The 144,179-nt window shown below is 39.6% G+C and overlaps 3 protein-coding genes and 1 long non-coding RNA gene across 7 annotated transcripts in view; 3 read left to right on the top strand and 1 right to left on the bottom strand.

Moving 5' to 3' along the window:
• Window positions 1–23,428, top strand: part of elfn1a (extracellular leucine-rich repeat and fibronectin type III domain containing 1a) — a 105,895-nt gene extending 82,467 nt beyond the window's left edge. Inside the window, exon 3 of the mRNA XM_074697657.1 lies at window positions 20,012–23,428. Within this exon, the coding sequence (XP_074553758.1) occupies window positions 20,347–22,719 (2,373 nt within the window). The 5' untranslated portion in view covers window positions 20,012–20,346 and the 3' untranslated portion in view covers window positions 22,720–23,428. The remainder of the gene's footprint in view (window positions 1–20,011) is intronic.
• Window positions 23,429–47,773: 24,345 nt separating this feature from the next.
• Window positions 47,774–72,221, top strand: LOC141809985 (uncharacterized). Of its 2 annotated transcripts, none has more exons than XR_012600031.1 (3): window positions 47,774–47,930; window positions 48,257–48,335; window positions 72,166–72,221. It is a non-coding gene; the product is annotated as an uncharacterized LOC141809985 (long non-coding RNA). The 2 variants fall into 2 exon arrangements; XR_012600030.1 differs by lacking the exon at window positions 72,166–72,221 and adding an exon at window positions 53,161–53,495.
• A 7,443-nt stretch (window positions 72,222–79,664) lies between these two features.
• On the top strand, window positions 79,665–142,835 carry nudt1 (nudix (nucleoside diphosphate linked moiety X)-type motif 1). 2 transcript variants are annotated; one of them, XM_074697063.1, is made up of 4 exons: window positions 79,665–79,714; window positions 139,846–140,002; window positions 141,522–141,667; window positions 142,290–142,835. In XM_074697063.1, the coding sequence occupies exons 1-4, from the start codon at window positions 79,699–79,701 to the stop codon at window positions 142,460–142,462; spliced, it is 492 nt and encodes a 163-aa protein (XP_074553164.1). In that variant the 5' UTR covers window positions 79,665–79,698; the 3' UTR covers window positions 142,463–142,835. The 2 variants fall into 2 exon arrangements, with proteins under 2 accessions (XP_074553164.1, XP_074553165.1); XM_074697064.1 differs by lacking the exon at window positions 79,665–79,714 and adding an exon at window positions 139,554–139,692.
• Window positions 122,438–138,494, bottom strand: mrm2 (mitochondrial rRNA methyltransferase 2). Of its 2 annotated transcripts, XM_074696750.1 has the most exons (3): window positions 138,155–138,494; window positions 136,155–136,545; window positions 122,438–122,966 (listed from the first exon to the last, which is right to left on the bottom strand). In XM_074696750.1, the coding sequence occupies exons 1-3, from the start codon at window positions 138,435–138,437 to the stop codon at window positions 122,906–122,908; spliced, it is 735 nt and encodes a 244-aa protein (XP_074552851.1). In that variant the 5' UTR covers window positions 138,438–138,494; the 3' UTR covers window positions 122,438–122,905. The 2 variants fall into 2 exon arrangements, with proteins under 2 accessions (XP_074552851.1, XP_074552852.1); XM_074696751.1 differs by lacking the exon at window positions 122,438–122,966 and having other exon boundaries at window positions 135,105–136,545.
• Window positions 142,836–144,179: the final 1,344 nt, after the last annotated feature.

Genomic DNA, 144,179 nt, shown 5'->3' with positions numbered 1-144,179 from the left:
TTTTTGTAAAATGAAGATTAGTTGGATAGAGGTTTTGCATGCAGTTAACGTGACTTGCAGAGCAAAACAAAACAACTCCCATGACGTCAGCTCCACCCTCCATCTGATCCGATGCTCAGACCTGAACAGGCAGCCGCGCCGTGACTGAGCAGAAAGAAAAGCAATCATGAAGAAAATGAAGGAAAGTTAAAGCAGGACTCCTCCGCTTTGAAAGACAGCTGTCGGCCTTTCATTACAGACTCCCTCGTGATTTTTTTTTTTTCTTCCACATCACTGATAAAGAGCCGTGGCACCTCTCTGTGCATGACAGGAGACTTTTCTCAAATCCAGACACCTTAATTCTCCCTCCTTATTACATCTTTATGACACGCCACTCAGGCGCTCTGCCACAGCGCAGGGAGCAGAGCGCCTCTTCTCTAATAGATTCGTTGGAATTTAAATTGGTGCCATGAAACAAAGCATTGTAATGAGCATGTTGTTTCTGAAACACAGACTGTGGCAGCTTCCAAGTCGGAAAAGAAGTGATAATTGAGGCTTAGGGGAGGGATTAAAAACTTGAGGCCACTCACCTTTAAAGAAGGATCTCCGGCCATCTGCTTTTATGCTCCTGCTCGTCTGCCTCCTCTTTAGTTTTACTGCTTTAACCTTTACTTTTACACAAACTTCTTCTCTGAAACAGCTTGGTACAAGGCCTGCGAAGATAATTCATTTTCATGGATATTATTCATGCAGGAATAAAATATAGTTGCAAATGAGTCCTGAGTGACATTTGATGAGCACGTATAATTATCAAGACCATTAGCTGCTCTGTTTTGAGTCGATGTGAAGTGACTCAGTGTTTATAATTTGAGGCTCAGGCTGATGCAGGAACTAACTGAGCTTTCTTTGCACTTTGAATTTTGCATACTCCTTTTTTTTAAGAAAGTAACTTATAACAGAATAAATTAAAGAGATTTAACAGACACTGTGACTTTTTAATAACAGAAAGACATTATCTGTCATTATGTTGAAATGCTGACTCAGCATCTCAACATATTGTTCTACTTGAATAATCTTTTTCTTATTATTATTCTTTGGTCTGTTTTTTGGTTTGCTCCTTCTTCAAATTTTGTTCAATTTTCACCGTTCTTAGTTTAAACTATTCAGCTACTTCAGGAGATGATTGCTAAGACTTTTCTCATCTCTAACCCTTAAGCTTTTTGATTTATTCAGCTTTTTATGACAAAATTTGCCCCATTAAAATGAATGGGAAACTTCAGCTCCGCCTAAATCTGCCCAAACTTTGAGATGCTAAAACTTCGGCATACTTCCACTTGCAGACTCCATTTTTGCTTTAAAATGTTCACAAATCTTTCAGCTATTTATATTTGATGTAACTTTTAGATATCTTTGACAGTTTTTGAGATTTTACTGTTCAAGCAACACAAACTTTCATTAAAAACGATTCTCTTAGAGTGTGTGAAATCAGCAGCCAGAGTGAAGGAGATGTCATAACTTTCTTGGACAAACTATCATAACTTCCACATCTTCACTTTAGAAACATAAAAAATACATCAAAATGTTCCCTGGCTTCTCCTGCTTCTAACAAATGTAGATCTTAGCGAAAGATCATACTCTTTGGCCAAAAATTGCCAAAATATGGGACAAAACCTCATTTTCCCGTAACCTGCTCTAATGTTATTTCTGACCTACTTCTTCACTTCAGCACCTTCCGTAACTAGATTTTTAGTTTGCTGTCCTGCTCACATTTTTGGCTCTACAGACATAAGAAACACATCACTGTGTTAATCAGGGATTCTCAAGGTGCAGTTATTTTTCTGGTAGCCCTTACAGTTTTCACACAGTGGCAGGAGATCGGACCCTACTTTTTGTTTGTTCATTATCTGTCTCAGATTTAAGTCAAATAGCTGCATTTCTCCACAGCCCAACAAGCAGGTTACCATGGAAACCTTTCATCTCACACAGCTGTTCATACTAACACATCAATACATGCAGGAACAAAGACACGCTTCTTCTTCGTCTTATTTTTTAACAGCTGTTCTGTTTTTACTGGTTCGTCTGCTTCTTCTTTTTCTCCATTCCACATTTCCCGCTCTGTTTCTCTGCTTTTATTTTTCTCGTTTCAGTCAGGACCTTCACTTTGACCTCACCATCATCTCAGGTGTGATTTGTGTTGGATGGTGTATTTATTTGTGCTCCTTCATTCCTCTATCTCTATTGACAGATAGCACGAGAGCTGGAAATTGCATCTCAAATGGATTATAGATCAGTATCTGGCTGTCCATCTCGGGCGGTGACGTGTCAGGATTGTGTCACAGTCCAGACAAAGAAACGCTCACCCAGAGAGAGGTGAAAACTTATTTGAAGGTGTAATAAATCAGTTGTCTCCAACCTGGTGCGATCAGGATTCGTGTGTACCTGGCTTTACAGACGAGCGTCTGATAAAAAGAGAGAGGAAGACGGCGAGCTCTGAACCAACTCTTAGTTTAGATGGTCGGTGATCGTGGTCAGATTTCCATCAAGTCAGATAAATATCTGTTACAGCACACAGACTCTGAGCACGGTGACAGCAGGTTGGGCTGTGAGGTGTGGTTGGTGGAGTCTCAGTTAAAGAGGGTAGAAGGTTCAGTCCCAGGTCGTGATGAAGAAACTGGAGTGTTGCTGGGCCTGTGAAGTGTGAACGGGGGTTTTAACGCAGCCTCTGCACTCTGCAGCGTATAGATGGATGTGAATGTGACATTAATGTCAAAGGTCTTTGAGTGGTCAAGAGGTCAGTGAGGAATGGAGTCAGTTCACCGTGATGGAAGAAGAAACATCTCAGCCCACATGCTTAGAGCGGGCTTTGTTAGCATGTTTTATGTTCACATAGAAGACATCTGACCTTTTTTTCAGCTCTTTTGACCTTTGACCTGGTTAGGGATGAAAAAGATGTATGTAAAGCCTGTGATATGTAGGGATGGGTATTGAAAACTGACATAAAAGAAAAAAAAACTTTTACAGGAATAATCCTGCTCAGTTGTCTCCCCTGTGCCTCTATACATGCGTGTCAGTGTCTGTGTCTGCTTAAAACCCCCTCCTCTGCCTGAACAAGACGAGCCGAGATATTACATTATTCCATCTCTTTTTTTATTTTTTTATTTTTTCTTGATGATTTGATTGATGTTATTGTTGTTTTATCCTGTACATCATCCTTGGGTGTTTTGAAAGGCACTTTTAAATAAAATGTATTATTATTATTATTATTAAAACATTGCAAAATTTTCAAAAATATGGAATTAGAATATTTAGCAAAAATTTGCTAAAGTTAAAAAAAGAAAATTGCAAAAATTAAAAAAAATATATATCAGATAATAATATATTAAATTAAAAAAAGTTAAAAAAAAAAAAAAGAAAAAAAAAGTTAAAAAAAAAACAAGAAAGAAAAAGAAAGTAAAAAACTAAAAAAACTTAAAATTCGAAAACTTTGTTGCAAGAGGTGATGCATATTTAATTCAACAAAATGTCAATGCATGATTTCATTTAGTGTAAGTGTCTGTGTCTGCTTCAAACCCCCTCCTCTGCCTGGATGTTGATATTTTGGTTGCATCAGATGTTTCTGGGTGGAAAGTAAGCTTGGTTGCCTCAGCCAATCACAGTGCACCCAGAGAACAAGTGAATTTGTGTGTTAATTAGCGAGTGGGAGAAGCTAATCACAGCAGCTAGGATAGCAGACGCAGCACTGAGCAAGGAAAACTACCAAAAAGAAATAAAATCTAGAAACAGATAAAGCTTTTTTGTAAATGAGGGTGAAGCTTGGCTCGACTTTCACTCGTTTTCAGGAACTTGGAGTTAGCTTTTTGCTATCGAGGTATGTGTCAAATACCTGTGATTCGCTTGTACTTACATTTCCAAGTCAGGTGCACAGCTCTCAAGTCTCCCCCCCTTAGGAACGTGATGCTACTGGTAGTTGCTGGGCTAGAGAGTTCGTTCACGTAGCTTCAGTTAGAAGCTGGGGGTGTGTGCTGCTGCTGGCACTGAGCCAAGGAGGAGCCCAGTTTGAATGTTGTGTTTTCAAATCCAGTGAACAATAATAAATAACTCAATAAGCAGCTCCTCTGTCCACACACAGGTTGATGTTTTCTGTCTGTTTTAGTGGAGGCAGCTAAATGTGCAGACATGTTGATTTTAAAGGAACTGTCAGGTATGCATTGTGTGTCATAAACCACCTTCACTTTTTTTCAAAAACAGCCTCACGCTGACAGAAAGCGTGTGTGAAAACCCTGAAAAGGCATTATTGTGACTGCTTCACCTTTATTATGCCGTAGCTGCTCGGGAACGGGGCGACTCTTGTAACCAAGTTTACAGTACACACTCAAATCTCCATCCTTTGCCAGGGAACAGTTACTGCTTTTTTCTACAGAGAAGCAAAAGGTCCTTCAATTTCCCCATCTAGGTTTGTGAAAGTGAATTCAAGTAGACAAGAGCAATAAAAATGCAAATTCTGACTCCATGTTATCGGAGCAATTTATGCCTGTTTATCTGCACAAATGTCCATTAGCATTTAAAGCATTTATTTGTAGCATCCTCCAGCCTAAAAGATAAAAGTCCTCCCTGTGGTGTCTCTGTCGTTTCCTGTCGAGGTCTCCTTCAAGCCCGCGCTGTGCCGTCTGTGGTGCAGCTCACAAACCTTTCTCTGTATTAGAGTGTCGAGACTGACATCTGCCCCGTACGGGCCTGAAAGAAGCCGCCCTGTCAGAGACAATAACTTTCCTTTCAAGACAGAGACAGTTTTATTCTGCTACCAAGCCGGCGCACAGGGTGGCTGTTTCCATCTGCCTCCCCCGTGTTTCCTCCCAGTCCTTCACCCGTCACACAAGAATCAAACTGCAGCGCCAGAAGACTCTGACTTTTCTCACACCCCGGCTCGCACAGATTGATTTTCCTCCCGTCACAATGTCCGACTGTAATTCTCCTTTTTGAGCTCTGAAAAAGCCTCGTACTGTGGGCGCAGGAAGAATCCTCCAGTCATTATTCTGCCCGAATGTGGAGATCATCAGCTGATGCCCCTGAGCTGCGGCTGCACACCCACAAACACAGACGCATAACAAGCTCACGGATGGAAAAATGAAAGCCTGCTTTATCACCTGCTGTCGCTGACCACAACCAGCTTCAAAGAAATCCTCCACGGTGGATTAGAGGACGGGCCGTTTGAGCCCCTGAGCCAGAGCCCTGTTTAAAATGACTGTTAGAGCATAGATTCCCAGACCAAAGAGAGGTTAAATGGGCTTTTTTTTTTAAAGCTTGGGAAGACTTCAGAAAAACAGGAACAACTAAAGAGGCTGAAAAAGCCTCAAAGAAAAGGAAAAAGACCAAACAGGCAACTGGATTACCAGGAAAAGCAGTTTTGGAGATGCTAAATGACTCCGTAGACACTTCCTACAAGCACAGGATGGATTCTGTCCAGAGGATGACCCTGAAAAAACACAAGAATAGAAAAAATAGACATAATTTTTAACAGAAAACAGCAGTACTTTAACTACCCATGAAACAGCTTTGAAGAGTCTTCATCTGAGCCCAAGGCCCAAGGTCTCATAATCCATCTTTGGCACCGAGCACCAGAGAGCCGTCAGCCATGTTTCCAGAGAACGCTCCTTCAACTGTTGCTCACACTCATTGGTTGGCAAGCAGCTGCACGCATTGGAAGTTAAAAACACACAACACCCACCTGAGTCTGCACTTCGACTGAAGGAGAAGGACCTTATCAAAGTTTCTGAGAGGCATCAGGCACCAGCGCTCTGCTGCTCCGAGCTAAAGCAGAATCTTTAACACACATTAGAGGCAGACGAGTTTGTTTCCGGCAAAAGAGTGAAACAAGGTGAATACTTTACCTTAAGTATATAAATGTTACAAAGAAGATGAATAGTAACACTTCAAATTCACCAGATACTCCTGGCTCCCCTTGCTATGTTGGTTTGTTGTTGTAGTCAAGATAAATACCATCAGGATTGGATCCACTTTGTTTTATTTTGAAAGTCATTGGGTGTTTTTAGGCAGTTTCTGTGCAACTTCCTGTCCCCTGCAAGCTTCCTTGTGCTGAATTGACACATCACTGCTCAGGTGTCCAGCAAAAATAGGATGCAAAACCCCAACACAGTCCAGCGTAAGTTGACCTGTCTGATCCAGTGCAGTGACAGAGCAAAGCTGGACCACAGACACATCTGGTGAATTTCAGCCGTGTTTTATCAGAGTTTATTATAATTTTATGCAGAAATTGGAGGGAATTGGTGAATTAAACAAATCGTCTCTCTGGTGTTGCTTTCATCAACCAAAAATAATGGCTTAATATCATCGCCAAAGAACTTTTATCACATGATGGAAACAGGTGAAGACGCAACATAAATGGAGGTCATGTGATGAAGAAACAATAACCTAGTTTATAATGCAATATTGGTGTTGAAAATAACAAGCTAAATGTGGTTTACAAAATGAAAATGCTGCTAAGATATCTCTTTATTTTCAAATCCAGCCAAAATGTAACGTCATTTTGTTTCTTTCAAAAATTTGCAAAATGTTCCATAATATGGAAAAAAATATATAATAAAAATGTGCAAAAACAAAAAAAATAAAACTTACAAAAATATTTTTTTTTAATTATCAGATCTTCAAAAAAAATTTTTTTTCTGAATTTGAAAAAATGTCAAAAACAATTAAAAAAATTAGAAAAAACAATTACCAGATCTTCAAAAATATTGGATTTTTTTCTGAAGTTGGAAAAATGTCATAAACAATCCCAATTTAAAAAAAAAAAAAAAAATTACCAGATTTTCAAACATATTTTTCTTATAAATCTAAAAAAAAAAATGTTCAAAAAATGAAATTAAAAAATCCAAGAAAAATTGAAAAAGATTAAATTTGCTTAAAATTGAAATTTGCAAAAAAAAAAAAAAAAAAAAAAAAAAATAAAGGAAAAAAATATCAGATCTTCAGAAACATTGGATTTTTTTTTCTGAATTTGAAAAAAATGTCAAAAACATTTCCCCCAAAAAATTTGAAAAATAAAAAAATTACCAGGTCTTCAAAAAAAAAATTCTGAATTTGAAAAAATGTCAAAAACAATCCCAAAAATTAAAGAAATATCAGATCTTCAAAAAAAAAATGTTTTCCTAAATCTAAAAAAGAAGTTAAGAAATGAAATAAAAAAATTCAAGAATTAAAAAAATATATAAAATATCTCAAAACAATTTGAAAATTTATTGCAAGAGGAAATGCAGTACAACAAAATGTTAAGCATTATTTTATTTAGTGTTAGTCTCTTTAATCATCAATACCCTCTGTAAGAAAGAAAAAATCTTTATTTCAATAATAATTTTTCAAAGCTACAAGAAGCCACAGCAAAGGAGTCAAAGAGCTGAAAGTTGAAGATCCTTTGTCTAGACTAAAACCTAAGTTAAAACCAGCAACCAAAACAACAGACTTCTCTCTGAGCCCATTTTGTGAAGAAAATCTGAGCGTGATAATGTCGACTTACTCAGAGTGTGAGATAGCCAATCAGGAATCAGACTGAGACCCAGCGCTGTGAAAGGCCGCTCAGCTCCTCACAGCTTGTCAATCCTGGGTGTTAAGCTGAGGGTCGCCCTGTCACTCAGGAGCATAATTGAATTAGCTCCAGTCACTTTCTGAAGGTTAATTGGTGGGAAGCTTTGGCCGAAGCTCGTGAGCTAATTGACCGAGATAAGAGCAGCTGTCTTATTCCAGATTTTCTCTGCATATCTGAACTCATAGACGTTCGTCGTTATACACGTTAGTGTAAGGTAGAAAAAGAGGGATGGAATTAAAAAGAGGAAACCTGAGCAGAGGGCTCTCCATAAGTTCCTGTCACGCCCAGGCTGCCCAGTAGCCCCCACTTTGGTCTGACTTGTCATGAGTCAGCAGCCGGAGACGTTCCTGGCAGACTCTTTGGCTCGGAGGCCGGAATAACGTGCAGAGTTGATGGTCAGTTGATGGCCTGGAAAATTGCATTTAAACCTTCAGGTGTTATTCCAAGTTGTATCTTCGTCTGAAACGTACAGAATTAAATTAAACTCTCTTTTGCTCCTGTCCCTGTGCTGAATGCTCTCCATGGCCCGCTGGCTCTCCTCCTCCTCTCAGTATGCACGCTGCAGAGCTCCACCATTATGGTTTCTGTAGCCGGGTGCAGCACGGTGCAGAGATCACGACATACGTATTAAAGGAAAGGGAGGACGGGTGAGGAGGACACGTAGTCGGGCTCTTTTGTTTACTGCAGGAGCACGTTGGAGTTAATTTTCCTGCAGGCTTTCACTGATGTATCTATTTCTGTCAGTGGCGTGTGATTCCAAACCGCTCTCCATGGCTTATCATCTTTATGAGAGGTGTCACCCAAAGCAGAGCTTTTAGTTTGTAATGAGATTTTTTGTTCTCCCTCAGCTTGAATCAGACTAGGTCACGAGCCTGCTGAAGGACTCTTGATACTCTGAAGAACAATAGAGGGAGATATTGGGAATTTGCAAGAGATGGCGGGGCAGTAAGTCATTTAAAGTTTTACAAAGTATGACACCTGTGTTGAATACCAAGTAGCAGGAGAGACAGAGAGAAAGTAACTTTTCAAAGAGCGAGAGGCGATTTTATATTCAGGATGCCTGTGTGTGTCTGCATCCATCCAACCTTTACACTTAGAGCCTTAATTATCTGAGAAATGATCCATCATCTGACATTTAGCACTAATGTTTCATCAGCATTAACTGAGATCAGCTCACACTTCAGCCTCACTTATTATCCTGATGCTAATTTAGCAGCTAATTGGAAGGGAGCGATGCTAATTGGCAGTAAGAGGATTCCATTTGTCATGTATTGATCTGTGCAGATCTTTAGCATAGCTGGAGTGTTAGATTACAGGGGGACGCTTTAAATAATGCTCGGCCCTTTTTTAAATGTTTTTTTTAATGAATGCTGGAGAGAGATTTAAGATATCAAACTGTTTCTTCTCTTACTGACGAATGAAATCTGTTGATTAAAGTTTAGTATTTGAGCAGAAACTGATGTTAGCCGTTTGTTTTATAACTCAGAGAGAATTACCTCCTGAACCCACACTTCTCCTCAGCTTTCCACAGGTTTACAACAAGTCCCAGCTCATTTTCAGGCTGTCCACCTGCGTTATTACCGCCATGTTCGCGCTCTCATAGCTTCATTTTTTGGCCACAGTAATCAGCTGTTTGTTTGTTTGTTTTGTGGGAGAAAGGCTTTTACAGTGAAGTACCTGCTCAGCACCAAACAGCACCAAACAAACACTTAGTGCGAAGCCAGCAAACACAGAGAGGCATTACGTAGCCGGTGAGCTAATGATGGCGCTGAAGCTAAATAAATGACCTATTGGTTTCACATTAAGCAGATTACACAACTTCACATGGGAGATAAAGTTACAACATCAGCCCAGGATGTGTAAACAAAGAGCTTTACACACAGGATAAATCAGAAATACTTTATTGACCTGAGGGGAAATTGCTCTTTTTGTTAAAGGTACTCCTTCAAATAGAGTTAAAACCAAAAAGTACAAAATGTAAAATTATAAGATGTGAAAGTATAAAATTTAAGTATGAACATTTTCTTAGAGTATGGTTAATAATAATAATAATAATAATAATAATAATAATAATATTATTATTAATAATAATAATAATAATAATAATAATAATTATTATTATTATTATTATTATATATATATATATATATATATATATATATGTGTGTGTGTGTGTGTGTGTGTGTGTGTGTGTGTGTGTGTGTGTGTGTGTGTGTGTGTGTGTGTAAAAGTTCATATGTTAAAGTCTTCTTTCTGGGCCACGTCCTGTTGTTAGCGTAAATCCTAATGTACTGTTATGGAACGGCCTTTTTGGCTGTAGTGTTAGCCACATGCTCAATTGCAGATAATCAGCCTGTTAAAGGTAGAATCTGCAAAAATCTTAAAAAACAAAGTCAACTTTCACAGGAATAATCCTGCTCAATTGTCTCTTTTGAGCCTCTTTACATGTGTGTCAGTGTCTGTGTCTACTTTGAACCCTTTCCTCTGCCTGGATGTTGATGTTTTAGTTGAATCTGGATGTTTCTGGGTGGAGATTAAGCCTGGTTACCTCAGCCAATCATGTGCGCTCAGTGCACAAGTGACTTTACGTGATGATTAGGGAGTGGAAGAAGCTAATCAGAGCAGCTATGATAGCAGACGTAGCATGGAAGAAGAAAAACAACCAAAGAAATGAAACGAAACAAAAGGACGCAGATGCAGAAAAGCAAAAAGGGAACCAAACTTGTAAAACCGACAGCTGCAAGCCTTGCCATTAGTTAGCCATATATAATGCTCTTAAGGGGCGCTAACCTGCTCATGCATACCGCTAATCCATATTTTTTTTTACCCCGTTAGCACAAACAGTCTGTTTTGCTAATGGCTGGACATGCGAGTGTTTAAAAAAAATCTTTTAGTCGCTTTGAATCTACGAAACTCTGTGAAGGCTTATCAAAGATTGTTGGCAGTAAATCTTAAATTAACAAGTTAATTTGTGTTTTGATGAGTCTGAAATCCAAAAACAGGAGGTCACGCTGAGATAAATACGGAGCTGAAAGCTTCTTCCAGCGCGGTTTTTCGCAGGGAAAACAAATGAGCTCCATTCATGGAGGTGGAGCAAGAGTCTCCTCACTCATAAGAGCAGTTTGGTTTTCCTTCCTGAAAAGTTAGCATCCAAAGCTGTAGAAAGCACAGGGTTTAAAGCGAACATTTAGTCCGTCGATACTTCCCCAGGAAATCTCCTCAGAGTAATTAATGTATGAGTGTAATATCTCCTGATAAACCGAGCATACTCGCCCTCTTTCTCCTTCACTGAGGAGCAATTCAGAGCAGCGGTGAGCAACGTCTCCCTCCCCAAGAGAAGTAGTTTCATTTCAACTCAATTGATTCTCCACTTCTGGCTTCCCATCTTTTTACTCCTTTTCATTCTTCCCAGCATGCATTTTCAATGACATCAAATAAAGGGCAGTCATTGGTATGGATGAGGCGGGTCCTCAGAGATTGAGGCACCTTCACCGCAACAAAGCAGCAGATAGGAAGGAAGCACAGGGGAGGAACAAGAAGACGCCGGGCCTCAGACTGTAAAAACAGATCCTTTGATTTTACACGCGTGTCGGAGATAGAACAGAGACACGCCGCTTTAGTATGCACGGCGAAATTGCAGGACACACGCTCTAAAGAAACAGAAGGGGACTGAGAGGCAGAGATAGCCGGAGAGGGTAACGAGGTGCAGTCTGGTGTGGAGACGATTGTTTGTGGCGAGGGACGCGCAGAGGGTCTAAGATCTGTTTTTTCTGCTGGTGCTGTTCTGGAGCTGGTGTCAAAGTTTGCCTGGAAGCGTTGGCTCTGATGGCAGAGGGAGCAGCACGCTCAAGGCTCAGGGAGGATTTCATTTCAGCTCCTTTCTTTAAAGCTGTGCTCGGTTTTCACCATCCTCTGTTTACAGATCCTACATACATGTCGTCCACCACAGGAGCATGTTTTTCACCCTGGTATGAACCAAAGAGCAGCAGCAGTTTTCAGTGTTTGCAGGAAAATCTGACTTTATTTACCGTAACTCTCAGATATCTGCATGCAAACACTGCTTTTCAACATTCAGCATTTTAAGGTGGAGGACAAACCTGGCTGACACTGTGCAATGAAAGCTTCTGTTACAGCAGCAAACACTAAGATTCAATACTTGGAGACTCTGGTCACGGTGACAAACGCTGCTGGCTGCTCTAACAAAGAGGAATAAAGAGGAGACGTCAGAGGAGATGGAAAGTAGGCCAGGGACGATAACACATTTTGTTAAACTATATGCTGTCCCACATGAAATTAAAGGATATCATTGAAAATATTATTTTAGCATAAATTTATCGGGGTGGGATTATACACTTTTCTCCAGATTCAATTCTTTTACAACTTTTGGGGCGCTGATTTGATTCAAATTGTGATTCTTCGATATTCCAGATTTTTGCAATTTTTAGTTCACTTTTTTAACACCAGACCAAGTGAAAAAGTTTGATGATGATGATGAGGTCTACAAATTGTATCTGGAGCCATATTATCCCAAAAATCACATCAGATCGGAGTCATTTTGTAGGATTTATTCATCTTAACTCTTTCTAATCTAGCTTATAGAGAGAGACTAAATTAAAGGACTTAAATTAAAAAAAAAAAAAAAAAAAAAAAAAAAAAAAAAAAAAAAACATTATTTCAACAAAAAAAATATATATCATATTTATTAAAATAATATTTATAAAAATATAAAAAATAATATATCATAAGAAAGCAATATGTCCTTTTTAATTCAATAAAATATTATTTCTCATGATTTTTAAAAATATTAATAATGATAAAAATAAATAAAATAAAATGGGCTCCCAGAAAAAAATTGCACTTGAGTAAAAAACTGGCTTCATCAGCCTCATCCCAAACTATAAACAGTCCAGTTGACTCAGTTTGAAGTGATCAGAAAAATCCCAGCTGGAAAAACCGGGTTTGCTGGTTGTGTTTTAGGTGGACTTGTGACTTTGTTGTGTTGCCTTTTTTTGTTGCTGCACACTGGCTTGTCCGTGGTGATGGGCTCACTGTGCTCATTCAGTTTGAAGCTGATATATTTCTACACTTGGGCCCTTGACGAGTTCAGGAGGCTCACTTGCTGCACCCATAGACTATAAAAGACTATAAAACATGGACGTAGCCAATCAGCGGACGCATCCACGTTCGCTATGACGCCAGCTGTGAGTTTTTCAGCTACGGGGCACCCGCCAGTCACGTGGCCTGTGCTGTGCCTCTGATTGGAAATTCAAACCATCCTAATAACTTTTGAACAGTGGAGTTAGAAAAAAAATCACTCACTTCAGTGTGTGTCGATAGCGAAATCAGTGTTTTAGACCCAAGCTGCTTTTTGAACCGGGCTGTAAATGTGTTTTCTAATGACGTAAAAGTCCATTTTTATGGCTGGGTGTGTACATGACTTCTAGTCTCTCTGCAGTCAGCCTCAAGTGGGTTCTCAATAAGCAGCAACTGTTGGCGCTTCCACACTGCAGAGTGTAATGGTTTGTCAACAGATGCGAAGGAGCTAACCACCAAAAAACACATTTTTAAACGAAATATCATCACTTACACGGATGGTAAACGGCTCCCAGGTTTGTGAAATAGCAGTGAGTGGACGGAAAGTGGACAGACGTTTTTAGAGGAGAAATCCAGCGTGTAGCCAGAGAGGAATTCAAGCACACAACAGTCTCTCGATGCTCATGACTGCATCATCCGTGGACACTTACCAGACTGTGACAGACCAGGATGTAAACGTGTGTCAATAAATCAGAAACACCTCCCAAACCAAAAAGAGCTACTGAACTACGTCCAGAGTTAATTATTCACCCACAGATGTTGCTGGTGTTTCAGTGTAAAGTGTGACCCTGTTAACTGGTGACACTCGGCCGTTAATCACTCATTCTGTCGCCTGAGAGTCACCAGTTAGCATGGTCGCTATTAACTCCAAAACACAGGTTGCGCTGTGACGGTCCAAACTTGATAGATGTTGCCTCTGTCATATAGTATTGTTTTTAAAAACTATCCACAGAACAACCGGACATTTTGATGCTGCTAACAGGTTGAATTTAGCGTAACTCGCTAACTCGTCTGAATGAATGGAGCTAAACGCTACTTCTGCGGTCGAGATGCGTGCGCAGCTTTATGATGACGTGGACTGGAAATCCCTCTATAGCTTCATTTTTACTAGCTGGATGTTGCCCCTTGGCTGTACTCTGTGTGTTTACTCTAGCTTAATGCTAGCCGCCTCGCCTCCCCTGCAAGACAAAGATTTTAGACGACTGACGAGAGGGCTCACTCTGTTCATTCCACTACGAAACAAAGTGAGTGAGACAAACGCGCGTGCACATGGCGATGCATTGGGGCTGGCAAAATCATCGACTTCATTTAGTTTCTGGTATGATTAACGGTTTATCGATTATTGTCCCAGGCCTAATGGAAAGTACGGATGATTTGCAAATGCAGGAAGTACTGATGCTGCAGCAGACCAATCACAGAAGTGTAGAGGCCTGTGATTTTAAAACAGAAAGTAAAGTCTTAGCCTTCAGTTTACAGGGAAACTGAGACTCAGATGCTCCTCTAGGCTGTTTGAATACATATCTTAGTCACTAGGTGTGCACAGTGGTCGTACTTTGTTGATTTTTTTTATAGTCAGAAGGATCTGATCAGAGGAGGCAGATAAATAAACAGACACTCCTGATGCCACCTCTGCACAAGTCCAGTCCCTGTAATCTCCAGCTGTTGGTTTCAGTCATCAGATGGCCACCCTCAGTCCTTCCATCGGGTTTCACCTCCAGATTTTTTCACTAACCAGCTCCAAGTGCTCCAACACTTTGCCCAAACTCAGCCTCTTTATTTATTTATTTTTTTTCTTTGAAAGCTTGAAAGAAAAGTCTGGGCTCTGCACCTTTGCAGCTGTGTCTCAGTTGTTTTGTACTCTCCTCTTTTACAGAGAGCGAGTCAATGATTTGCCGAGCAGAAGCAAAGTATGAAGAGACCCTCGAGCTACTGGAATTTAAAAGGTTGTGTTTGAATCATTCTTCAGCAGCAGGGCTTCAACAGGTTATCCACAGAAGAGGAGAAGAAAAGAGAAATGCCTTCATTACCGAGTGCATGAAGCCTAAATGGGAAAAGAGACTGTGCAATGGCTGCCTGCGTCTGATAGGGGACTGAACTCGGCTCTGATGCCTTGGGTGTTCTGGCCGGCTGCACTCTGGACTCGCACTGGACCGCACAGATTGCTGCCATTATGGAAAGCAGGGTCTGTGGTAGCAAGTAGCAAGTAGACATAAGCTTTCATGGGGAAACATACACCGCTCAGCGCCTGGGGCGGGTTTGCAGATGTGAATATACAGTGAGAGATTTGCATGAAAAACAAAGCTGGAAATATTAATTTTAATACACTCCGTGCTTTGTTTGCCCCCCAACCGCTGCACGCTGCAGGCGCTGGTTTCATGGCATGTGCTGTGGATTTGAGACCGCGTTTGAATGAAGAATCAGAGTTTTTTCATGCAAAGGCCACAGCAACACCTGAACATGTGAGCAGGCCTGTGTGTGTTTGTGTTCTTAAAAAAAACGATCCAGCTTTGCTCTAATCTATGCACGGTTTCAGTGCGAGGAAGTGAATCAGTTGAGAGTGAGTCACTGTGGACAAACAAAACACAGTCGTCGCATCTTAATGAGAGGAGACTTCTCAGCTCCAACTTCCTTTAAGCCTCTAAAGCGTCTCCCTGTGAGCCAGTTTAGGGTCGGGTCAGAGCTCAGTCGCCGCCGTGCGCTTGCTGCAATAAAGGTCAGAGGCTTGAGAATAAACAAGACAGTATTTTTCCTCGGAGAGGTCCTCGGATGTATTTTTCATATTCATTTCATGCAACATTTGACTTGGAGCCTCATCCCTCCGAGCGGCTGCGAGTGTCTTTTCTTCAGCGCTCCTCCGCCGCTGCTCTTTTGTCATCATGAAGATGCTTTCGTAACAGCCCGTGGCGTTACGCTGCTGTGTCCTCTGCTACAGGAGCCTCTTTATCTACTCTTCAAAAGCTGACCGGTGTTATTACTCGGTCATCTGGAGGCACATTTTATTTAATTTCTTTGCGCTGCGTGGACGAGGCAATTTAAATCTGTTTCTACGCACCACAAAATTGCCCTTCATTTGCGTTTTTAAAATGTCACTTTTATCCACCTCTCAGTGAATTCATGGCTGTGCATTTCCCAGCGCTCACAGACTCAGGGAGCAGCAGGAAAAAGCTACTGAATTCGGCTGAATTCAACTAATGCTCAGTGAAACGATCCGGCCTCAATCCTGAAACTTTGTCCCACACATTATTTAAAGAAATAATTTGTTGGTAGAGTTTGCTCCATATTGACATGATAGCATTACACAGTTGCTGCAGATTTGTGGTCTGAACATCCATGATGAGAATCTCCCGTTCCACCACATCCCAAAGGTGCTCTATTGGATTGAGATCTGGGGACTGTGGAGGACATTTGAGTCCAGGGAACTCATTGTCATGTTGAAGAAAGCAGTCTGAGATGATTCCAGCTTTATGACATGGAGCGTTATCCTGCTGGAAGTAGCCATCAGAAGATGGGTACACTGTGCTCATAAAGGGATGGACATGGTCAGCAACAATACTCAGGTAGGCTGTGGATTTTTTTTTTCTTTTTTCTTTTTTTTTCTATTCTTTCTATTTTTTCTTTTTTCTTTTTTTCTTCTTTTTTCTTTTTTCCTTTTTCTTTCTTTTTTCTTTTTTTTCTTTTTTCTTTTTTTCTTGTTTTCTTTTTTCCTTTTTCTTCCTTTTTCCTTTTTTTTCTTTTTTCCTTTTTCTTCTTTTTCCTTTTTCTTTCTTCTTTTTTCTTTTTTCCTTTTTTCTTTCTTTTTTCTTTTTTCCTTTTTCTTCTTTTTCCTTTTTCTTTCTTCTTTTTTCTTTTTTCCTTTTTTCTTTCTTTTTTCTTTTTTCTATTTTTTTTCTTTTTTCTCTTTTTTCTTTTTTCTTCATTTTTCCCTTTTTTCTTTCTTTTTTTTCTTTTTTCTTTTTTTCCCTTTTTCTCACCTTTTCTTTTCCTTGTTTTCTTTCTTTTTTTGTCCCCCCTTGTTTTTCTTTTTTCTTTTTTTCCTTTTCTTTTTTTTTTTTTTTTTCTGTGGACTTTAAACCATGCTCAGTGGGTACTAAGGGGCCCAAAGTGAGCCAAGAAAATCTCCCCCACACCATTACACCAGCAGCAGCAGCCTGAACCGTTGATACAAGGCAGGATGGATCCATGCTTTCATGTTGTTGAGGCCAAATTCTGACCCTACCATCTGAATGTGGAGCAGAAATCCAGACTCATCAGACCACGCAACGTGTCTCCAATCTTCTATTGTCCCGTTTTGGTGTTGCTGTGTGAATTGTAGCCTCAGTTTCCTGTTCTTAGCTGACAGGAGGGTCACCCGGTGTGGTCTTCTGCTGCTGTAGCCCATCTGCCTCAAGGTTGGACGTGTTGTGTGTTCAGAGATGCTCTTCTGCAGACCTCGGTTGTAACCAGTGGTTATTTGAGTTACTGTTGCCTTTCTATCAGCTCCAACCAGTCTGTCCATTGCAAGTTTAAAAATTTTTGACACTCAAAAAAGTTGAAAAAAATTAATTAAAATCTTTTGAAATTGAAAACCTTTGCAAAATGCTAAAATTTATTTAAACATAGAAAAGAATCTTTTTAAAATTTCAAAATAAAAACATATTAAAAAATGAAATTTCAAATAACAACAAATTTAAAAAAGTTTTGAAAAATTATGTTGGGAAAATTTGCCTTAAATTTTTTGATGATCAAAAAATAATTAAAAAAAAATTGAAATCATGAATATATGTGAGAAAAAAATCTTAAATATTGACATTTTTAAAAGTTGCATAGTTGTCAAAAAAAAATGAAATTTGAAAAAATCTGTAAAAAAAAAAAAAAAAGTAAATGTTGAAATTAAAAAAAAAATTCAAACTTGGAAATTTAACTGAAATTTAGAAATCTTGCAAAGAATAAAAAACAACTTAAAAATGTGAAATAAAAATACAAATAAAGAATAAAAATTGCAAAAAAAAAAAAGAAGAAATTCTGACAGAATGCTTCAATTTGATAACATAGTTTGATAGTATTGCTCAGCTTTTCTTTTCTTTTTCTTTTTTTTTTTGTCTTAATGGATGAAGATTTAGTTTAACTAAATGTTAACAGGATTGTATTTAGTGTCAGTGTCTTTAATCATCAATACCCTCTGTAAGAAAAATAACAATTCTTTATTTCAATAATATCTTTTTAAAGTTACAAGGAGCCACTGCAATGGAGTCAAAGGGCCACATGAGGCTCCAAAACCACAGGTTGAAGACCCTTGTGCTAGATAACATGATTTAATCATGTTTAAACACTAAATGTGAAATAACATAGTTGAAGCTACATGTTTTAGGCATGCTGATTGAACAAACACCCATTATTTTTTTTTATTTTTTTTTTAGTGTATGCTGTCTCCTCCTAAACAGCACATCGTCTTTCAGCTTTTACACGTTTACAGTAAACATATGGAAAATGTGCAGCGGTGAAGAGCAGCTGAACTGTAAAACACAGATTAAGACATAATCTCAGGCTTCAGGGGAAATCAAATCTGTGTGAAACATACAAAGCTCAGATTGTAACAGCGTGGTGCAGCAGCTGATAGGATGTTTATCAGAGCACGGAGAGGATTTGCTGCTGGACTTGATTCAGAGCTGGAATGGTTTTTCTCCCAACACCATGATGCAAATTCATCCTGATACCACATTTTATTATTTAGAGTAACTAAACTCTGATTCAGTGCACTGACGGGGATCTGTGATTGGCTGGTTCACTGGTTAACTGGAAAGCAGTGCTGCCTTGAGACCCTCAGACTGGACTCCAGTTGGCTGATGGGTAAAAACCTCAGTGCTTTGAATACCCCGTCATGTAGCTGCTGTTATATCCAATAACTCTACCTTCACACTTATTCCCCTGGTGTTGGAGCCCAGCTGAGATCTGATCCAGGTCAAAATCAGGGTGCAAATTAATGAATATGTTCTGTGATGTGTGACGAGGAGGAGCGCAGCCTTCATGTGACACATGTGAGGTACAGAAAGGTCAAATGTCAGCAGGAATGATCTTTACGTCCGTACTGGTTGCTTTAGTTGAAATCTCTCAGCAGTAAACTGTCACATTTGTTTTATTCAGCTCTGATTATCGACGCTGGTCACAGCCGTGTACTCCAACACCCCTGATGACACACAAACAAACAGAAATAAACACAAATAAAGTCATTGCATTAGTTTTTTTGTTTAATACTTCAACACATAGTGCTCTTTCTGATTTCATGTATAAAAATCAACAATTAACACGACTACATCAAAGCTCTGTTTTCAACCTGTGGAAATAAAGACCAAATGTGTGTTTCCTCTTTCTATAAGGTTTAAAGGATAGACTGTTGCCACAAAAACTGCTCCCCCTGGTGGCTGACTGCAGTATAGGTCAAAAAATCCATCTCCCCAGTCATTCCAGATGGGCTGTGGTCAAACTTTAAAGCGTTAATCCACCTGGTAGAAATGTTTCTCACGTCTGATTGTTGTGGTGATTTGAAGATATCATTTGGCTGTCTTGTATTCATGTCCTCTTTTTTCTGAAAAGTCTCGTTTTCATTAGTTATAAGAGGTTAAAAATTAGGTTTTAAGAAAGAGACCGAGCTGACCGGCGTCCTTTGTAGCGAGTACAATGACCTGTGACGTGAAACTCACACAAACCCACGTCAGAAACTCTGAACTGTACCTTTAAGGTTTCAGCAGTCTGTGTCACAGAAACTAAAACTCTAAATTACTGGATGATTAGCAGGAAGCAGAAGTTTTCAGCCACAGATTAAAAACAGAGTCCTGCTCTCGTTTCTGCGACTGCACTCGTCTCTTTTACAGAAGAACCAAACTTAATGTAGGACAATCCAGCAGTCACAGCTGTTTTTCCTCTTCTCTTGTAGACCCGCTGCTCAACAGATATTAATTAATGCATGAAGGTCTTCTGAGGGAAAATCCTACATGCATTGATCCGCAGTGTCATTTCATGTGGTGTTGTATAATTGATTCAGTGCAGCTTCTTAGCACCGGCCTCTCCCGCCTGCGTCTGACACTCCTCAGGTTAATGGTGTGAAAACAGGGACTTTGCTTTCCCCAACCTGTCAGGCGGTAATTGGCCGACGGTTTCCTCAAATTGCAGTCTGCCGCGGGGACTGCAAACAACTTTTAAACTGTGTTCAAAATAATTAATGTTGCATGAAAAAGGAGCGGGAGCAGAAAACATGAATCTTTGGCTTTGAGGGAAATTTCTTAATGTCAATGAATGCAGCAGGAGAACAGTGCGTATTCTGATGAAATGTGATTAATGTCGACTTTTTGTTTGTGTCTCCTGCAGGTTGTGCCAGGAGAACGACGCTCGCAGGACGACAGTGGCAGGAATCGTAAGATGAGACCAGTTAATGATGGTAACCTTTAAGGAGAGGAGCACACGCCGAGCTGAGGCAGCAAAATCTCTTTTAAACATCACAAGTTAACTGCGAGGCCAGACGCTCAACATTTCTCCGATTGGTTTATGAGAACAAAACCATCCATCAATGAAGAGGAGACAAATGAAAGGATTGTTTCTGGCCGGGAGAGCAGTCGAACAGCGAGCTGATTTCCCTCCAGGGTTATCTCAGTGGTCCTGAAAGCGCAGCAGAGTCACCGTCCACTTCGTTTCTGGCCCTGCGTATGACTCTCAGAGGAGCACCGATGGCCTGCGGCTCAGGCGCGGTGATGAGTGCCTTGTTTTGGTCTGTAGCCATTGTATATTTGACTCATATTGGCAGAGTCAGTGGAGACTGCTGGCTAATCGAGGGGGAAAAGGGCTTTGTCTGGCTCGCGATTTGTAGCCAAAATCAACCACCGTACGAGGCCATCCCACAGCATATCAACAGCACCATCGTGGACCTTCGCCTGAATGAAAACAAAATCAAAAGTATTCATTACTCTGCCCTTAGTCGCTTTGCCAACTTGACCTACCTGAACCTGACCAAGAATGAAATCTCCTACATCGAAGACGGGGCCTTTTCTGCTCAGTTTAACCTTCAAGTCCTCCAGATGGGCTTCAACAAGTTGCGAAACCTGACAGAGGGGATCCTCAGGGGCTTAGGCAAGCTGCAGTACCTCTACCTCCAGGCTAATCTGATTGAGACTGTGACACCCAATGCCTTCTGGGAATGCCCCAACATTGAGAACATTGATCTCTCCATGAACCGGATCCAGCAGTTAGACGGGTCCACGTTCATCAGTTTGACCAAGCTGACCACCTGCGAGTTGTACACCAACCCTTTCAACTGCTCGTGTGAGTTGCTGGGCTTCGTCAAGTGGCTCTCGGTTTTCCCCAACAGGACCAACGAGCGGATGGTCTGCGACTCCCCGGCGGGCGTCTCAGGTTACAGTTTACTGAGCCAGAATCCGAAAAACCCCACATATCGAAACGCGCTCCACATGCTCACCACTGTGTGCACTGACGACTACGTGACCCCGTTTATCGCCCTGCCCCCTGAGCCCACCACAACCCCACCAGACTCCACGCTGTGTGGGATGGAGGATTGTACCTCAGGTACAGGACCAGACGACCTCACCATCAGCACCACCTACAACGAGGTGGAGGAATCTCCTGTGATGAAGCTGAGGCAGGTGACCAACACTGGCGCCATCATCTCGGTCCAGATCCCGTACCCCTTCAAGAAGATGTACATCCTGGTTTTGTACAACAACAGCTTTTTCACTGATATCCAAACCCTGAAAGACATAAAGGAGGACATCGAGCTGAAGAACCTGAAACCCCACACCGACTACACCTACTGCGTCGCCTCCATACGCAACTCCCTCAGACACAACCACACCTGTCTGACAATCACCACCAGCCCCCGACCTGGGAAGGAGAGAGCCGTAAACAACGCGACGGCCACTCACTACATCATGACCATATTAGGCTGCCTCTTCAGCATGGTCATCTTCCTGGGCGTGGTCTACTACTGCTTGAGGAGGAAGCGCCAGCAGGATGAGAAGCACAAAAAAGCGGGCAGCCTGAAGAAAAACATCATGGAGTTGAAATACGGGCAGGAACTGGAAGGAGGGACAATCTCTAGGATGTCGCAGAAGCAGCTGCTCGCCGGAGAGAGCATGGCGAGGATGCCGTATCTACCGACGGCGGCTGAGATGGAGCAGTACAAGTTTCAGGAGATTAGCGACACTCCCAAAATGATGAAGGGAAACTACATGGAGGTGAGGAGCATGGACCACCACGAGCGCAGGGAGTGCGACATGGGTATGCCTGGGAACAGCCAGGGGTCGGTGGCGGAGATCTCCACCATTGCGAAAGAGGTGGACAAGGTCAATCAGATCATCAACAACTGTATAGACGCTCTGAAATCAGAATCCACCTCTTTCCAAGGGGTCAAATCTGGAGCGGTGTCCACCGCAGAGCCCCAGCTCGTGCTCATATCAGAGCACCCGCAGGGGAAACCCGGCCTCCTCTCCCCAGCGTACAAGGACAGCTACCACCACTCCCTGCAGAGGCATCGGAGCTCGGACGCCTCGCCAAAGAGACCCAGCACTGCCACAGGAGGGCCCATGCGCAGCCCCAGGCCTTACCGCTCCGAATCCAAGTACATCGAGAAAACCTCCCCGACAGGAGAGACCATCCTCACTGTAACACCCGCCGCCGCCATCCTGAGGGCCGAGGCTGACAAGATCCGCCAGTACAGCGACCACCGGCACTCCTACCCCGACGCTCAGATAGAGGAGCTGGAAGGACCTGACGGCCACAAGTCCTCCATGTTGGAGCCCCTCACCCACTCCCGCTCCAGAGACTTAGCGTACTCCCAGCTGTCCTCCCACTACCACAATCTAAGCTACTCCTCCAGCCCTGAGTATTACTGCAAACCCTCACACAGCATCTGGGAGAAGTTCAAACTGCACCGGAAACGGCACAAAGACGACGAGTACATGGCGGCGGGTCACGCTTTGCGGAAGAAAGTCCAGTTTGCAAAGGATGAGGACCTGCATGATATTTTAGACTACTGGAAAGGTGTATCAGCCCAAAATAAATCATAACCCCTTTAGGTGTTTTTAAAATGGACTACACGTTGCAGAAATGACACAGGAACCTCATCTGACTTTGGAATCAGTGGATTCTTCCATGAAATAACCGACTTCTCATCCACGAGTATCACATCCTCTTTTGACTGTGAGGGAGACGGGGGCTTTGAATTTGTCATATTATGTAAAGCATTCATCTGGAAACTTTTATCCATAAAGAGAAAGTATATTGCAAATTAATAATATATATGTTACAATGGATTATAGGTTTTTGGGTATCGCATGGCCAAGTCCTGTGACAGTGGATTTGCTGTTGTGTAATATGAAACTACTATATGAAGATATGTCTACTGAAACCTCGCTCTTTTTCCGAGGACACACCCGGACCCTTTTCTTTCTTTACTTCCTTGCTTCTATTTAATTGAACTAAACTATGTACAGATATGGGTTTCTATATTTGCAATGTTTGCCGTGTAAATGGAAAGTATCAGTGAGTGAATCAGGTTTTATCCAGCAGAGCGCTGTAGAGAAGAGCTTGTTCCCTTTTTTAAACCTTTCAGAATTCGTTTTTACCTCCACTGCCTGTTTTTCTTTTCTTTTCTCTTCGTAAAGCTTTGACATGCATCGACGCGTCGCAGACAGATCATGTTATAACCACAGACTGTACATAAAGTGGACAGCGCAATGCCATTGGACTCCACAGTACACTGCAAAAAACTGAAATCTTGTCTGGTTTTTTTTGTCTTATTTAAGTTAAAATGGTGTTTTTATTCTTGAATTGAGCTACATTCAACTAAACAGCCTAGACAAATATCTTATTTTAAGCTTTTTGAAGACAAAATGAGATCTAAATTGCTGAAACGATTTTAAAAAATCTGCCGATGGAACAAGAGAAAAGTTTTAAGACATTATTCTAGTTCATCACAGATTTCTTTTGGACCTCATTTTGTTGTTGAGTAACTTGAAACAAGACATTTTTATGGACTGTCAAGTTGAATGTGGCTCAGATTAACTATAACAAGACATTTTTTACTTAAAATAAGACAAAAACAGTTAAGATTTCAGTTTTTGCAGTGCCTTTATGCCTTCCTGGAACTTCAAATTAAGAGTTTTACATTTTGCAGAAGGTAAAATAAGGATTAGAAAATGAAAATCAAACAAAAAGATTCAGATTGAAATCCAACAGGCTGCTCAAAAACAACAGAGAAAACCAAAGAGGGACAAAAATCCAAGAAATACACTGTAAAAAACTGAAGTCTTATCAAATGTGTTGTCTTGTTTTCAGTAGAAAATGTCTTTTTAGACTCAATATGAGCCAAATTCACCTGACCAGTCCAGAAAAATGTCTTGATTAAAGTTATTTAAAGACAAAATGAGGTCTGAATTGCTGTAACAATTTAGAAAAAAATCTGCCAATGGAAGAAGAGAAAAATTTCTTGTATTAAAACTAGGGATGGTACCTTTCACATTTGTTGCCCGATACCTGGCAATCAGTACCAGTACTCAACGGTACCACTTTTCGCTACTTTTTATGTAGTGAAAAACATCAATTTATTTAAATTTTACATATCAATGCGTCAATTTATAACCATGTTATGCTGTGTTCATGTCCAGCATGGAAAATTGGCTTCTCTTCCACTCCCTCACAGTCACAAAGATGCATTTAGCTACCTAAACATATTCCCTGACGGTTTTTACATGAATTGGTATCTGGTACTTTTGAAAGACTTCACTGGGTACCTATTAAAGTACCTAATTTGGTACCCAGCCCTAATTAAGACATTATTCTAGTTTAAAGCAATTTTTTTTAACATATTTTTCTTGTTCCATTGGCAGATTTTCTTACCTGTTACAAAAATTGTAGACCTAATTTCGTCTTTGAATAACTTGAAATCAGACATTTTTCTGGACTTATTGGATGAATGTGGCTCAGATTAAGTCTAAAAAGACATTTTCTACTGAAAATAAGACAAAAACACCATAAAATGTTTTAGTTTTTTGCAGTGTAGAGGCTTAAAGGGACGTATCTGAGTAGAGTCTAATTTCTTCTTGGCTCTCCCTCCCGACATATTTTACAATCGTCGAAAAAAATACATAAGATTGTCAGCTGTTAATCATCGTTAAACGTGACATAAAATCTTTTTTAACCTCTAATAACTAATGAAAACAAAACTCTCAGCAAATAGAGGATGTAAATATAACAATCAGATGTAAGAAACTTTTCTATGAGTTGTATTTATTTTTTAAAGTTTGACCACAGCCCATCTGGAACGACTGGGGAGACAGATTTTTTTTTACCTATACTGCAGCCAGCCACCAGGGGGCAACCTCACTTCCAGCTTTTTACAGTCTATGGTTATAACGTGATCAAGCGACGCAGTTTTCATCATCTTGACTCTGGTAGACGTCTCGCAGGTGAGGTGAGGCGCCGCTCGCTGTAACGAGGGTCTCAGCAAAGCATCGTTTGTATCTCTAGAACCAAAGTAGAAAAAGCTGAAATGTTTACAATATTTCTGCGCTGTCTGAGATTCGTACGAACACGCAGCAGTAAGTCGACGACTTTTTCCTTTACTCCTTCAGAAGTAAACGTAACGCCATCCACATGCCGGACGTGGTATTGTAACCCTACTCTTCATCTCTAACATTTAAAGGGGCAGTCCGCTGCTCTCTGTTGTTTTGGTAGAGACAGCTGCTGCCCCCTGCAGGAGGGCCCGATGGATGAATGTAACAGATACATACTCTGATCTGTCTCTGGCAGCTTTTCTGTGAGGAACTATTTATTTGAAGCTGTTAACGACTGCGTTTCTCTTCCTTTGCTTCTTCCAGTGTATTATACCGCATCACGTCTGATCCCACACACGCAGGAAAGTAGTTTGTTCTCCGGACGGGCCTTGTCGCTTGCTGTGAGGTTTAATTTGATTTTTAAACGCGGGGCTGTTGAATCTTTTGTATATTATGAAAGCTACGTACCAGACAATTATCAACATGCTAGAGTAACATTTGAGAATGTGAAACTGAATCCTCTGACTTACTGGCTGTGAATTTGTATATCATGAAACTTTTGGAGTAAATATAAAACTTTTTCTTTGAGAGGTGTTTGCATAAGGCGTCACAAACAGGCTCATGAGGATTCATTACGTATTTATGAATGAGCAATAAATCTGTGTGTAGACTCCTCTTTTCACTTGGAGCTGTGCTGTTGTAACTCTGTGTGTGTGTTTGGAGGTTGGTGCAGCTGTAATCGTCATTACTGGGTGAGATTATCACATTTAAAGAAGCAATCAGGGAAGTGTTGCTCTGAGGATCTGCAGTTTGGGAGTAGATCTTCTAAGTCCCATGAAATGAAATTTGGACCAATTATCTGGGTAATCAGCTCAAGATAATGCCGTTAATGTGTGTTTTAATCCTTTGTTTGGGGAATTCTGTTGCTGCTGTTGAACTATTACACAGGAAGTGGTTTTAAGGGCTGCCAGTCAAACCTCTCCTGACTGAAAACGAAGCAGATTGGACGGACGTTTAGGGCCAATCCCAGAGACTTGAAAGACCTCACTTGAACCCAAGAGGTACGACAAATTACCCATTATCCAATCCTTTGCTACTTCATGCTAATATTAGCCATGTTCTGATGTTGGTTGTGTTTTGAAATGCTCGTTATAACAATCTAGCTAACACTGCTACTGCTAATAATAGCTACACCAATGTCAGACCAGAGTGACGGTTTCGCAGCAGACGAACTTCACCGTGGTGGGCTGCTTTAGCTACATAAGCTATGATAAGCTAACGTTACAGTTACAGAAGCTACATAATAGAGCTTCTGAGTACCTTAACATTAGCTTGACGTTAGCTTTTAATAGCTTTGCTGCCTTGCAACTCATGTGACGCAGTGTATCATGGTGGTGTCTGTTTGCTGTGAGTTTGTCGCCCTAATCTGACGTCAGTTTATCATCAGTTGGTAAAAACGTGCTTGTTTTGGACGAGAAGAAACAGTCGCTCTAACCAGAGCCAGCGATGGCATGTCAGGGATGGAGTGGCGTCTTGTTTCTAAGAGATGTTTTTTAACCCCTCCCCTTTGGCCAGAAATTACCCCTACAGCAGTGTTTTTGTGCAGCAGAAGCCCAGAGCGCTCACACCAAACACCCCCTCCCTGCTCCTCTGCAGGTTTCCTCTGCACTCAGACGGGGCCATATTTTACTTGACCAAAAACACAAATAAACGGACCCCCACCGAAAAAATCTGATATCAGTCTGCATTCACGCTTTATTTAGAGAATTTTCAGCGTGTTACTTTCACACAAAAACACAGCTAAATAAGGCTCTAGTTCTCATCGTGTCGTAAAACGGCGCTACCTCTGCTGCAGAGCCACAGCTGGCTACAAGGCGCTCACCGCTTAGTGTATCAGTCCGCGCGCGGCGTGCAAGAAATAAACAAATGCAGGTAGTCTGCCAGGACGAAGAGACACGATGAGAACTAGAGCTTTATTTAGCGGTGTTTTTGTGTGAAAGTAACGCACTGAAAATTCTCTAAATAAAGCGTGAATGCAGACTGATATCAGATTTTTTGGTGGGAGTCCGTTAATTTGTGTTTTTTGTCAAGTAAACTATGGCCCCGTCTGAGTGCAGAGGAAACCTGCAGAGGAGCAGGGAGGGGGTGTTTGGTGCGAGCACTCTGGGCTTCTGCTGCACAAAAACACTGCTGTAGGGGTAATTTCTGCCCTAAACCTTGAACGCAGAATATCACTTTAAGGTCAAACCAAGGAGAAGAGGTAAGAATGACAGTTGGGATTGGCCCTTGTATCACTGGTGCGTTTTGATAACGACCCGTGTGCTGCTCTTTAAGACACAGCTGCCGTCTCAGAAACATCCTCAGTTGTTTCACAGCCCAACAATAGCAGCCTCTACTTGGAAACGCTGACTTCACTTGATTTTCAATCAATCCAGACCCCCGGTGTAGAGAAGGCAGCCTCTAATCCCTGTGGCAAACAGCCACAGCAGCACCTGTCAGTCAAATTAGCCGTGTTAGCATGGAAATGTATGCATAAGAAAATTCATCCCCCTGTGGGACGACATGAAGTATTTAGACCAGAACCTTCCTTCGTTCTGGGCTGTAACATGTTTAATTCTGCTTTATAAATGAGTGTTTTAGCATACGCGTTCAGGGGTCCTATGGCCTTTAGAGCCAGCCCCCAGTGTGCACGTTAACTAGAGCTGCACTGTTTGCTTCCACAGCTCCACAACCCGAGATCTCCACCTCATTAGATCCTTAGATTTCTTATTCTTATAATCTTATTCTCATGTTCCAAGATTCTATAACACTTAAAATAAAACTTAATGATCTGCAGCAGCTTAATCAGGAGACGAAGGCCGTGTCCACATGTAGCCAGGCAACTTTAGAATAGAAAAGAACTTTATTGTCATTATAACAAGTACAATGAAATCTCCATAAGAAAATAGATGCTGACAGCTTGTCCATCATTGTCCAGTCAGCCAGCCTCCACCTCCACAGGGTCCAGGACTGAGCTTCTTCAGCAGTCTGTTCAGTCTCTGTCTCCTGGATCCTGTCTGCTCACAGCAGGTGAAGCTCCTCCAATGTGGCTTTGGTGTCTGCTGTTAGCTCTGTTAGCCATGTCTGTGAATAGCATGATGCTACTCTGCCCTTTGGTATTCCCTCTGTTGCTGACTTAGCACAGCTACCTCGTCCATCTTATTGGAGATAGATCTTACGTTCCCAATAACGATGGATGGAAGGTACGTCGTCCTCATCTCCTTCTCCTCACCTTGTGGGGAAACATCCGGCCTAGCACCAGTTAGCATTGACATGCTACAGGCTGCTAACAGCTAATTTCTCATGTAAACAATGCAGCCATGGTTACATGTAGGATCTCCAGACAAACACAGGAGCAAAAATAGTAAAAATATCACTGAAGACACAAAAAGTTTGGTGTCTATGACCAACAAATGAGCCATACAAAGTAATGATCCACTCCAAATACAAAGATTACGTAAAAGAGACAAAAAACAACGCAAGAAATGGACAAAGAAGAGAGAGCTGCTGCAAAAGGCAGCCATAGCCAACCATTTTCAAAAAAGGGGAGATCCTTTTTGAAATATTTTAGCCCACAGGCATGCCAAACCCAATTCAAATATGGCATCTAAGAGTAAATATAAATACGTCAACATCCCATCCACCCATGTGAGTGGCTACAGTCCCTGTCTGATATGACTGACTACGGTCTTTTGGTCGGAGAATAAGAAGGGGAAGTGAACATTAAATTGAAAAGATTCAAGAAAATTAGCAATAGCTGTTAAAATGCTTCATATAAGTTATTCAATTTTACACCTACCTTTATGTTTTGCTAAAAACTATTGTTTCTTTTAAAGCTTTTTTTAAACTTCAGATGGGATGAACCTCCGTTATTCAGCTGTGACATTTTCTAACTGAAAACTCCGTTTCCCAGCATTTACATGAAACTATGAAACAAGAGTTTTCCTAAATCTTCACTTTGTTGGAGTTTTCAGAAAAGTTGTTTTCAGTGAAGTAAAGCTGCAGTTTGTGAGGATAAGAGGTGTAAATGTATAAACGATAAATGCGGTTTCCCAGATCCCCGGCTACGTGTGTACACGGCCTGACATGTATCATCTGTCTGCAGAGTTTGTGATCGTTTGCACATTCAGAAAAGTCCGCACCAGCATAAAAAATATGAAACTCTTAAAATGAAAGTGTGAAACGTTAAATCAGGACGCACTGACTCACACGTGTGTGTGTGTGTGTGTGTGTGTGTGTTGGTGTTTTAGAGGAAGTCTGGAGTGTGTAATCTGATGAAGGGGCCGACCCTGAGGGGATGCATTTATCTGGTGACGTATTATTCATCAAATCTTTTCATTCCATCAGACTCGGAGTATGAAAGTATAACCACAGGCTCCTTTTAGCCCATTTGTGTTTTTTTTTCTGTGTCATAACTCTGCTTCCTCTCCATGCGGGTGTGTCATGATGCCGTTATGATTCATTAATGTGAAATGAAGCATTCATGAGCCTGATGTGAACGTGTTATGTAAGCATTTACAAAGTGTTAACTTGGTTGTCTGACTTAATATATCAACCGCCTTAAGATTTTGGGATACGTGTACAAGTGTAAATTTCCTTTTGTTTGATTTCCATGTTGATACTGTTGACGAGTCACCATTTGTTCTTCTTCTTCTTCTTCTTCTTCTTATAAAAGCACTTCAGTATCTTCTGAGAGCTGTCAGGTTTCTAGTTCATTTAGCTATCTAGCGACATGTTTTTATACTGCATATTGTAGCACCTCTGTGTCTAATAAGAGTTTAAAGTGTTGATAAAACCTTTAGAGAGATCAACAGTTGTTGTTCAAGTGCATCAAAACAAACAAGAGCACAAGATATGTGTTTTTTTTATTTCTTAATACTATGTTACCTGCTTTCAGACAAAGTACTGTGAAATAAAGTTAAGGGTGCACATCCCGTTCACACTCAGCATCTTTATTATCCTCCTACAGCGACGTTAGGCTCAGGATGCTTCTGCTCCACATTGAAGCTTTGAATTAATAACTTGAGTTCGTTTCAGTCGTTTTTATGTCTTATTAGCATCGTGGGATACGAGGTGTGAAGTTTGATCACAGCTAATAAACGCAGCGTTGACCTATTGTTATTTACAAAGCGCTGCGGTGCAGATAAAATGATTAGTTAATGAACACGACCGTCCCAATTAAACAAACAAGAACACAGGAGCACAGGTCAATGTTAGCGCATGAGCTGCTGCGATCAGCTGTGGAAAAACATGAATTCACCCATTCACCTGCCGCCAGATGAGATTATTATTACCAACAGCATGACAGGCTTTCTCAGATCTGCTCAGGGAGAAAAACATCCATCCTCCAACTGGGTCATTAATCTGCCACCGTGATAAAAACGCTGAGTTATCATTGTACGATACAGAAACTGTGGGAAGAATTACATAAATGATGGATGTAAGTTTGGAGGAATAGAGTCTGAGCTTCAGAGATGTTTCCTGCAGACACACTGTGACAGAGTCGTGCAAAGAAAAACCCGGGGGACAAAAAGCGTAGAATGGTGTGACTCAAGGCGCCAGCGCTGCTCCCCATGAGGCTCCAGGCCTCGGGCGGTCGGTCAGAGTTCGTGTCACTCCCCACCTGCCCCGCATCCTGCTCCATCAGCAGACATGGCTCCTCTTACACTATAACCCTGTGTTTTCTTCGCACGATGCCTCTCTCATGAGTTATATCTGCATAACAATCTAAAACTCAGGGGTCTGCAACATTTTTCCTTCGCTCACCTGCAATTTAAGTCATTCAGGAGCCACAAAGTCTGCTTAACTTTCACAATAAATTCCTAATGTGTGTATGATTCTATACATAGTTAAAATCTAGTGAATAATTATCTAAACAAGATTTTTGAATTGATGTAACTGTAAATGTGATGTCTAAGGTTTTCTTTTAATAAAGTTGGGAAAAAAAAAAAGTTTAAAATTCTGACATTCCTAAAATTTCTGAAATTTTAGAATTTCAAAAATTTCAGAAAAATTTGAAATTTATTAAATCTACAAAAATCATTTTTATGTTTCAAAAGTTTGCAAATTTAAAAAAAATAATAATTTGAGTTAAAATAAATGTAAAAATCAAAACATTTTGAATTTTTTAAAGAATGCAAAAAGAATTAAAAATTGTAATAATGAAAAAAAATCATTTTTTTTAATTTTCAAAGTTTTAACCCCCCCCCCCCCCCCCTCCAAAAAAAAAGGAATTAAAAAAATGCAAAAAATTAAGATATTTGGAAATTTAAAAAAATGCAAAAGATCAAAACATTTTCATCTTTAAAAGGGATGATTTTTTAAAATGAATTTTGATTTAGTTAGTTAGCAAAAAAAATATTTTTATTTGTTTTTGTTTTTTTTATATTATTCGAAATTCAAACTTAAAAAATTTCAAATGATTGAAACATTAGGATTTTTTTTTTTTTTTTTAAAAGCAAAAAAATCAAAGCATTCTGAAGTTTTAAAAGGATGGGGCAAAATTAAAATGAAATTTGAGAAATTTGCAAAAAAAACTTTTTTTTCAAAAATTGCAGAAAATTCAAATTTATGAAATTGCAAAAATTTAAAATATTACATTTTGAAAAATTGCAGAAATTTTAACATAAAAAAAAATGATAATATTTATTGAGAATATTACTTAACTCATCTTTTTTTGTTTGTTTGTTTTCTCATGTCTTGCCACATATCAAACTCCGATTACAAAGACAGAGCATCTAACACAATCAAAACAAACAAGAAGTCACAAAATTTTACAATGCTCTTTGTGAACCAACTTGGAAAAAAATAGAATAAAATAAAATAAGATTTTAAGAAATTTTCAGGGTGGGCCTGTTGAAAAGTGGGTGGGCTTTGGACCTTTGGGCCCACCCATAGAGCCACCCCTGACCATAATAGCATAATAGGCTGTCTGAAATTCAATCATTGAGCTTGATTTTCTGGAGACGCTACTGGTGCTGCAGGTCTGAGGTTTTCATGGCTTTCACTGTGTTTCTCCTTAAAATATGATGCGTTTAGTCTGGATGTCATCCTCTCCGACTCTTTCTTTACACCCCATGCAGCGAGTAAAGGAGCAGGAACACCCTTTTCTCTCCCATCAAAGTATCCCCCGGATAGACCGTGACGTGATGTAGCCCCGCGCTGTCGGGAGCTCTGCCACTGTCAAGATCTCACAGCTTCAACTATGACAGAGTGTAACAGGGTTATTCTTCTGAAAGCTTTCCTCTATATCCTTACACCCACTTTTGACTGGAAGCAAAAGTTCACAGAGTCTGAACCGAAAGAATTAAGATTCTCTCTGCTTCGTGGCTCCAGCTCAGCTTTCGGGAAGCATAATGTGAGAAGTAAATAGCTACAGGGGTTACTGATTAGTCAAGGCGAGTAAACAAGGTGAGCTACACATCCAGACTGCATTCAGAGCAGGCCAAGGTTGTTTTTCAGCTCGTTTCAAGGTCTAAGTAAGATTTTCTGCCTTCAACAAACTACCACCAGTGACTGTTTATAAAATCTGAGGAGTCCTGAGAAACAACAATGAATCAACACGATCCCGGCCTCACACACCGAGGATATCCAGCGTTTGGAAATGCAATGACTCCAGCGCCGCAGACTGTGCCTGACTGCCTCGCCGCAGCCATCGATAGCTTGTTTACAGCTCCTTCTGTTTCTCTTTTGCAATTTATTTGTTTGGTTCGCCCAGAGGGAAATGAAGGGGAGACACGGTGGAGGGCGTCCACTTTGATTTGTTGTTGCTGCTCACATCGCTGAGCAACAGAAGCTAGCAATAAAGCCCAAATTACCCAGCTTCAACCCGTAACTCCTCGGTTAATGTATGGATCGCAGGACTGGGCTGGAGCTGCTTTACAGAGCACAAAGTTTCAGTAACAAACTTAGGAATTCCCACGTCGAGAGTTTTTTCTCCCTCGGATTATGAGTCAGCCATCCTGAATCTAGTTTAAAGTCTCTAACGTCTCAGAGCAGGAAATAAAAAGTTCAGACAATGTATAAAAACCAGTCAGCTCCACAAAGTGATCCATCACACTTCAAAGATGTAGATATAAACTCTGTTCTGTGAGGAGAGAGGAGTGAATGAGTGAGGAAGCCTCTGTTTCTGAGCGTGATCACAGGCTTCATTCATCCAGACGTGGTGAGGGTCTCAGACGCAGATACGCTGAGTTAAACTCTGACCTCCGCGTGCCAACGTGCATTCAAGGGCCTGTGAGATCAACGAATCAGCAGCTAACACCAAGTTCAGCTCAGAGCGAGTGGGAAGTTCATGGAGGTGTTTCTGCAAATCCATTAATGAGTAGGCTGATTTGTAAATGAATAGACACTGTAGTCTCAAATGGCTGAAAAATCTGTTTTTCTACAAGACCTGAAAATACGCAGAAATCATCAGTTACAGCTGAGGCAGCCTTTCCCATTGGCTGTCTGTGCACATGTGACTTTTGGGACTGTCCTCTCGTGTGAGTGATGAAAAATTTGTCTGCGAGAGCGGGGTTAGTTTGCCCTGAGCTCAGGCTTGCAGGCACAGGCTGCCAGGTATGGAGCTATTATTGTAGCACTGTACCTGGGCCCCTATGCATTCCATACTCTCTTTGGCTTTTTGGGATTTTTATGGCGCCTTGTAGTCCTGCTCATGCAATGGTCTTCAACCTGTGGCTCTGGAGCCTCATGCGGCTCTTTGACTCCTTTTTAGCGGCTCCTTGTGGCTTTGTTTTTTGTTTTATTTTAATTGGAATAGATAATTTATATTTTCTCATGGATGGTATTGATGATTTTAGGCATTGACACAGGACAAATAGATGCATTAACGTTTTGTTTTTTTTCTTTTTTAACTAAAAATGCATCATCTCTTGCTGTTAAGCCTGCTACCGCTTTACTTCACCTCCTAGAGCTCCTCCCATTCATTTAACTGCTAACGTGTCAGCTCCATATACATGCTTGAAATGTAGCAAGACAAAAGGTTAGGGTTAGGGTTAGGGTTAGGGTTAGGGTTAGGTTAGGGTTAGGGTTAGGGTTAGGTTAGGGTTAGGTTAGGGTTAGGGTTAGGGTTAACAACAAAAAGATGATAAGCTCAGCAATAAAATCAATATGTGTTATCAAATTCAAGTGTTTTTTCAAAAATGTTGAATTTTTTGCAATTTTTTGAAACTATAAATTTTTAAAAATTTTGGCCAATCATAAAAATATTTGCAAAGTTTTGAAATTTCATTTTTTAAATATTTGAATGTTATTAATTTTTTGTTTGAGAAATGTTTCCTATTTTTCTTTCTTTTTTTTTCAAAATTTTGAGATTTCAGATACTGGGGTGAAAATTTGCAAATTAAATTAAAATAATAATAAAAAATAAATAAATGAAAAAAAACCCTGAGACATCACATGTGAAACTTCATAAATTCAAAACACTTCCTCAGTAAACTGTTCTGTCAATTTTTACAATGTATAGTGTTTTATTTACTTTCTTGTCTTTATTGTGAAGATAAAGTAGCTAAAGTATTTTTTGTGGCTTGCAAATCTTTAAAACTTTTTAAAACATTTCAAAAACTTTTTTTCTTAATTTTTTCTTTTTTTTTCTTTTTTTTTTCTTTTTCAAATTTTTGAAATATCAAAAAAAAAAAGAGTTTTAAATTTGGAATATTTTTAAAGTTTTTTGGGGGGATTTGGTAATTTATTAAAAATAAAAAAACTTATATATCTAATGTAAAACTTCATAAATCCAAAAACTTCTCCTTCAATAAATTACTCAGGCGATTTTAACCCTAGTTTAGAATTTAATCTACTTTCTTGTCCTTTTTGTGAAGATAAAGTAGATTTTGTGGCTCCAGATTGACTTTAATCCAGGTGAGCTGAAGAAAAATGGCTCAGGTTGCAGACCCCTGTGTCAGTGGTATCCAGCAAAAGCAGATGGACCCTTCATCTCCTGGAGTAACAGCTTGATTTCAGCACAGAGCTTGTGGGAAGTCCATTACTTTCATAAAAAGTCATAAAGTGTTAAAGTTTGTTTTCGTGGTGTGCAGGATGAGTTACCTGTCAGGATATTTAAGGATATTTAAGGATATTCATGTGAAGCTGACGACTGATCAGGAGCAGAAAAGCTTGGATAAACCTGGATTCTTTGAAACAGAATCAGAGAGATAACAAAAACTGGAAACTCTCCCAAGAAATTTAATTTTCTCCCATGATTCCTCTGATCACCTCCGGCGCTGATACAGGCTTCAATGAGCCTAATTTGCTGAAGGGGGGTTCCTATCCATCAAATCACCTGCTGAGTGTTTATGATGAGGGAAATGATGAATGTGAGGAGCAGAGAGTGATTTCACGCCCTGCGCCGAGTGAACTCTGAGCCGCAGACTTTATCACGTCACAGCAGAGGAAGCACGGCGCAGCACGCCGAGCGCAGAGCCCCGGCTCCGTGTTGATCCTCAACAAACTAATATCATGGGGGACGCAGCGTCACAGTCAGATAAGAATGAGAAAAACAGGTCCACATAATCCCTGATCCCATTTGTTTGGATTGTTTGTGGCGTTTTTCTCCTCGGAGAGCAGGAATGTGAAATGAAAGATCAGGTTTGAGGAGGAATGTAAGCTGAAGGTTAGACTTTTCTTTGTGTCAGAGAGGAAGATCACTTTTTAGACTTCCTCCTGGATCCCTGGACATGGCACATGAAGCATTAATCAGCTGTCAGCAGAGCATGACTCAGGCCCAGAGTCAGACAGAGCTCCACAGTTTTTGTCGGATCCTGTGTCTAATTGGATCAGGGTTGTGCACTTTGGACTTTTAAATGAGATCAAATCGCTGCTTTAACGAACAGGCTTTTCATTTCCAGAACAGAGAGAAACCAGAATGACCGTCCAAATTTAACTTTGAATTGGTTTTAAATATGAAATCCAACAACGGATGTCGTCGTAAACGTGTTTTCTTCCTCAGGAGCAAACGTGAAGTTCTCACTGCTCCGTCCTCTCCATCTGAGAGACGGCGTTATGAATGAATCTTTCATGTTGGTACCGAGGGCTGTCGAAGCCTGTGATCTACGAGTACCTTCATGTTGCTGGAGCTCCTCACTCTTGTTAGCAGAGATTTATGCTGATGGATGATTCCAGCTAGCTGAAAAAACCCAGAACCGGCTCATTAATACACGGCGCAGCAGCAGCAGCCGCAGCAGCCGCAGCCAACGCCAGGCAGAACGAGCGGATGATCCTTCAAATGAGCGCCGCGCAGAGGCAGGTCACGGGGACCACCAGTCAACACCGTGCAGGCGGGGGGAAGAGGAGAGGATCCGCTGAGCGCACTTCATGTCGGAGCAGGAGAGACCCAACGGCTCATTACGAAATGAAAGCCGGAGCAAATCAAAGGAGTCTTCACACACTGGAAGTATAAGACGTGTGCCCACACAGGTCACGTGACTTTTGTTCCCAGAACTCTTTGCTTCCGGCGATAATGAGCCTGCCTGTCTCCTTCCCACATCTTTGGTCCTTGCTCCTTTTTTAATGTTTTTTTTTTTCTGCCAAACAAAGACTCCTCTGATCATAGCGGGGCACAAATGAGAAGAGGCTGAGCAGAAAAAGAGGGAAAAATCAATGCCTCCATTCTCGGGAAGATAAAAAGCTTTTAGGCTTTAATTATTTCCCTCTTGTAGCTTTATGAATTTGCTTACCACTCAATTCAGAGATAAGGACTCCCTTGAACACTCTTACAGAAAGCTGGATCAGTTCATTTCCTTTCACCACGCTCTAAAAGTAGCATGTTAATTACCCGCCTTCATTAAAGGGATAGTTCGGATTATTAGTGATGTGGAGTTGTGTGAAGCACAGTGAGGATGTTACCTTTACAGTAAATAACCATCAGCAGAGCTCTGTGCAGATATGTGGGGTAACACCTCACTTTTCATGGCTGTCAACTTCCACCAGATCCAAGTTTGGTCCGTCTCCGCCCTGCTGCAGCACCAGACCTGAAAGATCATCAGCCTGGAGCAGGGGTCTGAAGCCTTTACTTTCAAAGGAGCCATTTTTCCTCAGCTCACCTACAGGAGCCACAAAAAATTATTTGTCTTCACTATAAAGAAAAATAAAGTAAATAAAATTATGTACATGTTAATTATGTAGAAACACAGCAAATAATTATCTCAACCAGAAGTTTTCTGTATTTTTACAATTGAACAAGTGATGTCTTAGTTTTTTATTTTTACTAAATTTGCAAAAATATATACAAATAATATATTTTTTTTTATTTTCAATTTCACTTAGTTGCAAGACTAAACCAAAAAAATGGCACCAAAATTGACAAAAAAATAATTTTTTTTTTTTTTAAATGCCCCAAAATGTCAGTAACTTGCAAAAAAATGTTAGTTTCAAAAAAGTGCTAATCATTTTAAAAATGTATAAAAAATTTCAAACTTTGCAAATTCTTAAAAAAAAAAAAAAAGAAAAAAAAGAAAAGAAAAATGAATAGAAAAAGGTGCCAAAAAATTCTTAAAATTTGGAATTTCAAAAATTTTACCAAATTTCTTTAACTTGCAAAAAATGTTAGTTTCAAAATCGTGCTAATTGTTTTTAAAATTTGAAAAAAAAATCAAACTTTACAATTATAAAAAATAATAATAATAAAATGAAAATAAAAAAACTGAAAAATTAATAAAAATGGTGCCAAATTTTTTTTAAAAAATCTTAAATTTTGAAATTTCAAAAATTTCACCAAAGTTTCATAAACTTCCAAAAAAATGTTAGTTACAAAAATGTGTTTATTGTTTCAAAAATTTGTATGAATTTCAAAGTTTTCAATTAAAAAAAATCACATAATTGATATATTTTGCAAAATTTTCAGAATTAAAAAATATATATATATGCAAAAAAAAATAGTTGCAGAATTTTTGAAAAATTTCAATTTTTTTTTTTCTCAATTTGTGAAATGTCAAAAAAATACATTCATAAAATTTGCCTTATTTACACAATCTACAAGGAGCCACTGCAAAGGAGTCAAAGGGCCGCATTAGGCCCGGGAGCCACAGGTTGAAGACCCTTACCCTGGAGCTTTACATGCTCCGTGTTACTCTTCACTTAGCCTCTAAATTGTCTTTGAGACTCCGTCTGTGTTCATGTTACTCCCACTTTACATCACATTTCCAATTCTAATCAGCATCGATCAGATCCTTCACCCTGAACGTATCAAAGCAGAGCCACACTCTGTAGTCTGGATGTGGGATCAGGTTCTGAGGATTATAGTCACTAAACTACCATCTTCATTTGCAGCTCTGCAGAGGGTTTTCATCAGCCGCAGATTCACACGGTCAAGGTTAAAGAGAGGTGAACCTGAACATGAGAGCTCAGTGAAGCTGGAGTGAAACAGGAAGCACGTGCTGCTGGACTCTACGGGCGACTTCAGGAACAAATTCAGCTCAGAGAGTCACAAAAAGCACAAAACGTGAAAGTTAGAGTGAAGTTTTTTTGGCTTTGGAGAGGTTGAGGAGTGAATTCACCATCATCTCAGAGCTGTTAGTCTGTTTCTGCTCTCTGAAGCCGTCTGCGCTGAGCTGTGTTATTAACGTGTTTCCATTCAAAGCAGGGAGCCTCTGTGAGGAGTTAAAACGCCACCGAGCCGTCGCCGCGCTCTGTTTTTTCATGTGTCACGACAAGATCTTGAGCAACCACGCCACAAAATGAGATTTCTTTGGCTCACACTTTGTTGGTGCTTTTTGTCTCAGCTGGGAATTCTCCACGGCGATGCCCTCAGTGTGATGCCTTTCAATCTGAAAATGCTGCAATCACAGGCGCTGCTCTTCTTCTCCTTCTTCTTCTTCTTCTTCTTTTTTTTTTTCTTCTGCGACGTGTTTCTGATTGCTGGTGCACTTGTTATTTCCGAGAGAAGCCTCTGATGCATACTGCAATTCTCTAATCCGTCCAGCAATCGTGGAGTCTCAGGGAGCTGTCACTGATTGCTCTGATACTTCCTTCATTTCAGAGGACGTATGTGTTCGTACGGCGCTTTTCACCACGGTCGAATTGTGTCAACAGCATCCAGTAAACTGCAAATACCCAAATAAGTCAGCCCTCATCGCTGCTGAGATAATCAATGTGAAAATTTGCATCCTTTGACTCCTCCGATGGTTTTGTGGTGCGTAAAGAATGCAATTAGTCGGAGGCTTCATGGTTTTAAATGGGGCAAATTGCAATCTATTAGAAATCTGCATTTCTCATTAAGAGCATTAGCAGAATGATCCGAACGCTCCACACTTTGTTGAATTATTTTCAGTCTTTGGTGAAAAACTCCATTCTCCATTATACCAAAACTCATCCAAGGTTTAATCAGAGAGAAGGAAGGAAGCGCCGTGATTTTCATTAGCAGGAGGTCTCACTCTGCCACCGCTCTGAGCCGCTCTGAGCACTAAATATTCCTGTTTACCCTGCTTCTCCTTTTTTTTTTTAAACGCATGAATCTGAGCGTTAATCAGAGCACGACGTCAGGAAGACGGGAGACGTCGGGAAGCGAAGACGCTTGATGGGGATGAATGGAACATCTGCACACAATCAAAGTGAAAAAAGAGCGACTGCTTTCTGCAGATAAGACGCGAACGTTTGGGACGTGAAGTGGAGTTAACAGATTCTCATTCACTTCTTTATTTCCTGAGCTAAAAGGTCAAATAGTGGCGAGAGTCAATCCTGGTGTGCATTGGCTGGAGGCTGAGGAAAACCAGGTCTGGGGTCCAATCAGGTGACGCCAATAACCGCTCAGAGGAAGGGGCCACTGTAGGAAAAAAAATACTTCAATTAAGATTAAAATTAAATTAAGGGGTCATTCAGAGTTCTGCAGACGAATACCACTTTTAACAGAATAATACTTTTTGTTGTGATGGCGTTTTGTAACCACGAGTGAGGAGAAAACACAGTAAATATAAAACCCTGCTGTACATTAAGGTGTAGTGTTGGGGGAACAGGCTGTCTGTGCAACACTGCATGGACCAGCTGTGTAATCTTTTTTACAATGCATTTTAAAATTGACCAACATAACATAGCCCATCAAAACATCTCATTTATTAACACAAAACCCTGAAAAAATAACTATATATATATATATATATATATATATATATATATATATATATATATATATATACTGTCTGTGCCGTGGAGCACAGACACCCAGAGGAGCACAGCAAGCAAAGACTTTCTGAACGAACTAGACAAACGGAAATCAGACACACGAGATCCGCATGAGACTTCTATGCTTTTTGAAATTTAAAATAATTCAAAAATGTTAAAATTTCAATAATTCACCAAAATTGTATATACTTTCAAAAAAAAAATTGTTTCAAAAATCTGCTAATTGTTTTAAAAAATGTGTAAAAATTTCAAACTTTGCAATTCCTTTAAAAAAATTGTAAAATTTATATATTTTGCAAAATATATATATATATTTTTTAATTTAAAAAATCAAAAATGTGCCTAAAAAAAAAAATCAAAAAGCCCATTTTAAGCCCCTGTGCGGCATCAGTTGGTGACCATTCCTAAATTGCAGGGGGCAGTGTATCACAAACATTCATCTACCAGAGTACCAAATGAGAGTCAAAGAAGTTTGCCTTAGTTGACAGCATGACATATCTGTCTCAGAGATTTTTCCAGGTTCTTTTAACCAATTTTCCTTCTCTGCAGAGAGTGGCCGCAATTTCACACCATGAATTATTCACCACTGGGTAATCACAGTGATCTCTGTGTAAAGTGTCTACAGATGCCTGTATTTCTACAGATCCTGCTCTTTTGCTATCTTGTCCACACGTCTCTGTCCAGCAGATTTGAAATTTTTGAGAGTGCTTGGTGCAAAATTTTCCAGATGAAAGAGACAGCGCGAGGGGGCATAGGTGCAAAAAGGTAAAAGGTCATTCATCTGCACGAAAGCTGCACGGACCATGCGGACCACACAGACACGTCAAGCATAAATCAGCCTAAAATCAACGGACACACAGTCTGCGCTGAGGAGCATGGACAGCCGGTCTGTGCTGTGGAGCACAGACATTGCTGTGCCCCTTGTACAACAGGGTTTAATCTCCACAGCGTTCCCTCCTCACTCTGTCTGTCTCTGTTGTCATTTTTAAAAAACTTGTAAAGATGCATTCATTTAAGCAGGCCTTTGACTCCACCTGTACAAATTAATGTTTTTTTTTTTTTTTTAATTGTTTCTTGTCTTTGCTGTTTGGCAACATTTTAATGTTTTTTTGTGTTGTTATGATCTCATTTATATTTTCTGTGAAGCACCTTGTGATTCTGTTCCATGAAATGTGCTATGCTAATTAAAATTTACTTACTCACTGACTCATGGTTACAAACACTGTCACGACAGAAATGACTTTATTGTGAAATAACGGGAAAATAGAGAATTTAGAAAACAAACTGATGGAGGACAAAGTGACCGGTGACGCATGAGAGGAAAGTGTTTTCAGGAGAGGAGCAGTGTGTTCTGTTTGGAGATTTTTGGTTTTAAAAATCTGTCATTGATCAAAGAACAGTTCATTGTTAAAGCGTGACCATGATTAAAACCATGGATGAGGAGGGAACAGGGCGCTGCTGCATACACTACATTCAAAGATCTTATTTCCATTTTGAACAAGTCTTTTTGGCTAAATCCAGCCTTACACTCACACACTGAGACTCCAGGAAGTCATCTTCATTCATAAAATACATCCAAACACTTAAACCCTGCTGTGATTCAAAGGTTACTCCATTGCTCCACTGATTATTTGGGACTAAAAACGTTTTTTGTTAGTGCGACAGAAACTAGTTTTGAAGGATAAAGTGTGGAGGAAAAAAAAACAGAGTGATAATTTGGACTGAGCCTCCTCTGCACTCGACTAAACAACAACACTGGAGCTGAATGGAGAATGAGGAGCATCAGAGCGTGGAATGATGTGTTGGTATGCATTATGACTCAAATTAAGCTTTGTTCTCGGTTTCACAGCCCGGGCACGCTGAGAAATTTGAATTCCATGGAAATGGCTCCAGTAGGTGGCTGTGCATGAATTCATCGCCTCTAATAAAAGTGTTCACACAGATGCTCCAGTGTTTTTTTCCTCCTGTTTAGAATCAAGAAGAGGATTTCTCCAGGAGAGCAAACAGAAATAGAGCTGATGTCAAATCAAGGTGAGGAAAACTCTGTGTTTAAGTCGTGATGTTAGTGTGTGTGTGTCCTCAGTGTGTGTCCCTCTGTGTGCTCCTGTTTCCTCCCACAAACCAAAGACACCCAGGCCTCAGCTCACCTGGATTAAAGTCATCCGGAGCAACAAGATCTACTTTTTCTTCACAATGAAAACAAAAGTGTTTCAATTTGTAAACATTGTAAAAATCATGTGAATAGTTATCTAAACACAAAGTTTTTAATGTTTATAATATTGTACATATCTTAGTTTTATAGTTTAATACATTCGCAATATTTTTTATAAAAATGAAAATGTTAATGTATAAATGAATTGATATGTAATTAATAAAAATTCCAAATTTATGAAATTTCAAGAAATGCAAAATTTTTCCAAAAAATATAGAATAAAAAAAATGTGCCAAATTTTACAAAAATTCTGAGAAAGTTTAATTGATTAATTCCAAATTCTTGCCTAGATTTAAATTAATTTGCAAAAAAAAACAAAAAAACATTGTGATTTCAAAAAGTTGCATTTTTTTTTCAAAAATTGTAAAAGAAAAAAAACAATCATTTTCAAAAAAAAAACAAAAAACATTTGCTGGAATTTCAAAAATAATCTAATGCCAAAATTTGCAAAATCTTCAAAAAAATGATTTTTTTTCTCTGCTTGCAAAAATTTTAAAAATTTGTGTAATTTTTTTAAATAATCTACAAAGAATTTAAGATTTTGATTTCAAAAAGATGCAATTTTATTTTAAAAAAAAAGTGTAAAAATTCTGAAAAAAAATGCAAAATTTCTAAAAAAAAAAAAGAAGAAATTTAATTAATTCTGAAAATTTCCTGGTATTTCAGAGAATTCATAATTTGCAAAAATTTGCAAAATCTTCAGAAATTTTTTTTTTTTCTCAGTTTGAAAAAAATGCCCAAAAAATTTAATTCAAATTAAAAAAAAAAAAAAAAAAAAAAAAAAACATGTAAAATTTCATAAGAATATTGAAGGCTTTATTGCAAGAGTTGATGCATATCTATTAAAAAAAAATACTAAAACATGATTTTATTTACTGTCAGTGTTAACCATCAATACTCTCTGAAAGTGAAATAAAAATTCTATATTTCAATAAAAAAAAAAAAAAAAAAAATCTACAAGGAGCCACTGCAAAGGAGTCAAAGGGCTGCATGAGGCCCCAGAGCCACAGGATGAAGACCCTTGGTCTGAAGCTTTACATGGTCCAAGTAACTTGGGACTTAGTCTCTAAATTGTCTTTGAGACTCTGTCTGTGTTCATGTTACCCTCACTTTACATCACATTTGTAATTCTAATACGCATCGATCAGATCCTTCACCCTGAACGTATGAAATCATGTTTAAGTCGAGGCGTGTGTGTGTGTGTGTGTGTGTGTGTGTGTGTGTGTGTGTGTGTGTGTGTGTGTGTGTGTGTGTGTGTGTGTGTGTGTCTGTGTGTGTGTCCTCAGTGTGTCTCCTGTTTCCTCCCACAGACCAAAGACACACAGGTCGGCTGGGAGAAAGCTCCAAATTGCTGGTAGGTGTGAAAGTGTATGTTCGTCTGTGTGTGTGAGACCTGCGATAGACCAGCAGGGTAACCCCGCCTCTCACCAGATGCATGCTGGGATCATCTCCGGCCCCCCGTGACCCTGTGTGAAGTGTGTGGGTACGGACAGATGGAGGCTGAGGAAAACACCTTCACACGCTTTGAGTCTGTGGATCCTCTTGTTGAATCAAGCTCATCTTTGTATGAGATGCTCTGTTTTGACCCTCACGGCCACCGTAGTTGGTGAAAGTTTTGCTTTAACAGAGTCAGTAAACATTTTAAACGTGTCTAGACGGTGACTAATAGCAACGATTATGGCTCGATAGCGTTTAACGGCCTAATCCCTGGATGGAGAGCCTGCTGCTGGAGAACAACTGAATGCTTCGACGCCTGAGAGGAACACAAACATCACCAGGACGATTGGTTTTCATGTCTTAATTGGTCGGTTTGAGTGAAAATATTTAAACTTTAACTCGAAGAGCAGCTTTCCTCCTTTCAGCAGTAATTTCCAGTTAATAAAGAAGTGAGAATAAAACCGCAGCACTAAAGGACCTCAGCGCCGCGGAGCCGGGGCAGCGCACGATGTGATTAAGACAATTAGATCCACCTGTTCTCTAATGGCCCCTGTGTCGCCGCCGGCCCCCGGCACATCAAGTTATGAGAGGCTGCAGGCGAATCAATCTCCTGGTGACTTTCATTTGGTCGTCTTCACATCACGTCGGGCCTGGAAACTGGAAAGGTGAGCTGAGGATCAGGTCAGTTTTCAGACTGAGGAGGGAAATATTCATGATTCATTTATGGTGATGACGATCCAAGAGTGAAGCTGTGCAAAAGAAAAAATAATCACTGATTGTTCTTGATTTGCTCTCTGCTCAGAAACAGCTGGACGGGTCAAAGGAGCTCTGCAGAGAGGACGAGCCAAACGCAGTTTAACACGTCAGATATTTCAGCTTTAAGACAAGTTTCTTACAGATGTTAAACCTGCGTTTGGGATGCAAATATCTGAGAAGGTCTGGATCACGGGGGGCAGCGATACCATGAGCAGAGACCAGTGGTTCCTGTCCCTGGTCACTTCCACCAGATATAATCTCTCCATCGTGTCCTGGGTCCACCCCAAACACCTCACCTGGCTCAACTCCGTGCTTCTTCTGGATGTCTGCGTGTTATCAAATAAGACTACCAAAAAAAAGCAGATTGATGGTGCACAGTGTGTTATATTCTGATGTCCATCCAGAATTTAAGGATTCAACTTTTTCTGTTACTAATGCATCACTTTGTCAATAGGAGGCGCAAAAATCAACAGGTGCCATAATGGTGCGTTCCATTTACATCAGAACTGGGAAGTAAAAATGACGTAGTTAAAGACGTTCCAGTTGCTGAGTCGGAAAAACTTGCCATAACAGCAATATCAATATATATATAAGTATTGAATAAAACTATTAACGAGGCACATAAACGGTTGCTAGGCGCTGCCCAAGTAGCTGCCTGTTGCAGCAGCTCTCTCGTCTTTGTCCGTTTCTTGTAATTTTTTCGTCTCTTTTTCGTCATCTTTGTATTTGGAGTGGATCATCACTTTGTATGGTTCATTGTCGGTCACGGACACCAAACTTTTTGTGGCTTCGGCGATATTTTTTACTACTTTTCTCCTGTGTTTGTCTGGAGATCCTACATGTAACCATGGCTGCATTGTTTACATGTGAAATTAGCTGTTAGCAGCCTGTAGCATGTCAATGCTAACTGGTGTAGGCCTTGATGATTTCCCTCGAGCTGAGGAGGAGGAGGTGAGGACGACGTGCTGGTTCTCGGATGTGAGCTGGGAGGTGACGACGTGGACCTGTCCTTCCATCCATCGTTGTTGGGAACGTGGGATCCAGCTCCTGGGGATGGACGAGCTAGCCGTGCTAACCCAGCGGCATCGTGCTGTTCACGGACGTGGCTGACGGAGCTGACATCGGACGCCGCGACACATCGGAGGAGCTTCGCCTGCTGTGAGCAGACAGGATCCAGGAGACAGAGACTGAACAGACTGCTGGGGAGGCTCAGTCCTGGACCCTGTGGAGGTGGAGACTGGCTGGGCTGGAGAGTGGTGGACGAGTGGTGGACGGGATGTCGTCATCTAATTTCTTATGGACATTTTTGCACTTTCTATACTCTTTCTTACTTTTGTTTTCTTAAATGCTGCGGTGACTCCTGAATTTCCCCCCGGGGATAAATAAAGTATTTTCTATTCTATTCTATTCTATTCTATTCATTTATTACGACAAACACTAGTCAGAAATGCTTAAATAAAGAGAAATACAGGCAGTCCTCGTGATACAAACGAGTTACGTTCCTTTGACGTTTCGTAACTAGAAATTCTGCATAAGTCGGAGTTTTTAACCTAAATATGCCATAAATCTCTAAATAACTTTCCAAACACATGTTTTATACTGATCCTGTTTTCCTTTTTGTGTCCATGATGTGAAAAAGGTGAGGGTACCAAGAAAATTATGGGGCACAAACACAGATAATCCCTACACTATGACGCAACTCGAGACAAAGTGGACGATGCTGATGACCGTGTAGCACGGCGCAGCTGTGTATTCATACACGTTAAAAACTTCCCTGCAGGAAATTCCAACTTCAAGAGGCGTTCCAGTTGATATTGCCCACTCTGAGATCGTATACCGACTTCCAAGTAAAAAATGGAGCACACTATAGTTTCTGTGGTTAAGTTTGCAGTGTAGGTTTTTTTTTTGTCTTGTTTCATTTTGTCGTCTTTGCGTTGGTTAGTCAAGCATTTCAGTCTGCCGTTCTTTCTGAGTGTTTCCTGTTTCATTTTGTGCTTTCTGTTAGGGATATTCCGATCATCGGTCGGACCGATTATTGGGGCTGTTATTTGGCATTTTGAAGCATATTGGCATCGGCCTTCCTTATAATCCAATGGCCTATAAGAAACAAATTTAAAACTGCGTTGTTGCGGCTCTGATGCAGCTACTCCGCTGTCTGCAGTCACTACTCAGTCCCACCCACAGCACCATCTGATTGGTTACAAGCAGAGCCATGGCTCGGGAAACAGCCAATCAGCAGTGCAGCTATTACAGTTACATTGAAATTTTGGAAAACTTTATTTACTGTAGAAAACTTTAGCTTTTTTTTTTTTTTTAAGTTTTCATTAAACTTTATAAAACATGCTGCTGAGCCTGGGAGCTTTTTACTGGACATATGCTAGAAAACATTTGAATGAAGCTAAGTGTTGGAGTTTGTATTGTTCAAAATTTTGACACCAATATTTTCACTTTGACTGAAAATTAATATCAGCTTTAAATATCAGCTATCGTCCTCCTTGACTACAAATAATCAGTATTTCGGTCTATCTCTACTTCCTGCTCCCTGCTCTGCAAAAAACTAAAATCTTATCAAGTGTTTCCGTCTTATTTTAAGTAAAAACTGTCTTATTATACTTGGTATAAGACACGTTCACCAGACCAGTCCGGAAAAATGTCTTATTTCATGTTATTTCAGGACAGAAATAAGGTGTGAATTTCTGTAACAAGTAAAAAAAAAAAATCTGCCAAAAATTTGCTTGAAACTAGAATAAAGTTTTAATACAAGTAACTTTTCTCTTGTTTCATCGGTAGATGTTTTTATTTGTTTTCTACTTGAAAAAAACATTTCGAGACATTTTTCTAGACTGATCAGGTGAATGTGGCTCAGATTTAGTCTAAAAAGACATTTTCTTCTGAAAATAAGACAAAAACACTTGATAAGATTTCAGTTTTTTGCAGTGTGTGTGTGTGTTTCCCTCCTGTTTGATTGTCCTGATTGGTCTCACCTGTGTCTCTTTGTCTCACCTGTGTTTGATTACTCTCTAGTTTCAGTGTCTCCTCCTGAGTCCTACCTGTGTTTCCTTTGGTTTTTGAGACTTCCTGTTGGACTTTGTTGGATTAAAGAAGAAGTTAATATTCCCTGAGGATTATAATCAGTTTTTGAGCTGGAGTCTGGACACTCAGAGACGTAAGTGTCTGTTTCATATTGATTTGTATGTTGGACTTTAGATTTTGCAGTATGGATTAATTAAAACCATCAGCTGTAACTTCTTTGTATGTTTGCTGACTGTGAGTTTATAACAGTTTTCTTTTTTCAGCCGGCCTGTGTTTTATTATATTCCAGAATAATCTATTTGTACCCACCAGTCAATAAAGCAATCAGAAAGTCTGGGATTGTTCCTCTCCTTCATACATACTGTATGTCAGGGCCGTCTGAGCAATAAGAGGGAGACACACTGAAGCTGGGCCGATCGAAGAGAAAGGAATTTACCGGATCAATGTTCAAATTAACAGGCTCAAAGGAGAGGGCAGTCCAAACGAGGCAGAGAAACCCCGGAGGGACCAGGCGGCCAGGAGGGTCAAACACATGAAGGTGGGTTTGGAGACCTCTGAGGAAGAGGAGGCCGGGGCGCAGCGGCAGATTAAAGAGGATATAACAAGTGAAAGAGCTGTTAGGAGTGAATCCCTGAGTCCCTGAAGTCCTGCTGGAGTCTGGGGCCCGGTCTTTACTCAGACCTGGTTTCTGTTTGTGTCTAAACTCTGCCAGACTTCTTCACAGTCGCTGCACTGACGACAGCAGGTCGTAGGTCTCAGGTTTACAAGTTTCTCAATGACCGGCTTCGTCTGGAGGCTGTTTCACATCAATTTTAGCGTTAAGAGTGTGTTCTAGCTTTTAACGTGTGTTTTAGCATTAAGCTTGTGTTTGAGCATTGAGCCTTTGTTTTAGCATTTAGCTTATGTGTTAGCATTTGGCCTGTGTTTGAGCCTTTTGTATATTTTAAAGCATTTAGCCTGAGTTTTAGCATTAAGCTTGTGTTTCAGCCATTAGCCTGTGTTTGAGCTTTCAGCTTTTGTTTTAGCATGTAGCCTGTATTTTAGCATTTTGCCTGTGTTTAAGCATTCAGCCTGTGTTTTAGCATTTAGCTTGTGTTCTAGCTTGTAGCGCATGTTTTACCATTTAGCTTGTGTTTAAGCATTGAGCCTTTGATTTAGCATTTAGCTTATATGTTAGCAAATAGCCTGTGTTTGAGCCTTTTGCATGTGTTTGAGCATTTAGCCTGAGTTTTAGCATTTAGCTTGTGTTTCTGCCATTAGCCTGTGTTTGAGCTTTCAGCTTGTTTTTTAGCATGTAGCCTGTATTTTAGCATTTTGCCTGTGTTTAAGCATTTAGCCTGTGTTTTAGCATTTAGCTTGTGTTCTAGCTTGTAGAGCATGTTTTAACAATTAAATTGTGTTTTAGCATTAAGCCTTTGTTTTAGCCTTAAGCTTGTGTTTTAGCATGTAGCTTCTGTTTTAGCATTGAGCCTGTGTTTGAGCTTTCAGCTTGTGTTTTAGCATGTAGCCTGTTTTTTAGCATTTTGCCTGTGTTTAAGCATTTCGCCTGTGTTTTAGCATTTTGCTTGTACGTTAGCATTTTTCCTGTGTTTTAGCCCTAGGCATATGATTTAGGCCAGGCGGCCAGGAGGGTCAAACACATGAAGGTGGGTTTGGAGACCTCTGAGGAAGAGGAGGCCGGGGCGCAGCGGCAGATTAAAGAGGATAAAACAAGTGAAAGAGCTGTTAGGAGTGAATCCCTGAGTCCCTGAAGTCCTGCTGGAGTCTGGGGCCCGGTCTTTACTCAGACCTGGTTTCTGTTTGTGTCTAAACTCTGCCAGACTTCTTCACAGTCGCTGCACTGACGACAGCAGGTCGTAGGTCTCAGGTTTACAAGTTTCTCAATGACCGGCTTCGTCTGGAGGCTGTTTCACATCCAGGGATTGATTTAAATCTAACTTTTAAAACCACAGACCACTGAAAAGACTTCCTTTGTGTGTGAACTTGAACTTTTGAGCTTGATTTATTATTTCATCTACTGTAAAAACTGTTCAAACTCTCCATCCATCACTTCCTCTTCTCTTAGTTTAGCGAAGTAAACAAAGAACAGTCTTGACGAGCTGTTTGTTTGTGACAGAGATAAGAAACAGAGCTGACATCAGATTAATTATCAATGTTTAATCCACTGTGTGTTTAAATTATTTGATAAGGAACGAACAAACATGGCCCCCGCTGATCGTTCCCTGTTATGACAATCACAAACACCTGACAGGCTCATGAGGAAATTAAACGAAGCAGAATTCAGGAGTCATTACAGTCCCTCTGTTTTCCCCAAAGGGTTCATTTCAAAGCGTCATAAAACTCCTCTCCTCCCTCTCAAACCGCTCAGAGAGGCTGGAGAGACGCTTCCTGAGTGATTCACCAAACTGAAGATGTTTAACCTTGACTGTGCTGCTGTGTTTGTTAGTAATTAACTGTAAAGAGAAAAGTTCAGGTAAAGTTTGTCGTATAGGAGGTAGAGTAGACACAATGGGCCGATGTTTTCCAGCTGATGGCAGTTTTCTTACATCCCGTCGCCTGAGGCGTCAGAGTGAAAAGATAATTAGACAGAAGTCAGGAGATGAAAAGTGAAAGAAATGAAGTAAAGCTGCTGTTTGTTGTGTTTTATCTGCGTCAGGATGTGTGAACAAGCTGAGGAGGGTTTGATGATCTCGTTCTCGAAGAAACCCCAGAGAGAAAAACAGAGTGACTTTTAGGAAAACTTTGATTTAATGATGGATTTTCTCTAGTTTGTGAATGAGGCATAACGATAATGATGTGAGATGTTGAAGCTGCTGTGACTGGGATCTGTTTTCATGTGACTGCAGCGCCACCTTCTGGCCCGGAGTCTCATAGACAGAGTGGTAAAAATGTGACTTTAAGCCAAGCATGTGTTTGTTTTGGAACAAATTTCCTTTAAGTCAACTTTTACCAGAGACAACTCCACGAGGCAAGGGATTTATCAGTACAGTGACGTTGCGCTGTTGTTTCAAAGGTGACAACAAGCAAACGCAACTTCATACCGTGCTTCAGCTACAAGTAGTGCTACTAGCAGCCGAGTGCTATGACGTATCCATAGGCTAACATGACAACAAGCTAACTGTCGGTTCTTACAGTAGTTTAGTAGCCATCCATATGTAGTGCTAACTGCAGCCCGGTGCTCTGAGACGTGTCAGTAATGTGTAACGTTGAATCCTGGTTACTTCCTGCCAGTCATCGACCAATCAGAGCTAACGTGACCTGGCTCTTCATTTTATTGATAGACTCTCAAGTTTGAACAGACCGCTGCAGAATAACTGCTGACTGTGGGTTGGAGGAAACATTAGCACCAACACATTAACTTGTGTTTAAGCCTTTAGTTTTAGCATTTAGCTCGTGTTTTAGCATTAAGCTTGAGTTTGAGTTTGAGCTTTTAACTTGTGTTTTAGCATGTAGCCTGAATTTTAGCATTAAGCCTGTGTTTACGCATTTGGCTTTCTCTTGTTTCATTGGTAGATATATTTTTTTAATTTGTTTTCTACTCGAAAAATACGTTTCAAAACATTTTTTCTGGACTGGTAAGGTGAACGTGGTTAGCTTGTGTTTTAGCATTAAGAGTGTGTTCTAGCTTTTACCATGTGTTTTAGCATTAAGCTTGTGTTTAAGCATTGAGCCTTTGTTTTAGCATTTAGCTTGTGTTCTAGCTTTTAGCGCATGTTTTACCATTTAGCTTGTGTTTAAGCATTGAGCCTGTGATTTAGCTTTAAGCTTATATGTTAGCATTTAGCCTGTGTTTGAGCCTTTTGCATGTGTTTAAGAATTTAGCCTGTGTTTCTGCCATTAGCCTGTGCTTGAGCTTTCAGCTTGTGTTTTAGCATGTAGCCTGTATTTAAGCATTTTATTTTACCTGTATTTTAGCATTTAGGCTGTGTTTTAGCATTTAGCTTGTGTTCTAGCTTGTAGCACATGTTTTACTATTTAGCTTTTGTTAATCATTGAGCCTTTGTTTTAGCATTTAGCTTAGATGTTAGTATTTAGCCTGTGTTTGAACCTTTTGCATGTGTTAAAGCATTTAGCCTGAGTTTTAGCATATAGCTTGTGTTTCAGCCATTAGCCTGTGTTTGAGCTTTCAGCTTGTATTTTAGCATGAAGCCTGTATTTTAGCATTTTGCCTGTGTTTAAGCATTTAGCCTGTGTTTTAGCATTTAGCTTGTGTTCTAGCTTTTCGCGCATGTTTTACCATTTAGCTTTTGTTTAAGCATTGAGCCTTTGTTTTAGCATTTAGCTTATATGTTAGCATTTTGCCTGTGTTTGAGCCTTTTGCATGTGTTTAAGCATTTAGCCTGTGTTTAAGCTTTTAGCCTGTGTTTTAGCATTTAGCCTGTGTTTTAGCATTTAGCTTGTGTTCAAGCTTTTAGCGCATGTTTTAACATTTAGCTTGTGTTTTAGCATTAAGCCTTTGTTTTAGCCTTAAGCTTGTGTTTTAGCACGTAGCTTCTGTTTTAGCATTGCACCTTTGTTTGAGCATTTAGCTTATATGTTACCATTTAGCCTATGCCTAAGCCTTTTACTTGTGTTTAAGTATTTAGCTTGTGTTTAAGCTTTTAGCGCATGTTTTAACGTTTAGCTTGTATGTTAGCATTTTTCCTGTGTTTTAGCCCTCAGCATATGATTTAGCCTTTAGCCTGTGTCCTGGCCTTTACCCCTTGTTATAGCATTAAGCCTTTGTTTTAGCCTTAAGCTTGGGTTTTAGTACGTAGCTTCTGTTTTAGCATTGATTCTTTGTTTGAGCATTTAGCTTATATGTTAGCATTTATCCTATGCCTAAGCCTTTTACATGTGTTTAAGTATTTGGCTTGTGTTCAAGCTTGTGTCCTAGCCTTTACCCCTTGTTATAGCATTTAGCCTGTGTTTTAGCCATAGCTCGAGTGTTTGTCTTTAGCTCGTGCTCTATCTCTCTCCTGTTTCTCTTTCTTCTGCTCTTCTGTCCTTTTTCTGTCTGACAGTTAGGCTCCAGTGTCCACCATCACTACAAAATTAATCACAGAAATTGTTTCCAGCAGAGAAAAACTCAGATCTCTCTTCTCGTTTCTGAACTCCATCAGCCGGCGCGGTGTTGCTATAGAGGCTTTTACATGTAGTCGATCAATCCGGTTCTGCTCGACCCGATCAGGAAGTTAAGAAGTAGCATTTCTACATAACCTTTATTGGTGCTGATAATCTCATTTTAAAGTGTGGATTAGGATCAGGCAAATATCTAGAAGAGAGACACAATCGTGTCTCTAGCAGGGGTTTTTATGTGAATTTGCCTATGTAGACATACTGGGGTAAAAGTAAATGTTTAAAGTTTTAACATGTTCCTGCAGTTTAACTTGGAAAAAATCCAGCAGAGAAAAGGTTCAGAACAACCCACCGTGAGACAAAACTGGAATTCATAACCGTCCTCGGCTCCTGTCTGTCAGCCTGACGGACGTCTGCACCTTCCCCGGCTCCAGAGTGGGCTGAAGAATGGAAACGCTCCTCACACGGCGCCGTTTCAGTGACAGAGCTAACAAAGACAAATCCTCTCCCTTCACGTCCGTGAGCAGGAAGATGGATTAGAGCTCCAGCTCCGACTCGCAGGTACCCTGAGAGGGGAAGCAGAACCTGCACGCCTCACACGGGAACCCAGCCGGACTTCTTTGAGATGAGCATAATTAAAAACCACATAAATAACACTTCTCCACTGTTCGCTGTAATTACTGGGCGAAGCTTGGGAACGGTGTGTGTGTGGAATAATATCAAATGCATAAAAAACTATTCAACAAAGTTACAGATGAAACTCTGTGCTGCATCTTAACAAGACGGAGAGCAGTCTGCAGCATGCATCAATAAGAAGAGGAGGAAATACCCAAACACGGGCCTGCCGCTGCACTGGTCGCTCTAATTAACAGCAGTGACACTGAAAGCTGGGACTGCTGCCAACATGATGAGCAGCTATCGAGCTAAATCCTTCTTATTTATGTCAGCTGAGTCCAAAGAAGACACATGGAGGACTAATTTGCCTTTCATTTATTGTTGGGGGCACTTAGGAGCTCCGACCTGACAGCTTGTGTTGCCTCCGTCAGAGCTCTGAAAAGACGAGTTTCATCTCTTTTGGCTCCCGGCGACAGTCTCTCAGAAAATGTAGGTGGACTCAGGCTCCAAACCTTGTGTATGTGCAGCTTTCTCATCGCCTCTGGTTAGTATGTGTTTGGAAATTTAACAGCAGAAAATGCACAGTGGCTGTCTAATCTTCTCCAATTTGCAGCTAAAACACATTTTCAGCTTAACACTGAACATTCCCTAAAAGTGTCTCATTGCATCAAATGTAGGCGCTGCGTCGATGCTCCCTAAATTCATCTGTGCGTCTGTGGATACAGCCAAAGTGTCTGCAGAGGATAAGAAGTCATTTCTCTCCTCTGAGATGTTCAGGAAACTCAATAACTCTGGTATTATTCTTCGAGGGTCGCCACCTATTTTAGATCTAATAAATTTCATTACACTTTCATACCTCGGCTGCCATGAATACTGGATTCAGAATAACTCAGGGGATGTTGATTAATCTCAGATAGCAGCGTATGGCTTTGATGGAGGGGCTTATCTCTGCAGCACGGTGACGTGTGCACGCAGTGACACCACCAGGCTGACGGACATTCATATGAACCAGCATGTGTGGGCCTTTTTAAATTAGAGTAATTGCATTTCCTTGCAGCAAATGTGTTGGAATGCTGAAGCTTTATAGTCATTATCACTAACTTTAACTCATTTTTAACTTGTGGCATATTTTCCACATCTGCTGAGGATCAATAACTCTGTTAGCATCAACCTCTGAGTTAGCCCATCACCTGACGAGCAGATGAAAGTTTAACCAGTGGCAGTCTTACATCTTACGCCCTGTGAGACCTCTAAACAGCCCCAGGAAACAGGAGAGGTCATTGCACGCTTTGTATTCAGGGTCTAACACCAGCGATGTGTCAGACATTAGTAAAAGCTCTGCTAAGGCGAGGTGAATGTTTTGCCACTAACTCTCTGAATGTCTTATCTGGATTTCATCAGCGGGCCTCCGACTTATCTCCAGGCTGTTTTTAAGACTGCTCAAAAGCCTCTAGCAGCTGGGATAAATGCTCCACGACAAAACTGACGCCAGGGACAGCGAGATCACATGTATTATCATTATTTGCATGCAATATGTTATGTTTAGGAGTACGGCTCCATTCTGAGCACATGTGGAATACAGAAGTCAGAGGATGGTAGAGCACACCTCTCATTCATGTGTAGGGGTCTGCAAGCTTTACCTTCGTTGGAGCCATTTTTCCTCAACTCACCTTGATTAAAGTCATTCAGGAGCCACAAAATCTACTTTACCTTCACAAAAAAAGATTAAAAGTGTATAAAATTCTACACAGAGTAAATTCTAGTGATTACTTGCGTAAAACGGAAGTTGTTTGAATTTATCTTTTTTTTTTCATGTGAAGACTTAGTTTTGAATTTTTAATAAATCTGCAAAAAAAATAAAATTTTGAAATTTAAAATAAAAGAATTGCAAAAAAGTTGCAAAATTTTACAAAAATCACAAATGCATTTAATTTTGAAATTTTGTGAAAACTAAAATTTTAAAAATTTAATTAGGTAAATTTGCAGAAAAACTACAAAATTCTACACATAGTTAATTCTAGTGATTAATTGCGTAAAACAGAAGTTGTTTAAATTTATAAAAAAAAAAATTCATGTAAAGTCCTAGTTTTGTATTTTGAATAAATTTGCAAAATAATAAAAATTGAAATTTAAAAATATAAGAAATTGCAAAAAAAAAAAAATGTTGCAAAATTTCACAAAATTCACAAATGCATTTAATTTGAAAAATTTGTGAAAATGAAATTTTAAAAAATTTAAATAAGTAAATTTGCAGAAAAACTACGAAATTCTACACATGGTTAATTCTAGAGATTAATTGCGTCAAACGGAAGTTGTTCAAATTTATTCAATTTATCATATAAAGTCTTAGTTTTGTATTTTTTTTCTGCAAAAGAAAAGAAAAGAAAAAATTTCATAAAATTGCAAAAAAATAAAGTTGAAAAACTTTACAGAAATCACAAATGCATTTAATTAAAAAAATTGTGAAAATGAGATTTTAAAAATTAAATTAAGTAAATGTGCAGAAAAACTAAAGTTTCAAAAATTTGCAAAAAAAAAGTGAAATTTGTATCAAATGAAATAAAATACCAAAAATATTTATATAAATATATCTTCAAAACATCTGCAATAATTTTTACACAGTTTAAATTTCAAAGTTTTTTAACAATTTTAAAATAATTGAAATTGCAAAAATTTGCAAAAAGAAAACTAATTCCAGTAAATTTTCAAACATTTTATCTTTTAAGAATACTTTAATTTAATAACATACTGATTAATTTGCTCACATATCAAGCATGTTTAGAAGGATATCAGTGAAATGAATCCATCCACACAGAATTAAAATCTGTATTTTCTTCCAGATGAGTCTTTTTGTAGATGTAGTTATCTTCCCAGGGCTGTAAAACTTGAGGTTAGCCACAGGTGCATGGAAAGTTGGTGGGCTGTTGATGTTGTAGGAGGTGAAGTAGAGCGGTGGCAGGCTTTATTGACAGATGGGATGAAGATTTAGTTCAACTAGATGTTAACGTATCAATACCCTCTGTAAGAAAAATAACAAATCTTTATCTCAATAATATTTTATCAAAGCTACAAGGGGCCACTGCAAAGGAGTCAAAGAGCCACAGGTTGAAGACCCTTGTTCATGTGTCTCCATGAGAAGCCACGGCAGAGCGAGCATCACCAACAAACCAACAGCGACTAGAAGATATATTTTATTTAGCCGTCTCTAACGTCGGTGACAGCTGCCGCCTGGTGGGTGTCTGATGAGACCAAACACAGCGCGCTGAAGAAACAGCCTGTGCTCACTTTCACCTCATCAAACATTCAGAGAGTGACACTTTAAAAAGAGCGTAAGGAGACATCAGGAGCTGGTGTTTGAGTAAAAAAAGAACAGAATCAGTGTAGAGACTATGGGTCACTCTGTCCACAGGGGGCGCCAAAATCAACACAAAGAAAAAAGATGCTAAAGAGCACTTTAGATAAAGAGAAAAGTGAGATGTGCATGCAGTCTTTATGAGCTAGGAGATAATGTTTTTTCCACTGTTTTCTTATAAAAGCTCAGCGTTCCCGGCGTGTGTGGATTTCTTTTTGCATACACGCCTCTTTCTGCGACTGAGAATGCAATTAAATGAAAACGCAGCAGTGAGTTTGTGCCGCTCCGCAGGGGGCTCATACACAGATCAGCGTTACACAGCACGACGCCTAACAAGACGGTCAGAGCACTTATGGCTTTATAATGACACAACATTAGGCTCATAAAGACCTGTTTTTCCCTTCACTCACTGGGGAAACTACTCTTATAGAGAGTTTATGAGGATCGTGACTCTCACTGCTGGACCACCTGTTGGAGGGAGGGTTTGAAATTCAGCAAACAGATTTTTTTTCAAGTTTTAAAAGATAAAAAGTCAGTGATGATCACAAAAGTCTGATACCTGTGATAGCGAGCAGTGAATGACTCCAGGTGTCAGCGTTATGTAGGCCCCGACCCCCTAAAGGCAGAGGATGAATGATGTTTGCTCTCTCTGTGACAGGTTTAAAGATTTGTAGTCGTTACCTGTCTGACATGAACGAGTGGAGGCAGCAGACGCCTCTCACTTGTCTTTTTACTGACTCTGATTTGTTCCTCGCTCTTGCTTTGTGGTCTCCTCCCATGTCTCCCTCGTGGCTCCGCTCTAACAGCGGCTGTAATAAAAGGTGTGTGTGTGTGAGAGTGTGTGGAGCTGTGGACAGATGAGGATGTGTGTGAGCTCTGTTTATGTTTCTCTGTGTATTATTCAGTGTTGGGAATAACGGTACTAAAACCAATGCTGTTACTTCACCCAGAAACAGGAAATCCAATTACTATTTCAAACTTGAAAACGCAGTTGTCGTTACCGAGCCCAGTCTGGTTCAGAGAGGAGCTGTGGATAAAATGTGGGGAAAAGCATCAGACACTCAAGTAATGATGAGAACAATCATGTTGACACGTCTTTAACAAAGAGCTGATGCTAAAGTCAACTTTTCAGCAACAATTATCACACAGCTACCTGTGTGTCTGTGTAACCTCAGTCAGAGAGGATCTCATGCAGCGTCTTTGGATCAAAACAACTCCAGGGAGAGGGGTGGATGCTTTTCCAGGTTTGAATGTGAGGCACAATTAGCCGACTTAGAAAAAATATCAAAGATGAAAGAAGCAGATTTAAAAATCAGGGGTTAATCTAGAGAAATTATGGGAGTGGAGCCAGAGACAGGGTTAAAAAGCAGGAGAATCCCTCCTAAATCAGGAGAGTTGGTAGGTTTTTCAAACCTGGATCACTCAGACAACCTCAGGACAGGAGCTGCAGACTTAATATGCATGAGTGCTGAGCAGTCTGTGGGTTGAAACTGGTGTTTTCAGGATGGAAGTACAGGCACAACTTTGACGTCAAAACCTGCTCAAAAACTGACTTCTTTAGCAAAAGAAGTTAGTTAGTTGTCAAAAAAAAAAGTAACACAAAAATAAATTTCCTGGTAACTAAATATATATTTATGAAGAGTTATTTAGTTACTAATTCAGTTAATTGGAAGGATGATTAAAACATTGAAACTAAGTAAAGATATGCATGAACATTTTGAGGAACTATATATGCATCACCTCGTGCAATAAATCTGTCAAAATGTTTGAACGTTTTTTGCATTTTTTTGGATTTTTGCAATTTCTTTAAATTTCATTTTTTGATATTTCTCATATTAAAATAAAAATCTATTTTTTTTTAATTTTGCAATTTTTTTAAAATCATGCAATTTTTTTTTTTTACATTTTTGCAAATTTTGATTGTTTTAAAAATAAAATCTGTACATTTTTTCAAAATTTTTTATTATTTTTTTTATTTTCTTTGAAAACTTTGCGCTTTTTTATTTACAATTTTTGGGAAATTTGTGACATTTTGGCAGATTTTTTTAAATTCAAAAATTTTTGAAAAATTTTGCAATTGTTTTAAATTTATACATTTTGAATTAAATATGACACCACAGATTGTTTTTTATTTTTGCAAATGTATTGAAACTAAACTAAAAAAAAAAAAAACACATGTTCATTTTATAAACACAAAAAGCATCTCATTTAGATAATTATTATATTTTTACTTTGGGAAGAACTTTATTTTTTTTTTGTTTTAATTGTGAACATGAAGTAGGTTTTGTGGCTCCTGAATGATTTTAATCCAGGTGAGCTGAGGAAAAATGGCTCCTATGAAAGTAAAGGTTGCAGACCATTGATAAATACAATACAGGTAAATAAATGGAAAGTGGTGAAGAGAAGGAAACACACAGTTGAATTTTAGTGCTTTAAACAGATGAAGACACACACACACACACACACACACACACACACTGCAGCTCCAAACAAAGGTAATAAGGAGCCGTCTTCCTGAGGAAAGCATCAGTCGTCGTTTTGAGGCGTGCTCGTTGTTGGACAGCAGAACAAAACACTCCCCGCCTCAGGCTGCTTTCACCAGGTGACATTTTTCATTTCCCAGGACCTTTCCACTCCCAGAGTTACACAGGAGTCATTTCCAACGTGCCAGTAGGATCATATTTACTGTCCGTACAGTCACACAGCGTGTACGAGCTCTGACTTTGAGGAAATGACCACTCCTGTCTCCGGCTCTCAGTGGCTGTTCTATTTTTTCTGCCATGACCTTTTCAGCCCTTATGAAAACCATTTATATTATATTCCCTCCAGCACAGTGGCATTAATTCATGCTCAAACTCTGGATTTGAACCCAGTCACAGCGGTTGTCACCTTCCCACCTCTGCAAGTTCCCACTTTCGACAACAGATCAGCATGTGACAAAAGCCCGGAGCCATTTCTGCGCCGCGCTGACCGCAGCGGCTCGGCTCAAACACCTGAACTCCCCGCGGATCCTGAGCATGTCGCCCCGACCAAATGCCAAGTGTCAGCGCTCGTGAAGCCTGAAATGCATTGGGTCCTACGCACTCAATATCATGATTCTAATGAGTCTGGTGAACCTTTAGGTGAATTCTCCTGCTAATTACTTAAACATCAGCGCCTACAGACTGGCAAGGCTGCATTCATTACAGCGCTCAGGAAGATTAATGGGATCAACCGTGATGGTGCCCAACACCTCAGCTCAGGAGCAGAGCAGCGACAACAGAGACGCACATTTGGAGTCTGCATAATGATCAGAGGTGCTACAAACACATGGAGTCACCTGAAGTGTTTGAGAAGAAACGGCCTTAACCTAAATATCTGATCCTTACAACATAACCGTTCACACTGCAGGCCTTAATATTCAATTCTGTTTTTTTTTGTTCGGCTGCTTTGCTGGTATTCTCATTTATGGTCTTTTGTTAGAAACAGAAAATGGAATCAGCCGCAAATTTGTGAGCAGGTTAAATTAAAAAGGACTTAAACTCTTTGGCTGTCATCCATTTACAAAGCATCTTGACCGATCTTTCAAGACTCAAATAATCTTGTTCTCTATGACTATTTGACCCTTTAACTTGCTTGCTAACTTTCAATTTTGTAGTTTCTGTTTTTAGTGCTTCAACGACAACAACACCAAAAAATACACATTTATTTATTTATTTATTTATTTATTTATTTATTTATTTATTTATTTAATATTGTTTCCCAGATGGAATGTTAAAGAATTTTTATTTTTATTTATTTATTTATGTATTTATTTATGTATTTATTTATTTATTTATTTATTTATTTATTTATTTATTTAATATTGTTTCCCAGATGGAATGTTAAAGAATTTTTATTTTTATTTATTTATTTATTCATTTATTTATTTATTTAATATTGTTTCCCAGATGGAATGTTAGAGGATTTTTATTTTTATTTATTTTTTTAATTTAATTTTTTTTTTTTTTTTTTTTAACAGCCAACTAAATTTAAACTCAGTGCAAAAAACTGAACTCTGTGCTGTTTTTTTTTTTTTTCTCATCTTCGTCTACAGTTGCTTTCAATTGCTTCTCAGGGAAAAATAAAGAGTTTTGGGATTTAAAAATGAAATTGAAATAGACCCAATATCCCTTTGCATTAAAATAATGAAAGGTAAAATTAAAAGGAGAGGTAGTTAAAGAGTTAAACACCAAAACTACCTAAGAAAAGTAGGCACTCATCTTTAACTCTCTTTTACTCTACGTCTCGCTGTTTTTGAACAAAAAACAGACAAAACATTCTTATTTTGGTTTTGCTCTTTCTCTCTGAACTCTCGCAACACATTTTCAGTTTGAGCATGAGCTGCTTCAACTTTTCTGACTTTCAGCGTCTAGCTATGTCTCTGTCACCTGTAAACAAAGGGTTAATTCTTCCTATTTGAGCAAATAAACCGAATGCAAGCGGAATATTTGGGTCCATGTAAACATGGCTATTAAACTGACATCTATAGCCGCCAATGGCAGCCAGTGAGCTAAGCTGAACTTCTTCTTCTTTGGGCTTAACTTATTGGTGCATTACTGCCACCAACTGGACTGGAGTGGGGAACAAGAGATTAGGTGCAGCTCATAACTGTTTCATGTGTCTCTCCAGAATGATACTAGAGTCATATTGAACGGGACCAGGCTGCTCAGACCGTGGTCGCCTTCAAAAACACCTTTGAGACTACAGAGGAAGCTGTGTCTGCTCCCTTTACTCTGGCAACAATCACTCTGTCAAAGACTGAAACTGAACGACACATAAACACAAACTCAGAGACAGCTCTTGGATTCTGGTCTGGCTCTAAAGGTTGAAGAAAAGGCAACTGTCAGTAAAGTTTTCATAGATTAACATACAATAAATATCAATGCGCCCTGCATGTCTTAAAGCTCCTGAGAAGAACTCACAGATTGTGGAGTTTTTTGAGGACGCCTGTGGGCAGAACAGGATGAATTCACTCATTATTGAATATGAGCGGTGTTTTTTCCTTAAAAGAAATCAATCCTGTTATTTTCATCGTCCAGCACACAGCACATAATGAATCTCTGGCTCGTATGATTAAAAAAAGGAAGTTGCAGCAGTGTGCTGTTAATGACATCAGCCCCCCAAGCAGTTGTTTCAGACACCTTTAATTACAATATAGAATCTGTCTGTGTTGATGCTGATGGTGTTGTCTGCTTCTGAAGGTCGTTACCGAGAAACTGGGGTTGGAAAGTGTCTCATTTTCAGGCTCGGAAAAGTCCTCAACTTATTCATTCAGGTCTAACATTTAACAACCAAGCTTGAAAAGCTTCATCATGAATATCACAATAGAATAGAATAGAATAGAAAAGAATTTATAAATCCCCAAAAGAAGATTCAGAGTTACAGCAGCAAAACAAGACAGTATGTGGTGCATTTTTATGTATATAAATGGAATGATACAATAAGTGTCAACTAGGAAATAACAAAATATCCATCGGCATTAGCATAATGCTACTCTGCCCTCTGATATTCCCTCTGGTGCTGGGTTAGCATTGCTAGCTTGTTCCCATCACCTCAGCAACAGCACGTCCTCCTTGCCTCCTCCTCTTCAGCTCACAGGTGACACCAGTCCTAGCACCAGTTAGCACTGACATGCTACAGGCTGCTAACAGCTAAAATCTTTTGTGTAAACAATGCAACCACAGTTACATGTAAGATCTCTGGACACACATGAGCAAAAAAAGTAAAAATCAGCACTGCAAGCTTGGTTTCAATGACCAACAAATGAGACATTAAAAACAAGAGGCTACAAATACATAGAAGACCAAAAAGAGGAAAAAAAAACACAGAGAGGGCTGCTGCAACAAGATAAAGTTTTGTTTTGTGTACCCTCTCATTAAGGACACTGCTGGCCTGGTACCAGCTTGTTGAAGCCTCCTCAGGCGAGAAGCTGAAACCTAGAACAGCGTTTGAACACTGTGTCAAAGTGTGAATGTCGAGTTTTTCAAAACCAAACCCAGCGTTCTGTTTGTAGTTCCAGTCTGAACCCTCCCAGTCTGCTGTTTCTCCTGTATCTACCTGTTGATCCATTGGCTTGTTTCTGTGCAACATTTTGTAAACAGGTTGGAGGCTGACGAATGTTAACAGCTTATTGATTTGTTGGGCTGCATATGGCAAGGACCATGAAAGCTGGTGCAAACTCCCCGACCAGCTTCTGGAGTAATGAACAGAAATGTTTTGGTTTGTTTATTTACCAGACAGCTGCACATCAATGGCAATTTCTCTGAAATATCAAGTGCAGGTTTTTCAGCTCTGCAGCCTGGCCAGACGTTGAAGCAATCACAAGTGAATACGTAATCAGAGGGGAAGGTTGAGCAGGCTGTTTGCAGAGCACAGTGTAGCACTAAATCTCTGCTGCTGAACCGGCCAAAGCGAGAGTCTAACCTTGACGTCAGCGGTCCTTGCAGGGGTTCTCAACCCTCGGCTCTTTGACTCCTTTGTAGTGGCTTCTTGTAGCTTTAAAAAAGTATATTATTGAATTTTTTTTTTTTCCTTACAGAGGGTATTGATGATTAAAGACACTGACTCTAAATAAAATCCTGTGTTAACATTTAGTTGAACTAAATCTTCATCCCATCTGTCAATAAAGCCTGCCACCGCTCTACTTCACCTCCTACAACATCAACAGCCCACCAACTTTCCATGCACCTGTGGCTAACCTCAAGTTTTACAGCCCTGGGAAGATAACTACATCTACAAAAAAGACTAATCGGGAAGGAAATACAGTTTTTAATTATGTGTGGATGGATTCACACAATGTGCTGGATTAATATACATAATTGATATGTGGAGAGACATTTGCAAACAACAGACATGGATGAGATGAGCAACTCTGTCCAAAATTTATACATTTTGTTTCTTTTTTTTTTTTTTTGCAAATTTTTGAAATTTCTAATGAAAAAGAAATTCAAAATTTATTTTTTTTCAATTTTTTTATTCAATTTTTTTTTAATTTTCTAATTTTTTAAATTTCAACCTTTTGGATTTTTTTCCACATTTTTTTAATTCTTTTTTTTATCTTTATTTCTTAAAACTTAGGACAATTTTGGAATTTTTGCAAATTTTTTGAAATTTCAATTTTTTGCAAATTTGGAAATTTCATTTCTTTTTCTTTTTTTTTTGCAAATTTTTGAACTTCCAAAAAAAAAAAGTGCAAATCTTTGCAGTTTAATTTTATTCCTAGTTTTCATTCCTTTTTTTAAATTTTCCATTTTTTAAAATTTCAACCTTTTGAATTTTTTTTATTTTTTTTTTTTTTAACTCAAAACAAGTTTTGATTTTTTGCAAATTTTTTAAATTTCTTTTTTTTGCACTTTTGGAAATTTTATTTTTGCAAATTTTCAAAAACAATACATTTTTTTGTTTACCTTTTTTTGATTTTAAAACCTTTTAACTTGCAAATGTTTGAAATTTACATTTAAAAAAAAAATCTAAATTTATTGAAAATAAAAAAAGATAAGACATTACATGAACAATTTCTAGTTTTGATAAGTATTCACTAGATTCCAATTATGTATAAAATGTGATACACTTTATAGACTTTATAGCGATAAAGTAGATGTGGCTCTGGAATGACTTCAATCCAGGTGAGCTGAGGAAAAATGTCTCCTATGACAGTAAAAGTTGCAGACCCCTGATCACAGAGATGTTTTCACTCCGCTCTTTTTTAATCCAGTGTTAAATAACATGAAGCGGTTAAAACCAAGTTCAGATGTGCAGCTTAAACAGGACCTGACCTCATTCCCATGCACAGCTTCCCGCTCTTGAAGATGAATACACACTCTCCTGCTTCCTGAACTTCCTTAAACACACACCACTTTGTCACTCCCTCGCAGAGTAAGAGCCCTCCGTGTGTGTTTTAACTTTGTAGGCCAGCAGCTCTATTAGCGCCTGTCAGCAGCCATATTTCAGCGTCTGCTCCCGTCCCTCCGCTCCCAATAACAAACACCATAAAGTGTCTATTGAATTATGAGGCCTGCTTTCTGCCTACTCATTTTGATAATAGATTTTGAGATAAATCATGCGGCGTTGTTTGGTGAGTAATGCTGGGCTGTCAGAGGACAAAGCTCCCTCGCTCTGTAGCCTCCACCTCATGTAAAGCTCTAACAAGATGCTGCTGGATGTTTTCGCACAACAGCATGGCACACAGGAGACCGTGGATTGAATTTTTCCACTGCCTGCAAATCCATGAGAGACACAACAAAGAGTGTGAGGGAAGGAGTGTGAAACATTAATACAAAGCAGGCGGGATGTTTCCTGTCTGGGTAAATGGCCCTGCTTAAATTACTGGAAACTCTGCAGTGACACTTCTCTATTGTTCCTGCTCCAATTAATAACTTGACTGTGAAAGGTTTGCAGGCAGTCATCATTGATTCCATGTTATTAAAACTCCCAGTGCTCCCCACTAAGTCTCCGAGCCCTCGCCTGCAGACTGTTAAACACCTCCTCCTCCTCCTCCTCTGACGTCTGCTCCCCTCGTTTGGGCTGCTTGCTATCGATATTGATTACTTCTTGATATTCCCCTCAGCCGGCCCGTCTGTGAAACCCTCCACTGTAAGTCATCGCTCACCCACATGTCAATTCCTGAGTGGGGGGGGTCTTAATGAAAGCAGATGGGTCGAGCAGTTGAACAGTTAGTTTCTGTTTCAGGTCTGAAGACGCTGCTGCCTCGTCTGTGACGTACTGTGATTATAACGTCAACAGAAAGAGTTCATTTGATCTAAAACAGGAGAAGTGAAGCTGATAGAAACACTGTATTAAAATTCATAAATATGAAAGGGATTAATAATGTCCTGACGTGATGTTTTATTTCACACTTCATTAAGTGGTCTAAAATACCCTGTGTGTTGCTGATAAATGAGTTTTATTACTCCTCTCTAAAGAGGAATATCAGCGGAGATGCTCTTAGAGTAAACTAATATGAACAATCCTCTTTTTTAACACATCTAAGGTTCACTAACATCCAACTTTGAACGTCCAACCTCGATCTACTAACAACGACAAACCATTCCCTTCTATCATCCACCAACTGTCTCCTTAAGTCCGTCTGTTAACTTCTGTCTTCATACCTCTGTCTATCTTCTAACATCTAACATCTTTGATCGACTGTCTTCTAACCTCTTAGGACGTCTTGTAACATCTTACATCCACAAATGTCTGTCTTTGAACATCTGTCGCTGAACATCTTCTAACTTCCAAAGTCTTTTAATATTTTTTTTTAACCTCCAACATCTTTTAATTTCTGTCTTGAAATGTCCCATAACTTCTTTGTTCTTCAGACCGTTTCTAACCTCTCTCTATGCTTTTATTTTAACCTGTAACGTCCTCTAATGTCTTCTGATGTCTTGAAACACCTGTCTCCTAAATAATCTCTATCTTCTAACCTGTTCTAATGTCTGTTTTGAAACGTCTACCTACTGATGAGGTCTTCTAACCTCTTCTCATGTCTCCTTGTGTTTTTTTAACCTGTAATGTCCTCTTATGTTTGTTTTCCAAAATCTCTTGGCTTCTTACATCCTCTGATGTTTTTTGAATTCTAACGCCGTTCTCCTAATGTCTAACTCCCAACTTCAAACATCTTTTTTGTCCCATTTTCAAATGCCTTCTCAGTTCTTAAAACAACTGTCTTCTGACCTTTTCTTATGTCTCCTAATGTCTTTTAACTTCTCACTTCTACAAATGTCTGTCTTCCAATGCCTGTCCTCTAAAGTCTTTCTTTGAACTGACTAACATCTGTCTTCTAATGTCTCCTTGTGTTTTTTTCAAACGCTAACATCTTCTAATGTCTGTCTTTAATGTCTTTACCTGTTTGTTTTGAAATGTCTCTTAACTTCTGAGGTCTTCTAACATCTTTTGATGTCTCCTTGTTATTTTTTAACGTTTTATATCTTATGTTTGTCTTCCAACATCTCTTGGCTTTTTAGATCTTGTAATGTTTTTTGACTTTTAACGTCTCTCTTCTAGTGTCTTCCAGCTTCTAACGTCTTTCAGTGTCCGTCTTCTAACTTCTAACTCCCAACTTCAAACATCTTTTTTGTCACATTTTCAGATGCCTTCTCAGTTCTTAAAATGACTGTCTTCTAACCTCTCCTGACATCTCTGATTGTCTTTTAACTTCTCACTTCCACAAATGTCTGTTATTTAATGTCTGTCCTCTAATGTCTTTCTTTGAAACTCTTATAACCCTGTCTTCTAATGTCTCCTTGAGTTTTTTTCTACCACTAACATCTTCTTATGTTTGTCTTCTAACCTCCTCAATGTCTTCTAATATTTTTTAACGCCCCTCTTCTAATGTCTTCCAACGTCTGTCTTGTAACGTTTAACTCCCAACTTCAATCATCTTTTCTGTCACATTTTCAAATGTCTTCTCAGTTCTTAAAACTGTCTTCTGATGTCTCTGTTTGTCTTTAAACTTTTCACTGCCACAAATGTCTGTCTCCTAATGTTTGTCCTTTAAGTCTTTCTTTGAACCTCTCCTAACATTTGTCTACGAACGTGTCTTTGTGTTTTTTTCAACTGCTAACATCTTCTGTTTGTCTTTTAATGTCTGTTTTGAAACGTCTCTTACCTACTAAAGTCCTCTAACATTTTCTAATGTCGCCTTGTGGTTTTTTTTAACCTGTGACATCTTTTTATGTTTGTCTTCTACCATCCTCTAATGTCCTCTAACGCCTACCAATGTTTTTCAACTTTTAACATCTCTCTTCTAATGTCTTCCAACTCCCGTCTTCTAACTCTAACTCCAAACTTTAAACAACTGTCTTCTCACATCTTCTGTCGTCTTTGAATGTCTTTTAACTTCTCACTTCCACAAATGTCTGTCTTCTAACAGCTGTCCTCTAAAGTCTTTCTTTAAACCTCTTCTAACGTCTCCTTGGGTTTTTTTCAACCTCTGTCTTCTGTTGTCTGTCTTGAAATGTCTTGTAACTTCCGAGGTCTTCTTACCTCTTTAAATGTCTCTAAGTGCTTGTTTTTGTTTTGGGTTTTTTTTTTTGTTGTTTTTTTTTACAACTGTAACATCCTCTAACATCGTCTAATATCTTAAAATGTCTCTTATAAGTAACCTCCGTCTTCTAACCTATTGTGATGTCCTCTAACATTTGCTAACTTCTAACACCTTCTTGAAACGTCTTAGCTTTTAAGGTCTTCGAATATCTCCTTATAGTTTTTAACCTGTAAAGTCTTCTTATATTTGGTATTTAACATCTTGTAGCTTTGACGTGTTCTTACATCTGTCTTTTAACTTTTTACTCCTAACTTTTTCTAATGTCGTCCAAGGTTGTTTCAAGTCTAAACAATGTAAAAGCTCAAACCCAGCTTTGGCAAAGTAGAAAACAAAGAGCAACACAGTCAACATCTGACATGGAAATAAAACATGCTGTTTCTAGAAGAGCACGCTCTGTGCAGCCGCAGTACGCTAACGTCTTTAAATAGGGTTAAGTCTGATAAAAGACATGTTTCTGCTCACCAAACATGGCCTAAAAAACGTCTCTCTGCAGGTTTATAAATGTTTAAATATCCAATCAGGCATTTTATAGTAACTCCACATCAGTGAGTCACATTTTTTAAAGACAAAATCTGTTGAAAAGTCTTAAAATGTGACTGGGGGCATCTCCAAACTCATCCTGGATTCACAGACGGACTCTTTCTTCACTGGAAAGCGTGTCGATGTGTGAAGCTCTCTGTGTTCTTGGCACCCACAGGACGGTAAATAAAGCCTTTTATCAAACCTGCATGTGGTAAATCTGCTTAAAATTCAACCTACCCTGACTCCAGCCGTCTATTCAGAGCGGAGACACAGGCAGACGAGCCAAAGGCAAATCGTGAATGACACGATGTGGCAGCTCTGCTCCATCTGACACAGGTGTGTGAAGCCTATAGCCCGGAGCTCGCCGCCAGCAGCTGGAGGCCACGCTCACATATAGCTGCGATGGCCACTAAATCACTGAAGAGACGGCAGACAGCTGCTGCTAAAGGAAAAATTAGTCAGCATCTGCTTCAGTGTTTTTCTGCCCACTTAAACAAATATGTCAGCGTTCACCAAAATAGCACAAACGCTACATTTGGAGCGTACGAGGCTTCAGCCGAGGCTTTAAAAACAGTTCATCGACGCTCGCTCAGGGTTTCAACACGGCTTTATTAGACACCAAGACCTCGGAGCCTGAGCAATCATGACTCCTGAAGGCAGTTATTAGTACAATCTCATCTGATGAGCTATTAACACATGTCAATGGAGATGATTGCTGAGATGCACATTTCCTCACCACCTGCTGCATTTGATAATCAGCGACAGAAAGGCGGAAACACAACCCTGAGCTTCACATCAGATCTTAATTTGAAAACTTTTCAAGCAGGTACAGGGAGTGTGTGAGTGTGTGAGTGACGACAGATAGAAAACACCATTGTTCAAACATTCACTCGAGTGGAAGTTTTTCGTCTGGAACAAAGTTTTCAAATTGGTTGTGGATGTTTTGTTTTGCCGGTGATGGGAGACTTTTGTCAAATTTAATGAGGCTATTTCCTTCACACTGCAGCGGCGCAGTGATGGAGACTCATGCATGAAAAAGGCTGATTAACAGGGAGGAGCTGCATTTAAAGCCAGGCTGTGATGACTCACGTGGGGAGAAATGAATTATTTCTCCAATTTCAGATTATAAGCCCAATCATCTGAGCTGATCATAAACAGGAAGATGGTTCCTGCGACAGAGCCGGGGAGTCTGGTGTCGTAAATTACTCCTCAAAGAGCGGCGACGTCTCCTCCTGTGATGTGGGCGAGGGGAGGACATCAGAGCGCCGAGGCCTCAGAGGGAAATCATGAGGAGAGGGTGTGAGAGCTCTCCTCCAGTTGCTCCACGGCGTACGGCTCGGCCTCCAACTGGTCCATTACGCCGCACTCATCGCCACGTTGAGGATGCCCTTTTAGGTTTTTATGGCTTTTAGTTACACTAACGTTAAAATCTGAAAACCTCTCCACCAAGCAGTGAAAACGTAAAGGCAAGAAAGAGGTTCAGAGTGTTTAGAAATGAGAGATGGATGGAGCACAAACTTTTACAAACATCATTTTTTCGTCTCTTTTTCGTCATCTTTGTATTTGGAGTGGATCATCACTTTGTGTGGCTCATTTGTTGGTCATGGACACTGAACTTTTTGTGTCTTCAGATATATTTCTACTACTTTTCTCCTGTGTTTGTCTGGAGATCCTACATGTAACCATGGCTGTATTGTTTACATGTAAAATCAGCTGTTAGCAGCCTGTAGCTTGTCAATGCTAACTGGTGCTAGACCAGATGTTTCCCCACAAGGTAAGGATGACGTGCTGGTAGTGACGACATAGACCTGTCCTTCCATCCATCGTTATTGGGAACGTAAGATCTATCTCCAATAAGATGGACGAGCTAGCTGTGCTAACCCAGCAACAGAGGGAATACCAGAGGGCAGAGTAGCATCATGCTATTCACAGACATGGCTAACAGAGCTAACAGCAGACACCAACGCCACATTGGAAGAGCTTCACCTGCTGTGAGCAGACAGGACAGGATATAGCCGAAATGAGTGATTTTGCAGAGATTATGTCCCGCGCTGAAGCTCCCTTGCCGTGGCCCCCGCTAAGTGCGGCTAAAATCGGTTGGATCTAAATAACTTCTGAAGGACTCCGAGCTGCACGATGTTTGTCTGAGTGAGTATATGAGCATGCACACACCTATAAATAAGGTCCAGGTGTCAACAAAACTGGAGTTGCCCTTTAAGATTTTCGTCAGACATACTGACACAGAAACAAAAGAGTTTCCTTTAGTGATAAAAAAATGAGAGGATGTTCTTTTAAAATACTTTAAAGCAATGTTAGCCCCACGCTGCAGATTTACTGTTTGGATCCCACCGCTCTGAAAACCCACAGCACACAACCTCCTGCATTCCTGATTCATGAGAAATGCTGCGTTTGTCATTTTCCTTCATTTTGCTCATTAGTTAAAAGCACTCTGCATGTTTACACTGACTCCAATCAGCGATTGGTTGAATTAATGCTCGTGGTTTGGGCATGAATTATGCGTGTCCATATCTCAGAAGGAAGAAAACTGCATCAGGGTTAAATAGGGCAGCAAACCAGCCTTCGCTTTAGATTTCACCGTGATGTACAGTTCTGCAGATGCTCGTAAAAAAATAAAAAGTGTGCACACATGGGTAATCCTGACATAAACATGATTAAAGCGTTGCAGAATCTGCGTTATTTTGAAATCATCAGCATGTTAAGAAAGCGGGATGCACGCGGCTCAGCAGGGGGCCGGGTGATGGTGATGGTGGTGGACTCGTCTGAGACGCGGACCGCTGGGCCGTCAATCGACCACAACACATCACTCCAGCTCCATTTACAGAAGCAATCACATCCCCCGCTGACTGATGTGCCGATAATTGAGCTGTCGGTGGGGTTTTCATGTTTCTCCTTTACCTCGCTCCAGACTTCACTTTCTCTATTGTATTTTACTTTAACACCATTTACAACAAGGGACATCCTGATGTGTATTTATGTCAATATTCTGCCAGACTGCTGTCAGGGAGACAGAGAGACGCTCGCTCCGGCACCAGCCTTCATAGTCCACTAGCTTGTCCGGGCTAATTAACCTCAGGGGCCGGGCTCCCTGATGGCCTGCGGAGTCAGCCTCTGTGGCAGCTGCTTCATCCAGCGATCACAGGAATCCTCCCTCTCTGTCTGACACACTTTACTCACCACTGCAGCTCCCAAATCAGCAGATCCTGTTCACAAGTTGTCAGAAAAAAAATGCAGGGCTTTCTACTTTGGCAGGCTAAGTGTTTCACCTCGTTCCAGCTTTGTCTCTTAAATTCTTGATAAGCACTCTTAGTGTTTCAGATTTTCTAACAAGCCTCTGGTTTGGCTCCATCCTGCCCTGCTCCAAGAGATGCTGCAGGCTCGTCTTTTATTTGGATACTTGGGAAAATCTTTTATTACTTTTAGAAAAAGCTCGTCCGGTCTTGAACCGACTGTGAATTTAACATGCGGCATTAAAGCCAGCTCTGTGTGACAGCCCGCTGAACCACCGTGGAGTTCATTTCTAACACAGCAGCTGTTTTGTTGGTGTGAACCCAGCAGCCTCTGTTCTTTTCTTCCTTTGGCACCAACTGCTGTTTTTCCAAGGTGTTTCATATCCATTGATCACCTTTGGCTTTTCCTTGATTTTAGAAGTTTTTTTCTGCTTTTGCTGACGTCGGGCTTTTTATGTGCAGACCCAGCCATCTGAAGAAGCTGCTTCTTCTCCCTTTTTGTTTGCAGGCAGGGTCATCTCTGCAGGAGGGGAGGAAGAGGAGGAGGAGGAGGAGGAGGAGGAGGAGGAGGGACACTCATGGCCTGATTCACTGCAGAAAGGTAGGTTTGCACCGTGCATCAGTTTATCTTTAACCTTCACCTCACAGACTCACCTGGAGTAACCTTTTCAACACAGTTTCCTTATTTTTAACTGCACTGTTAGAAAAAATAAGGAAATGGTAAATTACCAGAATCTATGGCTGACAAACAAAAACCTTCAAACTGATGTGCAAAAACATAACATTTACAGAAATTTTCATTATGAATTCTACAGAAAAATACCAGAATCTAACAGATTTTTCCTAAACTATTACAATCAAATTCAGTTTGTAAACAGTTTTGTAACCATGAGTGAGGAGTAAACAAAGTGAATATCAGACCCTGCTGTACATTATGGTATTGCATTGGGGCAACAGGCTGCCTGTGCAACACTGCATAGACCGGCTGTGTAATCTTTATTAGACTGTCTTTGAAAAATTGATAAATAAAGCATAGTCTATCAACACATCTTGTTTATTAACTAGATACATGGTCTGCGCCATGGAGCACAGACACCTGGTCTGCGTAGTGGAGCACAGACAGCTGCACAAACAGCCGATCTGCGCCATGGAGCACAGACAGCTGGTCCACACCTTGACGCACATACAGCCGGTTTGCGTAATGGAGCACAGACAACCAGTCTGTGCCTTGACGCACAGACAGCTGGTTCGGGCCTTGACGCACTGACAGCTGGTTTGCATAGTGAAGCACAGTCAGTCTTTGCCATGATGCACTACTAGCTAGTCTGTGACACAGCCTGACAGCCTATTTGCACCCTGGAGCACAGTTAAGCCATGTTTCCACCAAGCAGACCGGTTCGGTTCGTCTCGGTATGGCACTTTTTGCGGCGTTTCCACTGACTTATCCCAGGACAGATCCCTAAAAACTGAGACAAGCCGTCCCACTTTTTGGGACCCTTCCATATGGGTGCCAGCCTGAACCGATCCGCTCTCGGAAGGTGGAGCTTCCCACTGCAGACCGTTGATTGGTCTAAAAGAATTGTCACTAACGTCCCGAGAGGGCACAGTTTTCTGTAGAAATGCAAAGGGGATCAGGCTTAACTGTACCAAACTGTGCCAAACCGTACTGAACCGACCCGGACTGCTTGGTGGAAACGCGGCTACGGACTCACTGACAGCTGGTCAGTGGTGACCCAAAGGCAACCATTCCATGTGATGGAGCACAGAGTGCTGACATGCTGTGCCTCCTACAGCAGGATCACATATCCACAGCGTTCCCTCCTCACTCACGATTACAAAATATGCTGTAACAAAAATAACTTTGCTGTGAAATAACAGGAAAATAGGAAATTTAGGAAACAAACTGATGGAGGACAAAGTGACCAATGTTGCATCTGAAGAAAGTGTTACCAGGAAGGAGCAGGGTGTTCTGTTTGGAGGTTTTTTGGCTTGAAACTTGTCACTGATCAAAGAACATTTCATTATTAAAGCATGATCGTTATTGCAACCGTGAGTGAGGAGGGAACCAGGAGCAGCTACATACGGTTCATAAAACTAATAAGATTTTCCTGCAAATTCAAGTTAAAAACATTATAAAATGAGCAACAAATATAGTTAGAGATAATTCCCATCATTTTACTTCAATCTGACTGTGATTTTCCAGTATTTTGTCACTATCGGCATAATACTTCAAAAAAAATCAAGGTTGTTATTTCACAGATCATTTCTGTACTTTTACAGTGTGTTTTTTCATGTTTCCTTTAGCACCAGGAAAATAAAGATCCTTGAACTGAATTGAAATCCATCCTGAAGCTCTCAGCTGAGCTCAGTCATGTAAATATCCTGATTCTCATGGAAATGTCCACTTCCTGCGATGACACGACAAAAGCTTCAAAACAAAATGCGACAAAGGGGGCAGAACAAAGAGGAGAGGAGACCAGAATCCTTATTTATTCACTGTGTTTGTGTCGGCGAGGCCAGATGGCACTTTACAAGTGTTCAGGGCGACCAGACTATCCACGAGTTCTGTCAAAATGATGATGAAAATGGGTTTTCTCTGCGGTCAGGGCAGTGCCATTTTACCCAGCACATTAGAGCGCGAGACCCTCCCACGGTTTCTCTGTGTGTGAACGGCCGAGCAGCAGGTTAACGCTCCCCTCGTGGAACAAGCCGCTGCCAGAGTATTAATAATTAAAGAGGCTCCGTGTCTTTTCTCTCGCATTGTTCCCCCTCGTGATGGCCATAAGCAAGTTGATTATCCTTTTCAGCGTCGACTCGGCGAGATTATCATCTGCTGCCCGCTGATACAGCGGCCATCACATAAAAGCTCGCTTCCCAGCAAACTGCATCATTGCTCTCAGGCAGCGGCAGCTTCATCAGGAAACGCCGCCATGCGCTGAGCGCCGAGCGAGCCGCTGATAATGCTCCCACACAGCGGGGGGGAATTTAGGATCACTGTTTTCTTTCTCCCTCATCAGAGTAACTGGGGCTCTGGCTTCTTGCAGGCTGTCTTAAATATCACCGTCATTATTTTCATTAACATATAATACATAATGCATACATGCACGGGGACGGAGAGAGGAATTATTTATCAGTTTGAAGACTGAGCGTGCTCAAAATGCGTCCTTTGAAGGCGAGAATAGATGTGGAAAAGGGAGAATAAACAGTGTGATCTGTTGATGTGCTTTTGAGCAAAGCGCTGAATCTATCCATTATGTTTGTTCTGACACTGACTGTGACCTCTGACCTCTGAGGCTCAACACAATAACACTTTCTCTCAGAGTGATGGGCTTTGTCTTTTATTTTGATATAAGCTACGCTACGCTGGGCTCCTGTGGGTATCAGTTACTCACGCTGATGAAACTGAGACCAGGCTGAACAAAAAGGGGTCTGCGGGTGAGGAGTCAGAGCGGGGGGACCATGAGGGTCAGGGAGTGTCAGCAGAGGTAGGAAAGGTGAGGAGGGAGGAGTTTATGTGAACTTAGAGGGAAAGAGGAAGAATAGAAGTTTTTCTCTGTGCTATGTTTTTATCGTGTCTTTTAGTCCGCGCCATATGCGCTTTTTCCATTTTTCCTGCTGTACAGCACTTTGGCACAAACTATGTTTGTATTTAAAGTGCACTATAAATAAATAAAGCTAATCAAATAGAATGAACTTTATTAACCCCTGAAGGAAAATTCAGGGTCACAGCAGCAAAACAATAAAGTATTTACTGCAAAATATTCAAGATAATAGGATATAAATTATAGATAGGATAATATAAAAAGTGTCTTTGAAAAAAAAAAATGTCCCTCTGGTGCTGGGTTAGCACGGCTAGCTTCTCCATCTTACTGGAGAAAGCTTTTACATCCCCCATAACCATTGATGGAAGGATAGGTCATTGTCCTCGCTTCCTTCTCCTCAGATCATAGGGAACACCTGTCCTAGCACAGGCTAGCATCGACATGCTACAGGCTGCTAATACATTTCAGAATCAGAATTCTTTTATTGTCATCATACCAAAAGGTGCAACGAAATTAAAGAATGGCAGCTCTTGTGGACAAACAGAAGGTGCAAAATATCAAAACATACAATAATAACACAAATAACAACATAGCACAAAATAACACAATAGAAAAAAAACAATTTAAGTTAAAATAGGAAAAATTGTGACTTTAAATAAAAATAACGACCTGGATATTGTGTTCAAAGGAGTGTTGCACTTGGTATAAAACGAAATTTCCTTATTTCACAGGATTTGGCTTCTTGCGGCGTTCATTGCAACGACAGTTCTTGGGTAGAAGCTGTTTATTTTTGTTGGTATAGCACTTTTTTAAAGTACCCCAACACTTTACAGAATGCAAAACTCACATGAAAGACACAATAACACAATAACATGATAATTTAGGCATCAACAGGTAAAAGCAATTGTAAAAAGATGAGTTTGAGCTGGGATTAAAATGTGGATAGGTCAGAGCAGTCATGAATTTTGTCAGTAAGATAGAGCAACCATGGTTGCACATAAGATCTCTGGGTGCATATCGAAGCAAAAAAAAGTAAAAACATCACAGCAAACGCAAACAGTTTGGTGTCATTGGCCGACAAATGAGACATACAAAGTAATAATAGGCTCCAAATTCAAAGAGAACCAAAAAGAGAAGAAAAAAATAAATAAATAAATAAATAAAAATAAAGAGAAAGTTGCTGCAGCAAGCAAACGTGTTATTCATCATTGTGAGTTTGTTTTAGACAGAGTAAAGAATTGCTTGGGTTAGCATGGCTAGCTAGTCCATCTTAGTGGAGACAGATCTTACATTCCCCATAACCATGGATGGATAGACAGGTCCATGTCTTCACTTCTTAGCTCACACAGCAGCACCAGCACGTCATCCTCACCTCCTTCTCCTCAGTTCATAGGGAACACCAGGCCTAGCACCAGTTAGCATCAACATGCTACGGGCTGCTAACAGGTGAAATCTCATGTGCAAACAATACTAATACTAATGCAAACATAAAAAGACACAATAACACAAAGATTTAGGCATCAACAGTTGAAAGCAATTTCAATGTGTTTGGTAACTTCATGAAAGAGCAGCGTGGCTCCTCTGGGAGTAATGACATGCTGCATGTTACCCCCCCTCCAGGGACAGCTGGCCCTGACAGAGAAACCTCTTTCATCTGCAAACTCTGCTCGCCCCTGATTCATGAAGCAAGAAACGCTGGTCACAGCCGGGCCCTTTACTCTTTATGTGGCCCTTTAATTCCAACGCCTGACCTGGCGCGGCTCTCAGAGGAGCCACGGATGGAAATGTCGCTGGCGTTTTTTTTCTAGTGTTGTCCCATTTCAGCACGGATCAGTGTCCCCCTCCTCACACATCAATTTCTCATGATCCAAACGCTCACACAGCTGCAGGGTTTATCTGCCTGCTGCTTAAAATCTTTGGGAACAAAGCCCTTCAGACATCTTTGGACATCACACTCCAGCGCTCGAGCAAACAGGGATTCCTCCTCGCGTTAGTGTTTCCCGCAGCTTTACGGCCTCTCAGTTTACGCCTTATGATGTATTTCTAGCTGAGACGTGTGCAGAAGATTTGAGCTCCAAACGAAGCGGTATCCATCCAACCCTCTGCGGGGCTTTCAAACAGCGCCCTGACTTTTATTTCCTCACGTGATCTAAAGTTGAATGGAAATGCTCCAGACAATTAATGGAGTAAATCAAAGCAAACATCTCTTTATAAATTTATAAGCATCTAATAACACGATTACTCTTTCTGCTGACATTGCATTTATTGGTTGTGTATTTCTTTGGCAAAGAAGGCCTCAGAATCACATTACAGCAGCAGAAACAGCTCCGTGCTGCGGTGTTTGGAGGCAGTCCCCGGTCGCACATTACTGAAGCACAGAGTGCAGAGGGAGATGAGGCCAAGGTGGGTTTGATAAATTCAAGGGAGCGAATGGTTGTGGAGTGACGTAACGAGGTGGACAGAGGCATGGGAAAAAGTTTGAGCGATGGTTGCTGAAGGTTGCTGTGTTTACACTTTAACGAATACACTCAGCAACATCTGTGTCATTATTAGCAATTGTCAGTTTTAACTCTTCCAGATTAAGCGTCTTCTAAATCTAAGAAGCGTCTCATTTCTGTGTTGTGTTGACAGTTTTGCAGAAAAACTGTCACGAACCAAAGAGCAGGAAACAAAAGGTGGAGGATGAAATTACAGATTTAAAGCTCCCATCTCCTGCTCCTTTCCTGCAGTTTAATCTGGATCATTGATGTCTTCATGAAATGGTAGTAACATGTTTTGGTCCAAAAAGCCAATAAATCAAGCACAGCAGCATTGTTTCCAGGCTCTCATAGCCCCTCTGTTCAGAACGCTCTGATTTAGTGGGCGTGGCCTTCATATGTAAATGAGCCACCGCTGATACCGCCCCGCTCTTCCACGTCACTGAGAGCGGCGCCACGAGCTCCGAGTGCACAATGTTTAGAAAACAGAGAAGCTCCTTTACCGTAACATTGCAGGCTAAAACAACAGGCTAACTGCAGCTAAAGTTAGCATCCTGAAGCTAACTCAGAGACAGGGGGGACACTGAGGAAAAGCTCTTCCATCTGCTCCACAGCACACAGCATTTAAAATACTCACATTTCCAGGGTCCCAGGTTTGTTGGAGGATGGTTGGTAATGCGCCTGGATTCAGGACCAGTCTATTGGCTAGCCCTCTGTTGGACTGTCCAAAGTTGGAAAAGCAGTCGGCCCTGAAGTGACTAGCACACACATGCTCAGTTTTACTGAGTGTAGCTGGAACATTTCCTGATAAATGAACTCTAGACACTCAGTCTGTCTTCTTCTGAGATGGGAAGCTTGAGCATGGAGCTATGTGGCTGTTTACAGCCAAAAACAGAGCAGTGATGGGGGGGGGGGGTTCTGCTCCGGTGGACCAATCAGTTCAGACTTGCTCCTGAATATTCAAAAAAGGGAATCGCTGGCAAACCCCAGAAATTCCAAACAGCTCGTCTTAGGTCAGGATTTAACATTCACAAGCTCTACTAAGAACAGGTTTGGTCATTAAATATCACATTTTGTGGGCTGGGAGGAAAGACAAAGACCCACAAATTTAACTAAAAGACTTAATTAAGTGATTTTTGCATAATATGGGACCTTTAACAAAAACTGTTTTATTGAACTAAACTCAAAATACCAGAATCCAAAGTTTGAATCCAAAACTTTTACAAGAGAAACAAAACTCAAACCACTGGAAAACTCACTAGAAGTTCGACACAGACTGAAAGAAAAACAAGACAAGAATCTTAAAGAATAAACACAAAGAAACTGAAGACACACACAAAAAACAAACTAAACTAAACTCTGAACTCAAACCAAAAACCATTTCCCAACAAAAACCTTCACATACTCCATAAACCCCTGACGTTCTCCTCTGTTCCTATCTGCCTCGTGGTCTTGCTCCTGTTCTAATAAAAATGTGAAGCCCGTATGTGAAGATGAAGCTTAATTAAGGAATAATGTTTTCATTCAGGACATTTTGTTCAGTGAGATTTTCTTTAAAAGTGTAATTAAATTGGAAAGCCTCGGGGCCGTCATCGTATCATATTACAGCTGTAATTCAGGAGCCAGGACTGAGACGAGAGCGCGGCTCTCTGCACCGACTGCTGGATTTAAATCGAATGGTTCTTAACGTACATGAAATTAATTAAATCAGAGCAGAAATATCTTCTTCACAAACCTGGGCCACCCATGACCCATAAATTCAACCCAGAGATTTAATAGAAATAATATTAAACGCACGTGTCAACCTGGAAGTGTTTGTATGCAGTTGTTAGGCTGAAGAAAGCAAACTGAGCTGTCAGTGAAAAATACTGTTCAGAAAATAATCTGACACCTGTTTAATTTGTTAATTAAAGAAAATGATGAAGGTGCTGTCACTTTATGTTGGTTTGCTCAGAAACTGAGAAGTTCTTTTTAACTCTTTTAGGTTTTTTATGTCAAACCATCAGCCTGCGTTCAGAGGTGATGTCTACGGTGGCTGGTAGGTGTCAGCTGATTTACAAAAGCTCCAACAAAACAGAAGGTAAGAGGACAGTTTTCCTAACCGACACAGAAAAGTTGCGAAAGTAAGTGAATGAGTGAGCTAAGATAAATAAAGCTCTAATGCTAACGTTATAGCTTCATGAAGCTAAATATAAGATGACCTTTTTTTCCAGTAAATAAAGAAATGTAAGTTCTTTGGAGGATATCGCAAAGTAAGACTCCTACTAGGCTTTTTTATGGATGAAATTTAAGAGAATACCATTTTGAAACTTTTCTGTGACTTTTGAGATAACTGACCTGAACTTTCATTCTGTTGTAGCTTTTTCACGTGTTTTTTGCTTTTACATTCTTGTTGTAGCTTTTGCATCAGTGTCTATGCTTTGGCATTTGTGTTTTTTTCTTTTGCATTTGGAATGTAGCTTTTGCATTTGTAATGTCACTTCTGCATTGGTGTTTTTGCTTTTGCATTCTTATTGTAGATTTTGTATTCGGGTTGTAGCTTTTGCATAAGTGGTTTTTGCTCTACCATTTTTATAGTAGCTTTTGCATTTGTGTTGTAGTTTTTGCATTGTGTTTTTGCTTTTGCAGTAGTGTTTTTACTTTTGCATTTGTGTTGAAGCTTTTGCATTGGTGTTTTTCCTTTTGCAATAGTGTTTTCGCTTTTGCATTCGCACTATAGCTTTTGCATTTGTGTTGTAGCTTTTGCATTTCAGTGTAGTTTTTACATTTCTGTGTATGTGTTCTTTCATTCTTGCTGTAGCTTTTGCATTGTTATGTTTATTCTTTTGCATATGTGGCTTTTGTATTTGCAGTTTTTGCTCTTGCATTTGTTTTGTGCTATTGCATTCTGTTTATGCGCTCTTGCATTTGGTTTGTGAAAATTGTCTGTCACCCACTGGCCACTGTAGATGTGAAGGGTCGGGGTCAAAAAACAGGGGTAAAAAGGTCTGTTCGCTGTGTTTTTGTTGTGAAGGACCTGATGCGTCTAAAGGGAAATAATCTTTAAAAAGTTCATCACCAGGAAGAGTAAAGTTGTCGAGCAGAAGACAGAGACCTGGTTTATTCATGGAAGCAACAAACAAACATAAACAAAAAGAGCATTTAGCAGCTTCAGTTTCTCCATGTCAGAGCTCGTCTGCTATCTTCTGTTTTCTCTTTAGGTACTAAAAGCTAATGGCTCAAGCTAACGCTTCCTTTTTCATGCATTGGTCACTTTTTCAAACCCTTGGGACTCCAGGACTCGAGGATGTGGCTGCAGTTGTTTTCCTTTTAACGCCTGAGCTAATGTAATTGCTCATTAGCGCTCTGACTGCAGATGTAAACACACCAGAACAAACTTCTTCTTTACCTCGGCAGAGTTTACACATTCTCACACAGATATCTGCTGGAAAACACTTGTTTCCATTTGTGAAGTGGTTTGTTGTGATTATTTTATGATTCTGCACATTTTCTGCAGATTATAGTACAGATTCAGTCGTTGCAGAGCTAATGTGGCGTCTAACCTTCGGCCAAGCGATGTGATGATGCAGTTTGTGCTCCTGGACTGATGAGTGTCAGAGCTGTGACAGTCTGTGTGATGCTAACTGAGGCAGAGCTGCTAAATGCATGAACGAGAGGCCAAGTTCAGGCCTGTTTGCTGAGCGGGTGGAATAGCACAACACAAGCCCTGCTGCTTTAAACGCTCTGTGAGCAGCTACAGAAAATAATCCCTGCAGCCAGGTTGCAGGTGCAGCCCCCAGGCCACGGTTAACTCAGTCAATCTGAAAAACATCGATCAAAGGTGCACGGGCCCAGAGAGGTGTGCCAGGGATCCCGTACAGCCCTGCCTCTGCGGGGTTATCTCTCTGAGATTTAACCAAGGGAGAAAAGTGGTTAAATAAGAGGATTAATCCAGAAAAAGGAAGCATTATGCCTTTAAAATCGGACTTACCGCTCATACTGTTGCACAAGCCAAAAAATAAACACTTGCAGAAACAAAATCCTCCTCAAATGCCAACTGTGGCGAGGATTATTTGTAAAGACGGCGGCTAAGTGCTGCACACAAGAGTCCAGACGAGACCAAATCTGCGAGATGGAAGCGATCATATTTCAAAATATGCTACAGGGATGTCATTAGCCCCAAATCTGACTCGTGTGGTCGTTTGAATTTCTAATCATCCCAACATCTCATGTGACTCGACAGAGACGGTTTCAGTGATTTAACATTATTATCATTATCCACTTTAGCTTTCCAAAGCAGTAGATCCAACATGTTCCTCCCTGCCTGGCTGCAATAAGACCAACAATAAGATATCCCATGGATTAAAGAGGTTATTACTCAACCTTTAAGCACAATTAAAGGAAATCATTAAGTTTAATGAAATACTGGAGTGCTGCTCACTTCCTCAAAGGTTTCTCTCATTACGATGGCCCCACAAGGTCAAGACGCCGTGATTGGGCTCTGCTCTCTTTATGAGTTTGGCCTCTCTCATTAGACTTCTTTTCCACGGGGGACGCGTTAGTCCCACAACTCACTGTGAGCTCAGGAGGGATGGAGGACTACGGGAGCTCACCCTGACAGAAACGACGCTGGATGCTCGTGTTGATGGCTCACTTTCCTCTCACGAGCTGCTGATCATTCTGTGGGATGAAGCGTCCAGCGTTTCTTGGCTGTATTCTGAGAAATAAAAGGCTGAGCAGGGACTCCTCCACAAATTGAATTATGTTTCCATTCTGACAGCACCTGCATCCTGTTGGCAAGACTTTCAACACCAAGATCAATAGAAAACCTAAATCCCCGTTCAAAAAAAGAAGGAAAAAACAGCCTGTTTGTCCAGCAGCCCAGTTTAGATTCAGATTCCTGATAAACATAATTGCGCGGATGCTCCTTGATGGAGGCGGCTTGATCCAGAGCCGAGTAAACTCATTAAGAATGGAGGAATAATCCAATGCCAATATTAGGTGCTCAGAGCAGCCGGCCTGGATCAGCGCGACTGAAGGTCACCCCCCTCAATCAGCTCTGCTGGTTATCATGTCGGTCCAGAAACCAGGACTCACAAGGGTTTCAGAGCCAATCAGTGACTTAACCTCTGACTCTTATTCTACTAAACAACAGGAAGTGTGTGAAGTCATTTGGGTGAGAAAACACATCATTTCTGAAAACAAAGTAATGAAAATAGTAGGAATGGATTAAAGATTAGATAAAGTTTGGTATGAGTTCAAATTGTAACCTGATAGGTCATCAGTGGTGGAGTTGCTTTTCACAATAGCATATTAGATTCATTTAACCACCAATGCCTTAATATACATGATTGATATGGAGCAAATAACAAAAAATGATGATTTAAGCGATATCATCTATATATGTTATCAGATTGAAATATTCTGTGAAAAAAATATTTTTTGGGATTAATTAGATTTTGCTTGTCACTGATATTTTGCAATTTTTTTATCTAATTTTTTTGATAAACTTTTGAATTTCTTTGACATTTTTGCATTTTTAAAGCATCATTTTTTTTGCATTTTTTTTTAATTTCCTAATTTTTGGTGTCTCAAATTATCTGCATTTTTTTTGCGTTTCTTTCTTTTAATTTTTTTAAACTTTTTTTATTTTTGCATTTTCTTATTTCCTTTTTTTGACATTTCAAAGTTTTTACAATTTTTTTTATTTTTAATTTTTGCATTTTCTAGTTTTGTATTTTTGATGCATCAAAGTTTTTGCAATTTTTTGGATTTTTTTCATTTTTTCTTTTTTTATTTTCTAATTTGCCTGAAAAATCAAAGTTGTTGCAATTTTTCCACATTTTTTATTTTGAAAATTTTTAAAACTGAAATTTTATTTTATTTTATTTTTTTTTTTTCAATTTAAAATTGTTTTTTTTGAATTTTCTATTTCATACAAAAATTATTTTTCTGGTTTCATGTTTAGGTCTAAAAACATGTTTTTATTCTCACACGTCACAGCTGAATGACAGGGGTTCATTCTAATTGGCTGTTTCAGGTTTCATGTGTGAAACACACTGCCTCCTATGGGTTTGGCATGCTTTCAGCAGCACTTTTTTGCAGATTTGCCCTGTTACATGCAGACCAAAGTGCTTTTACAAACTCAGAATCACGAGGAGTCAGAACACAGTTACCAATTTTGTGGGGTATAAAGAAAAGTTATACAATGCAAAGTGTTATATATTTTTGTTTTTAGGTAGTTATAGATAAAGTAACGATATTACTTTAAAAAGAGTAACGAGTACTGCAAAATATGTTGTTTTTTTGCCAAGAGCCTTAAGATGATAAATTCATATCGATGTACAGATCCCAGTATGCATGTGTTAGCTGCATGCAAGACTGCAAATAATCGCCCAGTTAAATAATTACACCATGAAAGGGACACAGGTGCAGATTACGTCATAATTAAAGGAACCTCCTGGAAAACACCATCAAACAAACTTGAACTGAGCATGCCCGCACCATTTGCCAGCATTAAACCTGGCAAATGGTGTGACTGAGAAAAGATTAAAAAAAAGTTCTTTTTTAGCTGGAGAAATGTAGATTTTATTTCAAGAAAACACAAACAGCAGTTATCAGCCAGCCAATCATGTAAACAAAGAGAAAGAGAAAGTTTGGCGATCTTGCCGTTAACCTGGCTCATGCATACCCCTTATCAATTCTTTATTTGCCGTTAGTACAAGAAAGGATTGAGTTTAAATCACCGTTTATTTCTGAATCCCTCAGACCGAGAACCTGCTGCATGAAGTTCAGACTTTCTGACACCTCTTTCAAACAGCATCTTTTCTGAATTTGTTGCCTGGTGAGTGAGTCCATCCATGAGCAGAGAAATGTCCTCTTCTCTGGTGTTAACCTTATTTTTGAGCTGGCAAAAGCCAAAGCTCCTCCAGGTCTCACAGAGCACCTCCTGGTCTCCTCTAAATGTCGGCGCTGACGGACAGTTATCCCTTCATGAAAAGATGAGATAATTCTGTGAGAGCATGCAGAAACATGGAGAGAAACCCTGAATGCTTCATCATATTGCAGCGGTTATTGAATAAACAGGATGAGCTCTAAAAGGAGCCCTCAGAGTCTGATTTCCATCCTTTCTGAAACGTCGGCAGAACTGCCAGATTTAATTCTCCTCCCCAGCTGAGGCCTCCTGCTGCCAGCTGTGAGACAGTGACAAGACAGACGGAGCAGCAACGTGCCAGGCTCCAAATCTCATAAATAAGTTCATGTTTACATATTTGATGAAAATAATTTAAGATGATCTCACAGGGGAAATTACAGCCAAGCCGCCTCGTAGTTTACTAAAGTGAAGTTGGCAGGAAAACATTTAAAGCGTGTCCAAATGTTTCTTTTCCCCAAAGCTGTGGTTGAACGTAATCCTGATGTCTTTCTGATTAGTACGGGAACTCTTGGCCTCAGACGGTTGTTGTCTGTAAAGCACTGACTGCTAATTAACAGGACAAACAATGTTTTTGTCATGGCTGTCACGCTGTGTCAAAGCTGAGGCGAGATAACAAATGAGCTCCTCCAGGATGACGATGATTTAATACTCTGATCGTGCACGGCTGAACGGGAATCCAACAGGTTCCCGACAAAATGATTGAGCTGCTGAGTCAGTGCGTAAATCAGTGACAGAGAGGATGGATCTGTGACCGAGCAAAGGGCGACAGGGGACGCTCTAACGGCCAGGCGAGGTGGGGAAAGATGGATGCTGGGTGAAGAGCAACAGGTGAGAAAACGGCTTCATCATCAGGGAGAGTCGACCAGAGAGGGGGTCTGAGAAACTTCAGGTTCATGATCAAATCAAAGAGTCCAACTATCACCAGACTTGGGTCCTGAGGCTGGATTATGGTTAGAATACAATAGAAAACACTTTATTTATCCTTGAGGAGAAATTCAGGAGGCGTCACAGCAGCAATCAAGAAAACCAAAGTAAGAAAGTGTATAGAAAGTGTAAAAAGCTCCATAAGAAAATAGATGCTGACAGCTTGTCCATCATTGTCCAGTCAGCCAGCCTCCACCTCCACAGGGTCCAGGACTGAGCTTCTTCAGCAGTCTGTTCAGTCTCTGTCTCCTGATGTTAGCTCTGTTAGCCATGTCTGTGAATAGCATGATGCTACTTTTCCCTCTGGTATTCCCTCTGTTGCTGGGTTAGCACAGCTAGCTCGTCCATCTTATTGGAGATAGATCTTACGTTCCCAATAACGATGGATGGAAGGACAGATCCGTGTCGTCACTACCAGCGTTATCCTTACCTTGTGGGGAAACATCTGGCCTAGCACCAGTTAGCATTGACCTGCTACAGGCTGCTAACAGCTGATTTTATATGTAAACAATGCAGCCATGATTACATGTAGGCTCTCCAGAGAAACACAGGAGAAAAAGTAATAAAAGTATCACTGAAGACAAAACCAGTCCAGTGTCCACAACCAAGAAATGAGCCATACAAAGGGATTATTCACTCTAAATACAATGATGCAAAAATAGAGGATGTTAAGATTGTGAGCTTGCCCAATCAGAAGCATGGCTCAGGTCACGCCCTATAGCGTGAGAACTCAAAGCCTCCATCACTTCCAATAAAGCTGCAAAAGCTGATTCCTTTCACAAATCGGTTTGTGGACCGTGCCGGGGGCGGGGCTCCTACATCTTTCTTTTCTTTTCTTTTTTTTTTTCTATAGCACATTTTAAAAACAGACCAACATCTCCAAAGTGCTATACAAAAGCAACAAAATAAAGGCAGATACACAAAGCTCTGCGAGCTCCATAAAATAAAAACGTGAATTAAGATCCAGAGCCAGTGCAAAGAAGCTAAAATTGGGGTGATCATCATCCGTCCTCACAGAGCCATGTGGACCTTGGGCATGCATCAAGTATAACCAAGTTTAAAGGCCCATTTCTCCTCTCTTTACGTACAAAAATGTATCCATGCTTTTCAAACGATGTTAGCATCACTGCTCTCAGACTTCCATGCATCCTTTATGTTGACATTGCTGTTAACCAATGCGTCCATTGGGCAACAGCAAGACGAAAACAGAGGCAGCGTTGTAGAAGGTGGTGGTTGTTAAATACATCAGGAAAGTTTGAGCAGAAATACAGATGAATTGAACCCAGAGCACAGACAGAAGTCTCCGTCCGAATTCAGATCCATATTTAACGTTGAGACTGATTAGTAAACGTCTGCAAACTCACGCAAACCTGACGACTGATCAAAACAAACTGTTGCACTCACCTTCAGACCTCAAACATCAAACTTTATTCAGCCTTGTGTATTTTTTCTCACATGAAATAAAAACAAATCCCATTATTTAGATTTTTATTGAACCAAACAGTCGTTTGAAATCTCTCCCTGACCTTTACTCTGAAAGAACGGCTATCCCTCATGAAACAATAGCACCACCATATCAAACAACCGCTTGAAGTAGTATGACTTTATCATATTGTGTTGTGTTTTTCCACTCCAGGTAAAAAAACAACACTTATCTCTGCTCTGAGTGTTCATCTCGCCTTGTTTTGTACAGATTTAACTGCTCTAAAAAATGAAAACACCCACTCTCCTCTCCTTTAGCTGGTGCAGCTCTGGGACTATTCCCTCGCCGAACTGTTTTTAGGACACACACAAAAACATCTTTAGCCTCAGGTGCTTCATGCCATGAACGATGAAAGTTTAGGGGAACGAACTGACGGGTAGGAACGCATTAATCCACCAGAGAGAGGCGGGATGCAGAGTTTGAAAAACTGTGTTTGTACTTTTCAAAGTTTCCAGGATCACACAACAGGAGCACTTGATTAGAGTATTGTTTTTAAGCCAGCTCTCTGTAATTTTCTCCTGTTGGTGCCATATTCACACTTTGATAACAATGGAGGGGAAAGTGTGGTTAATACATCAAAACACGGAGCGGAGGCAGAGCGATAAAAGAAGCAATTATCGCCGTCATGTCGTTCATCGAGCTTTATTGTCGCTTTCCAGCATGCACGCCTGTTATTGATATCTCTATCCACCTTTATCCTTATTACACTCAGAGTAATGGCCTCCTGACATGCGGGAACGCACGGCATCATGGGAGCGCGGTGCTAAACAAAGTGTTCATGAGCTCTCACCGCGATCCTCCGGGAGATTTTCTGCTATGACAGATTCAAGTCGCTCCTCGCAGAGACAGGAAGCTATTAGCTTTAGCCGCGCTTTGATCATGTGCAACAGATCCCCAGTGAGGAGGTGTTTGTGGTGGAAGTGAAAGGGACACCACCTCCAACAAGGTGCCTTTGTGCACCACACACACACACACTCACACACACACATATCTGAAGCTGCTCTGGGACCAGCATGAGTACTTTCCAAGAGCCGGCGCAACAACTGAATTGATCAACATAATGATACACTCATCTGAGTCACCTTCGCTTATTGCCGTGTGCTCAAGGCTCACAAGCGGAGGCAGAAGTGCTTTGGAGTTTTATTTGTTTACCCTGGATTTCGCCTCTCAGGCTGCAGGCTGATATGCTTTAATGCTTTAACCTGAGAGTGTTCAAAACGGAGCCAACAGCCTCTTTTATCTATTACGTGTGGCTAATAAGTTAGGCTAACAGCACTTGTGGGACTAACAGTCTGCACTTAGCTCTAATTCAGTGTGTGATGTTCTATCTTATTACTTAGCGTTCCTGTTTTATTAAAGGGAGCGGGGTATGGTGGGGGGGATGCAGCAGTATATGGCAAACATCAGGGAGTGCTTACTTCATAACCTAATCTATTGAGTTTACAAGCTGTTACTAAACTGCCTGCAGTTACAGTCACACCAGCGTCTCTGGGAAATGTGTTTAACAGTTAAACATTATACTGAGAATTAGACGGTTTATCCTTGATGATATCAACTCGTTATGTCTAAGAGGATTTGTTCCATGTATCTTTTTATTGTACATTCATGTCTCGTTTTTTAACAATGATTTTGTCATTTTATTTGTTTTATATGTACAATTGTGTTTATATAGCTTAACAAATATTAAGCTTCAAATGATAAACGATGGAAATTTATCTAAACAATAATTAAAGCAAACAAAAAGAGGTGGTAAAGGGGAGTCAAGAGGGTTTAATTACAAAAAGTGGAAATGTTGTAATAATACGATGATGTCATGAAAATATGATATTGTGAAAATAATGATTAAAGCTGCAGAAGCGATAACCAGGTCCCTGCCTGTCGTGTGCCCACTGGGGCATGTCACAGCTGTGGCATGTCCAGCAAGATCTGCCTCAGCAAAAAGCAACATATAAAGATTTAGAAAAAAAAAATGCTGCAGTACTGCTTTTGACCACTAGGTATGACTGCGAGTTCAATATATTTGTCATGTTCAGCAGTGTGGGTGAAATTCATTAAAGAATATGAATGATTTGAGACATTTTGAAGGTGTTAATTGGAGTATCACTTTTGACCATTAGATGGCGCTTTTTCTATCACTGTTACGCTTGCGTATGTGTGTCCAGAGTGGGACTGTGATCACATGTGTTGAATTTGAAGCAGATTGGACTATATTTGTGAAAGAAAGTACCATGCAATTCCAGAGGGTGGCACTATTGCAGTAGCAGAGATTTGATCTTTAAGGTGTTGGGAGGTGGACCTTGATTGTTTGTGTGAAATTTGAAGCAGATTGGACTTTATATGAATGAACTTCAATGGTTCATGGAGAGATATCAGAGTTTGAGGCGGCGCCATAGACACACCCTTTGAGTAGAGGACATGACCAGATAAGGGCTGGTTTGTGAAGGCCTGAAAATGACTTCCTGTTCATAGTAGGGGGCGCTGTACTTTAATCAATTATTATTATTAATTTTTACATTTTACTGAAAAATCGTCAACTTTGGCAGTCGTTTGTGGCCACACCCCTTGAGTTACCAAAAATCCTTAAATAGATTTTAACGATCAATGTGTGTAGTACACATGTGCCAAGTTTTGAGTTGATCTGATGAAAAACCTGGAACTAGTTTGTTTGAATACGTACCCTATAAATCGTCAAAATCCGACCTTTAACCCAAACTTCTGAACTTCCTGTTCAGAATTCACTGTGGTTGTAAGAGACTTTTTTGTAGGTGTTGTCATGATAGTTATGCACATAAAATTTCAGGCCTGTAGCTCAAAGTAGTTTTAAGTCAATAGGGGGCGCACTGGAGCAGGTATCAGCATGGAAACACTGGAGCCATTAATTTTGATTGAATTCGTGGATAGGTGCATGTGCATTTATCCCAAGCCAAAGGCACGCAATTAGGGGTTAAATTGACTGAAGACGCAAAGAATCCTGAGGGTTTTAGGAAGGCCTTGGTTCCGTTTTTTTGGCTCTGTCCCTGAATATTCTGAGAATTAGACAATTTATACTAAATGATATTAGCTCGTTATGTCTGAAAGGATTTGTTCCAGCGTTCCTCTCTCCTTCTCTTTTGTTCTACCTCTTGTCGTCTCTAAGTCTTCTTTTTTATTGAACATACAGCGCCGTGTTTCTGTCTGGTAATGAAGAGGAAAAACGCGTTTGAAGCTAAAATTTTAAAAGCAAACAAAGAGAGAGCAGAAAAAAAGACGGCCTTCAAACATCGTCTCAGAGGAACAACAGGCCTCGTGGATGTTTTTCCTCTTAGGTTTGTTCTTCAGCAAACTTAACAAAGAAAATAATCCTGCATGAGATTTATTGGGCTGTCTGATCTCACTCTGAAGTGAGCGTTTATTCTGCATTTTGGGATTTTAAAGGGGGACTAAATGTTAAAAAAAGTTTGGTGGAGCTCCTGACATTTCCCGGTGAGCCTGGAGTCCGCTCCGGTCTGCTTTGTAAAAGGTTGATTTGTGTTCAGTAATGGGACAGACATCTAAAATTTCGATCACAGTCTGACACTTAGGAATAAGCCGACCATGTCCAATAGGGCCTTGATGCAATTACACACCTGTGGTGCAACACGAGTCATAAGCTCCACCTGCCCGGCAGGCCGCTGCAGCCTGTGTGTTCAGACTGATGGAATGATTTCAGTTTCCATTACGGTCGAGCAGGAATATGGAGATGACACCTTATTGTCCACATTGTTCCAGTCCACGTCTGGAATAATAAGTGAGGTGAGATGGTGGAGCGAAGAGCTTTTTTAACTTAATCTGATTGCAGCTTATGAAAGAGAATGCAATCCTGATGATACCCGCGGAGAGCTGCCCCATTAAAATAATGAAACTATTTCAAATAAAGCAGTTTATAAAACCAGTTTTTGACCAAAGACTCCACATCAGGCTTTTTAAATTTGCTCCATCAGCTCCACAGGATCATAACTCAGTGGTCCTGAGGTAAACACTTTGAGTCATAATCGTACTTTTCGCTCATTTTCAGCCAGCAACACTGACTGTAAATTGCGTGTTGGGCTTTGGATTTGAAGCTGTCTGATAAGCAGTTTGCAGAACTAATAAGAGCAGAGCAGCTCTGTTAACAGTTGTCTTGGGAAGGGGCAACATTCAGCTCTTATTTCATCAGACCTCTGATTGCAGGGATTAATTAACTCTGCAGTCCTGGCGTGTGTCTCAGAAGAGCACTTCCGTTTTGATGTGGGACTCTGAGATAAAGGTTTACTGTAGCCTAATTGGTTCTGGCAAGATTATATATCAGAGATTTTTTGACTGACATCATGAAACAAAAATCTAAAGGGCTGAAAACGCTGAAGTGGCGTTCTGTGAGACGACATTGCTCTGTCCAGGTTATGAACCTGCGACTCAGAGCGTTCAGCTGATGTATGAGACAAGAGTCCTCAGGATGTCACAGACAGAGCTCCAAGGCGCTGATTTAAAGTCTTGATCGGGGTCACGGATGTGTCTGGAAGCGAGAAACTCAGAGTTCAAAGGAATAAAATAAAAATATAAGCTTGATACGTGGCAGGAAATTATATAACAACTTATAATGATGAGTTATGCAATACTATGAATGTATGTTTTCAAAATTAAGGACACTGTCAAAAATGTATATTTGTTTGTAATTTTGTAGTTAGTTTTCTGTAATTATTTTAAAATCTAAAGATTTTTTTCCCCAAATTTTTAGTTTCAATTTTTGGACTATTTTGCAAAAACTATAGGAATTTAAAAAAAAATTGGATTTTTTTTTTTTAAATTTCTTAATCCCAATTTTTTTGGATTTCAATTTTTTTGGCTGTTTTGCAAATATTTTGAAAATTAAAGGGAAAAAAAAGGATTTTTTTTTTTATTTCTCAATTCCGATTTTTTGACATTTTTTCAAATTTTGGATTATTTTTCAAATTTTAGAAATTTCAATTTTTATTTTTTAATTGCTAATTTTAGAGAGTTTGTATTTTTTTCCCAATTATTTATTAACTTCAACATTTTTGAAATAATAATGTTCGAAAATTTCTTAAACTTACAAATTTTTTGAAATTTCAACATTGTTGTAACTTTTGAAAAATTATTACAAATTAAAAAACTAAAAAAGAAAAAAATATTTTTTTTGACTGACAGAACCAATTAGGCTTATATAAAATCTAAATTTTTTTTACTTTAAAAAGTTTTGAATTTTTTTACCAATTTTTTGTTAACTTCAACATTTATTTAAATAATAATTCTATTTTTAAAAGAAATAAAACTTACAAATTTTTTGAAATTCCAACATTGTGGTAACTTTTGGAACATTATTACAAAGTAAAAAAACAAAAAATAAATAAATAAATAAAAACCTCACATCTACAATTTCATAAATTAAAAAAAAAATAATAATAAAATCTTCCAGTTTTGAGAATAAATTGCTCGATTTTAACTTTGTATAAAATTGTATACCTTTTACAGTCTAGATGGTGAAGATAAAGTAGATTTTGTGGCTCTGGAGTGACTTTAATCCAGGTGAGCTGAGGTAAATCGGCTCATTTGAAAGTAAAGGCTGCAGACCCTTGTTTTCATGCATCTCTCAGGATATGGATCCCTCACCTGCTCAACAAGCCTCCAGCCTTCAGGGGGATCCAGTCCACTCAGTGACAGCTGAAGAGGAAACTTTAATGACGGTCTGGATCCTCTCCAGCTGGAGGGTCATTAGCCCGGTACCCATCAGGCTGCTGCTGCTGCTGACGGTGATGTTTAGTTTGGGTGTTATTAGTTTTATATACTGTTTGCTAATAATGAACCTTAAGAAAGGCCCAGCGCAGTAAACGTTGTATACTGCTGCTGCAACGAGCCCAGAGTGGGTATGAAGCAGGCTGAATTAAATGCTGGGCCTCCTGGAGGTTTTTGGGGCCCATGTTGGTGAACCTGAACCAACTTTACAACCCTAATGAAACCCGAGGCCTCCTCTGGCTGCTGTCCGACACTTAACACTATCAAACTAGGCAACCTGTGTAGGCGCTTCAGTCAGCTCCAGAAACATTAATGCAACACGCAGCAAACTGCTCCTTTGGATCCAGGATGCTTTGCTGATCCTTTGGATGCCACAGTGTACCCCACAAATAATTCACAAACTTATTTCAGAGTTTCTGGGTTCAGGATTTGATGGGCAGGTCAAAAAGGATAAACCCGCCCCTTATGCAGAAGCAGTATAAATACATTTAGTGCATCAGCATGGGCGGTTTTCCAGCTCAGTCTCTTATGACATTTTGCAGTTAGCTAACCAGGCATGTCACCTCCAGCACATTGGTTGCTTTTATACTGAGAGGAGCAGCTGGCTCAGACGAAGGCAACATGTCAGTTGTCATTTTGGAGTGGGGTGTAAGATATGTTTAGTTCTTTGTTGTTACGTGTTGATAGCCTGTTTTTGGCTAGGCTATAACGTTACTAGTCAGTAATACAGATTTCTAAGTTGCATAAATGTGAGAAATTATTTACCACTCTGATGGAGACTGTGAGGAACGAGGTTGAGCACCATCAGTGTCTGACTCAGTCGGTTTCTGGCTCTGATGGCTCAAACAGGGAAGGCTGGATCTGTTCGATGAGGCTGCTAGCGTTAGCTCCCGTTGTCACTGTAGCTGTCACCGTCACAGTTACACGGAGGCGGCTCCCTCCCACATGTGGGTGTGGCTTCAGCGCTGCTAACTGACACGCCCCCAGCGTCTCACAGCAGAGGGAGGTGCTTGTTTTTCCATGATATTGAGACTGAATTTTATATACTTAACTATTTTTTTAATCTTTCAAATTTGGCTCAGTGGTTAATGAAACATGTTTCTTTGCTGTGACAAACTAATAACACAAACTTATTTCTGCTTTACACTGACTTTAAAGACTTGGTGGAAATAGGGCTTAGTCCTATAGCTTTCATGGCTTGGACTCACCCTTACTTAAAGGGATAGTTCAGTTTTTTTGAAGTGGGGTTGTATGAGCTCTATGTGACCACTAAGGACATTAGATACAGTAGAAAGTTGTCTCCTCTCCCTCAGTAAGACACAGACTGTAATCGATGGTGACGAGGAAATAGACGCTAACAGGGAGAGACGGTACCAAATTCAAAGGCTATTTTCTCTGCCTACAAGGACTAAAATCAAGTAATACCACAGTTTAAGAGTGTGCTACATAAAATATTTTTTAAGTGCATTAAGTCTTCAGAAATATAAACATTTATCCGGACCTAACTAACTGGCCATGTATCCTTCCGCGCAGCGCTAGTGCGCTCCGTCCCCCCTCCTCCTTTCAGCTGTAGGGAATGTAAACAAGCTATGCTTCGGGCGCCGCTTGTAGCCTCGTGTAAGTTTGATCAAGTATCGTAATTCTTTTGTTTGTACTCTAAGGATTGTGAGGCAGCGTAGGAAATTCAAAATGAGTGACTATGACAGCGACGATGAAGTTTCATTCACTTTGGAACCAAAAGGATACCTGTATGAACCGGAGCACACAGAAGAGGAGCTGCAACAGATGGAGACTGAAAGGAATACAGAGGAAACATCCACGGACACAGGACATCAAGATAGAGTTGGAAATAGTGATATGACCATACAGAGCAGAAAGAACTGCGTGCAGCCTGGACTGTTAGTTTTTGGAGACAGCACCATGAGGGACATCTATCAACAAACTAAACTGCAGCAGAAACACACACATTAGTGGTGACTGTGGTCTTAGCGTCCATAATAACAGCTGAGAGTGCGTTCGCTACCCTGTAGCACAACATTAGCTAGCTTCAAGTGAAATATATGTCCATATATTTTCTCTTTAATGTCCCCTGATACTATTTACTCATGTGTGTTAACTTAGTGTAAGAAAACTAACCGTAACTTACGTTAGCTGCCATGCTAAAACCACATTCATCAGGCAATCGCGCTAGGAAGAGCAGTTGGACAGTTACAGATCCATGCTTCAGCTTCAGGTTCTTGGTGAATCCTGCTTTGTTCTGGCCCGCGTTGAGAAAGCAGTCCGAACTGAAATGGTGAGCACACACATACAACATTTTAGGAGTTGTTGTGGCTGCATCTCCATCAAAAATAAAATTAATCCACTGCGTCTTCAAAACCTCATATGATGGAGTTAAAAAAAGACTTCTGTGCTCTTTTGTGCAGCCAGCAACAGAGTAACCGCCATGCTTTGCTCGTACCTTCACCATGTTTATTTTACCGAAGCAGCCGAGCAGCCAAAGTGAAAAACGAGCTGCACAGACATGAGCACACATGTCCTGAAAGCAAACTTTGTCTGGAGCGAGCAAGAGAAGGAGACAATCTAATTTTCTCATTCAGGGGCGTTTGTAGACAGGCTGGGGACGCATATTACTGTTACAAAACCAGTCTAAAGTGCATTTTGCATAACATGGGACCTTTAAGTTTCAGCGACAGATGTGCAACCAACAATCTGAGTGTTTGGTGGTGAAATGATACACAGCAAAAAATGAAAAAAAAGAGTCTTTCACTTTAGTTTCAGAAAGTGATTTACTGAAAGTGAGAAAGTGTGAACTGATTTAGTTTAAGAATGTTCAGCTCACAGTTTTCACAGCAGAGGAAACTTTCCGCTCTGAGCCGTCTCTGAAGTATTACATACCTCTGTTTTGGAATCTGTTTAGCCCCAAAACACATCGACTTCTTCCTCAAACGGCTCCTCCTGGACTGATTCCCCATCTTCCCACCCGGACCTGCCGCAGCACGCCCACAGCGCGCAGCCGGCTGGATTTTAAAGACTTTAAAATGTTGTTGGAGGCGAGGAGAGAAAAGCATCCCACCTCTCCTGGTTGGCCTCAGACCAACCTCAGTGACGGTTTCACACTCGCCGTGTCCCGACGTGAACCCAGGAGGGTGGGGGTGAGAAAACCTGCCAAAAAAAGAGGAACTGAGACTCAGGGTGAAGAGGTCGTGTGGCGTCGTGTAACCACCAAAGTGTGTCCACCCGGTGGAAAGACACACCTGACAGAGCTCGTCTGCTCCCCGCTCCGCGCCGCACCCCAGGGACCCCTGATTGTGAATGTTTCTGTCACAAGCGGTGAGCGCCCACGTCAGGCTCCGTTTGCTCTGCTACGAACACCCCGGCGGCGGCTTAATGAGTCCGTGTGTTTATCAGGAGAAATTAATTACATTTCAAAACCTTTGGAGCAGTTTGGACGTTTCTGACAAAACCTGAGCGCGTCCTGGGATCGTCTTCACACAGAGTCCCCGCTGTGCTCGGCAAATTCAATTAGAGACTTCTTAAAGAGCAAAAACATGTAATTAACGCTGTTATCACTGTCACACAGGTCAGAGACGGACTGCGTGGACACAGGCCTCAAATGTTTATGAGGTTTGTTCCTCAGCTCCAGGTTTTGGCTTTCTCACAGCTTCTACAAAAGCTTTTAAAGCGAATTGATGCAATCTTTTCTACGGCTTTAAACTCCTCAGATCCTTCATTATGCTGGAGCTAATTTTCCTCAGGCTGTTGCGATCTATAGCGCTGTTTATTAAAGAGCAGAGGCGTCCGAATCTGAACTGCGTTTTATAAATAGATCTGAAAATAAAGCCGGCCCGTCCCTAAAGCCCCATCCTGCCTTCACCTAGGGTCCAATTAGAGAGTTCTAGTGACAAGTCAAGCATTACTGGTCTCTGCAGGCCGCAGAGATCTGGACTCTTGTTTATCTCTGATTTCAATTGTAGAAAGCACATTAGACTCCTCCTTCAGCGAGCTATTAATAAGTGCCAAACAGCGTAAGCTGCACAGCCAATACGGCTTCAATTAGGATTATCCAGAGACACAATTCACGGGGAGTTTGGAGTTCAGGTCTTCAGGAAGCTTGTCAAACTGCACAAACTTGCATAAGGCTTTAAAAGGGTTTGGGATTTTGCAATTAGCTAAAGCGACAGCGAGGAGAACAATGCTCGCTGCGCCCCCGCCCTCGCCGCTTTCCCATTATTTTAACAAGCACAACATATTGTATGTTAATAGATTTCCTCCCAGCCTCTGGAGCTCGCCCGGCCTGTTGTCAGTCTTGTTGATTAACAAGAGCACAATTAGACTTTCAGGGCGTCGTTTGACATTAGTATTCCAGATACGCCACGGCTCGCTGCGCCAACGCCGTCCTTTCTGGTGTTGCCCACCGCCTTCACCTGCGTGTTTTATCTGCCGCCGCTGAGATTCAGAACGTGGAGTGTGATTACATCTCAAACCAAGCCGCCGGCCTCTCCGGTGCTTCGCGTATACAGATCAGAAACAGGAAGATGAAGCTCATTAGAGGTGAGATGGAAGGAAGACAATCCACCGTGGAGTCCGAGATGATCCCGTTTGTTCAGACTCTTCATTTTTGTGTTTTTCCTTTTTAAAACGAAAATCTGTCCATTTTTTATCTCCTTTTGATACAGACCAAATAAAGGGTAGCTGAATTACAGGCCACGGGCTGGTTTTGGTTTTATTATTTCATTTCTCTGATCATCGTGACCCAGAAGTTTGATTCAGAGGCGCTAAATAAGCAACTCTTAAGGATGGCAATTTGACAACCGAAAAAAAAAAAGACTTTAGTTTTAACTGTCTGGCTCAGCCAATAAGAAAGTAGATCTACTGAGGAAGTATCGGAGCACAGCTTTGACGCACGCACATGGCTGACACGAAGCTCCAACCTAACAGTTTGTGACCACTTGGTAGTTTATTCTTGTTTATTTTCAACTCAAACACACGATCAAACACTTCATGAACAGTTTGATCGAGCTGAGTCTCAAAACTTTTAATTACAAGCTGAGGATTTTAGAGCAGAGAAGAGAGATTCCTGGTGCTCCCAGCCCAGCACGGCTCCAAATCTCTAGCCAGACTCTTCTCCCCTGTTATTCCCAAATGGTGAATGAATGTTAACATACGGGGTATATAAGAAGGAAATAAACGTACTTTAAACGTACCGATTTTTTGTCGTCATCTTTAACAGTGACTCCTGAAGCTGCCCTAAATTAAACGTTTTTCTCTGAATATTGATTCTGTTTGAAAAGTTGTACATGCATCAGAGGGTAAAAAAGACAGTCAACTTTAGAATATACAGTATATAATGTAAATTTTATATTATATACCAGTTAAAATGTGTGAAAAACGTGTCAAAATGTTTTGCAAGGCATAAAAATAAGAAGTTATTGATAGAAACAGAAAAAATAATAATTGATAAATAAATCAATAGATTAAATTTAATTAATAAATTGAGTTAAAAAAATAATAATTGAATAAATAAGTTGAATATTTAAACAACAAAATCAGGAATAAATAATCTAAAAAAAAACAAAAATAATAAAAAAAAATAAAAACTTGTTAATAGAATCCCCCCCATCCAAACCAGAAAAAATAATAGTTAATAAATAAATAAATAAATAGATAAATAAATAAATAAATGAATGAATAAATAGATTAAATTTAACTAATCAATTGAGTTAAAAAATAATAATTAAATAAATAAATGAAATATTTCAACAACAAAATCAGGAATAAATAATTTTAAAGATAAATTGAATTAAATTAATAAATTAAGTAAAACAAAATAAATAGATAATTAAAAAAAATAAAACAGAGCATAAATCAAAATAAATTAATTCATTGAATTAAATAATGAAATAAGATAAAATAAGAATATATAAGTAAATTATTTAAAATATAAAATAAAGAATATATATAAAAAATACATAAATTTGATTAAAAAATTAAACTAAATAAGAAAATTTAAAAATAAATGAATGAATAATGTAGCCGTCCATCATTCTGGGCGTAACTACCATCAAGCCAGCTTCATATATGCTTTCTTGACAAAGAAGCTACAACTTCTGAGTCACGATGATCGGACAATAGGAAATAAATAATAAAATCAAAATCAGCTCGTGGCCTGTAATTTACATTCCCTTTATTTGATCTATATTAACAAACAGGAGATTAAAAGATACATCTGTATTTATTTTAGATCGGAAAATGAACCATTTTTCAATTTTTTGTTTTTTGATTCATAATTGAACAAATGATGCACAGAAGTCTGGACTTGTGTCTTTGAACCGAAGCATGAGGAGCAGAGACGTAGACCTGAGTGATAACCCGGGGTCTGTTGATGAGATCAGAAAAGTCTGACTTCATAAAAACTGTGGATGTTTGGAGATTGACAGGTTATTGCATCATCAAGCCGCTCTCTGAGGAGTCACACCTGGATCAGGTGGACTGCTTTTCACCTGAGGTTTCTGCCCCAACATCAATGACATTAATCCTCGCCCAGTGATCCTTCCATTCCTCATTACTTTCAAACTTTGGTCGTTTCCTCCCAAAGATGAGCTCCTAAAATGTGAAAGAGATGATTTGTGTATCTGCGGTGGTGTCGGCCTGCTCCAGTTGGAGAAACAGGAGGCAGATTAATGAGCTCCAGCCTCTAAAATGTGAGGATTTGTTGGTTTGCTCAGTCAGAGTCTTTGAGCGTTGGAGCGTTGTATGAATGAAAGGTTTGCTTTTATTGATTCAGAAATACTTTAGAAATTAACTAAATGAAATGCTAATGGATCAGAACAGCCTATCCTTGGATTAATTTGAACAAAAATGAACTAAATGACGTCTCTTTCAGCCAAGAACACGCTGGCAGCTTCCTCTGAGTGACTGAACAGCGTGGAGAGATGCTTTATTTCAGTTCAATCAGACGACAAAGGATCATTATTCCCTCAGTTTCCTGGAGTCCTCTTCATCTCTGCTGTTATTAAAACCTGGAGTCTTCAGATTTCTAATAAGAGAGCTGATTGTGATTGTGATGAGACGCTGGCAGCGAGTCGTGGAGGTAGAGTCGGTGGATCCTTCTCCAGTCCCCACTCCCACGCTAACATCCCACACAGTTATCAGGTGCCGAGGATAATCTATTCAGAGCGCTCTCCTGCTGTGATAATATGTTGGAGCGACCTGCCGGGTAATGATACACGTGTGACTCTGTGTCTGAAAGGTCTGGAAACACGAGGAGCAAATGTTTTTTCAGAGAGAGCAGATCTGCAGCCTGTGATATCTCTCTCTGCTGTGAAATATTTAACATGCACAGAGGAGCAGAGAAAGACGGGGACCCTCCAACCTGCAGAAACCAAACATGAGAGCGTTTTCTCCTGAACGCTGAGCAGCTGCAGGTGTTCAGGTAAATGCAGCAGCTGAGACGTGTCCTCATCAGTCTCCAGGTGGGAGCAGAAATCAGGCCTGAGATTCTCAGAGGTTAGAAATTAGAATTCACTGAAGTCTTTTAGAGTTGAATAATGATCTTATCTGTGCCGTGGACAGCTTTCAGAGTCATTTTCTCCTAAATACAGCGCTCTCTATTCAGGGACTGATCATCAGCCTGTGTCAGATTTACCCCTCAAGTGTTTTTATTCTTCTCAGAGCATAAAAAGAATTTTTTCAGTGTTTTTTTCTTTAATATTTGTTCTGTTTGGAAAGTTAAAAACATGCATTAAAGGGTAAAAAAAAAAAGTCAGTCAACTTTATAATAAACAGTATATGATGTGAATGTGATATTAGTTACTAGTTCAAATGTGTGAAAAATATGTCAAAATGTTTTGCAATGCAAAAAAATAAATACTTATTAATGCCCCCCCCCCCCCAAAAAAAACTAATTAATGAATAAATAAATTAAAAATAAATAAATAGATTGAATAAAAATAAATAAATGAATGAATAAATAAATAAACAATTAAAAATAAAATAAATTATAAACAAAGAATAAGTTTAATCAAAATAATAAGTTAAATGAAACAAAATAAATAAATATATAAATAATGTAAAAAATACAATAAAGAATAAATAAATAAATTTAATTTAATTAATAAATTAAATAAAAATAATAGATATATAAATAGATAATTTAAAAATAAAATAAAGAATAAATAAATAAATTAATACATTTAAATTAATATATTTAAATTGATAAATTAAATAAAAAATAATAGATGTATTAATACATAATTTAAAAATTAAATAAACACACTAATTAATTCGCGTTTGATTTCATTTGCAAACTCACTCCAAAACTTTCGTTAGTCATCATTTTTTTCATAACAGGTTTAATTTTTCTCATTTTTTCACATCTGCCCAGCTCGTTTCCTGGATATTTTGACTATTCCGAGCTACAACAGGCTCACATTTTCCCATTTTCTGACATATTTTCTCCGCACATTTTGATGCACATACCTCAAACATACTAACAGCCGCTGCTCAGGATCAATTCCTCCATGATTCCACTTTTGTTTCTAGTTTTTAAAGTTTTCTGACTCCAGATTTCAGTCCGTCTCTCTCTAACTTGGAGTTCCTCTCTCAGTGCGTCATTGTTCCCTGAACGCCTCAAACACCCGCTGACTTCCTGCTCCGGCTGTGATGTTAACCTTGCAGATGTTCGGTTTTGAAGAGGTACTCAGTCACCGGGCTGAGAGCCACTGCTTCTGTCTGTAATGAGTCAGGTTCATTCCAATTATGTAAGCAGAATAAAGCAGAGCGAAGCGTGCACGCTGCACAGAGATTAAAAGCAACAGAAAACTACCTTAAGAGCTTTCTGTTTTGGCGTTTACCCCGTCCCATGTCGGATCTTTTTCAATCTGACGGCTTTAAGTGGGGGAAAGTGGTCTGTTTTAACGAACAAAGACAGCGTCTGGGCTCCTCTCAGATGGAAATCCTGCTCATTAAACCTACAGCTTGTGAGAGAAGTGTGCCACCACTCATTACAAAAGGCAGACAGTTTTGCAGACTCACAAACGCGTCCCCCTTTCATGTCCAAGAATCTAACAAGCATGAGGAGATTACGCAACATGTGCTTTATAACATCTGAGGCCTCTTTAGACTCAGCGTGTCTGCAGCGTGTCTGCAGCGTGACTTCACAGAGAAGGTTTTCAGGAAGTCAGTGTCTTCTGATCTCATTTCTTTAACTTTTTTAAACAGAGAGGAAAAAGAAAGTGTCTGAACTTTCAGAGTAGCGTCTCTGCTCGCCAGTTTCCAGAGGACATCCTCACATCCCCGTGTCAACGCCAGTCCAATCAATACTTTCCATTTAGACGATGAATGTATTTAGGTAATTGAACCTCCGGGGAGACTCAATCATTTATCCAAACTGCTCTCTGATACCTGTTGTTATTTTGTGAAGTGCTGCAGAGAGCTGAAAACATTGGAAGCTTGAAATAAAAGACCGCAATGATGCTTGTCGAGAAAAATCAAAGAGAAGACTCTGCTCCGTCTGTGGTTTTAACGGCATTCCTGCTCGCAGAAAAGTGGCCGCTATTAGCCTGTCAAAGCGCCATGAAGACTGTATGAATATAAATAACCATATTAGAGAAATGATGTATTCCTTCAACGCTCACACGAGGAACAGTCTCTGCGTTTCCAACACTGAGACAGAAAAACACAAAAGCTTTACAGAAGGCTCTCAGGAATCAGGCCCATTTTCCACATGATGACACGTTTGTTTGGTGCGTTAAAGGAAGCAGCTGGATTGACACTGAAAAGAAAACTATGGAAGCCTATTTCTGCCAGCAAAAAACAATAAATAAATAAGAAGAGTTGAAATTTTAAGAGTAAGAAGAATAATTATGGGAAAAAAATTCATAAGTATTAAATAAAATGTTAAAATTATGAGATAAAAAGTTATAATCATGAGGGAAAAAATGCCAAAAAAAAAATGGGGGGCAAAGTCAAAATTATAGGATAAAAAGTTATAATAATTAGGGGGAAAAAATGTCAAAATTATGAGAAAAAAGTCAAAATTATAAGAAAAAAGTCATAATAATTAGGGAAAAATTTTCAAAATTATGAGGGGAATAAAGTCAAAATTGTACGAAAAAAAGTTATAATAATTAGGGAAAAATGTCAAAATTTTGAGGAAAAAAAGTCAAAATTATTAGATAAAAATGTATAATTATTAGGGGGAAAAAGTAAAAATTATAAGAACAAAATTAAATTATAAGATAAAAAGTTATAATTATTAGGGGTGAAAAGTCAAAATTATCACAAAAAAGAAAAAATCAGAAATAAAAAGTAATAATATGAGGAAAAAGTCAAAATTTTGAGAGAAAAAAAAGGTCAAATTGTAAAATTAAAAGTTATAATTATGAGATAGGAAGTCAAAATTATTAGATAAGAAGTTATAATTATGAAAACAGTCAAAAACATAAAGTAAAAAGGTATTATTTGAAAAAGTTGATTATTAGATAAAAAGTTAGAATTATTTGGGGAAAAAAGTCAAAATTATCAGAAAAAAAGAAAAAATCAGAAAATCAAAAGTTAAAATAAGAGGAAAAAAGTTTAACTTTTGAGGAAATATTCAAAATTATAAAATTAAAAGTAATATGAGTTAAGAAGTCAAAATTATTAGATAAGAAGTTATAATTATGAGGGGGGGGGAGTCAAAATTATAAATTAAAAATTAAAAATTAAGATTAGAAATAGTCAGTTATAAAATAAAGAGATATATTTGTCTGGGGGGAAAAAAAAGTCAAAATTTTGAGGAAAAAAAAGTGGAAATTATTAGTTAAAAAGTCATAAATATGAGATAAAAAAAAGGCAGTGTCATTTGGCTCAAGGCTCTGGGGACAATGCAGAAGTATCCACGGATAGTTAAAGATGAAAAAGAAGCTTTATTATCTATAAATTTATTAAAACCTTTCCTTTTCTGTTTGAAGTTTGAATTATTTTTTTGTCTGCAAATGTGCATTTTAGGCTTCAGCATTTTTTGTCTGAGGGAATAGCCAAAAATATTAGCCAGAACAATTTCTATATCATTGTTTATGATCTAAAACAGCAACAACAACAACAAAACAAAACAAACAGTGTGTGATTGTCTCATTAACACTGAAATGTTTTCTTGTGCAACGATTTCCATTACGTTTATCGAGTTTCGCAATGTGCAGTTTCTGTGCAGCTGTGTAGCTCTCTCTAGTTTTACCAGTATTTGTTTTCAACATAATGATCAACTTCTTCACAGCAGTGTCACCATGAGAGTAGCAGCAACATTGAGTATGATGGCAGCACCAACCAGCAACATCTGGCCTAAGAATATGAGACGATGCTGAGGATATTAAGATCATGAGCTCGCCCAATCAGAGGCACAGCTCAGGGTCACGTGACCGACAGGCGCCCCATAGCTGTACACAAAGCCCTTGCCACTACCAATATGGCCGCGATAGCCGATCTGCTTCGTTTTCCGTTTCAGGAACAGATGGGTGACTTCGGGGAGACGATGTCCATGTTTTGTACAGTCAATGGGCAGCACATTAGTGTGACAGAGATTCAGCTACAGCGCCATCTCCTGGATAAAATACAGCATCACAACTCAATGCGTCAGCTGTTTAATATGGGTATTTAACTCACACCAGTGTATGAGACAGTTTAGATGAAAAATAGGTTGTTTTTTTTGTTTTTTTTCCATACACTGGAGGTGTAACATCACGGGAGAGACAGAGAGCGTGTAAAAAATCAGCGTAAACATGTTTATTACAATAAATGAGTTTAGTGTCGTCCTCAAACAGATCGTCAACCTTTATCCTCCATTCCTGATCCGCCTCAGTCCGTCCTTCTGTTTTGATGCTTCCCCCTCATGCAAACAAGAATCCTCTCAGCATACAGATAGAAATTAATTATGATTTTAATTCTGCCTGAAATCCCCTGGTCCCGTTGGTAACCACTGGTGTTTAAATATACATCATCTAACACCCAGAGTGACGCGCTTGTGCAAACACGCTGTTGTTAACAGTAGGACGAGTATCTCTCTCAGCCATCAGGACTTTTCTGAGGTACGTGACGTCCTTGCGGCACCAATTTTCAGCTCGTTGAGTGAACAGGCTTTGGTGTCACTTTCTAATCTGCTCCAATACAAACTGAATCGAACGCAGAGGTTTTCTAACATCATAAGAAGTTTTTTTTTTAATGTACACCTCTGGATTGAAGCGAAGCCATCTTCCTGCTTTCATCATCTCCAAGAGCTGCCTCCAAATTGTTCAGTTTGCTGCTTTAAAGGATAAAAAATCTCAGAGGAGGAAATTTGCAGCGCATAAAGAGCAACATTAGAGACATACTTTCATCTCCAGGTCGCTCAAATGAGGAGAAGTACATTATGTTGTTGAAAAGTTTCCCGGCATTGACAACACAACGCTACCCAAAGGAAAGTCAGACAAACTTTTTTGAAGGAACGAGAGAACATGGCCCGGAGGATTCCTTCAGTGATTTCTGCCCATGTAATGAGTGAATGGAAACTGTGGGTCCTTAAGCTTTGTCCTAAAAGTGCAGAAATATTCAACACAGCCAGCTGCTATAAACTCAAACAACACATGTCCTTTAGAAGATAAATCTTCCTTTTGTTAGTTAACGATGCTTCCGATGGCAATAATTTATTCACTGTGATATCACCGCAGCCAATACTTTATTTTCAAATGGAAAAATAACAAAATGTCATTTAAATTAGGTCAGGTCTATGCCCGTTTCACCTCTACTGACAAGGTTTCATCCCTTCATAATGTCTGTGTGATACACATTCCATTTTCCCGCCTTCAGTGAGTCACATGACCAGCTGCGCGGAACTCTCAATCACTGTGACATCATCACCAACTGCTGCCCTCTCAGGAGTGAAATTGACTGAAGTTTTAGAAACAACTCTTCATGGATGCCACAATTTTGACCAAATCTCTCTAAAAATAATATATTTTGTAGTAAAATTTGTCAGGAATCCATCCATGTCATTTTTAAAGCTGTACCACTTTTACATTTTTGTGTAGAGGCCTAACTGCAACAGCTTGTGGGGAGCTGGATGCTCCTCCCATTCATTCTAATAGGGGAAGCTGAAAGGTCTTCTTTGGGGTTCACCGACTTTGAGGGCTCGTCATTCAAAAATCGTTTGAGAAACAAAAAATTCCTATATAGCGTTTATAAAGCATGGTCCACTCTGTCATCTGAGTGAATTTCAAGCCGATAACATTTACAGCCTAGGAGGAGATAACTTTTGAAAAAGGGCCAAAAATGTGGCCAAATTTTGTTTTGAAAAGCTTCGAGCTTTAGTGTACCTAGGTGGCGCTGGAGAGCAAAATTTGGATGTTGGGGGTCAGTTTTTGTAAAATATCGTTTTTTTTTGCTAAATGTGAGGTGTGTGCTGATTTTGAGTTTTTGAGCCAACTTAATATCAGAATCAAAAATGCTTTATTGATCCCTGAGTGGAAACTACACTTCAGTTTCATCCCTTCCATGGACTGTCTGGCTCGGCTCGAAGTGAGGTCTCCACAAAAACTGCTCCCCCTGGTGGCTGGCTGCAGTATAGGTCCAAAAATCCATCTCCCCAGTCATTCCAGATGGGCTCAAACTTTAAAAATTGAATACACCTGGTAGAAATGTTTCTCATGTCTGATTGTTGTGGTGATTTGAAGATATTATTTGGCTGCCTTGTGTTCAGATCCTCTTTTTTCTAAAAAGTTTTGTTTTCATTAATTATAAGGTTAAAAACGAGACTTGATGTCACGTTTAACGATGATTGACAGCTGACGTTCTTGTGTATTTTTTTCTGGGATTGTAAATTATGTCTGGAGGTAGAGTCAGGAAGTGATTAGACTCTTTAAAGGAAAAAAATAATTATTATTTTTCTCAAGCGGCTCCACTCAGATTCTCCCAGAATTCCTGTGACAGGGTATTTTGGCTTCAAAACAGCACAATGGTAAATGGAGCCACGCTGTACACGTTATACACAGTCAATGATCCCTCCAAAAGACATATAAAGACAGTGGCAAATAATGCAAAAACAAAAAAAACAGAAAGTTCAGACCTCTTCTGTCATGGTTCCATGTGCAAAAACTTGTAGTGAGACGACAGAGACGCAACAATCACATCTCTTAACGTTTGAATTCAAACACATGCTGATTTTCAATGTTTTTTGATAGAACAGAAAAGAAAAGAAAGAATAGTTTCTCACTGAACCATCTTTACTAACTCCAGTTTACGCCCTGTGAGCTGTTCTTCCAGAGCCTCTTTCTTCACGGCGTGTGCGAAACAGAAACCGTGAGAGCAGAGGACACCTGACACGTGTAACGCTGCACAGCAAAGTGTCTGTAATGACACGTCTGCAACATGTAAATGTTTTTCCCTCCTTTGTAGAAGCACATGTAAAGGCTTTCACACTCCTGCATTACTTAAATAAAATGTCACGCTTATACAACACCATTGTTCCCCGCTGGATCGATGACAAACGCAGGTGGAGGTGGATGAAAAGGAACCACCTGTTGCGTGACATTTACAGCTTAATTTTCCTTTCAGCTTGTTTTTTAAAAAGTGTTTCTCTTACTTTTAATTTAGCACAGAGCTGAGTAAGCACCACGCTCTTCCTGTCCCATCTCTCCGGATGGAAAATATCTGGCAGGCTTTTTTTGAATTCGCTGTAATCTCACGAGGTTTGGGCCCAGTTACAGTTTGAGGAGTCTTGATGGGATTCCTGAGCTGTATCAAAGCTCAACACGTCCAAATTAAGGTTTGTTGAATCCCTGCGAGGTGTTAAACATTTTCCTGGGAGCTGACTTAAACAGCGTGCCTGAAATGTTTCTGAAAACAGCCAAGACGACAAAACACATTAATGACATCCACTGGAAGCTTAAATACAAGCTTTTCACTGTGAATAAATACACTTCCTTCGTTTCTAACACCTCAGAGTGCTCCTCAGAAACACAAAAGCAATCAGATAAGAAAGCTCTGCCTGATATAGAGCTCTGGGATGTAAATGACTTTGGCTAATTGCTGCATTTAGACGCCCAGTGCGTCTGAAAAGAGGAGAGCGATCGGGAGCAGGTGTGATGGAGAGGAAGAAGAGACATCAGATTTCTTTGTCAGAAAAGTGGAACTCTCAGAAAACATGGAGCCTCTTTTTATTTCAGCTGAGATGGAGTCTGTTTAATATGGAAGCCCAGTTAAAGAAAAATAAAGATGTAAAGTCGAAACATCAGAGGTTTCTTTCTTTCTACTATTTCATCTTTTTGACTTTTTATCTCATGATAGCGTGATGCCGTAGCAGCCAGACACAGTGTACCCCGCTAATAAATCCAACAAAGAGGAAAAATGCGACTCAGTAAACGAAAAGCAACAATGTAGACATCCAGCAATTTGTCGTCTTTGTGATTAGCATGTGGCTCTTTGTTACTAAGAACAATCAAGCTTTGTTTCTGTATCACCGCCTTCGCACAGGAAGTGATGATTCGTTCCACCAATCAATAGACAGCAGTGTTTCTAGCTCCACCTTCTGGGGTCATATCGGTTTGTCTGACACTTGGGGTGGGCTGTATACCGGTTTCATCACCGTCACCAGTATCATATGTTGCCAGGACATGAATTTTGCAATACAATAATTACCGCGGTAAAGCATTGCTACACATAATTTAGTCTAAGTAGTGGTTAATCTATGAGGAGACATGAGAAGACATGTTTCTGCCACAGCCATTCTGAAAATATACGTCAGTAGCACCGAGTCAGTGACGTGAAGTAAACATTTACCACGTGCAGAAAGAGAAACAGCTGGTGTGTGTGATGACGGTTATCATGTTTAGGTAAGAGTCTATGGTCAAACCTCTAAACCTAAAATGTGACACAACCATTTTTTAACAAAAGTAGTGGCATCAAAATAAACATTTTAAAGCAAACTGAAACTTGTTTATGGACTGTGAGACGCTACATTTTTCACATGCTTTGAACCCTGCGGCTCAAACAATAGTGCGGCTAAATTACATTTTTTTACAGTCTAACAAGCTTCACACCCTCATATGTCATTAAACCAAGAAATTTCTCTAATTTTGTCATCAATAACATATGTGCCGATGGAAAAATGCTGAGTTTTGATGGAGGGTAGTTATAGCTAACTCATAGTTAGCTATGAGTTTATTGTCACTATCTTTGTCCGGTAAACATGAAGCTACAAAATGTCTTTGATAGACTCTTGTTCTGAGGACGAAGCCTGAGCGCTGTCCAGCAATCGGTACCGGTACTCAACGGTACCAATTTTCTGTACTTTTGTGTGGTTATGTGGTAAAAATACTATTTTGTTTAACAATAAAATATATATTATTTTCAATTTAACATATTTATTCTTCAACATATAACCTTGAAATGCTGTGTTCTTGTTCACCATGGAAAATCTCCTACTCTTCCACTCCCTCACAGTCACAAGGATGCATTTAGGTACCTAAACATGGTACCTTTTGACTCTACACGAATCGATACCCAGTGCTTTTGACAGAATTCGGTCGATACCTAAAAAAGTCAGTACCCATCCCTAGGCGCCACATCATGTTGTTCTGTTGGGACAGGTTATTGTTTTTACTCCTTGTGAGTGACGATGATAAATATCTTAAAACAGGACTAAATGAGTCAGGAACCCTACCTTGAATTGATAAAGCTTTAGACCGAGCAACTGCCTCAAAAGTTTTGTTTCTTTGGTCGTGGTTCAGGCTCTGAGTCTGAACTGTTGCCCTCTGTTCCTCAGTCAAAATCGCTGCCAACGATCTGTCTGTATCTCTGTGTTTGTCTGTTTGTCCGAAAAAACATGATTGTGGCTGAAAAACATGTCAGTGAAATTTGCGTCGATATTACATACAAAGTCAATGCGAAGACGTGATTAGACGCCGATTCGCCCACCGTGGATGTGTTTGGGGGGGGGGGGGGGGGGGGGGGCGTTTTGGGGGGGGGGGGCGTTTGGGGCGTTGGCGCGTTTGGGGCGTTGACTCATTTGGAGCGTTGAGGCGTTTGGGGCATTGGCACATTTGAGGCGTTCGCGCATTTGGGGCCTTGGCGCTTTTGGGGCGTTGACGCGTTTGGAGCGTTGTCGCGTTTGGAGCGTTGACGCGTTTGGGGCATTGGCGCTTCATGGGCATGGACATGTTTGGAGCATGTTTGGAGCATGTTTGGAGCGTTGACGCGATGAATTTGGGTCGTTGTCGCGTTTGGGGTGTTGACGCGTTTGGGGCATTGGCGCATTTGGGGCATTGACGTGTTTGGAGCGTTGACGTGTTTGGAGCGTTGACGCGTTTGGGGCGTTGGCGCTTTTGGGGCATGGACGCGTTTGGAGCGTGTTTGGAGTGTTGACGCGATGAATTTGGGTCGTTGTCGCATTTGGGGCATTGGCGCATTTGGAGCATTGCCAAGTTTGGGGCGTTGACGTGTTTGGGGCGTTGCCGCGTTTTGAGCGTTGCTGCGTTTGGGGTGTATACAACCTTGCAGGCTTCAGAAAACAAAATTTAGGAAAACTCATGAAACAAATTTTTAAATAAGATATTTTTTTCTATAAGTATTACCTCAGACACAGTTTGCTCTCCAGTGTGGTGAAATGGGACAAACTTCTTTTCCAAAAGCACACTGTGGGAAAAGGCCTTTTTTATCACAGTATTAGACATTCTCCACCTGTGAGGAAGGATGTGCTCACTTATAACACAGAACAGAGTCAGAATCAAGTTTTTTGAATGATGAATTGATGAATTTCTGCAAACATGATATAAACTTACTTTCATACTGTCACATCCAAATGTTGCTCTCCTGCTCCTCCACCTCCTGCACTCTCTCCTCCAGAAATAAACAGCACGGCACACAGAGCAGATTACTCCGGCTTTCATATCAGCCCCTAAGCAGCGCGCGAACAGATGCTTTGTGTAGCTGCAGCATTGTGTGAGCGATGTTATTGCACATATAAATATTTGACATTATTGGATTTGGTGTAAAGCGTAAAGGTGGTAATTTGCCACAAAGAGCCGTGACACTGCGTGTTTTATGCTGGGAGATAACACGGCTGTTAGCGTCACTGTAATGACTGTACGAGGCACTTATTCAAATCTATCTGTGTAATAAGAGCACGGCCGCCGCCTGCACGCTCTGCCTCTGCAGAAATCACATAAAGCAGGACAAGAATTACGTTATTGGGATGTTTAATATAATGATCGCGCTCCACATGAGTTACAGGTTTACAGGCTTTATTGCACAGGCTCAGCAATGTGTACGAGCCCAGGGAGGATGCTGGGAAAATGGCGGTTAATGAAGTTAGTGATGAAGTAGAGATGAAGTCGTTTTGTGGAGCAGACCCTGAGCTCAGGTACTGAGTCAGTGAACCCAGAGAGTTTAGACGCTTCAACTTCCTTTATCACATTTCTTCTGCTCTCAGAGCTTTAATATCACTCATTCACTCATTCATTCAGTCACTGAGGGAAACAAACAAACTCAGCACTGACACAACGTCTTTTCACAGACACACGCTTATTTCCTGTGGCCTGTACGGTGGTAGAAGATGGACACATTTGCCAAGAATAAAATGTAAAAGTGTTAAATCTGAGAAGTTTGGGTTCATTGATACGGAGGCAAAACAATGACTTTAAAGTTTGGTATTGGCAAAAAAAAATGGGATTCTGAAACTGGATAAAGAACATTTGCATAGAAAAATGTGTACTATAAAAAAATAGAATGGCATCAAAACAAGAAATGGAAACAATAACATTTTGCTGAAATGTTTTATATAATTTCATTTTTATATATTTTGCATTTTTCACCAAAATGTTTTCAATGTCATTTTCTCTTTAAATGCTACTATGTTTTTTTTTTTAATTATTCACATTTTTTGTTGCCAAATTTTGTTTTCAAAAGCACAAACATTAATTGTAATTTAATTTAATTTCCTTTTAATACTTTTTTTAAAAAAAATTTAACTTCAGTATTTTGTATGTTTTGCAATTTTGTTAAATTTTTAATATTTAAGTATTTTAGAATTTTTTATTTTTATTTTTATTTTCAAAAATTTTAAACTTAAGTTTAATTTAAATTAAATACATTTTGTGAAGTTAAAAATAATAAAACTTTTGCATACTTTATACAATTCATCTTTTTAAGTTCTTTTGCAAATTTAAAAAAATCCTTTTAATATTTTAATATTGTTTTGCATTTTTTTACTTTATTGACTCTAGTATTTAGTATTTTATGCATTTTTTTTTAAATTGGGGGGGTGTTTAGATTGTTTTATGAATTTTATTTTTTTTTTCAATTGCAAATTAATTAGAAATAAAAAACCAAGACATCACATTTTCATTTTTATGAATAAAAAAACTGTTCCTTTACATAATTATCTTAATTCCTTGTTTTAATAATTACTTTTGTATAAGATAAAGTAGATTTTCTGGCTCTTGAATGACTTCAATTCAGCTGAGCTGAGGTAGAATGGTTCCTATAAAAGTAAAGGTTGCAGATTTCTTTGTTAAATGATTTTTTTTTTTAAAAAAGAGAGAAAAGCTCAGAAAACTGAGTCCATCTTAAATATCTGTAAACTCTAGAAGTTTCAAACTTGTCATGAAACAAACTCCACTTTTTTATCATCACTGCCACAGATTTGTTGGCCCGGCGCCCGACTGCCGACCTGGATTAGCCGTTTGTGCCTTTAGCTGTGGTTTGAGCTGTGACTGTCACTTTAAAACCTGCTGCAGGTTGAATATTAATAAAATATCCTCCAACATGTAAGAACACAGACCTCCAGGTTGTCACATCCTGCTGATCGTGTCCCAGCGCCACCTTTCAAAGGAGCCACAGACACAATCAGCCTTCTGAGGACGCAGTGAGTGGAAACATACGACTGAGTGAGGGATGTAAACGTAAAAACCTTTGTATGAACCAGTCTGTGCTGACATCGTAGAAGACATGGACGTGTACTAAACCACCTGCTTTTTTCTCCTGTGCTCAGGATGTTTCAGAAACAATTTCAGGTATTGTTGGAGCTGAAAAGGAGCAGATATTTCAAGCATCAATCACGAATAAAACCCAGAAAGCTACTCCCTGCTCTCATATTTAAAGAAAGAAACAGATTCTCAGTTACAACAGTAATGGATGTCTTCAATAAAACAGGAGCGATCTCTGAGAGCAGCTTCAGCCTTCGCTCAAGTTCTCAAAATGCAATTAAGGTGAAACACAAAATTGCTCAACCAAAGTAGATTTGTTTTCGTCTGCGGGTTTAAGAGCGGCCTCCTGATGATAGGTTACTCATCCATTGTCACTGTGATTGCACATCCAGCATGATGACAGCGAATGAGCTAATTTCAATTTTGTCATGGGTAATGCCACCTGATTTTCTGCCGCTGCATCTCAAGACAACATCTATCAAAGCGTCCCCATAAATCATTTCTGACAGGGTGTTTAGAGACAGGCGCAGGCTGGGATCACACAGAGAGGCCCGGCTGGTGAACAGACTCAGGATCAGCCCCGCTGGAGTCATTTCTGGCTCCACATCATCAGTTATACCTCCGTCCTCTTCCTCCATCAGCGCCCACGATTACACTGATTTATAGTGACATTTCATTTCATTTTTTATATCCTACCTTGAGAGAGCGCTCTGTGCAGCGACGCTAACACGTGGAGATAAACAACAGAGCACAAAACAAGACGGACAGCAGCGCTCCAGCAACATGAGTGAAGACTAATCACTGAGCGAGCTCTGCTGCTTCGGCCGGATCCAGCTGAGTGACGTGGAAACGTGCCGGCCCCCCGCAGAGGAAGAATCAGCCATCAGCGATCCTACGTCTTATTTATACATTCATGAATGACCCCCTGACCCCCCGCCGAGCAGATGCAGCTATTTTCAAGTGGAGCGCCGCAGTCGACCTGATTGTTCTGATGCAGTGAGCTGCTGGGTCTGTGAGGAGGCTCAGCAGGGGGCGTCATAAGGAAGATGGCTGATTATGAGTTGATTAAAGTTGTAATCCTGGATTAGATGAAGACCAAACGTTCATCCAGCGTCTTCATCAGACTGAGTGTGTTTACCTCGTACCTCAGGGAGAAAACGACCTGCTGTTAATAAATCATGAGACCGTCCTCTCCGTTAAACAGCTGTGTGTGTGTGTGTGTGTGTGTGTGTGTGTGTGTGTGTGTGTGTGTGTGTGTGTGTGTATCCTCTGGTTTCTAAGCTTTCAGCAGGATGACAGCTCTTCGATCTGTTTGTCAGTAACACGCTCTCACGCTCGCCGTCAGTCTCTGAGAAGCTGCCGCTGGGGCAGCTGGGTGATGAGACCTTCTCTGACTCTGAGCTTTAAAGACGTCTTTGGAGGGTTCTGTCTTCAGACATTACGCTCGGTGACACCGTGTTTCTCAGCTCTTCGACAGCAGCGTGTCGGCTGCATCGACGATCGTTTGATGAAAACCATCTGATTCAGCTGTTACATGATCCGGTTTCCTTTGGTACCTTTCTGGGTTCTGAACGCTCACTGTATCTCTCCGTCTGTTGGTCTGCTTGCTCTCTGGTTCTGAGTGATTTAAAATTCCTGACCCTGAGGAGATTGGGGTTTGTTGTTGTTTGTTTTACAGTTCTTTTTTTGTTTTGTTTTGTTTTGTTTTGTTTTGTTTAATTTTGTTTGAATTGTACATATATATATATATATATATATATATATATATATATATATATATATATATATATATATTGAGTTGTTTTGGTTTGTTTGTTATTTTGTTATTGTTTTGTTGTTTTTTGTTATTTTGTTGTTTTCATTTGGTCATTGTTGTTTTTCTGTTTTGTTTTTGTGGTTTTTGGATGTTTATTTGTTTTTTTGTTTGTTTTTTATTGTTTTGTTTTTGTTAAGTTGTTTAAGTCATATTAGTGTTTTTTGTTGTTTTGTTTAATGATTTATTGTTTTTTGTTATTTTATTGTTTTCATTTGGTCGTTTCTTTTGTTTCTTGTTTTTGTTTTGTTGATGTTTTTTGTTTGTTTTTTTAGATGTTTGTTGTGTCTTTGTTGTTTTGTTATTGTTTTGTTTTTATTGTTTAAGTCATATGGGTGTTTTCTGTTGTTTTTTTGTTGTTTTGTTGTTTGTTTTTTTTTGTTTTGGGTTTTTTGTTGTTTTGTTTTTGTTTTTTGTTGGGTCATATTGGTGTTTTGTTGTTTTGTTTTGTTTTGTTGTTTTTTCTTGTTGTTTTGTGCTTTGTTGTTTTTGTTTTGGTGTGGTTGTTTTGTTTTTTTGTTGCTGTTGTTTGTGTTTGGCTTGTTGGTTGTTTTTTGTTTGTTGTTTTTTGTTGGTTTTATTTTTTGTTTTGTTCTTGTGTTGTTTTTTCTTGGTTGTGTTTTGTTTTTTTGTTTTTTTTTAAGTTTTTTTTGCTGTTGTTTTTTGTTTGTTGTTGTTGGATTTTTTTTTATGTTTGTTGCTTTTTTATGTTTAGCCTTTTTTTTGTTTTTTGTGTTTTTTGGTGTTGTTGTCGTTGTTTTCTAATTTATTTTAATGGAAAAGGGACGTTTTGAATTCAGGTCTGTTGCTGCTCTCATGTGAAATCAGACATTTATCTAAATATATATAAACAAAAATGTGCAGACTTGTAAAAAGCCCATGAAGACCTGCTCAGGTCAGAACAGGCTTGGTTCCCATTTTATTCATGTTTGGTTTTTAAGTCTGAAGTCTATCATTAGGACTAAAGGTGAATTATGTCTAAAAATATCTGTTTCTGCCTCTGATGCAGAGTCTGCAGGGCACCGAGCTGAGGGATGTTTTGTTTTTTTCTGAGGTCGACTGAGGGAAAAGTTTGCAAAGAATCACCAGATTGGATTTTGAGGCTTAAGAGCTCAAAGTTTGTCTCTCGTCTTTTTAATGATCTTACTTTTTTGTAATATAGGGTGTCCATAAAGTCTCTCAGTTAAAACAAAAACACATACATATTCATATATTAAAAAAGCAAATGAAGAGAGAAATATGTGGGGATTGTTGAAAAATGAGAAGATATTGGATTTTTTAACTAGTTTAACAGGAAAACTCATTTTGTTGGAGAGCGCTGAGAGGCTCGTCCCACACGATGGATAATTTCTTTGGATGTTCTCAGTCGTCCTCTTCTTCTTTTATCTAACTCTGTCCCTGTCTCTGTAAATTTCTTCACAGGTTGTGCCTTTTCTTGGGGGGTAGACATATTTTAGTGTTTTGTGTTGTTACCAACCTGAGGGAGGGATTTAAACTCGGCAGCGCCACATCTGACTGGATCACAACCTTTAACCAAACCTGAGCTGACATTTCAAGCCGTCAGTTTAAAACCACCTGTTGCTGTTTATTCTGCTGAGCCCTGTGTGTGTGTGTGTGTGTGTGTGTGTGTGTTTCAGTGAGGTCAGTTATACAAGACATTTGCACTTTTTACACAACATCGTGTTTTACTTTTGTTTCTCATCAGTATTTCTCTGCTGCTATCGACCGTGTTCTCCTCAAGTAAATGTAGCAAATGTGGCATCATCGACTGAAAAGAGCCGTTTTCAACGCGCCGCCGAGGAGCAATTGTGTTATCACCATGGCTGCAAGCTATAAAAACCTTCACTCCTGAGTAAAAAGGCTTCAGATTAATCAAGCAAATCGTGTTGTTGTGTTTGCTATCGGTGGCCCAGGCAGCTATGTGTCACCAACACGCAGAGAGCCAACGCTCAGGTCTTTCCAGGAAAACACACAAACAGCTGTTTGGAGAGTTTCTACAAGAGAGAGATGGAGCCGGGTTGGAGGAGACGGTTTAAAACTTGATGTGGGCAGCGAAGGATTGATCAGAGTCGATGAAAAGAAGAGCCGAGGTCGTCCTGAAAAAAGACACAGAATGACGTCTGCTCAATGAAAAGGGGAGACAAAAACAACTTTACAGCTACAGAGAGATTTATGAATAAACCTTTCAGTCACAGGCATCGCTTTTTATGTTGGAAATGTAAAAAAAAGAAAAAAAGCACAGAAATTTTGCAAAGAAACATAAAAACACATAAGCAAGGGTCTGCAAACTGCTGGTCTGGAGCCTCAGGTAACTTTTTGACTTCTGTGCAGTGGTTTAGTATTCATGCTTCATATGTGGTAAGACATGAGCAAACACCAAATAAAGGATGAATTAAGCAATATTATCAATATATGTTATCATCATTCAATCATTCTTTAAGAATATCAGAACCAAAACCTTTTCTTTTTTTTTTTTGCAAATTTTCGAAATTCAAAAAGATTTAGAAATATTTGCAAATTTATTAATTTTTATTTCTTTTTAATATTTGCAATTTTTTTCAAATTTCAAACTTCTTTCAATTTTTGTAGTTTTGTAATTTTTTAAAAAATATATATTTTTAAATGTTTAAAATTTCTATTTAATTTTTTTTTATTTTACCTTTTTTTTTTAATTTTTGCAGGTTTATTTTAAAAAAGGGACATTGCATGTAGAATTTCATAACTTTTAAAAAAGATAAATAAATTTAAAGATAATTTTTTACTACATTTTTACTATGTATAGAATGTTATACTCTTTAAAGTCTTAACTGTGAAGATACAGATTTTGTGGCCCAATATATTAAGCAAATTAAAGTTTTCTTTCAAAACTTAAAAATTAAAATAGATTTTAAATCAAGTTTTATTAAATTTCAATTTAAAATTGTTAGAAATCTTTCATACTTTGTTCATTCAATTTTTTATAATTTTGGTATTATTAAAAAAGTGTTTACTTTTTGTCAAGAAAATATTTTTTAACATTTTTACAAGTTTTTTTTGCAAATTTTTCAATTTCATTATTTTTATTTTAAAGTTGTTCGAAATGTTTGCATACTTTGTACATTCATTTTTTATATTTTTGCAATAAAAAAATGTAAAAACAAATTTAAAAAAATATTTTCAATATTTCTTTTTTTGCAAATGTTTTAACTTAAAAAAAAATTAATAACTTAATTTTTTTTTAATAAAAAAGTCACATTTTCAAATTTATAAATTCAAAATAATTCTTTTTAAGGTCAATTTTCACTAAATTTAACTATGTAAAGAATTATGTGCACCTAATTGCCTTCATTGTGAAGATAAAGTAGATTTTGTGGCTCAGGAATGACTTTAATCCAGGTGAGCTGTGGAAGAATGGCTCCTATGAATTAAAGGTTGCAAACCTCCAGGTGATGGCAGAGAGCTCGACCCTTCGTTGAGAAACCAGCCGTAGAAGAGGAACAGAAGCTGAGCGATCAGCTAAATCTCAGCCTCAGATCCAGGTGTAGCTCAGCTGCAGCAGCGTTCGTCTCAGAAAGAGCGTCCTAACTAGAAAGCCTGTCCAAATATGAAATACAGGCCTCTAATTTATGGAACGTCAATAATATTGATGGCCAACCCACGACGTGCTCTCTTGATTAACTCTCTGCGTTTGGAGCTCCTCTCAGGGGCTTGTTTCAGGCCCAACCTGAAGTGATGTATTTCCCATTGATCTGAGGTTAAACAGTCACATGATCCTGACGTGTATTATAAGCACGGGTAATAAAATCCCTCATTGCATTTCCGTGCTGATTCCACATTAAGTTGTAAATGTTTGATGTGTGTTATAAATTGTGGAAAGCGCTGCGTCAGGCGTGTGCCAGGTTTTTCACTCGTCAGCTTTAAAACATTTCATTTTCAATCATGTGAAACAAAAAGTGCCGTTTCTAACGGCTTCATTCTCTGAATTCAGAGCTAAATGAATTTCAAGGCTCAGAGTTATTTTCTAATCCCCGCTCCTGGCGCTGAGGAGGAAACGCAGACGCTAACTTTGCCGAGCTCTCTTCATTAAAGGACAGATCCGTTTTTCTCCTGACCTTCACACACAGACTCAGTCGCTCTGTGTGATGGTGGACCACTCCTCTCAGAGTCTGAAGCCCCGTGAGGACGGTTCGCTGCTGCACCGACAGTGATTGCCACTTACAGTTAATGTGATGGATGGATTCAGCCTGGAGAGCAGCATGGAGCTGGACAGGCTGTGTTTTAACATGAGCTATCGTGGTTTTAACCCCAGCTTGACCACTTTTTACACAGCCCAGACTGTGGAGCTGTGGTTTTGAGATTGGCTCTCCAGTGAAGGGAACGTTGAGCAAAATCATTTCACAACCGACTCTCAGGCTGATGGATCAGAGCGTTCAGGGCTTTACAGAGTGTGTGCCTTTTGATTATGCAAAAACCTGCAGCTTTAAAATCTCCCAAACCTGCAAGTTACACACACCTGATCAAAAACCTGGAGATCAGTCAAAAAATTGCTCTAATTTAAATTTTTGGATCTTCAGGCTTTAAGAGGAGCTTGAAAACGCAAAAAGAAGAAATGAGAGTGAGACAAAAACTGAGAGAGTGATCAAAAGTTTGGAACAAAAAAAACCTAAAAACTTCCTAAACTTCCTTCTTTCCTACTCCACCAGAGGCCCACCTGGATTTCCCACCAGTTGCCAGTTGCTGATTCAAACTCTGGTGTACCGCGCCAAGGTCAGCGTCACTATCCAGGCGAGATGGTGATAGCCAATCAGCCGGACAGATGGTCCTTTTCCACTCGCACGCCACGGCCCGACTCTACTCCTTTTGTGTTAGTTTTCTTTGACCACCAGGGGTCTGACACCCAAACGCGCAAATGCTCCTAACGTGCCAACGCCCCTAACACGCCGCACAAACGCATCAGCGTCCAAACGCGTCTTTGCATTGGCTTTGTATGTAATTTTGACGCAAATGTGCTCGGTGTGGCCGTACCATAAGACTGTGCAGCAATTTGATCAACCTTGGTTGGTTTTAAATGTGCTATATAAATAAACTTGATTGATTGATTGATTGAATGGAGGACTTGGAGGCAGTAGTAAACTTGTTGCTCGGTCTGTGGCTTTTTATCAAAAACCAAATGAAAGAGAGCTTGACGGACACCATTCTTGCAGTTGTTGTTTAAAAATGGCGGTTGGCTTTCGTCCTCTTATGTCCCGTCTTGTTTTGGGCGTCACACTCATGACTCATCAATGACGACATTGTCTGACCAATCAGTAGCAGTCGGTAATGTCATCTTTTAGTGTCGACACAGCTTGCTTGGAACCAGAGCCGAGTAGGTACCAGAACTAGCTTGTTTTAGGAGGAACCAGGCCAGTGGAAACATGCTGCTAATCGAGTAAGGCCAAGTAGAGTAGGGCCAAGGCGTGCTAGTGGAAAAGGGCCAAAACTGATGGTCGATAAGAGGACAGAGCTCGTAATAAGCCGCGTTTCCACCAAGCAGTCTGGTTCGGTTCAGTACAGTTTGGGATGGTTTGGTACAGTTAAGCCTGATCCCGTTTGTGTTTCCATAGCAAACTGTGCCCTCTCGTGGTAGGCGGCGTGTAAGCTTGATGCCGAAAGCTGCAGCTGTTAAACAATAGCGTGACGCCGTAGCAGCGTGACATGGTGTGTCCAATGAAAAAGAAAAACATGACACAGTAAACAAAGAGCAACGATGGAGACATGCAGCATTTCATCCTCTCTGTGATTGGCATGTAGCTCTTTGATACAAAGAACAATCAAGCTTTGTTTCAGAAATGCAGCCACTGTCGGGGTAAGTGACGATTCTTTTGACCAACGCCACAAAATGCGCGCCGTACCAAGATGAACCGATCTGGTCTGCTTGGTGGAAACGCAGCTATAGATGTAGCAATACTGAGCGATAGCAAGGTCAAGAAGAAAGAACACAAGAAGCTGGAGAAATTATGTGCTATTCTCGGGACACAATTCTATAACAATTTTTGGAGTGCCAATACAATTTAAATTGCGATACTTCGATATTTACAATTTTTGTGATTTTAAGTCTGCTTTTTTAACACCAGACTGTGTGAAAAAGATAAATGATGATGATGTCTTCAGACTTTATCAGGGGCTATGTTTTCCTATGCATTGCACATTACGTGAGTCAGAGAGAAACATTTCGCCCTCTGCAGAAGAAAAGTGATAACTTTCATCCAATCCAGAAATGAAGAATTGAATTTGAAAAAAAGAAAAAAAAAACTGATATATAGTATATTGATTTTTTTTAGATACCGTATTTTTCACACTATAAGGCGCACCTAAAAGCCTTCAATATCCTCAAAAGCCGACAGTGCGCCTTAAAATCCGATGCGCCTTATATATGGATCAATATTGATTAATCTTGGGTACCGTAGTCAGGGGGCGTGGCCAAAGTAACAGCGTTTAGCGGTAAGAACCTGTAAAGAGGAATTCTGCTAAGTGCTAACATCATTATTATTAGAGCGATACAGCGCCCCCCAAAGGTCTGGCATGTGAACTGATCTCTGAAAACGGCTTTTGTGGACGCCAGAAACGGCTTCGTCTTTACAGCGCACTTTTTTTGTAAAACGGCACAGAAAATTGTTGGATAGGAAAATGTGCTGCTCCATGTGGCTGTAAGCTGAGTTTGACTGACCTATCTGACTGTTTTGTGGACATTCCCTTCAGCCCAGCTCCATCTAGTGGATGCATAACGCAACCCCAGCCACTACTATAGCTTCTACTCTATGCGCCTTATAATGCGGTGCGCCCTTTATATGAAAACAGTTTTCAAATAGGCCAGTCGTTGAAGGTGCACCCTATACTCCAAAGCGCCTTATAGTGCGGAAAATACGGTAGATAGATAGAAGGATGATTGATACATGATTGATACTTAAGTTTCAGTTTCGTTTCTCTACATGTGCTTCTCTCAATCACTCGTGTGCTCATAGCTATCTATCTATCTATCTATCTATCTATCTATCTATCTATCTATCTATCTATCTATCTATCTATCTATCTATCTAGATAGATAGATAGATAGATAGATAGATAGATAGATAATCGGAACAGGACTTTTCTGCATTTTTTAATTTGACTTTTGTGTTTCTGACGTTTTCATCAGCCTGATATCAATTCTGTTGGAGAATCCTCGTGCAAGTGCAGCATGATTATATTTCACAAACCAGCAGAGAATCAGAAATAAGAGAGATAAAAAGGAAAATATAAAGTCTGAAGGATTTGTGCATGACTTTGCATGAATCTTATCACATATCATTTGATGCAAATCCATGCAGCTCTTACCGAGAGAGTGTCTCTTCCACAACAAGTGGATTTCTAAACCCAGATCTTTTATATCTAAATGAATCTTTCTAAATGACCAAACCCTGAGTTTTAGAAGCAGTTTCTTTCTTCATGTTCACTTCATGACTTACACAATGAGCTCATGTTTCTTTGCAGGGTCTCTCTGAGTCGCCTCGCCGTGACAAAAACACCGTAGGGAGTCGGCCTGTCAGCTTACATATGATTAGCACGTACAACCCTCCATTAAAGCACGTATAGCGCTTTGAATGGTCAGAGAATGAAATCCTTTATTCTGAATGTGAGAGGTGATGTTTCTTGCGGGAGCTGGAGCAAAGTGTGTCCAGGTGTGGAGCGCATGAAACCGAGCACGACACAGAAAATAACCCAGCAGGTCTGCCAACGTCGCCTCTCTGAGGAGCCGCTGCACTTTATCACAGCGAACGTTTGTTTCACGACGGGTTCGATCAGATTCTGATGTTTGAATCTGATAATAAGCTTTTCCCTCTTCTCTTCTCTGTGCAGTAAAAACAAAAAGACAAAAACAAGTGAGACTTTTAGCTGAGAGAATTTCCTTTTTGCCTCTTTATTTTCTACAAAAACCCACAGGACCATGGCAGGAGACATCCATTCATACAACAGCAGGCTGAGGAAATTGGATGATGGAAATCTGAGAATCTGGAGGAGAAAAAAGAAAAACAATAAAATTGGAAACAAAAAGGCTGCTCATGCTGCATGGAGGAGGCGATGAGTTCTGTCACAGATGGAGAAGTTTTCAGAATTTCCCAGCTCTCCTGCATCCAGGAAATAGAAAAGGATCAAAGTGGAAGGAGGACGGCAGCAGAAAGACTATTTTCATTAAGTAACGCCGGCGCAGCGAGAGATGAAGCCACCATATGGCGAGGCAGTGCCGATAGGTTGCCACTGTGCAGAAGGCCTTGGACAGATATAGAGCGTTAATGGGACTCAGGTGCTGCTCGCCGCCTCATCAGGCCGCCTCTCACCTCTCCCCGCCTCCTGGCCACCCACCCCGCTCGGCCCTGTGTGCCACACACATCCATCTTTAAGGAACTTTGGTATTTTCTCCTTCACAGAGGATTTCTCAAATCTGTGAATTCTACGTCTTCATCTGAAGTTTTTCTCTTATTCCTGCAAAACAGACACAATGACACAACGTTTACTTTAAACATGATCACATGGCAAACAAGACCTGATACCATGGGTAGGGATGGGTACCTTTCACATTTCAAACAATACGGTGCAGATGTTTACGTGGTAATTAATACAAATTTGTTTAATAATGATAACGCAAAGTTTTTAACTTAACAAATTTATTATTCAATATAAAAAACTTGCGATGCTGCGTTCATGTCCAGCATGGAAAATTGCCAACTCTCACAGTCACAAGGATGTGTTTAGGTACCTAACAGGAGTGGGAGTAAAAAAATGATGTATACTTTTTGAAAATTCAAATTTAAGTCTATTCAAGTCTTTATTTGCATAAAATCCCCTGAACAAATCTTAGAAACTCACTCACATGTGATGTACATTTTTGGGGGAAAATATGGCTCCAGATATAGCCTGTAAACATCTTCATCACTCAACTTTTTCACATGGTCTGGTGTTAAAAAATCAAACTAAAATTTGCAAAAATCTGAAAAATCAAGAATCGCAATTTAATCGAATCAACGCCTCTGATGATAGTACAGTTCAAAGTTGTGTAGTGGCTTAAATAGCCGTTGGCCTCTTGAAGAATCAGTAACGTGCATGTTGAAGGCCGGCCTTGACAAGAAATAACTTGAGGAAATTTGAGATCATTGAACCTAAGCTCATAGGTCAGGACTGCTGTGTAAAAAGAAAGTTAAAAAAGGAAAACTAAAAGATTTGACAGAAGAATCTAATGTCCCTTGAGGGCACTTTGGTTTACAACAGAAGTTTAAAGATACATTTTTACAACCCTGACTCAGCTCAGTACAAGCAGTCACACAGATACAGCCCATAATGCCTGAATCAACATATTCACACAGCTATCCTTTACCTTTGCCTGCCCACTCAGAAAAAGGAAACTATCATATACCTTCCAAAACATGCATCCAAAGACACAAGTGTCTGTTGGCCACACTCTTGTTGGCCAAAGGAGGACGGCCAATCTACATCTGGTACAAAAGGGACGCCTTACTTTAATGCAGGGGTTGCCTTTGGGTGTGTGGCTCTTCCGTCCATTCATAAAAATATATATGAATACAGTGTTATGAATAGTGGTGTGCCGATCAATCTAAAATGTTGATAAATTTATGCTAACGTTGGAATCAGTATTGATCAATACTTGGGTGATGAGAATGATACTTAAGTTTCAATTTCTTTTCTCTTCATGTGCTCCTCTCAATCACTCACACTCTCGTAGCTATCTTTATAGATAGATAGATAAATAGATAGATAGATAGATAGATAGATAGATAGATAGATAGATAGATAGATAGATAGATAGATAGATAGATAGACGGATAGACAGATAGATAGATAGATAGATAGATAGATAGATAGATAGATAGATAGATAGACAGATAGATAGACAGATAGATAGATAGATAGATAGATAGATAGATAGATAGATAGATAGATAGATAGATAGATGGATAGACAGACAGATAAATGAAACTTTTTCTCTTCGGCAGAAAAAACAGAAATTTGTCTTTGACGCGGCTCCAAGAAAAATTCTAAGCACACTGAAAAACAAGAAATCTGGGTTAGGGTTGAACTGGAAATGTAATGATTTTCATTTTAAGTCATTTCGTTTCTGTGTGAGAGGAATTGCGTTTGTAGGCCCACGTGTGTGATGTGGCTCTGTGTAGTACCCCAGTAATTTTTTTATCTCTCTTGGTCTCTGACTGGTTGGCGTCACCTGCACTAGGGTATATAAGAGGGTGGTGCCCCACCCTTGGTAGACAGTTGATTTCCTGCAGACCGCTCTACTCACTTTGTTCAGATTTTCTTGCTTTGAATAAAGTTTTGGACTCAATCTGGCAGAACTCTCCTTTGTTTTTGGACTCCACGTCTTCTTTTTGCTCCATCAAGTTAGCACCAAGGCTTTAGACAACCAAGTTAGAATCCAGACCCCACCTGCAGGAGGCACCAGGCCCCGATCCACCCTCAGGGAAAAGATACAACACCCATAAAACCGTAAAAGAATCAGGAGAAAGAATATCGTCCTGGCTCTAGTACCTTAACGCGGTACTGTTTGTTTTTACGGTACCACAGACAGAATTCAGTCCGTACCCAGAGAACGATCCCATGAGAAACACACACCACCGCAGCTCTTTATCAGTGTGAGAGTGATCTGTTGATGTTTTGCTGCATTGTTGTACGTCAACACTGATTGACACCATCTTGAACGCTCTCCATGCTAACAAAAGATCCCTGCAAACCCAATGAATATTTGAAATCACAGCTTGAATCGACTGCAGCTCCACCACAGTAACAAGAACAATCCCTGCGCCTCCCCGCGCCTCGCATAAGAAGGAGGACAGGTTCTTCCTCCGCATTCATCAACCCCCCGCCGCTCCGCACTCAGGGAGGATGTTAGATGCTTTGCCAAAAAGTGTTGCGTTGGTCTCCCGCTGGTAAAAATGACAACTCCCCCAATAGGTGAAGTTTTGCACCTTCCAGGAATGAGACGAGTCAACCGTAACAGCCAGCCAGAGCTCAGCGGGAGCCCGCAGACAGCTCGGCCGAGGAAAAACAGAACCCAACACAGCGCCTCTGGTCGTACAAGCGGCTCTCCATACAGTGCTGACGTGGACCCGAGGGGCGCTCGCTGCACAGCCATGTCAAGTTCTGCCTTCAGCATCCTTTAGAAAGATTAATGAGTAAGCACAGGCCAGGAGACTGAAACACTCCCCTGACTCCTCCACAGCTTCATAAAACAGCCCAGAGGGAGAGTCCAAGTCATTACTAAACGGGGAATTTGACTTCACGCTCCTGGATTTGATATATTTCCTCTTAATTTAATCACAGCAGCCAAACACACTTCCTTTAATATGGAAAAAAGCGTTTGCATATTTTAAACTTAAGGGAGAGGAATGGTTTATCTCATTAGCTTTAAATTTGGGGGATGTTCCTGCAAACGAGGCTCTTTAACATTTGCTCTGCCGTACTTCAGACGATACGCGCAGCAAAATAAGATGTCACACAATTAGCCCCTCCGCCATCTGTCTTCTGGCCTGTCTTCGTTCCCGGTTGGAGTTTCTCATTTTTCGATCCAGGAGGAAGCAGATCGGCGCCACGGTTCCCCCGGGAGAGCGCTCCCCACCTGTCCCATGACAGGTTCATTAAACAGAGAGGAAAAACAAAACGGGGCAATTAAAACTTCGACTCCACATCTCTGCTCTTTGCACGGAGGATTTAAACCGACCACTCCTTCAGCGTGCAGCTCTCATCTGGTGTGTCCTCTCCTCTGAAACGAGCACGTTTCAATCTGTGTCTCGTAAATAAAAAAAAAAAAAAAAAAAAGAAAGAAAGAACACCCTCGAGCTTTTCTCTCAGCGTAAACCGCTGCAGCCGTGTCAACTCAAGTCAAGCTTGTGGCTCATCGCCTGAAATCACAGACATTGTCTCAGCAGAGAAACACCCCTGCAGTGTGGTGATGGCTTTGGGCTTCAAAGACACGGACATGATGGAATCACAGCAGCTCCATCTCTGGCTTGTAAAAGCTCTGATGCATGAAGTCCTTTTTCTCTGTCCTGAAATCTAAACGGGGGGCAAAGATGTCGCTGCAGCAGCCGATTCTGACTCAATTTTGGTGCCGTTTACGGACAAAAAGGTCAAATCTTAGTAAAGTTAGCAACATTTAGCAGATCAGAATTGGTGGAAATGATTTTCAGGTGTGTATAATTTGCAGTGTATCAAATACGTCTTTTCCCCACTGTATGCAAATAAAAATTTGATGCTTGTATCCCAGTTTTTACACACTGCACCTTTAACAGCTTCCCTTATTTTCACCTACAGACTCACAGAGACAGAGACAGACGCTCATACTCCACTACAGCTGACTGCAGATGACGCTTGTATAGGAAAGAATAAAGTCTGGGTCTTAAAGGGACTATATGGAGTTTACAAAGTTAATGTAAAGATTTTTTTACTCTGTACATGCTCCACCAACGCCCAGATGTGTACACAGAGCCCTGACTTATTAACTTTGACTCCCTCCATCAGCCTGTACCTACCCTTCGTTAACAAAGACACCGGCATCGAGCACAGCCCCAACTCCTGCTCAGACTCCAGGCAAACGAAACGAAAACTTTTATCTAGCGCGACAAAAAAGTCCAAAGTGGAATCTGATAGGCGAAGGCAAAGAACTAGAGTCAACATCAGAGCAGCGTTTGAGCAATGGATGAACGATCGCCTCTGAAGCCTGAAATGCCATGCCTGGCCGATAAGTGGCAGGTTAGCAAAATGTGAAAACCATAGAAGAAGAACGTTACGAACATGCCCAGTCAAAAACAGGAAGAAAAAACAGTCAATGGAGTAAGGACATGGCGAAAAAAAACAAATAAAATTGAGTCGCTTGTGTGGACGGGTGATTGAGGTGGACTTGTTACTTCATGAACATCAACAACAACAACATCGTCAACATTACATTCATTTGTAGAGCTGTAATGAGGTCAAAAAGTGCAAAGAACACAGAAATAGTGCGGTAAATGTCGCCTATCTTTCTTGTTGTTGGCGACCGTTGCTACTGTGACTTGTTGCTAGGCGCTTGACGTCACTGCATCAACACCAGCTCCGTTTAACACCGCTACACGGATTCACTCAACCGGATATTTTTTTATTTCTTCACTTTTTGATCCGTTTTTGTGGGTGAAATCGCCTCGTTCGTGTGGTTGAGAGGCCCAACCGGACAGAAAAATGTGTGTTTAGGAATATATCCATATACATCTGGTTCGGGCCTAAAATAAAGGACCCACCGTTAGCTCTGCTTTTGCTCGAAAGGTAAGAGCTATCTACAAATTTACCTAAAAATACTATGAAATGCTAGTAAACGTAGCGTGCTACCCGCTATCGGGGCAGCATTGCAGCTACACTTTCACAACAGGTTGTTTACTATGTCAGTTGTTGTCAGGTTAGAAAATAGAATGAAATGCTACTAAATGTAGCATGCTAACCGCTATCAAGGCAGCATTGCTGGTACACTTTCACAACACGTTGTTTGCCACACGTCAGTTGTTGTTAGGTTAGCGATCGAGTGAGTGTTTTGCTTGTTAGAGTAATTTGAGAAAAAATATGTTGTTGTATTTTGATAGTCCTGTTGTGTACCAGGCTTTGGTTTTCAAAGTGTTGAAAAGCTAACATTCATGTATCTCTAAACTACTCCTTCACCAAAACCTTCATTCGTTTTTGAAAACGCTGGGAAATAATATAGACTCAAATATACTTTGTCCACACACATAGGTAACTTGCAAATATATTTTTTCTTACCTCAGTTGATGTCATGCCTGCAAACGCTACAGCTTTATGTTCCTGCTCGTACTTGCACGTGCGCCATGCATGAGCTGAACACAGAGGCTGCAGTTACGCCTTATGCCTGAGGTGGCAGTAAAAAAGTGGCAAACTCCATATAGTCCCTTTAATGTGTTCAGGTGAAGCTGAGATAGGGGAGCTCTAATTCTCATTGCACACATCATCCATGATCCACTGACCGCTCTGTTCAGAGTTGATTAGATGATTAATAATTTAGTCTTCGCATAGCAAGAAGGAGTTTCATAATCCAGCACAGCTCAGGATTACACTTTGATACCACTGGGCACAATCTGTCTCCGGATAAACTTCAAACCTTCATTTCAGGCACTGACCCTGTGAAAAACCTTCATTGATTTTTTTTCTTTTCAACATTGTCAGCATGAAAGGACTCTAAATGATCTGGATCCGGTCAAAAGAAGCCGTCCTTGTTTACACCGAGTAGAAATTGAGAACATCAAAACAAAAAATTAAAGCTGCAAGCAGCGTTGGTCGGATCCTCACACTGTCAAGGTTTAATCCTTTTATAATGTGTGTGTGTGTGTGTGTGTCAGACATTCCATTTTCCCTCCTTCAGTGAGTCACATGACCAGCTTCATGGAACTTTCAGTCAGTGTGACATCATCACCAACTGCTGCCCTCTCAGGAATGAAACCAACTTAAGTTCTGAAATGTCTCCTCATAGCTGCCACAATTTTGACCAAATCTCTGTAAAAAGTTGAGTTTTTTGTTGTAAATTTCACCAGAAATCCATCCATGTCATTTTTAAAGCTGTACCACTTTTACTTTTTTGCATAGAGGCCTAACTGCCAAAGCTTGTTTGGGGCTGAATCCTCCTCTCCCATTCATTCTAATAGGGGGAGCTGAAAGGGCTTCTTTGGGGTTCACCGACTTTGAGGGCTCGTCATTCAAAAACAGTTGGAGAAATAACAAATTCATGCACAGCTTTTGTAAATCAGGGTCCACTCTGTCATCTGAGTGAATTTCAAGCCGATACCATTTATGGCCAAGGAGGAGATAACTTTTGTTTCAGGCCCTCAATTGTGTGATGATTTTATTTTGAAGGGCAAATTGCTGGCTTCCTGTTTGAGATAGGTCAGGGGTGTCAGTGTATGAATTGTGCATCTTAAAGAGACAAACATTTTGATGTTGGTTTGATCTCTCTATGACATTCCTACTGCCATTGAGACCCGTTTGAGTGTGCCTAGGTGGCGCTAGAGAGCACATTTTAGTACATTGGGGTCAATTTTCGTATTGTATCAAATTTTTGGCCAAATCTGGTGTGTGTGTGTGTTGACTTTGAGTTTTTGAGCATGATAAGGGGGTCAAATTATGGTATCAGGATCCATCCACTGTGGACCCTTGGAGTGTTTACAGCACCTGATGAGTGTCTTCAAAGGAGAGCTGATGGTGATAATGAAGAATTATTATTCATAAGAAGTCCAGGCTTTGACGCTGTGTTTGTGTTTAAAAGGGTTTGATAAAGAGAGATGACACTATTGGGCATCATCTTTAATCAGCTTTGGCCCTCTGTGTTCGCCTTTCTAATGAAGAGATGGTTTATCAGCGCTGGAAAAAGCTCCTCGTCCTCTTTGTCTGCAGCGCATCCACTCAGAGCTGTCAGCGCACATCTGGCAGACACTTTTCTTGTTGCTTAAACCTTTGAAAATAACACTCTGCTAAATAACCTGAAGGAAACCTGCGCTCCGAGTCAGAAAGTTATCGGGAGGTTATCAGCGTTTAGTTCCCACCTGCATTCATCCTCCACTCTTGTTCATAAATGTCAGACTCAAATCTGGGGATGCAAAATGGTGCCCCAGAGTGCAACCGGTGCTGTGTTTTGTTCTCCGTCACCGCTGTTTTGTTTTTCCCTTGTCTCTTTAACCTTCCTCCCACATCCATCCCTCACCCTGTTTGCATTAATGTTCCTGACATTTTTCCGCAGGACTTTTTCAGCAACCTCTGAAAAAAAAACAGGAAAGATCAGGAGGAGATACAGCTCCATTGTTCAGCGGCGTGTGTCCTTTTGTGCGACGGTGCAAGAGAGGCACAAACAGAAACACCTGGAACTTTTTGGCAGGGCGGCGAGACGCATTGCAATATCACATCTGAGCAGGCAGGGATGTCTAAAATGTGTGCATCGTGTTTTTAAACTGTTTCCTGGGGAGCTCGGTTGTTTACGGGCAAATTTACCCGAGTCATTATGTCGAATTGCTTCGCCAAAACATCCACATCATAAACTGAAAATGGTACCCAGACAAAGAATTGATGTCGTCACCGCGTCCCGAGGTTTCAGATCCATTTATTTGTGAGGATGGTAAATTATCATCATAATAGTAGTCATTACTTGGTGCCAGTGAATGCCTGCTTGGCTTGGTCTGGTAACATTCAGGAGCAGGCTCAGGGAATAATGAATGTTGTCACACTGGCAATTCATTCTGGCAACTCCGATCAGCCCGGGGAATGAATGGCTCGATGGTAAAATGATATTATTTCTTTAATTTCCTCTCCATTTGAGATGTCCAGCATGTAAATATCAGGGAGGCTGTTTGTCTGTACGACTGTCAACCAAATCAAACTGGAAACACTCGTCTTTGTTTCGCATTCTGCTGCATGAGCCTTCGCCGCTCTGCATCTTAAAGAGGGATTCAATCATTAGGAACATTTCAAGTCCATGGGATGTACTTATCAATTTTACTTAATATTAATTTTAATAGCAAAAAATGCAAATCATGTGATGGGATTTGCAGTTTTTGTCCGATCTCTCAAATGTAGGAAAACGTGTTTATTATGTTCAACATTATTTGAAATAATTCACTTTGTGTGTCTGCGAAATCTGCATCAACTGTGTTACCCTTTGAAAAAAAAATCTATAAATCAGCAATGGTCACATGATCAGCTGTGGTCCCATCCTTTTTGGTGTGAACCTTGAAGAAAGTGTGTCATGTTTCAGCTCCTCCTCATCAATATTTCATCAGAATGATTGTCTGTACATGGGGCGCATTAACTGTTCATCAACTGTGTTACCAACATGTTCTGCTCTTCTTACTATAGATGTTATAAAGAGCAAACTGAAAAAAAGGAGCAGAAATATGAGCTGATGGAGGTCAGGTGGTGCCATGTTGGTTATCTAGATCAGGGGTCTGCAACCTTTACTTTCATAGGAGCCATTTTTCCTCAGCTCACCTGGATCAACATCATTCTGGAGCCACAAAATCTACTTTATCTTCACAATGAAGACTTTAAAGTGTATACAATTCTAGTGAATAATTATCAAAACAAGAAGTTTCTTTTAATTTACAAAGAAGAGGAAATTTGCAAAAAAAAAAAAAAGAAAGAAAATTAAAATCAAAAATTTAAAAAATCCTTCAAAAAAATAAGAAAATTAAACAAAAAAATCCTTTGAAAAAATAAAAAAATATAAAAATATTTGCCAAAAATACAAAAAATTGCAAAATTATACTAGAAAAAAATTCAAGAACTTTTTTGTTTGAGTAAATATGACATTTTTTTTAAAACATTTGTGATCGTAAATTTTAACAAAAAATAAAAAAGTCCACAGTTAGCACAAGGGCCGAAAAAATGGAGAACAGTCGACTGTGTTAGCATCGCTAAATGCAGTTGTTACTGGGATTTCTGAGCCATAATTCTTTTAAAGTTTGCAAAAAGTAAAAATAAAAAATAAAAATACTAAAAAAGTACAGTGTCAAAAAAAAACCAAAAATGAGCGAAAAACAATGAAAAATATTTGCAAAAATTAAAAAATATTGCAAAATTATACAAGAAATTTTTTTTGAAGATTTTTAAAAAATTTAAGAACTTTTATTATTTAGAAATTTGACATTTTTTACATTTGTGATCTTGAAATTTTAACTAAAAAAATAAAAAAAAGTCTGCATGTAGTAACATATAGCTGTTACAGGGATTTTTGAGCCATAATTCTTTTAAATTTTGTCCAAACTGTGATATGAATGATAGGGGACATTTCTAGGGAGCGAAGTCTGACATAGAAATGTTGAATAACTCTAAATTCAGTATAATTTGGATTTATGCTGAAAAATAGTCACAACCTTTCTCCATAACAGACTCGACAAAATAATGCACCAATTACTTAAGCTGCTAATAAACGAAAAAAAAGCACAGATTTTTTTCACTTTTAGCTGAAATCTTTCCTTAATTACAGAATCACTCTGAAAACAAAGCCTCTGCTTCAGCTCTCTTCCTGCAGCCATACCTTCTGTTTCTGAGAGCACCTCACTGGATTTAATCCACCGTGATTAAAAACTATGCATGAGCTTTTTCTAATTTCATGTCTTCTGCAGCCCTCTGACACCAGAGCTAATAGCATCACACACACACACACACACACACACACAGGACACATATATCTAATAAGAAGTTGCTTCAGTGAACCCAATTTTATTCATAATAACCTGTAAAAAAATCCACCTCTCCTCCTAACTGTGTGTTTAATTCTCCGCTAATACGTGATTACGGCGACAGTAAGTAGCAGCTGATTATACCAATCTTCATCCTCATGATTTAATGATAAATTACTGCTCAAATTGCCTCAAACTGACAGGAAAACAGAGAGGGGGCTCAGTGGTGTTTGTGCTAATTCATCAGCTTATGATAAAATCCTGGATATCACTTGGAATTCACCATAAAACCCACAAAAAGCAGCTAACAGATTTGTTTTCCAAATTCAAACAGCGATGATTCGAGCGTTCCAGCATCCGATCTGAAAGTGAAATGTGCAGCTCACAGACGGTTTTTCTCTCTTAATTCACTAATATTTACATCTGAACCTGCAGCTGGCCGGAGAAGAATGAATTAACCTGTGAATGAATCATCATTCAGCCGCAGCCCGAGCGCGGAGCCACAGAGGAATTTACATAAATCACACAGTAATTCTGCAGTGATTTAAATCCAAATAGCAAAGGGCTGAATAATCAACAAGTAATGAGAAGTAAAATTGGTCGTCTGCGCGTATCTTTCAGGATCAGCTCCATCAACAGGCATGGCCGCTCCTCATTCACTGCAAACAATCATCTGTAGAGGTCAGCTCTCCTCCTCGCCGTTAATTCTACCAAGAGGTATGAATGTTTCACTTCATACTGTATTACTAATCACACCGGAGACACAAAGGCTAAATAGCCGCCATATTCATTTATTCATGTGAGCCCTCTCTCCCGTTCGCAGCCTTAAATGCAAATTGTGAGGAGATAAGGCTTCTAATTTTCATTTTGTCCAATGATCAGACTTCAGACGTCAATTTGGAGATCATCTGTTTCCATTATCAGTGATCCTGCCTCAGTAAATTGGGAGTTTTATGTAAGAAGTGCAGTTTTTCAGTAATTAAATGATGAATCAGTGGAAATGAACACACTCGGGTTGAAAAAGTCACAGAAATGAATTTCAAACATGCAGCAGAGTCGGGAAGTCTTCTTTAAAGTCTTTATACAGCTTTACCTGCAACATAAACCTGTTGCACCCCCCCCTTTCTACCTGTGCAGATGGTTCAGTCCACTAGCAGTAAACAGCAACATGAAGGAGCCATCAAAGGCTTTTAATTCCAGCAAGCAAATCAGAAAACAACATAAATATTAATCATTTGAAGGGAGAGCTGCTAACACAATCCTCTTAAAAGTCAGGATTTGCTAGCTTCAGTTTTTGGAATAATCGTCAGTAAATGCTGCTGTAGCTTTAGCAGCTTAGCTCGCTGATAAATGTAGAAAATTAAGCAGTTTGACGCCAAACATTTGAATAATTCAGCAGGAGGATCATGTCATCCTGAGTTTTTCTCCAGCATTTCCATCTTTTTATTTTAGCACCCAAACCTCGAAAAATATATTTATCTGAAAGCCTAAAATTAGATTTGAGACGACACAAAAACTGAACATTGACAGCTAACACTAAAAATGTAAGGCTGTAGTTTTCCATTTCCTGTCCTCGCTTCTTGTTACACATGACACGGAGAAATTTCACATATTTTTTTGCGTGATATGTGGCAAGACATATAATAATATAGAAATAATTGAAACAAAACAATCAATTTGCTCTGTCAGAAATTAATAGTTTTTTTGCTAATTTTTTGTATTTTATTTTTTCATTTTTTTGCAGTTGTGAAATTCATTTTTTTTTTAGATTGAGCAATTTCTTAATATATTGTCAATTTTTTTTTTTCAAATTTCATTATTTAATTTTAAACATTTTTTTCCAAATATGACACCTTAAAAAAATTGGATATTTCTTTTTTTTTGTGATTTAAAAAGTTTTTTTTTTTTCATTTTTGGGGGAATTTCAATATTTTTGCATTTTTCTGACTTTTAAACCTTTTTTTTTTTATTCAAAAATTTTTTGACAATTTTGCAATTTTTCAAAAATGCCTATTTTTCAAATTGCATAACTTCATTTTAAACATTTTTTCCAAATTTTTGCTATTTTTTCAAACTATAGACATATCATTTCTTTAAATTTTTGTGACTTTAAAAAAAGTTTTAAATTTTTCAAATTTTTTAAATTTCAGTGTTTTTGCAAATTCTTTAACTTTTAAAAAACGTTTTTTTTTTCAATTAAAAAATAAATCTTGCAACTTTTTGAAATTCTAAATTGTCTTTAATTTTTTGCAAATTTATCAAAAATAAAAAATAAAACAAAGACATTACATGTACAATATTATAAATAATAAAAAAAAACTTTCTGTTTGGTAGACTATTTACTAGATTTTAACTATGATTATAATTTCATTCACTCTATTGTTTTTATAGTGAAGATAAAGTAGATTTTGTGGCTCCTGAATGACTTTAATCCAGGTGAGCTGAGGAAAAACTAGCTCCTCTGAAATTAAAGGCTGCGGACCCTTGGTGTGTATGAACTGTAGAGAGGGAGGAGGGAGCAGTCAGACAGCATATGAGCATGGCATGACATTTTGAAAACAACCCTGAACATGACGTGTGTGTGTGCACGCACACAGCCTTTGTGTAAGCACAGCAGCCTCCTACAGCAGCTCTGATAGACTCAGCCTTTTATTTCATTACCAGAGGATCTGAGCAGAATCAAATCAGTACGAGCGAGCACAGAGACAAACAGAATAATAAAGCAAAATAAATGGTGCTTTCTAAAGTTCTCAGCACGGTGATAGAGGGAATATTAAAAAGAAAATCTGTCTACTGCGACTTAAAATGTTTCCCAGGAAATTGACATCCCTCCTCTGTCAGAGAGCAGAGCCAGACAACACTCGCAGGCTGCCAAGCTCCAGCATCATCCCACTTCCCATTAGTCATGCTGGATGTGACTCCTCTGTGTTAGGTTTTCCCTTCATAAGCTCAATGACAGAGTGATTACATATTTCTACATGGCTGGCAGTGCACATTATTAGCATAAGCAGCGCTGGTAAATGACTTTCTGTAAGACGGCAAACAGCAGACTGTCTGACAAACACTGAGGGGCAAACAATAACCAGAGACGACACAGCATCGGGCTCTTGAGGAATATCACTCTGGTGCTTTTCGCACACGTTTACATATTACTGCTTCATTGCTTCACTGCTGCTGCTGTGTTAAGTTTGCAAGGATGGAAAAATATGAACCCAGAGTGTGTGATGTGTGTGTGATGTGTGTGTGTGATGTGTGTGAGCCTGGAGCTGTGATGCTCACTGATGCCCCAACAGTGCCACCTTTTGATCAAAGGTAAAGTCACCTCCTCTTCACGCTCACTTGTTTAAAAAAGGAAACAGAGAGTGAGAGTTCAGACACATCTTTACATTCAGAGACACATCAGGATCCTCTTCCTGGCTTTCTGTACAGCTTAGCAAGAAAATACCTCTCAGCTGAATCCTTCCTGCTCGCATCTGGCTTTAGAGTCTGAACGTTTCCAAACACACGGGACAGTTTGTCCTGGAGTTTCTGAGTGAGGCTCCCGTCCCAGTATTTACAGAGCAGGGAGCCCCCCGGACTGAGAATCCTCTCAGCCAGGTCGACCAAAGTCAAACACATTGTGATGAGCTTCTCGTGGTCCATGTCTCGAAAGCCGCTGGCGTTGGGAGCCATGTCGCTGAGGATGACGTGAGCCCGGCCGTCAGGGAGCAGCTCCAGCAGCTTTGCGTGCGTGGCGGGGTCTGTGACATCATGACTAGACAGGAAGTGGGCACCATCCAGAGGCGGGATGTTGAGGAGATCTATGCCGATGACTGTACCTCGGGGTGACTCCGGATCTGTAACGAAATGAAGCGTCAGGGGAGATCTCTGTGGGATGTGGATGTGTTAACGTGTTACTTCCTTCATACCTGATGCATCACAGGCTGACATAGCAATGTGGTTACATAAGACAGACCCACAGGTGAGTGGCACAGATAGTGGGTGTTATTATACAGCGTCAGCTCAGGTGGTTTATAACATCCTTAGACTCTCACAGAGTAAAAATTGGATGAGTGTTCAAATGTCAAGTCAGGGACACTGGAAGTAGGATGATCCATTTTTATTAACTTAAACATTTTTAGGCCAATTTTATAAGTATTATGCTTTAAATTAGGGATGGGATAGGAAATGAAGAAATGAAGAAATGAAGTATTTGGATTTTTTGTGAAACAATTTTAAATCATGATGTGCAGGGAAAACAATAAAAATAAATTAAAAGTTTTGCAAAATAATCAATTAACTCTGTCAGAAATGTATATTTTTTTGCTTTTTTTTCATTTTTTTTTTTTTTTGGGGGGGGGCTTGATTTTTTTTTATTCAATGTTTGTTTAACTTATCCCTAATTTTTAAAAATTCATTTTTTTACAATTTTGCAAATTTAAAAAAACTATATATATTTTCATTCATTTTTTTTTATTTAGAAATTTTATTTTTTTATATTTTTTGTGATTAAAAAAAATGTTTCAAGTTTTTTTTCATGGGTAAGGATTTTTTTTTTATTTCAACAATTTTTCAATTCTTTAACGTTTAAAACATTTTTTTAATTTTTGAAATTTCAAATTTTTTCAACAATTTTGCAATTTTTAAAAAGATGTTTTTTTGCTCAAAAAGCAATTATTTTGTAATTACATTTAAATCCTTTATTTTAGTATTTGTTTATACACTGGATTGGGAAATAGTTGAATGCCAGATACCCTAAATAAATCCTAAAAACTGACTCACATGTGATGTGCATTTTTGGGGAAAACATGGCTCCTGATGTAGTCTTCAAATAATCATCATTGTCATTTAACTTTTTCACCTGGTCAAGTTTTAAAAAAGCAAACTCAAAATCTTAACTATCGAAAAATTGCAATTTTAATCAAATTGGTACTTCAAAAATCATAAAGGAATCAAATCAGAAGAAAAGTATGTCCCCCCAGCCCTACTTTTAATCGCACAAAAGTTAAAAAAAAAAACACATGTTTTTATATTTTAAAATCAGTTTAAAATTTTAAAGCCTTGGGTAATTAAAAAACCACTCCTGTCTTTGCAGTAGTTTTTTTTTTTTACAAACGAGGTCAACCAATATTTAATAAACAACAAGTTTAAGATGTTAATGCTTTTTTAATTACATGAACTTAAATAATGTGATAATTTAAAAAAGAATTTCTAAATATGTGTTTGTCTTTTTATTATGATATTTATTACATTATAAAAAAATACTAACAGATCAATTTACAAGTCATGTCTTTGTTTTTTCTATTTATTTATTTTTTAAGCATTGCTCTTTGGAGTCACTGTGGGTCATCAAAACCCTGCTCTGTCATTTTAAAAACCCTGATGGATCCCTGGGTACCACAGGCTCTAATGCTAACCTTGCTCTAATCACACCGTCCTGTGTGTGTTTCCGGTTTCCTGTCTCACCTGTCCCGGCAGAGTTGACCCTCTGAACAGCCACCTGGCTCCAGGCTCCAGGTGCAGCCCCACAGTCCACCACACTGAACCCGGGTTTCAGGATCTGGAACTTGTCGTCTATCTGCAGCAGTTTGTAGGCGCTCCTGCAGCGGAAGTTCTGATGGCGGGAAGCTTTAACATACGGGTCCCTGAGCTGCCTCTGGAGCCAGCGCTGCTCGGACGGACTCTTTAACTTCTTCATCAGACACGAAGAGGAGTGCAGAGTCCTCCTCTGGAGGTACAGGCTCCACATTGTTTGGACTACAAAGTCATGTGGACCGTGAGGTTAACTGCGCGTGCGCGAATTCACAACTCCTAATTGGTTCGAGACTGCGCTACCCGTATAAACGTCCCCTTTGTCCAAAATGTGTGTAAACAGTTCCGCCCTGGGAGTGCTGTTGAGTAGCCTACAGAAACAAAAAGGACTTTTTTTACTTTAAGAGTGAAAAATCATCATACATGTTAATCGTCACACCATTAAAGTCAGGATTTTAACGCTTTAGTCTGAGAACATACATAAGAAAATCATATTATATCATCTTAAAGCTTTTTTTTTATCCATCCATAGTCTGACATGTGAATCATCCTGTTTCATGTGTCATATAGTCCTAAATAAATAAAAAAAAAGAAAAAGAAGAAAAAAAAACACAAGAAAGCATTTATCATTAGTTTTATTGAAATAGTTCTCACCTACATTTTTTGAACCTGGAAACTTATATTATCATATAATTAATAATTTAAACTTTATAAAGTTTTACCTTTTCTTATAAATATATTTTTGAAAAAACTCACAAACCAAGGGGGTCCTGACACCAACTCAAAATGTTAAAAAAAATAACCACTGTAAATTTAAGCATTCTTAAAGATTTTTTTTTTTTAGGGCTTGTTTTGAGTTTTTTAATCGTATTGTTATTATTATTATCATTATTATTATTATTATTATTATTATTATTATTATTATTATTATTATTATTGTTATTGTTATTGTTATTATTATTGTTGTTATTATTATTATTATTATTATTATTTTATTCTTTTTAAATTATTATTATTATTATGTAGTTGTTGCTGCTGCTGTATCATTATCACTTTTATTATTTTATGTTTTTTATGTACAGTAAACATCCAATGCTTGAAAAACAATTCGTACAACATGTAACGTATCACATACATTTCTTTCTTTCTCTCTTACTTTCTTTCTTTCTTTCTTTCTTATATTCATTTATTTATCGATTTATTTATGGGTTTTTTTCCTACACTAAAGTGACTTAGTTTGGTAAGAGGACGTTGATTTATAGCTGCAGTTTCCAGTCGAGAACATTTCAATGTAGCACGTTGTATTTGATTTGTAAATCATGTGATTAGGGCTTTAGGCTCTCTTTACATGGTTGAGCAGACCCATCCGTGTTGATACGGATCTGCGCATCCTGTGACGTCGTATGTGGCGCTGCCTGCACGCGGGAGTCTCTCACACATGATACAGTAACTTGTGTTTATCCCAAAAACAGGTTTGTGGTTTTTCGTTGTTCCTTTTCAGAGCTTCAGGAAGCAGAACTTAAACAGATGAACTCCACCAGCAGCTCCTGTAGCTCTGAGCAGCTCTGTGCAGCTTTTACCTCTAGTTTCAGTATCGTCTGATGACCTTACGTTCCCTCGGACAGGTGACATGTTGAGTCCCAAGCTGCTGACCCTGGTGCTAGTGGTCCGGCCCGGCAGGGTGCTGCTCGGCATGAAGAAGAGGGGGTTCGGGGCCGGGAAGTGGAACGGGTTCGGGGGTAAAGTTCAGCCTGGAGAGACCATCGAGGATGCTGCGAGGAGGTAGATGAAGCCTGAGAGATTAAACCTGGAGAATCAGATCAAATCAGGGCAGAAATGTTCAGGAGACAAAAACACACCTCACAAACTTATCCAATCAGAGTTATCCTGAAAGTAGAAAAGATCCTCTATTAACTGATCGATGGCCCATCTCTAAATTATCAGCCGAGGTTCTGCCTTTAGGAATGCACTGATCCAACTTTTCTGGTACTGATACTGATACCTGGGCTTTGGGTATGGACTGATACCCATACCAAGCTGATACCAGTGTTTAATAAACACCTGCATGCCCCATTATGGGATCAGACTGGGAATGTTTTGGGTAAAAGGCAGAAAAACAGTACATGGAATTACAGAATTTAAAACTAATATTAAAATCTTTACCAGGAAAAAAAAGCTTCAAGTTTTACAGTTCTGGTAAGATAACTAACTTGTCAAAAAGACAAATCTAGAAAAAAATACAGATTTAAACTCAGTAAGGATAGATTCGTTTAACTGCCAAAATGCTGGTTCAATATTCATTTTAAAATTACATTTTTTTTTTTTTTTTTTTTTTTATACAATTTTACAAATTCTTGAAAATTTCGGTTCTTATTTTTTTCTTTTTTATTTTAAATTTTAAGATTTTTGGTGTTTTTTTCAAATTTCTGAATTTTTTGACAAATTGTAAATATTTCAATATTTGAGATTTTTGAAATTAGAAAAAAGGTTTGAATTTTTCAATTTTTTTATTTCAACATTTTAGCAAAGTTTTAAAATTTTTAAATGTTAAATTTTTAATTACATTTTTTAAATTTCAAAAATGCTATGAACTTACAAATTTTTAAAATTTCTAAATTGTTTTGAAATTTTTGCAAATTTATTAAAAAATAAAAAACCACGACACCACATGTACAATTTCATAAATAAATAAAAAAAAAACTCTGGTTTTGATCATTATTCATTAGATTTTAAATATGTATTGAATCTCATACATGATATCGTCTTTCCTGTGAAGATAAAGTAGATTTTGCGGCTCTGGAGTGACTTTAATCCAGGTGAGCTGAGGAAAAATGGCTCCTATGAAAGTAAAGGCTGCAGACTCCTGTTATGACACCATGCAGGCTTGCTACTGATGCATCCCTTTCTGCTTTATGTCACACCCTTGGTGTGGTGCAGAAGATGTTTTACTGAGGCCATCAGTCAGCAGCAGGAAGCCTGTTTAAAGCTAAAGGAAGGAAGCCAAGGAGGAAATCAGAGCTTTCCCAAAATATTTTTTCCAACAAGGAGAAAACAGACTTTTTGGAAGCTATGCAGTTTCAATACAAAAAACTAACAGTTTTTCTTCTTTAAATGAGTTATGAAAGCTGACTGTGTCATCAGGTGAGTCAGTCAGAAAGAAAAGATCTGAGTGAGTGACTTTATGTTTTTATAGAAACCCTGACGCGTCTCCTCTTTGCTTTTAGTGCTTATGTGAAGTGTGCCAGGAGTTTATAGTTAATGTACACACTATCAAATATTAATCTGATGTTTTCCCTTCCAGAGAGCTGCAAGAAGAAAGTGGCCTGACGGTGGACCATCTGAGGAAAATCGGGAACATTAAATTTGAGTTTGTTGGAGAGACGCAGCTTCTGGATGTCCACGTTTTCCGAGCCGATGATTATAACGGCGAGCCGACAGAATCAGAGGGTAGGTCTGGATCCAAACGGAATCAAAACAGGAAGTGATGGAGGGTAACTCCAGCTTAGCTTTCTTTCTAGGAAGTGTTTTTGTTGTTGATTCTTCCAGGAACAGGACTTCCTCTAAAAACATGACCCTTAATTTCCTCAACGTTAGACGACAATCACAGCCTATTAGTCCAGTTTGAGTACTCACATAGTCCACTCTGAGCTGATGGTTTGAAACAGTTTTCTTTGTTACTCGATGGATTCTTCACAGACACGTCTGTGAGCACTCAGAGTATAGAAATCTGTGACTGTTCTTTTAGTTACAGAGTTTAAAGACGGTTAATACACCGAGGGGAAGTGGAGGCAGAACCAATGCAGAGACCTGCAGACCTCTGCTTTCCAGAGAGTTTAGTGAAGTTTAGCAGTGAAGCTTAAAGACACGCAGCAAAGTGCTGGAGGAGTTAGAAATCAGAAGTTCAGAGTCTGAAGGTCAGGAGGAGTCAAACAGCCGAGAGCTGCAGTGATTTAAACATCAGGCCTGAGTGAAAGCAGAGGGTGCAGAGCTGCTGCAGAAGATGGTGATTTTTCTTGACTTAAAAAGTGACTTAAATGTGTTAATCATGACTCTTTTGTTTGTTTTCCAGAAATGAGACCTCAGTGGTTCGAATGTGACAAGATCCCGTTCAGCCAGATGTGGCCTGACGACATCATGTGGTTCCCTCTGATGCTCCAGAACAAGAAGTTCGTCGGGTACTTCAAGTTTCAGGGTCACGACGTGATCCTCAGCCACACGCTGGAGGAAGTGGAGGAAATCTGAGACACCGAGGTCATTCAGGAAAGAGACCAAACGAAGCGTTAGCGTTCTACATGTTCTGCTGTTTGGTTCGGTTGTTGGAGGAAACGGTTCGACTTGAAGGTTTTTAACACTAGTGTTTTGGATGTAGTGGCCTCTAGTGGTGAGGTTTCAGATGCAAAATTGTTTCCATTGATTTTCATTTTTAAATCAGGAGGAAACTCCACGGTGGTCCAAGATTTATGAAAATATGAAAGCCTGATGTAGAGCGAAACGGTTTGGCTCTTCTAGGAATGTTTACCTACTCATGTACGCTGCAAAAAATGAAATCTTATCAAGTGTTTTTGTCTTATTTTAAGTCAAAATGGTCTTATCATGCTTGATATGAGCCACATTCACCTGAACAGTCCAGAAAAATGTCTTGTTTCAGGTTGTTTAAAGTCAAAAAATTAGATTTGAGTTGCTGTAACACATAAATAAAAGATCTGTTGATGGAACGAGAAACTTTTTTCTCGTTCCATTGGTAGATTTTTTTACTTGTTACAGTAATTCAGACCTCATTTTTGTCTTTAAACAACTTGAAACAAGACATTTTTCTGGATTGATCAGGTGAATGTGGCTCATATCAAGCATGATAAGACCATTTTGGCTTAAAATAAGACAAAAACACTTGATAAGATTTCAGTTTTTTGCAGTGTATGCACTTTTCCCCTAAGACCAGGTTGGGTTTGAGGTCACGACTAAAGATAAAGATGTTACACGCTAAGATATCAAAAATAATGAGTTGTTTTCAAATAAAGTTTAAAAAGAAAAAAAATCAAAGCCAGATTACGCTGATAGAAACATCCATCCTGTGATTTTATTCTTCAGAAAACCTGATTTAACACATTTCAATATTTCTGTCATGAAATATGTACAGTATCTACAGACAAACACTTATTGGGTCTCACATTTTGTGCAATTCAACGTCATTCTCAAAGTTTCTGTCAGCAGAGTGTGGTCACTGGTTGCAGTGTTGGGGTTGCTTTGTCATAAAATAAATGTTGAACTTCCTGTAAAAAAAAAAAGAAAGTCTGCGTTCTTGCATCACTCAGCGTTCAGTTTGGTGTTTCTGAGATGAGATCAGGAGGCGACAAGTTGTTCTGGAAACTTCCAAAGCGCGAGCCTTGAAATTGTCCCTTTGAGGTTCTTGTAGTTGGAGGCAACGTGGTGACGACACGAGTGTGTAAAACTGTTTTCATGCTCTGAGAGGAGATAATCAAATAGTGTTTGGAGAATTCAGGAATATTTAAAGTTTCGTATTTAATCTACGTTAAGTCACAGTGATTTTCAAAATAAAAGTTCTGATTGTTGAGTTTTAGTCGTGTAGTAATCCCATTGGACGATCCTGCAGCTGTGTGAATCTCTACCATCTGTCTTTGGCAGTAAACAAATAGCTTATAGTGTTTTGTTGACATTACACAGCGTGTGCCAGAGGTTGTTTTCCTTTGAAGTTGCAAAAATCTGCCCTTTTTAGTATTGTTCACTTTGAGTACAGGAGTTTATAAAATAGCTTATAAAAAAAACTGCAAGTCTGAAGCAAAGAAGGCAAAAGTGTTGCTCCCCATCCGAGACAAACTGGATAAAAGTGACAGAAATAAAATAATGGTCCATACAAAAATGTAAAGCATGCTGCTACACATCCTTCGAAACTATCATATGTATCAAAAATACAGCGGTGTAAAATTATACAGCGAGGAAA

This window comes from Halichoeres trimaculatus, unplaced genomic scaffold, assembly GCF_033239565.1.
Source record: "Halichoeres trimaculatus isolate MK-OKI-2021-1 unplaced genomic scaffold, fHalTri1.1 fHalTri1_scaffold_20, whole genome shotgun sequence".
Lineage (NCBI taxonomy): Eukaryota > Metazoa > Chordata > Actinopteri > Labriformes > Labridae > Halichoeres > Halichoeres trimaculatus.
This window is presented reverse-complemented; position numbering and strand designations above follow the sequence as displayed.

Excerpts from the sequence above, each read along its gene's own strand:
- nudt1 (XM_074697063.1), top strand. Across the intron at positions 140,003-141,521 it reads ATCGAGGATGCTGCGAGGAG|AGAGCTGCAAGAAGAAAGTG; the intron begins GTAGATGAAGCC and ends TTTCCCTTCCAG. Across the intron at positions 141,668-142,289 it reads CGAGCCGACAGAATCAGAGG|AAATGAGACCTCAGTGGTTC; the intron begins GTAGGTCTGGAT and ends TTTGTTTTCCAG.
- mrm2 (XM_074696750.1), bottom strand. The coding sequence starts at position 138,437 with ATGTGGAGCCTGTACCTCCAGAGGAGGACTCTGCACTCCTCTTCGTGT. Across the intron at positions 136,546-138,154 it reads GGTCAACTCTGCCGGGACAG|ATCCGGAGTCACCCCGAGGT; the intron begins GTGAGACAGGAA and ends ATTTCGTTACAG. Across the intron at positions 122,967-136,154 it reads AGGAAGGATTCAGCTGAGAG|GAATAAGAGAAAAACTTCAG; the intron begins GTATTTTCTTGC and ends TCTGTTTTGCAG.